Here is a 142,614-nt window from a genome sequence, read left to right on the forward strand (position 1 = left end):
CGAATCCCCTAATCTCAAAAGAGATTTAGAGATTAGTGATGGTGGGTGGGGAAAACGGGAGGGAAACTGTTTTCTCATCACCATCTCTCGCCCTTTTCGGGAGAGAGATAGAGCTCTAGCGCCAGGCCGACGGACCTTCGTAACAACCCGTTTCGAGGCCATCGGCGCGCCCCTCCACTGAGCTCTTCCCTCTCTCGAATTCTTCCGTTTGTCTCAGCTGGTATTTGCTATCCCGGTATCCAAAAACCAATATGGCAGAGATTGCTTAGGCATGATAACTCTAGAACGAGAGGACAAAAAGGGACTGACAGACACGAAGCACTGAACTCAGCTTGAAACCTCATGTTAAAATTATAAAGATAATGATAAATCAAATGTCTCCCAACAAAAAGAAAAGGGGCGATATAAATTTCAAGAAGATTGTCGGCCACTTTGGCGTTCCCTCAGAGCACCAGTGAAGCTAACTAGCTTATGCCTCAAAATAAATAAAACAGGAGAGCATGCGCACAAAGAGACATGCACATAAACATGTGGAATGCGCCACATCGGTAGTCTAAAAATATCAATGATATGTGGGCGATCGTACGGGTGTAGCATTATAACCCCAAGTGCAGAATCCGTGTGCACGCTTCAACCAGCATTGTTCCATGTCTTAACCTAATATCTTGAGGATCTACAAATGAGAGCATGATTACGTTGCACACGCTCGTCAGCACACTAACTGTCACTTAATTAAAAGCAGAATGCTCCGCCGTCACGGTGAGGACCAGGCCACACGATCTGAGAATTCGCGTCATGGGCTTTTCATAAAACTAGCCTTTTGAAGGCAGGGCAAAAGGGAAAAGGGCGGGTGTCAGTCGTGGGGCATTTGACATCGGGTGCTTTCGTGCACCACCCGATCGTACATAGGGCATGAACTTTCTGTAAAGCGGTCTCCTTTAGGGAACTTGGCAGTCCACTGTGATAAGTGTTCGTATGACCCTTTGCTGGATAAAACAGCTTCCGGGCAAGTAGGAACAGAAAACAGAGGGGAAAACTTTGGAGGTGTTCAAATTTAGCGTAAAGAAAGATGATAGCTGCATCAGTGCGTCGTCACTCGTTTCCTCAAATAAGAAATTCAGATTCATTTGGCTTGAGGTATAATAAAGTGTGTATCAGTGGCGTAGCCAAAAAATTTTTTCAGGAACTTTTTTTTTTTTTTTTTTTTTGCTTAAGTTGTTTGAAAGACACACACAAAAAAAGAGAGGAAACGAAACTGCCCAAACACAATATTGTTTTCTGTTTCTTAGACGACAAAAGTCCACCCTTCTTTTTCACATCTCGTTCGTCCAATATTTAAAACAGGCAAATTTAATGTTAAATGACGAAAGAACGCAGTCATTAAATATTATAATTAACTTTGAGTAAAAAAGTCCAGACAGGCTCACAAAAAAGTTACGGTGCGTGCACTTCAATGCGGAACACTCGAGTATCCAATGACTGAAAACTGCGGAAAAGTGCCAGAGAATAGCGAAGTTTAGAATACGATTAAACACAAAAACTGCAATGCGCACTGGGGCAATGAGCTAGTGAATCGTCACGCTCATTGTTCCTGCGCGGATCACATATTTCACAAATTATCGTTTTATAGTCATGTTTTAAATTATTTCCGTTCTTCGTTGTCGTTTTACGAGAAAGTGGAAGAGAAAAATACCAGTTTCTATCATTGTGTGGGGTCTAAACATTTAGTGGAAGCCGCCATCGGTCGCTAGAAAGAAGCGAGAGTACCCTTTCGGTGCTGATTTGCATATTCCGGTGAATGTTCAAAAGCGCAGCCCCTATTAGCGGCGAGATGTTTTAGTGGCGCCCTCGTATGGTTTCCTCTCGTGACGTCATTACCTTACGAACAACAAGTTCGACGGTGTTTAGAATTAGCATGGTGGAAGCTTGAGATCATTGCGCTCTTAAACCAACACTGCCAACCCCGTCAAAATTGAAGTTCGTGCATTGCTCTTATTTCTTTCAATGAGAAAACCTTTGCTGACGTCATAGTGACCATTCGGCCAATCGTGGAAGGCCGATCACAGCGACGCTTTTGATCGCGCACGTCGCCAATGCTGCGTTCACCATGAAGCTCAGACTAGAAGCTCCGCTTTAAGCGCGAGCTTTCTGCCCTTCCAAAAACAAGCGTGATCGCGCAGGCACGCTCAACCAATGCACTGCCGAAGCCAGCGAGCTCGCGTTGAAGGCGAAGCGTCTGGTCTCAGCTTAGAACGGAGTAGCAAGCGCCTCTGGGACGTTGAAGCCCTCAGGTGCTTCAACGTTCCAGTTTTCGGAGTCTCGAAAGCAAATGTTCCGCTTCAGCGCTGCTAACGAGCTTGGTGGCCAGGATTTGCAGCAGGCGGGTTACATTAGGATACAAGGCCTCTGGGCAAATGCAAGTTGCCTGTACCGCTGAGACGCGCTAAGCGGTGCGGTCCCTCCACATCTGTGTCAAAACCAGTACTTCCCCAGGAAGTTCATCTAACAAAACGAATGCTCCGCACAGGCTGGAGATTGGCGACCGGCGTCGTTGGCCACAACATCGCTGTCGCCTAGGGCGGACAATGCTGCCTGGCGTGAGTCTGTTGGTTCTGTTGGAGACGTTGATGACACGCTTGAAGTTGTAGGTCAATAATCATTCTTTAAAAAAAAGTCAAGAACTGCTTGGCTCTTGAACTCATTTTTGAAAGTCTATATACGTAGAGGAAGTTCCACGACTCACGTGCTGAACGCAAGCATGTAAACATTACCCACTTCAGCGATTAAAGAAGTCAACTAGGTACGCTTTGAAACCAAATGATTATGAGCATTCTAAAGTTGCTTCAACAGTGCATATGCTGTCGCTTTTCTCTCTTGCTTCTTTTCTTTTTTTGAATGATGGAGATGTTTTTGAGTGTGTTTTTTTGCATTTTTGTTTGTGTATACATTGAAGCTAAATAAGTAGAGGCGAGTAAACCCTAAAAAAAGACCAAAAAAAAAAAAAAAGAAAAAAACGCTAAGCTGTTACTTATTTTGTCGTCCGGTTTTCTCCTCATTGTAGGGTTCGTAAAGTCAGAGTATCGCTATTTTGGAGTTTTGTTGCGCTGCCCTGCTTGTTGCGCTGCTCGTCGAGTCCTCAACACTCAAAGGGTAGGGGAACTTTAGTTAAGCCGCCTGCATTCCCCGAGGCGAGGCCAGCGTCCTTCGAGGTCAGGATTTCGCGGCTTTTGTGACGTCGGGAACAAAGCCATTCGCACCTGCGAGCCTGAAGAAAGGCTTTGGTTACTAACATGGCCAAGTTTGGAGAAAGCTGTTCGAAGAGCCGGAGCCGGAGATGTATTTTTCCCACAGTCCACGGACAGCGTCGTCTTCGTTTTGCTTCGGTATGTTGTGGGCACAGCCCCTCGCCGTAGTGGATTGTCGAAACGAAACACACACAAAAAAATTATACTGACATTGGAAAGGGGGAAAGGGTAAAGAGGACAACCATGAAATTTCGGGAATGTTCCGACCCTTGAACCCCCCCCCCCCCCCCCCCCCCCCCCACCCCGGTCCCCTGGCTACGCCACTGGTATGCAAATATGTTCGTGTTTTCCAAATAAAATTCAGTTGGCAGTAGCGCTTTTAGTTTGCACTACTACTTCTTTCAGCTCGGTTGTTTGTTTTTCTTGCGCTTCTAAGTATAGGCTTGTTGCAGCTGACTTCACTTCCGGCTAAACTGTAGGTCAAAACCAACACTGTCGTCTACTATCAGTGCCTTGGCGACATGTTGGAGGCAAAAAATGTTCTTCACCTGACATGAAGTGCACTCCGTAAACCCGTAGTTAGTGTACGAAGCTTTTCTGTCAAGATCATAGAGTCAACTATAATCATCTAAAGCGAAAAGTCCCATGCGTTTGGCCGCGACGGGAGGGCGATGCATAGACGCGGACATCGGCGGCCAAATTTGGCGGTTCCTATGAGCTCATATCGCTGGCGACGCATATGCACCAAGGAGCAGCCAAAAATCACCTGTAAATTGTGCACCTTTTTTTTTTTTTGTTTGTTTTGCAGAAAAACATTTGAATTGCGTGTTGACAAAATTAAATAAAGGTAGGCTGTACCAACTCACTTATTAAAACATCCCTGCCCATCTTCTCCCCCCCCCCCCCCCCCCCCCCGAAAAAAAAGCAAAAAAAAAAGAAGCAAGTAGAGAAAAAAAAAATCCTTCCCCGGGAAAAGAAAAAACAAAAAAAGAAATCTGCGCCGAGCAGCGTCGAACCTGCGTCGACCCCATAGCGGCGCCATCTGTTGACAGCCCGTGATACCGCGAGGAGAAACTAACTCTCGTTACAGTTACTCTCGAGTTCGAGTGAGGGTTAAGGGAGAGTATCATCGAAAGAAGCGGTGGCGAAAGAGTAACTTCGATGAAGAGAGAGTTAAAGTAGAGTAAGTTAGGGCACTTACTCTTCTTTGACACCTTTTTTTTTTAGAGTGTATGAATAAAGAGATAAACATTTCTTGAAATCAAAACATTTGAGAACGGACAAAAGGAAGGATCTGAGAACGGTATCTTAGATTCTCTTCTTTTTCTTACAGTATCTCTAATGTTCACTTTATTTCACCTGATGCATTTAGTTTTTAGCGCAGCTCTTAGCACCCGTTTCCGCGTTTTGCGGCGTCGCTGTCGGCGTAACCACCCAACTAAACTTGGCAGGAAATTGAATTAATGTTGTGGTCATGTGACGTTAATATTTCCGCTAAGTCTAGCTGAGAAACTGAATTTTTTTATGGCTGACGTGACACGGTCATGCGACGTCATTTTCCCTGCTACTTTTAGCGGAAAAACTGCATTTGTGTTGAGGTCATGGGACATCAATTTCTGCGCTAAATTTAGTGGGAAACTTAACCAGCTAAATTTAGTGGGGAAATTTTCCCGCTAAATTCAGGGAAGTTTCCTGCTAAATGGGAGGGAGCAGAAGAGGAGGAGGGGAGGGGGAGGAGGGGCATACCTTCCCATCCTCCTCTTCAAGATCTGTGCTCTAATTTCACGTTACAGAGAATTGTAAACGTCTCATATTTCATCTCATGTTTATTCAACTTTTATATTGCAGGTGCGCTCGCAGCACAAATCTGGGTTGTGCTGATCCTCTACGCACAAGTTAGGAACTCCTGAGTGGCAAGAGTGGGAGTTTGGTCTGACAGCTCAAGGGACACCATTGTTCAGTATTGCATTTTTAATAATCTTCTTTTAAGCAAAGTTAAGCTTTGCTGCATGCAGTTCTTGTAAAAATAAATACCTGCAACCAAATTTACCAGGTCACGACATTTCGCCTCTGCTCTTAGTGGTCCTGGTGAGCCTCGGATAAGAGCTTACTGGTGTGCAAACACCATGCTTGTTTGAAACCACTCACTGATGTAGAGACTCGCTGACATCCAGCATTCCAATGAAACGCTGGATGTCCACAAGTCTTTCTTGAACAATGCAAGCGGGGAAGGAACCATACAATCGTATCGTATTGGGGGACATTCTACAGTTTTTTTTCTATGTTTTACAGATTTTTTTTAAAAAAGCCGTAAAAGCTACATTTACGCGGTCTGTGCACGTGAGTTATATGGCCAGGGCGGCATAGTATAAAAGGCTAATTTGTAATGATCCGTCGGCTTATTACAAAGATGTGCCAGACTTCTTTCAGAAAACTAGATGGAGGTTCATTCTAGCGTAGTTTTATCCCGCGAATCTGAATATCCCGTTCGTTTTCCTCAAAGATATAACTAAACGTGAGAAAACACAAAAAACATCCCACCAACAGTGACATCCTAAGAAGACCTTTCGGCCGCCAAGCGTGTGTCGCTTAAGGGCCGCGCGTCCAATCGCAAGTTTTCTAGGTATATTCTCCGATACTGGAACCAGTCGTGACACATTTTTCTGCCCTTTTAAAAAATAGCATGTGCGTGCATAGCTTTGATAGGCGCTGAAGATGCGTGAACAAAGATTTTGAAAGCTGCTGTTGTGACGTCGCTCTCTAGGGAGGCGCTTTCACAGCGCTTTAAAAATGACTATGCAGCCTCGATTAATTAAATTAGCAAATAATTTTGATATTTGAGATTCTGGAGGTCGAATGAAGGAGATTTAAAAGTGTTTTCTCAAATACAAAACTGCTTCAGCCTCTCTCTAAGTATAGTATGTTCGTGAAATTTTTAATCAGTGAAAATAGACCCATGGTTCCAATTAGAAACCTGCTAAGCATCATCAAAACACACTAAATCAATTTTCTTTGTAAAGATATAAGACGAGTAGCATTTTATGGCGTTATAAAAAAATGGTCAATTTGGACGCATTTCCACACTTCGGTTTCTTACCAGAGCGCATCTTTGCACCTGCGGTCCTGCTGCCCGGTGACCGCAGTGCGAAGCCGCCCCCTCGCCTCCCTCGTAGGATGAAGGGAAGCAAGGCGCATGTGTGTTGCTTGTCTATGCCCCTGGGGAACAGGACCGTGGGTGCAGAGATGAGCTCTGATAAGAAACTGAAACCTAGAAACTCGTCCAAATAAAGCTTTTTACAGAATGCATAAAACGCTACCCCTGAATTATATCCTTTTAAAAAGACATTATTTTGTGGTTTTCAATGACTCAGCAAGTTTCTAATTGAAACCATATTTTCATTTTCACTAATTAAAAAGTTGATTAACAAATTGTATTTAATTATCTGACTGATCGTTACGACTAGGTCCCTATACTACGTACGCCTGGCCGTATAACTTGCCTGCACAAACCGCATTAATATAGCTTTCACGACCTTTCTAAACATATATGTAAAGCTTAAAACTAAATCGCCCTGTACAACAGTGAAAAGGCGAAACCAACACGCTGGAGCCATATGGCTCCACCATGCTGGTATCGCCTTTTTGCTGGTATAGGATGTCCCATATTACGTTATGCATGTATGGTTCCGTCCGCCTACATGGTTCCGCCTATATCCACTATGCTGGTATAGGATGTCCCATAATACGACACGCTTGTATGGTTCCGCCCACCTGTATCGTTCCGCCTTATTCCACTATACTGGAGCCGCCTTTTTCGCTTGTATAGGATGTCCCATATTACGGTTACGCTTGTATGAGCCTTTTCCGTCATCTTTCCATCATCGAGATTTTCCAATAGGGGTAGTGGGTTCTAGTCAGTGTTGCAAAGTACTAAGGAAGAAAAGAGGAAAGTGTAAGTATGGCACTGAAATGGTTCAATCTTGCATGAATCATCTAATATGGATAATATGAAATTGGCAGTCCAGCACTAAGTAGATTCAAAATTGAAATCTGAGTAATATACATCTTGAAAAAAAAAAACAAAAAAAAACATTGGGGCTATTTTTTATCTTGTTTGTAGATTAGGAACATTTATGCTAGCTTTTAAAGCGGAGACACAGTTTCGGATGAATAATCACTGCATATATATCTGGCTGCTTTGTTCTCAAGATTCGAGCCTCGAGATTAGGTAACTTAGGTGTGGATTCCAAATTATGCTCGCATATTCTAATGTTGGGAGGATAAATGTTTTGTATGCGAGTAGTTTCGTCTTAATGTCTTAACTCTTACCGAAAAATCTCATTTGTATGAGAAATTTCTGTGTCCAATAAACACATATGAATCATACAAGATATATAAGAACATATAAGAGCCCTATAAGAACCACATAAGAACTAGATTAGAACTAAATAAGAAACTTGTAAGACGTTTATTATATATCTTATGTAGTTCTCATGTAGTTCTTATGGTTATTATATATCTTGTATCATCCATGTGCTTATTGAACACAAACATTTTCTCATGCAAATGGCTTTTTCACAAAATAAGTATTTTTAGTGCACTATTTTTTTATTTGCTTAATCCATGATAGTGAGTCCACAAAAATACACGCCCAAATACTTGTACGACAATGAGTGTTCTAGTGGTTGGTAAAGTAACAAGTACTGGGTTAGTGTTTTAGTGGAGGACTTAATTATGGACATTTCTTTACATTTACATGTGTTAATGTTCATCTGCCATAGGGAACAAGATGATGATATTGTATCTAAATCGTCCCGGACAATATTGTGATCACTATAGGTGTATTAATTTTCTGGTAAAAAACTCAAGCATCAGCGAAAAGTCTAATTGTCGATTTAATTGATGGTCATTGATATATATTAGAAACAATAGAGGCCCGAGTACACTACCCTTAAAGGGGCCCCGGAGCTTTCTGCGATCGTCTGTTTGTGTTGTTATATTGCGTAGTAGGTGCAAGTTAATATGTATACAAAGTTTTAGATTACAAAACCGTTTATTAAGCAGATGGCAGAAGAAATAGATCGGGACTATTTTCTCTTGGAAGACAATCCCCGATTCCCTGCCCATCGCTAAAACTTGACCAATGGAAATGCTGAATCTCGCGGTGAATGCGAACGTTATTATTGCAACACTTTTTAAGCTTGTTCTAAATTAGAGTTTGAGAAAAACGTAAACTGAATGTGGTGCGGGAAACATAGCCCGCAATTATCGCTCCAAAACCAGCGAACTATTTTTTCTCCCGCAAGCTTGTTGCTGGGGGGTGATGCGTCGGCGCGTCTGCTCGTCTGCTTCCCGGGGCGTCTGCAGGCGTGCGTTTGCGGGACACACGTTCCTTCTTCCCGTGGATCCCGACTCCGAAGCCAGCTTTGCGATCCTTCCACGTCAACGAGTCAAACTTTTCCTTGTCACCTGTGGGATGCGACTGCGTATTGCAGTAGCAGCGCGACGGTACGGTGTGACGAACGACGACTGCCGAGCACAAAGTCCGAGTTCCTTGACGACGGTCCGCGCGTGTTCGAGAGATTCCTCCGCGGGTCGGCGGTCGGCCGCGTTGGTGACGCGCAGTGACGCCGGAATCCTTCGCTTGCTATTGGCTGACGCGTAAAGAGATGCCCCTCCCTTTTTCCGGGGTCATCTCAGAAAGGGGGGCGTGCCGGGGACTTTGATAGCAATTTTAGTAGGGAAATCCGCCGCGCATGACCGTAATTTTATGATTTCTAGGATCCTTAGGGCCTGTAGATTGAGTTACCGCCATAAATAGACCATCGCAGAACGCTCCGGAGGGCCCCTTTAAGGACACCTAATGCAACAGCAACGGGACGCGAATTTCCAGACAAGTATAAAAGTAATAACATTCTAAAATTGTGATGTGCTGGTTTGAAAAATGTATTGCACAGTTTGAAAAATGTATTGCACATATTTTGACAAACTTTTCTTTGACCTGTGATAAACCTGCATAGGTTCTGCAATTCAATGCACTCTGCCTGTTCAAATATAGTACTTGTTTTGCAGCAAGCAACCTATCTGGTTATTACATCGAAAAAACACCTGTGACCTATTTCTTGGCAATGTCATAATATGGAAACTTTATATTTGCAAAAAGTACCGTAATACCCGAGCGTTGTCCCATTCGCTGATGTACTTCGACAGTACCGAGTCTGTGAAACGACACAGTTAGGGCGGCTAAAAACAAGTTTTGTACACAAACAGAAGCGGGCATGGGAGCTTCATATTCAAAGTTGCTTAAATTTACAATACAGAAGAGTCATAAATAAGAAAGTGGTCACCTTTGAACACTGCGAAACGAGCGTCCTGGTATCCATAAGTTCTGAAAATATCCGTCTTGAAAAACATTTATACACATGCATCTTAGATGCTGTAGATTTTCTGACACCGAGACACACAATATCTGTGCAGCATGTTGGCATTTACGCTGTAGCACCACAAGATACCCAAGAGACTGCTACAAGGACACCGACTATCTGGACATACACACGCACACACACAGATTCACCGACTTCAGAGAGCAGTTGCCTTTGCATGAGGATGAAGCGCATGTTGGTGGCCGGACAGGAACTAATTTGTTCAGCCTTGACCCCTTAGCTTTTTTTTTTTTTTTGTTTTTTTAGATGCTGCACTGGCACTTATAATATTGTTGTCATCTTGCAACAAAGGTTTCTCAGTTGAATGTTTTCACTGTAGTCCAACGCATGCTTCAGCTCGAACTCACGATGGGTTCATTATCACAGGCGTCAGACATACTCTTCCTTGGTCCGAGTTCGCTTCTTGACATCCGTGACGGTTGGCAGCGAGTGTCTTTGATCGAGTTTCAGCTTTTCATTTCTTCTGTTTGGCATTCATGGCATTAATGCAAACATTCATTTCGCTGCAAACATGTCGCAAGAAAATGCTTGTGCAGTTTCTTGCGACAACAACACGTGTTTTAAAATGAGCTCACTCGTATGTTAATTTTAACAGTCGGAAGTCTTTTTTTTTTTGGCGAGTCATTATGAGACATGTAACAAGTAGGCTCTGGCTAGGCATCACCAATTGGTGAACAACATAGTTGTGTTCTACAGCATTTACACCAGCTCAGTCTTCCTGTGCAAGCAAACTGTAGCCAACTTGTTTCGTGCTGTCGATGCGGTCTTGCATTTTTCGCCCCTTAGGTATTTCAAGGTGGTGTAGACTGCACGGCTGGCCATATAGCCCAAGGCCGGGAGGCTGTGTCTTATTTTTTACAGCCCAGGGCCACATTGCAGGTATACCACGTTGCAGGTAAAGCGTAAAGTATCCGATCCCTTGGGAAGATCTTTCTAGTTTCCATCCTTGCTAGCTGTAGTGATTGTTGACACTGTGCTCCACAGCAGTGTTTTGTTTTCATCTTCGTAAATCTGCCTTGTAGACACGTGATATTAGAAGTAAGCCAGTTGCCTATACATTCCAAAGCACTTTTCTAAGGTGTCAGTTTTCAGCTTGTTCCATGGAGGCCGTACAGTAGCCCGAGTTCATCAAAGCAGTATCCGGGATGAGTATTTCACCGCTTCTGTGGGAAACAGAACGAAGAAGGATGAAATCATATTAATCCAAAGAAAGATAATGTAATCAAAAACTATTATAAAAAGAAAAAATGATCTTCTTTAAGCTGAAGCAGTTCCGTATTTGAGAAAAAACAATGGCAGTGTTTCGATCTGGTATTTTGGATCACAAACATCAAAATTATTCTTGAATTTGATGTTCCGGATGCGCTATAATAATAATAATAATAATAATAATGCTTATTGCATGAGCACATCAAACCAGGTACAGAAAATAATAACTAATAATAAAAATTATAATATGCTCCATAGAGCTTCCTGGTGTGTGCTGGGATTCCTTGGGGAGCCTGTAGGGGCTCCAGCTGAATTGTTAGTATATGGCTCTCGTGTATGGATAAGTAAACTGATCAATGAACCATATTCCGGCTTGCGTGCACTGCAAACTACAGCACAGAGACCCGCTAAAATATAGGTCGTACTAGTTAGTTGTAGCGGATCATTTCTGCGCTCCGATGAGGTTACGCAGAAACGACACAATGTACTTCTGTTGTTGTTTTTTTGTTTTTTTTAATTGATGTGTGCTTGCAACCGCTATAACTTATCACTTGCATACCTTGCGAAAACATTCCAACCTGAACTCATAAATCAAGTCATTTCTATTTAGTTCTGCATCTACAAGTAGCGCCAGCAATTGAATATGTTGCTACAGGCCGCAACCAAATCACTCCCAAGCATGCATTCAGCGAAAAAGTAAAAACAAGAAACGAAACCACGATCATAAAAATCAAAAAGTTCTCACCCTGCCATGCCGTCAAGGAGCGAGATCTTCCCATCGATTCTGTGTATAGTCCACGCTTTCCTAGTCATCCTTGCAGAAACTCAAATATGGACAGTTTTACATCCAGCTTTTCGTCAAAGCGCGCGGATAAACAACATCTGTAGGGAATGACAGCTACGACAATCGAAAAGCAACGTTCACGTTCACCATGACGTACACACAACAGGCCGCAGTTGTGTTGTATTCCAAAATGTGCTCGATCTTACTCGAGAGCTGAACTTTCGACCCTCGGCGTTCAAAAACCTACTCGCTTCTACAGTTGTTCTAATTGATTCCTAAGGCCTTATTGTCACGTGACCCAACTCCCAGGAGCAGCTAAAAAAGCCGTCAAAAAAGGAACGCGACGGACGACCGTCGAGGAGAAAAAGAAAAAAGAAAAAAAAAAAACGCGACGCCGTGGCGCCTATTTTGTTTTTTGTTTGCGCCGCGTCAAGCGTGGAAGCGTAGAGGGAAAGAGAAAGTAAAAGAGAACGTGCGTTGCAAAGAAGCCAACTGTCAAGGGGAGCCTAGCGGAGAAGCGCACTACCAGTTCAGCCTACTCACGCCGACGCTCCTTGAAGGAAGAGAGGGAAGCGCTGCGGCTTTAGATCTAGGTGGTGTTACTGTCATAGAGATCATACATACTAACTCTAGAGGAAAAGGTCCGCCATTTTCCCATACATTCTGGCTGCCGCAAGCGGCGGATCATGCAGGCAGACCCTCGGGGTCCCAAACACGGTTACATCATCAGAGCAGTTTCGTGAACTTGAACTATCCACGAACTTACCGGTGGAAAGATATTCGCGTTCCTTTCGAAGCTTTCTTTTTGCATAGCGCGCAGATGTACGCCCTCGCGTTAACGCTAAACTAAACCATATACCCGGCTACGCCGGTGGGGCGCGGCTGGGCGCGGTTGAGGAATACGAAACTGCGCAACCACCAGATTTCCGAGATTTCGACAGAAGGGAAGGTAATGCAGCGTAATGAGTTTATTGCTTTTTATAAGCGTTAGAATAGCTCATAATTTAGTTTACAACGTTAAATTATCACTGTTTATATTGCTGAGAGTTTTCACTCTTCGCGTTTCCCATGGCAACGTTGCTTTCTTTCTCTCGTGTTCTGTCGCTCTCTTTCGCGATCTTTCACTCGGGACCCAGGATGTCGGCGCGCGGGATTTGCCACTCCTCCTCACCCACCTTTGCCCCCCTGGTTACTGTAGTGGTGGTGGCCTGTACCTTCCACTTAGACCTGAGCGCCGGTCCGAAATCGGCGGCGCGCCGGTATTTGTACCTCCGGCGGCGGCGTATGGACGGCGCGGGGATCAACGGATCGGCGGCGGCGTGGCGCGGAAGAGGGAGGAGAGGGGGGCGTGTAAATTAGAGAGTGAGGGGGAGAAAGAAAGGAGTCATTTGAATTTGGAAAACAAGATGCAAATACCATACAAAGGAACACACTTTTTTATTTAATTTTTTTCTGGACATTGCCTTCGCTGGTGAACAGTGCATCCGTTAGGTACTTCGGCGTCTTGTTTATTCTCGTTTGGAAGAGAATATGTCGCAGGCTGGCAGCCGTGGCGCGAGATCCTCCGCAAGACGAGGACCGACGACAACAGGTATTTTATCACCGCGTTCCACCTCACCACGTGCTTGTCGCGTGCCCCGTGCCTAACAAGTCGACCGAGCACGTCCTTCGATTCATAGAACTCGTACTCTCATTTGGTACGCCGCAAGCCGTCATTACCGACAACGACAGGGTCCTAACCTCTCGTTCGGCTTTGCTTCGCCGACAGGCACATTCAGAGCATCCCTAACAGTACTTTACGCTCCCGAAGCTAACGACTTTGTCGAACGCGCCAACGAAAAAATCCTTCCATGTCTGCTCGAAAGAACGTCAACGGCGACATCAACCATTGGAGCGATTACCTCCAGGCAACCAGCTTTCAAGCGAACCAGCAGCCGTACGCCGGACTCCAGACATCACCGTTCGAACTCCTGTTCAACTTTGTCCCACGTCGACCAATGGAATTTTCCCCGCTTCCTGACGAGGTCGGCGACGTCCGCGCGAACTGCGACGCTGCAAACGCAAACCTCGCTTACCTTCACGGCATGAAGCGTTCCTACGATGCAAAACATCGACCAGCTCCATACAGCGTCAGGGACAGGGTACGGTACACGAACGGCCTTCTATACCTCGAAACTTGGCCTGCTTTCCCACGGACCGTACGTTGTCACTTAAGTCATCACCAACATGAACAATCAAACCTACATCATTTCCGGATTTACCCCGCAAGGCACACCGGATTGCCGCCAAGCTGCCGCACGATAGCTCTTTTTTTTTTTTTTCACGAACAATTTGCTGCGATTGACGTCGATTTCAATTCAACCAACTCGGCTTGCACCGCGGCACACCCTCCGATTACAAGCGCATCACGCCAACGCACCCCTCCACGATGGCTAGACGCATAACAGAGGATCATGACAACATTCACAAAATGTGCGAGGGCGCAAGGATTTTGAGCTCGGGAGTGTAAGCAAATACGCTGGCGGCAAAGACCCGTAAGGAGAGCCTCCCCGACTCGACCGGATGGGGTCTCGACTTCGACCCCCGATGTTGGATCCCGGCGTGGAAACGAGAAAGGAGGACCCCTAGAAACACGATGTGACAGCAACAAGCCAGACGTGTGGATCAAAATAAAATACGTTTGAAAGAAGCCTGAAAACGGACGCGAATATAGCCCTCTTGTATCAAATTATTTCACAAAGTTTTTATTAAATCGTTTTGCAGTCTACAATACCGTTCATTCCGTTATAACACTTTAAAAACACAGGCGAGCTGGTGAAGGACTTCCATAGACCCGTTGCTCTCGGGCAGGGGGCGCGAGCGCGTCCACAAGACGCGAGCATGTTATGCTGGCAGCACTATCCAGGCGGCGCTGTGACATTCGATTTTGTAGGGTGCCTGCATGTCTGTCTGTCTCAGGGTGAAGACATCCATTCCCTTAGCGAAAAGTCGTTCAAAATCAGTACACTCGAAGTGCACTGAAGTATACTAAAATTATACTTTCAGTGCGGTCGTTGTACTGATTGTATACTTTAAGTGTACTTAAAGTATACTTCCAGTAAAAATGGCGGTGGACTGAAAGTATACTCGTCCGTACAAAACTAGTACATGTAGTAGAATCGTACTGCCCACGTTAAAAAGTAGTTCAAAATCAGTATACCGAAAGTGCACTTAAGTATACTAAAGGTCTACTTTCAGTGCTTGCAGTCGGTGTACTCAAATTATAATAACGGGTATATATATATATATATATATATATATATATATATATATATATATATATATATATAGTGCGATTTTTAACATCAACAAACTAAAAACGCGATAGATAGGCCGATGCCGTTTTCACAGAATATTTGTGGGGCTCGGTGGACATTAGATGAGTAAATAAACGTCACAGTACGTTGTCTAATTAGCTTCTTTATTTGGCAGTGTAACTGACCATGTTGAATTTTCAATTTTAAAGGGGCTATGAATAAACCCTAGCCCAACTGAAACAATTTGCGAAAAGGTGACGAGTTTTGGGTTATTCATAGCTAAAACTCTGCCTTTCGTCGCCTGATTAAAAACAGCGCACTGGACAGAGCGCGGGATGCTATTCTTACGTATTCCCTTCAGTCGAACCGTTGGAAGTATGATGCTGGAGCATTCACCAAAGGCACGCTTTCAAAAGAGTGCAACTTCGTTCATGCTGAATGCGACAGCACTTTATGAGGGTTGTAACTTCACTAGAAAATTAAATAATGCATAGAACTCCAGTATGAGAAGTTCTCACTAACACAAACAAACATGCCATCACCGATATGCCATGTCAAAACTGCTAATTTCACTCTTCACTTTGCCCGCCCCTGCCGCGCGTGGTTCTTGAATCGAGGGAAAAAGTGCGAATTTGATAAATAAATATCTTAAAGCCCCTTGTTGTTTGTGAATAGTTTTGATTGTGGTAGGCTCCAATAACGACTGCCTCTAAAACAGCAATAATAAAAAAAGTAAATTTACGGATTTTAATTACTTAAGAGGGAGCGCTCCTCGAATTTCATCTCCGATAGGAACTTTTCAAGCATCCAGATGGCGCGCGCGTCGAAGGCGTGAAAAGGCGCTCTCCCTCCGAGGCGAATGAGTGCGTAACGTATCTGGGTCTAGCAGCGAAATGAGAGCTCGTGTCCCTTAAAACTCCTCGGGAAAGAACGTAAACCACATTTTGGTTCGTTACAGTTGCATTTCCTTCAGTGTAGTCGAAACGCAACCAAAACGCCGCTAGTGACAGCCTTCACAGTGCTTCCGTGCCCCGAGAAATTCGCGGACGGCGCTTCACGTCTCCTTCGGTAGGGTGACGTAAACGACACGTGATGACGTCGCATTCCATGCTCGCAGCGGATTGGCGGGTTTGTGAGACTCGTGCCGAGTGGCTCACGGCGGCGGCGGCGGGCGGGCCGCGGTCGGCAGTCGCCCTGAGGGGCTAGAGGGGTGAGGAGTGCGGTCGGTGAATGTTCGCGGGGAGTGACTTCTCCGGAGGATTCGCAGAACTCTGAACGCCGATATGTTGTCCGTCCGGCGGTGACGGCTGTTCGCGCACGACCGCTTTGTTTTGGTCGTTATTGGTTGAGAAGGCCAAGACTTTTCAGTCGCGATATGTCAGTCGGCTAGCCTTCCCGAAGAGAAGCAAAATCAAGAGGTAAGAACTTTTTTTTATGACGTCTCCATTCAGTTATGATTTCTGTCGCAAGTGATGTACATTTTCACTTTATCAAAATCGTGCGATTGCCACGATCAACTGAGAGTCACTTTGTGTACTTCAGGTTGGTGCGAACCACACACTGAATAGACGTATAACATCTATTGTAAACAGATTGCTTCCAGATTCGGATGTGTTCTAGGGACGATGTACGTCGCTATCATTAGCTAGTTTGAAATTTTCATGAAAGCTCGCAATTGTTACTTGGTGTCCTGCATTGAACATAATTATTGACTCTGCTTTTAACCAATCTGCTATTTATACATCCTAGCGCAAGACTTGGTCGGCTCGGCAAACAGTCTTATCGACTCCAGTTTGTGACCGCCTCCAGTGCTTCAACTTTGGCGGTTTCGTGCCTGAAGACTGCGCTAATCTGCAATCAAGGGACATGATGTTATCATTCTATGCGCAGGCCTTTCAAACATCAACTCGTTATCGTCTTCACTGTGTTGGTGTTTTGGAGGAAGGACGAAGTCCCGCTACAGTATTCTGAGTGAGGACAGGAAGAACATGCGTTCTTTCATTCGAGAACGTTTTCCACTTGCGTCAATTTTCCAAATTTAGATGAATTTCATAATTGCAATATTAAAATGCGACCGTGCAATGTGAATAAAATCTCCTGGGTGCTTGTTTTGCACTTGACTGACCACCAGTTTTCGTTTCTACATTTCTTGTCGTGTCTCTATAGTCGTTCCTAAGTTTGATTACTTCTCCTCGACTACTAAGATCCCTCTTTTGTACTCGAAAAAGTAAAGCTACTAAAATATGTTACGTGAAGGGTCCGATTTTCCTCTACCCACTAAAAGAACGCAATAAAATGTGATGGTGCATGCGTATTCTACATAAATAAAACGTACAGAGGCCACCTAGCTTACTGATATTTGTTTGTCAAATATACACGCAGTTGTGTTATGTTATGCCGCGGCAGTTTTCTCTAAGACGACTCCGTCTTCAGATAAGAACGGCCGACCGTGTCCGGCGACAGTTTTTAATTTCGACCAGAAAAATGCATCTTGCTGCCTCAATGCCCCGAAAAACGGAATCGGTCTTTGTTTTAGGAAAAAGCAAACTTGCCTTCAAGAAAAAAAGTCAGAAACACCTGCTCAATCTGAAGCGTTGTTTGTGGATTTCGCAAAATTGGCATTTCAGGCAGCTCTCCCCCAAAATGTGCTGTGGCTACTGGCCTCTATGGGGATGGTTGACCTAAATTATTTATCACAACGTATTGACGTCGTTATTTTGAAATAGAAAATCGCACAGACGACGGCACATTGAGCCATACTGCCTAAGTTTTAACTTTTCTTTTTTCTCCGCATTTATTCAAGCCCGGATTTTCAAACTTTGCTAGCGTGTTGTCCTCTATCTGACTATAAATATTGTTGTCCTGATTAGCAAGAAAAGTTTACGAGAAACGCTTAAATGGAGGCATTTTACTAAATATGCATACTTTTGCAAATCAATTAAAAAAATTGCTATCTTAGATATTTTTAACTCTTCCAAATTAACGCCAATGATATCTATGAACATGATGAGCAAAAATATCATTGCATTGTTTGCGTGTATTATACATACCCGTAGTTGACAAGTTCATAATTTTTACAGCCCGTAAAAGTGCTCCGGGGTGGTCAGATGGACAGCGCTCGGGTGGGCGATAGTTTCTAAGTGATAATTTTGAGCAAGTCATGTTTTCTTTGTACAAGATTTAAAAAAAAAAAAAAATCCGCATGACCCGGAGCAATCCAGAGACGCTAGCCTGTCGCACGCTTCGCAGGGTACGTTTCCAGTAGTCGGCGTGTACGCCAAGCAAAGGAATCAACCGAAGTGGCTCCGATAGCAGATGTTTATCTCAGCGTGTAAGAGAATGGGGCTGCCGAGAACAATGAGCTTGGGCACGTAATCACAAAAGATATATTGTGCAACAATAAACAGGACGTGGACGGGAAGGAATACACGAAGTTTCGGGTGGACGCCCATCTTCTTGAAAGAAACAAAAAATCGGTGAGTAAGAAGCATAGCCCCCTTTTCTTGTGACGTATACAACCCTTTCCTTGTTCCTCACCGTGTTTCGTAACTATCACTTGAAGGACGTTTGCCCGAAACGTCGTATTTTCCTTCCAGTCCACGTTTTAGGCAGTTTAGCTGCATCCTTCGCGTTCTTGATTAATTAGTCACCCAGAGGATCACGTCACAAGAAGGAGTGCGTTGATTGGTGAAAAAGGAGGGGAGGCGAAACCATTAGAGGGCACAAACTCTTCGGTTGCCATATATTATTAGAGAATATATTCACAAGCGACGTCATGCGTAGTGACAACCAAAAAAGGGGCTTGTAGCTGCGCTCCGATCAGTGGTGATACCAGCCACGATTCCTCCCGCACATGCTACGGCCTTGGGAAAATTCACGAGTGGCTGAGGACGTTGCTCCTTTCTACGCACATTTTATCTAGGTCAGTGACGGCGGAGCAAGCTACTTCAAAAATAGGTACGAACTTCATGAGCTCGCTAAGACCGAGTACCTGTCGGCCAAGTAACAAGTTTCCGCTACTGGGAGGTAAGAACGCCTGCGATGGGATTGGAGGCCTCGTAAAGCACCATGATGGAACTGTTTACAACCTTCGAGGGCCGGCTACATCAGATATCAAATGTGCGTCAGATATGGAGGACGTCCTCAGCACCAAATTACCCAATGAGGCATTGGTTCGCAAGGGCTGACTTTCAGGAGTTCAGTTGAAATGAAAACCACAGCCTGGGATTCCCTCTATCCCGTGCCTGGAATTCAATTCTGGCACTGCTGACAGTGTATACATGCATCAACCCACTGCGACACGAATTGCTGGTAGCAAGAACGATAGCGTCTGCAAACAAGCCACTCGGACAATAAAGGCACGATTCCACCCAGGCCTGCTGGCAGTCTAGTGCGAAGCGGCTACAGTGAGTCTAAGACAGAAATGTGATGAAAAGGGAGCATAAAAAGTCTCAAGCAAACGAAAGTCTTTCTTTTTTTTTCTTTTTATTCTCTTCGCGGTGTGTGGTGTGCGGCCCACCACGAGGCCCTATTGCCGCGCGAAGGTGCCCCCGTTGTACGGCGCCCTATCCTATCGGAGCCGCACCGATCGTTTCCCCTACGTGGCGTGCGCACAAAGGCTACACGCCCGCTGTAGAAAGCGGGCCCTGCGAAGCGTGCGACAGGCTAGCGTCTCGCGATTGCTCCAGCTTCTGCGCATTTTTGTGACTCTTGTACTAATAATAAGGACAAAAAACAACCGCATCTCCACGTAGTAAATGATGTTGATTGAGGCGAAGATCTGGTGGTGCTTGTCTGCGTAGACGCTGAGCCGCAGCATGCAAAGCCTTTCGCTCGTTTTCATCCATGTCACGCTGCCATCAAATGCTCAAAGGCGTATATAACCACGTTCGATACCACACATTCTCTTTCTGACATGGCTCATTGTCTACGCCAGGTGGGGTAAAGGTGGGTGAGGAGGAGTGGCAAATCCCGCGCGCCTACATCAAGGGCCTACATCCTGGGTCCCGAGTGAAAGATCACGAAAGAGAGCGACAGAACATGAGAGAAAGAAACCAATGACGGCAGTCGCAATGGTAATCGTGAAAACTGAAAACTCTCAGCAATATAAACAGTGATAATTTAACGTTGTAAACTAAATTCTGAGCTATTCTAACGCTTATAAAAAGCAGTATACTCATTACGCTGCATTAACTTCCCTTCTGTTGAAATCTAGGAAATCTGGTGTTTGCTTGGTTTCGTATTCCTGAGGCGCGCCCACTCGCGCCCCGCCTGGGAGGACGGTTATCTGGTTTAGTTTAGCGTTGATACGAGGCCGTACATCTCCGCGCTATGCAAAAAGAAAGCTTCGAAAGGAACGCGAATATCTTTCCACCGGTAAGTTCGTGGATTGTTGAAGTTCATGACACTGCTCTGATGATATAATTATATTCGCGAAATCGAAGGCAGTTGGTAACAATGTGTGGGACCCCGAGGGTCTGCCTGCATGCTCCGCCGCTTGCGGCAGCCAGAATGCATGGGAAAAGGGCGGACCTTTTCCTCTAGAGTTAGTATGTACGATCTCTATGGTCTACGCAGACTACCACCACCAGAGCTTCGCCCCCATCAACATCATTCACCACGTGGAGATGCGTTTTTTTTTTTTCCCTACACGAGCACGTGCTCACGTGCTCGTGAGCGCGTGAGCTCAGGAGCAGGAGCACGTGCACCCGACGGCGGACGGACATACGGACATGGCTAGCCCCTAAGGAGGTTCGCCCCTAAAAAAGACGTATCACGAATTATCACTTCAAAAGTACCCTCCACCTCTGTGCTGTCAATCTGACCACCCGGGAGCAGTTTTACGCTGTGTAAAAATAATAAAATTGTCAACTAGGCGTATGCACAGGCCTCATTCATGGCAACCGCGGTAGCCTCCATTTAGTCAGTTTCTTGCTTTGTAACTTCAAAGCCACACAAATAATGCAACGTGTTTTTGCACATCCTGTTAGTGCATATCATTGGCGTTAACTTGGAAGAGTTTAAAAAAAATCGAAGATAGCCTTTTCTTTTTAAATTGATTTTCAAAATTATGCACATTTAGGAAAATGCCTTTATTTGGGCGTTTTTCGGGAACTTTTGCCTCTAACCAGGACAAAAATATTTATCACGAAGATTAGCCAAATAGAGGACAACACGCTGACAAAGTTTGAAAATCCTGTCTTCAATAAATGCGGAGAAAAAAAGATGAAACTCATACCCGTGCCACACGGGCAACTCAAATGCCATTTACAACGAATGAAATTTGAGCGAACGGCCAATGAGCGGGCGACACTCCGGGCGTGGCGCATTCCACGCGCGACAGAGTGCGAGCTGATTCTCCGATCACACAAATCTCATTCGTTGTAAATGGCATTCAAGTTGCCCGTGTGGCACGGGTATTAGGCAGAATGGCTCAATGTGCAGTCGTCTGTGCGATTTCTTATTTCAAAATAACGACGTCGACACTTCGTGATAAATATTTTGGCTCAACCATTCTCATACTTACTTTGTCGGTAAATATTTGTGGGCCAGTAGCCACAACACATTTTGGGGGAAAGTTCCCTGAAATGCCAATGTTTTGAAATCCGCAAACAACGCTTCAGATTGAGCAGGTGTTTCTGACTTTTTTCTTGAAGGCAACTCCTCTCCCACCCCCCCCCCCCCCAGACACACACACACAAACAAAAAAAAAAAGAAAAGAAACCAACAAAACAACGACCGGTTCCGTTTTCCTGGGCATTGAGACAGCAAGATGCATTTTTCTAGTCAAAATTAAAAATGGTCACCGGATATGGTCGGCCGTTCTTATCTGAGAACACCCTCTAGCATATGCCCCTTCCCCATTGTGCAAAGCATATTGAAGCGCGTAGATTAAATAAAATAAATATTGTCTTCGTTGTTTGCTATAATTGTTTTCGAGATCTAAATATATATATATATATATATATATATATATATATTTTTTTTTTTAACATGTAGCAATGTGTTGGAATAAAGGGTGATTTTGTTTTGGTTGGTGAATGTCATTTATGCTGACATACATGATGATAAGCTACAATATTGAACTGCGGAAATAAAAAAACAAACAAAAAAAACAATTCTTATTGCACAAACTCTCTTCGCGAGATTATGAATTTCCCGAACAAATTACGCATGGGTAATTAAATCCCCATGTATCGATTTAAGTTACCTTTAAACAAACGATTTTTTTTTTTTTTTTTAGCACGACATACTTTTATATCTTTTTCCGCATTTATACGTTAGGCATTTGTCGCTTGATCACTTGGCGTTTTGGAGTTCACGCCCCTGTATTGTTCCAAACTAACATCCGCAAGGTGGCTCGTAAAGTAAAAGAAAAAGTTGCAAAGCATACCTAAAATGCCTTCCGAAGTCATTATCTTGTGTAAGTACTAGGACGTTTTGGGAATTTCGGGGGTAAACCTAGGGAGATAAAGGTTATCACATTGACATAATGTCAGTGTTATCCGATTACCTCATCTTGCGAGACGTTTGCTTTTAGAATCTCAATAATTGGCATACTTTTCAAGCAACACAAGCAGCACACGCACACCTCAAAAAATCGGAAAGAAATGAAAAAAAAAAAAAAAAAAAAGCGCGCGGCACGGGGCAGTTAGCATTACCTGCGCTGCGTCGCCCATTGGCAATGACATGAAACGCCAACAGCCCAAATGGACAGAGATGTGCGCATTTCAACGTCGCTCTTACCTACGCGGATTACCGTTTTGTCGCGGAGGCATGCGGTTTAGAAGAGCTCCCTTTAGCGAACGCCGTTTTATCGATATCAGTTCATCCAATCGCAGTTTAGAGAAAATAGCGGCAGCCGGCGAGCCGTTTCCGATATCCCCCGGATTCATTAGCCTAGATTGCCGAACCCTTGGCGGTGAACTATTGGTAGTGCACGCTGAAGCTTGAGATTATATTAAATTTTCCCCCAGCGACAGTGAGGGGCGCGCGCGCCAAGCGCGGTCTGATTGGAAGCCTAGCTTGCCGCCGCTACAAACAACAGTTCTCAAACGGAGGCCTCGATAAAACGTACACCTCTCGCTAAACCGTGCTTCGACAAACCGTACCATTTTCGCTAAAATGAGCCTCGATATAAAGGCGTTCGATCAGCCGTAGTAAATGCGCTTTGTCGCTGTTAGTACAAAACCGACCGCTTTCGCGGAGCAAAATATTTTACTTTGTATATTTCACTTTTTTTATCAACTGGTTAACTTGCTCGGTTCACTGGGTGTGAAGTCTTGCTATAAAGTTGGCAAGCCCATTCATTTGCGGGTGCAAATGCCGCGATCGGCAGGTTGCGCGAATTTGCTTTCGCCTTCCTCCCCTCCAACTTCGCGTGAACTCGTCCGTCCGGGGCCCGCTCCCCCGCTCTTCGACAGAGACGTCTGCGCTCAACTTCAACTTCAAAGTCTCCTGCCTCCTTTTTCTCGGTTGGAGACGCGCGCGTCTGTCTCCTTTTGTTTCCCTTCACTTTCAGTGCCTGCAAAGTCCGTCTGCAGGGAGCTGGCGGCACCGGGCAGCGTTGGGTCGCGTGCGCAAAGTAAAAACAGAAGGAAAGACCTCGCGCGGAGTTTGCACGGGTTTTGGCTCTTTTGTTTGTTTTGGGTTAGTTTTTGTTTGGTGTTAGTTTTCACGGTGTTCATTCCGCAGCATTGTTGAATGCTAGACATCAAAACAAGTAAAATACGTACAAATAACCGCTCCCCCACAATTTTCTTTTCCGGTGGAGACCATCTGCACGTTCCGTAAAAAAGACTTGTGGTGTATTGCTTTCAAAAGACGTGCTCTAGCGTTCGACCCTGGCATACAGAGAAGTGAGGTTTAGAACATGTCATTGAGGTCCGGACGAAGATGAAAGGCGCAATCTTCGGGAGCAGCCAAGTGAAATGGCTTTGCCGCGACCGTTTGTTTTTAGATGAGCGCATACAAGTGTGCACATTTAGCTTGTCGGGAGCGACGGTTCAGGCTCTCAAGGAGTACATCGACGGGTTGCCTCTCAAAAAGTTGGATTTTGCGGCACTCTACATAGGAGGAAACGGGAGGCACTCACTTGATCGAATGACGTTTTAGCGAACGCCCACGTTTCATCGAACGACACTTTAGCGAATAGTCGGACGCCGCGAAGCGGCGTTTTCGGTTGGGCTAAGTGAGTTAATATTTTTGTAATGAGTTGCCGCAGACTGTCGCCGCGTAGCGGCGTAAAGCGCAGCGCGACGGATGGGTTAACGCGCGCCCCCGTTATTCGCTAAAACGACCATTCGCTCAAATGTCGCCGTTCGCTAAAATGTCATTCGCTCTTATGATATGGACCCGGAGGAAACAACCTGCAGAATGGCGACAGGGGGTCAGCAGTGGTGAAAGAAGTCGTGGTAAGTATATGCCAGAATGGTAGTAAACTATGGAGAAACATATGCTGATTTTCGGAGAAGTGCGGTTTAGCGAAGCTCCTTTTAGCGAACGCCGTTTTGGCGACAACAGTAAATCGGATCGCCGTTTAGAGAAAATGGCTATGCCGGTAGCTTGCCGAACCCTAACCAACCCTTGGCGATCCACGCTCCCGATCGACAGCGAGGGGTGACCGCACGAAGCGCGGTCTGTTTGGAAGCCTAGCTCGCCGCCGCCTACAAGCAGGATTTCTGGAACGGAGGCCTCGATAAAACGTATCCATTTTCGCTAAACCGTGCTTCGATAAACCGTACCCCTTTCGCTAAAATGAGCCTCGATAAAACGACGTTCGATCAACCGTAGTAAAGCCGTTTTTTTCTCTTTTTTTGTGGACACTATTAATAGTCGTCTGAAGCAAACAACAAAGTTCGTTGAGTAAAACGAAAGTCATGCAACTATCTCGAGGTCTTTTTATTTTAGTTTTATACTATACCCGTTTTCACCTCAAGGACCTTTTTTACGTAGTAAAAAAAGTCCGGCTCTTCGCGGAGCACTACTAACTGCCCCCTCCATGCTTATAATAAAGATATATATAGGTTAAATTTAGATTAGATATATGTTATCTCATCAAGACGTACGCGTTCTAAACGCCAAAAGCACCGCTTTTTCCTCCGACAACCGAATTCCGTAAGAACTACTTCGCGCCGCGTATGAACACTGCGCAAAACTTGTTTTTTTTTCTTGAGGTGAAAATGGGTATAGTTCCGAAAGGAAAACATGACGTATCTACATATTTGGGCTAAATTTTATATTTTTGTGTCCTTTTTATGGAGAAATACTATTACAATTTTCCAATGATCCAATTAGTGTGCGCGTTTTTGCAAAGCGCTGCTAGCATCTGGACTTTGCTTTTCAGGAATTGCTCCTATGGCTCAGGCAAAGGGCAGATTTCGTGTTCTGCTACAAGCTGATACCGCAACTCCGAAAGAAGTCAGTTGACCCCGAAGTGCGGTTCTTCAACAAGGCGCTGCCACGTGCAATAAAGCGTGCGAAGGAGCGGAACTTGATCGCCTTGACTGTGGACGTAAGCTTGTATCTTTCCGAGTTGCCCTTTCTCATAAAATCGCTCGTCTCTTGTAAAGGCAAGGTCGTTAGATGTTCTAAGCAGCTAATTAGAAGAAAACGTAAACACTATTGAGAGGAGTTTACGCGTAATTTTGTTCAGTTTAACGAAATTACGCCTACTTTTTTAGACCCATTACATTCTAGCGAATAGCGGCATTGATTTTCGCAAATGGTAAAGTACATTTCCATGAGCCAGGAGAAGCAGGAAAAACATTTTGATAATCTTAGTGACTTATTCGAGTCTTCAACATTGTTATTGTTAGAGTGCTGAAAATAAAAGCCATGAACGCAAGAACTTTCGCTCTGTCTCGGTCAGCGCGCACCTCGATAGAAATTCAATGGGACCCGGAATAGGGGCAGCCACCCATCGTTCTCCCTTTCCATTTTTCCTTTATTAGACTTATTAAAAATGTTTTTAACAACAAACAAAAATGTTATTCCGGTCTACCTGTTGGCTACCATGAGCGTGTACATGCTGCACTGCCCTCTCCTAACTCGCTTATCCCCCAATGAATTACTGGCTTTTATTTCGCCTATTGTAGGGACGAAGGCGAGCACGTGCGCTAAAACCGGAGACCGTGACTAATTTGCTACCACGCGGTTTAAAGGGGCGTTGCAACGATTTTGAGTTCGAATTTCAGGCACTTTGTACAACTATACTAACACAAGTGTCACGCAAGCATACTCATGCCCAACGCCAATGAGCTACAAGTTTAATCGTCGTTGCGTAATTACGTGACCCCACGCAGCAAGGTCACGTGATCATGCGACCACCATAGGCGCGATATTCGCAATTTGGTTACGAGGCGCACAGGACCCCACGGGCAATGGCCCACCGATCACTTATTAGGGCACGACCGAACACTAATACGCAAGGTCTGTGGAGGGTTGCCACACGCTGTCCGCCGATAATGAACCTCAAGTACTTATTCGGAACAGTATTCGGTGAAAGTAGCAAAATCGTTGCATGGCCCCTCCAATGAAACAGCATTAACCATGATCATAATAAGCGGTTCAATCTTGCGGTACTATAGTGGAATAGGCCTGCTTTTGTCCAAAAACATCCTCTAAATCTCTGCTCGTTTTCAGCACAAATTCCTCGACCGAGAGAAAACGGTGAAAAAAGGCCTGCTAGCGGCCGACAACTATCACGTATCGGGTGGCCCCGGCACAGCGACCTTGCTTGGTATTCTGGTGGGCGCTCTGAGCGTCGCTTTTGGGCCATGGGTGAAGAAGCGGCCTTGCGTTGTTCGACGCCCACGGATTCAGAGTTGCGAAAGTTGTGGGGCTAAAGGCCACACGACAGGAGTTTGCCGGAGTTTCCTAATATAAAAATGCAGGCCCCAATAAAGTCTGCTGGCAGGTGGACTTTTTTATTTTTAAGTATTGTTCAAGTATTTTTCAGTCTAAACATATTAATGGCTTCGTCATTCGCTGAGCATCCTCCGTAGCTTACAGGGACTGGCCCAATTGCTTTGGGAAAACACAGACGCACGAGAACTTTTTTTTTTTTTTTTTACCGCGGTACACATTTTGGACAGGTGTCACCCACTGTTTATTTTACCTTTATTTTTAAGATATTGAAAAGTGTCGACGAGCTAACGACGGCGGTAACGTTAATACAAAAAAGTGCGTTTCCTGAACAGTTATGTACTAAGTTTCTATATATGTATATGCGCGTGTCAATAAAGATATCTGTAAATGTTTCGTAATTATACTTATTTTATGGTATTTTGAACAAGAGGGCGGGTGACCACTTTTCTCCTGTGTCGCCAGCAATATGACGGCAGGAGGTTCGCCTGAAATAAGCAAATAGCACGAATCGCACGTATCTCAAATACTCAACTCAAAATACTGTAATTAAGATAATTTTGTCGGTATTTTGGTACCTTGAACATACATTTGAATGACGGTAATTAGTACTCTTTCTTAATTACATTTCTTGGTATCTTCTACTCAGTATCTCAAATACTTCTTTCCGGCTTATGAAGAAGTTTGTCCCCAAGAGGAAGTACTAACTCTAAATGTTCGTTTTTCTTCTTTGCACGTGTCTGCACGTGTCTAGGGGGACAAATGAGGTGTACTCTAGGAAATCATCAAACGATATGCGTTTCAGCTAAGTTAAGATAATCAGGGTGCCCCATTTTTTTATTTAGTTTTTATAACTTCAGCTCGTCGCGCGCTTGTCAGGTATCTTCGAAAGTAATTCAAATATTTTTCAAAGTATTTGCACTCAACTCAAGATAGCTGGGCGCAAAATTAACTTTAATACTACTCTAAATACTTTGTTACTTGGGTACTTAGTATCTTGTATTAAATACTTTTTGTCGAGTATCTTGTACAACACTGCAAATAGCTGATATCTATACCATATAAAGTATAGATAAAATCATCGGTTCCGATCGCCTTGAACCTGCAGACGAAAACCGCCTTGGTGTCGAAGCGCGAGGCAATTGATCGGATTTGGTCGGACACAGTGGGTCTAACAAATACTGGCAAGCGGGTTCCCAGTGGGTTCAGGCGTGTTGATAAAGTGAGGATTTCAGCCATCTGTTTCGTTTTGTGTTCTTTGGCGAAGTGCACACACAGACAACCTTTCGTGTCGGAGCCAGACTGAAGACTGACGTCTCGTTTATTAAATATAAAACGAAATAAAAGGAAGGCGCCTCTGGTACGGGGCGCTCAGGTTACGCGCGAAGCGGACCAACGGATGTTTATATCTCGGGCTCCGCGCGCGAACGCTTGTTCTCGGTCCCTTTGGACTTTGGAGCTCTCTAGCGTCGGCGCGTCGGCGACTCCATAACACAATTTACCAGCCGGGATTTTGGTGCCACACGAATCATGAGATGATGGTCAGCTCTATGTACGCAAAATCATTGAACCATCGACCAAGCAAAAAGTAGAGTACCCATCTCACTCATATCCTTCAGTTTTATCAACGAGAATAATTTATCACTATGATTTCGCCTCGTCCTGCGATGGCCGTCAGCCGACGCTACGGCCCACAGGTTCAATCAGGAGCCAGTCACGTAATACATTACTTCGACGCGCGTATAAGAAAACTACGCTAATACACACGTGCGAATAACTGGTCTGTGATTGGACGTGGTGTACCCTAACCTAGGTTCAGATAGGCACTCTAATTTTCGGATAAATGCTATAAACTCTCTAAACACTCGCCGATGAAACTATCGTGAATTCGGATTTATCCGAACAACTCCGAATTCGACGGCTGTCAGTTGTAAAATCTTGAGCGGTCCTGACTAGGGTGCCTTCATGTGCGCTTTGCTTAGGGTGGTGGCATCTCGCCATTTTGTCACACACGTTTATTTTTATTTTTTGTTGAGAAACGCGTGAAAGAGCGTGTCCCTGCACGCGCTTGTGGCGCTGACTGTGCTATGGCGACATTTTGTTTTCGTCGGTTTATTTGTGTTTTGACCGTGAGCGCGTGCTGTCGGCATCGGGTACTACAAAGGGTGGCATCACCCTAAACAGAAGGACATTGAGGCACCCTAGTCCTGACCTTTTTCAGGGATCCTAGGACAGGTTTTGCAAACCGTGTTTTTTTTTTTTTTTTTTTTTTTTTGTAAGCGTCAAAAGGAACACCTTTCTCTGCACATATTTTTTTGTCATCCTCGCGGGCAACAGGAATTCGATAATCAGTCAGACTTTCAAAGTATCCGCAAGCAAAAGGCAGGACTGTGCAAAGGAATACAGATATTTTGAAGTAACTGACAGAGACATTTTATTGTCTTTATCATAGAACCTGAAAGTGTAATGGAAGAAAGAAAAAGAGAAAACGGAAGGAAGCGAAAAATGTGGACGGACCGTCTACCTTTATGCGCCTTTATATGCGCGCATGCAGACACTAATATCCGTGCCACACGGACAACTCGAATGCCAGACGAATCGGCTCGCGACCTGTCGCGCGTGGAACGCCCCACGCCCGGGGTGTCGCCCGCTGATCGGCAGATCGTTCAAATGTCATTCGTTGTAAATGGCATTCGAGTTGCCCGTGTGGCACGGGTATTAGACTACCTTCGATCACGATGAACATCCACCAGCTCACTTTGACTTCTGAATCGGTTTACTTTATGGTTTGCGAGTCTTAGAGTGTTAATTAAAATGATAATTAAATATCTCTGTTAATTAGCTACCTAATTCCAGAAACAACCTTGTGCTTAGTGACCCCCAAGTCGGGTAAGCTGTAGGCAAAATTGAAAGCATCCTAATGCCATTCTTTTTTATTTTTCATGCAATACGTTTGGTGCAACTAAAAAAAAAAAGAAAAACACCCGGTATATAAATCAACTTCGGGAGGGAATATGGTATCAAGAGGCTAGTTCGTTTCACGTTATGTGTGAGCGAAGCTGACGCTACAAGCGCGAGCAGGGTGCTTGTAACAGCGCCTTTAGCGCACTAGCGCACGTGCGAAGCCGGAACGCTCAGAGCGTTGGGCTCGCGCTTCTAGCTTCGACTTCGCTCGCCATCCCTCTGCGGTGGCGCTGCCTTGAGCACGGCGCACATGCAGAGGCTTCTTCTCTGCAAAAACGAGATGCTGTGATTCCGCAGTGCCCACACCCGGTGTGGGCAAAGCAAGCGTGTTTGGAAACACAGCAGTCTTCGCGCGCTCGTCTTACAGATGCAAACAAACAAAAACACAAAATGGTCGGGCAGTGAAATCGCCGAGATGTCGCCACTTCGCACAAGCGGAGTGGTGTCAGAAAAAGAAAAAAACGCCTGCTCCCCGCAAAATCAAACCACGGTGTGAATCATCTCGTAGAAGGACTCTCGCTTGAATTTTGTCTCGACATCATCAACCTCGTCTTGGCACTCATAACAGAACTGGCGCTTTTTCCGCCGCAGTCGAGGGGCCGGTTTCGTCGCACTGTCAATACCCATGCTCTCGGGAAGACCGTTCGCAGTTGCCAGTTGCAGTACCCGACATCGCGATAATTGTCGATGCAATCGCTGCATGCTTTCATCAGCTGGGTGGTTGCTACGATGTCCTTCGTTTTGCATTGCATGTTCTCGCTTACAACATTAACTTGTAAAAAGAATGTCGTACCACACAACAATGTAAACGAGAAACTGAACTGCAAGAGTTAGAGCTTCATGTCGGACACCAGGTTTGCCTGCTGTGATGCGGCCATTCTTGCGCAACATTATAAATTTATGTTTTTCGCGGTTTCCGGGATTTTTGTGGCGAGTTTCTGAATTTTGAGTTGGCAACACTGATTGGCATTGGAAGTCCGTAGTCGTCGCTGGTCGCTTACACACAAAAAAAGAAAGAGCTGCGGATCCAAAGTTCTTTACACATATTATTTTCAGTTAGGTTGAAGCCTCTGGGCACAGAGACTCACCGGATGCTGAGCGGGCATTGGTTCGTTCAGCTTACTGCTAGAGACTCCACAGCGAGCGTTGCCCAAAGCGCAGCTCGAATGTCGGGAGTAATCGGGTTCATTTTACCCCCGCTCAGACCTACTGAGCGAAGTCATTCTTCGGCTCAGAATAACTTGGCAAAGGGTGAAGCCTACGTTTTCTGCGAGCCAATCAGAGACTCTGAGCGAAGCACGTGATAACTAAGAGCAAAACTCCGTTCCAATACTATTTTGTCCCGTGACTCGCTCCGACACACTGATTTGCTCGCCGATGGGTTTGGCGCCACCGTTTAGTAAGTTGCGCTAAGAGTGCGGCATGCTGGCTCCATCGCTTTTTGCCAGTCAGGTTTTGCTCCGCTCGTAATTTGAGAGCTGTGCGTTAGGTGACCGCTTGCCCAGTCGTTCATGACTCATTCAATGGCGCTTTGATTCTCACGGGGGAGAGGTTCTCTATAGTAAAACAACATTCGCAGGTGGCTGCGGGTTGATGGACGCCAATTATAACAATAACTTAGTCGTTGGTTTTGCGGCCGAAATGCCAAACGGCGATGCGGTCGTTTTTTGTTTTTGATTTTATCCCCTCGAGGTTTGAGCCCTGCATGACCTGGCGGCCCTTTCGGCGCCCCTCTATGAATGGCGCCCGGTGCAACTGCATAGGTCGCCCACTCCAAATGCCGGCCCTGCCTCGACCGAGAGAAAAAAGACGAAAAAAGGCCTGCTGGCGGCGGACAAGTATCACGTATCGGGTGGCCCCGGTACAGCGACCTTGGCTACGCTGGTGGGCGCCGTGAACGTCGCTTTTGGGCTATGGATGACGAAGCGGCCTGGCGTTGATTGACGCCCACGGATTCACAGTTGCAAAAGTTATGGGGCTAAAGCCACACGACTGGAGTTTGCCGAAATTTCCGAAAATGAAAATGCAGGCCTCAGTGAAGTCTGCTGGCTGGTCGAGATTTTTAATTTTTTAAGTATTGTTCAGGTTCTTTTTATATTTTTCCGGCACACGCAATCACAAATATTCGGCACTCGCTACCTTTTTTCTTTCCTCGCACAACTTCCTGCGCGTCTACTTTTCCTAAAGTTGAGGATCAATCTCTGTAATCTGCGGGGGAAGCTCGGCGAATGGCGAATCCGAATTATTGTTTCGCTCTAAAAACGATGTCTTTATGACGGACAGACGACAGCCGTGTCATGCCTCTGAGTGTCCCCTCGGCGACTATTTTTCAGTCTAGACACATCAATGGCTTCGCCATTCGCCGAGCGTCCTCCGTAGCTTACAGAACTGGCTCTCGAATTGCTTTGGGGAAACACAGACACACGGGAACTTTTTTTTCACCGAGGTATACATTTTGGACTGGTGTCGCCCACTGTTTATTTGTTTTACCTTTATCTTTAAAATATTGAAAAGTGTCGACCAGTGCGTTTCCTCAGCAGTTGTGCACCAGCTTTCTGTATATGTACATACGCATGTCAGTAAAGATATATGTAAATATTTCGTAATTATACTGCGTATTTTATGGTATGTTGAACAAGAGGGCGGGTAAACCCCTTTTCTCCTGTGTCGCCAGCAATATGACGGCAGGAGGTTCGCTTGAAACAAGCAAATAGCAAGGCTTCTACGTATCTCAAATACTCTAATCAAGATACTGTAATTAAGATACTTTTGTCGGTATTTCGGTATCTTGAAGATACATTCGATTGAGAGTAATTAGCACTCTATCTTAACTACATTACTTAGTATCTTCTACTCAGTATCTCAAATACCTTTTCCGGCGTACGAAGAAGTTTGTCCCCAAAGGGGAAGTACTAAGAGTAAATGTTCTTTCTTTCTCCTTTGCACGTGTCTAGGGGGACAAATGAGGTGTACACTAGGAGGTCATCGAACGATATGCGTTTCAGCTAAGTTAATATAATCAAGATGCCCCCATTTTTTTATTTAGTTGTAATAACTTCAGCTCGTCGCGCGCTTATAAAGTATCTTCGAAAGTAATTCAATTATTTTTCAAAGTATTTGCACTTTACTCAAAATAGTTTGGCGGAAAAGTAACTTGAATACTACTCTAAATACTTTCTCACTTGGGTATTTAGCATCTTGTCTTAAATACTTTTGTTGAGTATCTTGAACAACACTGCAAATCGTTGACACCTGCACCATTTGAAGTATAGATAAAATAATCGGTTCAGATCGCCTAGACGCTGCAAACGAAAACCGCCTTGGTGTCGAAGCGCGAGGCAGTTGATCGGATTTGGTCGGACACAGTGGGTCTAACGAATACTGGCAAGTGGGTTCCTAGCGGGTTCCGGGAGGGTTGATGAGGTGATGATTTCAGCAATCCACCAGCCGGATTTCGGTGCCACTCGAATCATGACATGATAGTCAGCTCTATGTACGCGAAATCATTAAAACATCCACCAAGCAAAAAGTACAGTACATTTCATTCACATCCTTCAGTCTTATCAACGAGAAGAATTTAGCACTATGATTTCGTCTCGTCCTGCGATGGTCGTCAGCCGACGCCACGGCCCGTTAGGTTCAATCGGGAGCCAGTCACGTAATGCATTACTTCGACGCGCGTATAAGAAAAGCACGCTAATGCACACGTGCCTATAACTGGTCTGTGATTGGACCTGGTGGGCCCTAACCTAGGTTTAGATAGGGACTTTAACTTTCGGACAAATGCTATAAACTCCGTGAAACACTCGCCGGTGAAACTATCGCGAATTCGGATTTATCCGAACAACTCCGAATTCGACGGCTGTCAGTTGTAAAATCTTGAGCGGTCTTGACCTTTTCCAGGGATCCGAGGACAAGTTTTGCAACCGTTTTTCTTTGTTTTTGTAAGCGTCAAAAGAAGCGTCTTTCTCTGCACATATTCCTTTGTTATCCTCGTGGGCAACAGGAATTCAATAATCAGTCAGACTTTCGAAGTATATATATATCCGCACGGAAAAGGCAGGACTCTGCCAAGGAATACAGATATTTTGAAGTAACTGACAGAGACATTGTATTGCCTTTGAGGCTTTATCATACAACTTGAAAGTTTAATGAAAGAAAGAAAAAAAAGAAAAAAAAGAACACCCGGTTTATAAATTAACTTCTAGAGGGAATATGGTATCAAAAGGCTAGTTCGTTTCACCTTATGGGCGAGCGAAGCCAACGCTACAAGCGCGAGCATGCTGCTTGTAACAGCGCCTGTGGTGCACGTGCGCACGTGCGAAGCCGGCACGCTCGGAGCCTTGGGCTCGCGCTTCTAGCTTTGACTTCGCTCGCACATGACGTGAAACGAAGTTCATACACCGACACGCGGCTCCGACGCCGTCCCTCTGCGGTGGCGCTGCCTTGAGTACGGCGCACCACGCAGAGGCGGCTTCTCTTCAAAAACGAGACGCTGCGATTCCGCAGTGCCCACATCCGGTGTGGGCAAAGCAAAAACCGTGTTTGTAAACAGGGCGGTCTTCGCGCGCTCGTCTATAGCCAAAATTGCGGGCTCGCACCGAGAGATGCCAATAATAATAATTGGGTTGTGTGTGTGTTTATACAGCCTAGAACTTGGTCTGCCTCACAGGGGCGACGAGTCTCCCAGCTGTAGATGAGAAATTTAGCCAGTGCGGTACAGCCGCTAGCCTGGGGTCTTTAACGTGCATCACGCAGTAGTGATACACGACCGCACGCCGGTACGATGCTCATCCAGATCGAAACGGGCAGGGGTGGGGCTCGAACTCAGGATCCCTGGGTTCTGCAGCGCGAGCTTTCGCTCCACGTGCTCCGAGCTGGTGTGCGCTAGACCACTCGGCCACCGATCCCCCCCCGAGAGATGCCAAAGCACGTATACTCTGCATAAACAAAAAAATTAAATAAATAAATAAAAAAAAAAGGTCGGGCAGTGAAATCGCCGAGATGTCGCCACTCCGCACAAGCGAATGTGTACGAAGGCACCCTATTAACGGTGGCGAGACAAAAAAGAAAAAGAAAAAACGCCTGCTCCCCGCAAAATCAACCCGCAAAAGCCTGCCGGGTGAACGCGGGCGCAGACAACTGCAGGTCTTCCACGCGCGCGGACGGGTCTCCTCACTCTCTCTCTCTCTCATTCTTTCTCTGCGTGTTTTTGTTTTTATTTATTTCCCCTTCGTTACTTCTCTTCGTCGACCCTCCTTTTCCCCGGGTTCGTGGTATGTTCCGTTTCTCCTTACGATGGACCGCAGAGGACCCTACGAGCTATCGGAGCCAATCCAATGCCGCGTGAGCGTCACGTCAGCTTTAGGACAGACACAACGAAGCACGAGGCGCGTGGCACGTTCATATGCGCTGGATTGGCTGCTACGACTTGTAGCTCCAGTTCCGGTCCATCGTAAGGTGCGTGCAACGGCCAAGAAACTCGCTTCGCGAATGGGCACGTTGTTTGAAGCGAGGATCGGTCGGGCAACCACGCGCAGTACTCTCGGTTTGAAGATGCACTGCCGTTGTTCGTGGGAAAGAACGTCGTCCGTCGTCACGTACGGCGACGCGGGGCTTGCGTCCTCGCCGTCGCAATGTTTAATCTTCGTCTGGCCCTTGCAGAGCCCATCTGGCTCTTGCAGAGCATAACCAACGTGTATGCTCTCAAAATAAACACCCAACTGTGTGGACAACAATCTAGACAAAGCGGCCCCTATATTTCGATCCGCTCCCCAATAGTCCAATTCACGAGACGCTCTCACTGTTCAGTAATTATTTCTAAGCCAGTTCATTCATGCTCTAACGAGTCGTAAAAATCCATCAGCCTTGCTCTTCCAAACGATCAAACGAATTCCGAGTAGAATAAATTTAAACTCGTTTCAAAGTACACTGCCAAGATAAAGCCGCCCATAATAATTGTCTCTAAAACAGCAGTTGCAACATGACGAATCACGGAATTAACTCGAGATATTTAGCACATCTTAGTTCAGCGGTTCTCAAACTGTGGTCCGCGGCGACGGTTGAAGGGGTCCCGGCTGATTCGAGGATCACCCTGTATATGTGTTCATGTGAGTAAAAACAGCGGCGCACAGACACAACTAAAGGGAAGAAAATTAAAACAAATGCAAATTTAATAATTCGAGCAAAATAAGCGAAACTGCACTGAACGTACGGTTGAATGCACTGACCGTGGATTCAAATAAACACTTGTCAACTACAAACACATGGGACACGAGGCGACAAAGACAATCACAAGACATTACTTCAAAATCCGCCTTTACAAGTGGACCGGCGTGGAGAGTTCGCCAGTAGCACTGTCAATATATAATAAATATTTTTTTAATTACACAATATATTTCTCGCGATACTGTATTACATAAATGGCATTGATAAAACACTGTCAAATGATCTGTGCCGCGAGAGGCGCTCCGGAATATTATTTCTCACTATAACCATTGTGTTTGCAATTAACACGCTATTTATTTTGTACGATGTGTTAGCGAGTGATTGCTTTATTCAACTATGCAGAAATAGCGGTACTGCGATTCCCGTGGCCAAACGAGCCAATTATGTTTTGGCCATAAAAAAACTGAAAACCTAGATACCTAAAATCCCTTTGGGTTTTAGCAATACGTCCAAATTTATTTACCGTCTAATGACTTTAAATATATAATTGCAACACGAGCTATAAACCCGCTCGTGGGAAACTTGATTAGCAGATTTTAGTTATTTACCCACCCAGCTTATCGCTACAATGATCTCCCATGTAGTGTTCGCCGAGCCCCCTAAAGGCAGAGTGAATACGGCACTAAGGTAAATGCCTCCCCCTCTTTTAAAAGAAAAACACGTTCCAGTTAAGTAAAAACAACACTGTATATTAGGTACTTTAAAAATAAATACATAATCGAATACATATATCACAAACTACCGGCATATACCTTCGTTACTTCATCACAACTAGCCACCAGCACTGCACAACAAAGTATTTTTATACAATTTTTCACGACACTGATTGTTTCTTATAGTATTTCATAGACAATTTGTAATGATTGGCGACCGGGCAGTTTTTCATGACTTGAGAACATATCTTCCAATAGTCCTGATCCCCGCACGTTCTGCTCCTCGGAAGACTTCGTAGAAGGTTGAGCACTTTCGTGTAGTTCGTTCCACACTGCAGCAGAATCGTTCAATCTAAAAAATAAAAACAGAGAAAAACACCATGAACGGTTATAGGGTCTAGTCACGTGCTGAGTCATCGCCCACAAACATGACCACCAAACGATAAAGCAAAACTGATTCGGGAGAGTTGTGAAAATTGAAAGACAAAGCAAACTCGCCAATGGGATAACTGCTTTTGCCTTCGGTGGCCATACTTCTGTGTTGTGACTCGGCATCAAAAGGCAGTCTGACGTCATATAAATACTTGTAACCTCCTTACCTACTAGCCCCGAGAACGAACGCAAGCGTCGCTGTTGTTCGAGGCGTTCGAGATCGTTTCATAGGTCACAAGGAAAGGGTACAGAGAGTTTAATCGCAAAAGATTACAATCGCACGAATAGAAATATAAAAAATGGCGCTAAACATAAAGCAAAAAGTTACGGTGAAGTTATCAGCGGCCAATCACCAACCGTCCGCAACGTGAATACTAAAGGTGTCGCGAACCAGCCGACGTTTGAGTTCGACCAGGTTCGAGCTTCTCGAACCTTTCCCGCAAGTCCGACAACGTGCGTACTTGGGCACACGTACGCCCAAGTATGCATGCGCCCACTCAAACACGCACGAAAGGCACTCATACGCATGCGCGAACACAGATACGCGGATGCACGCGCAGGCACGGATGCAAATTCACGTACACACGCACAAGCACACCCGCGCACACGTACGCACGAATTACACACGCACGTGCACGCGCGCACTCGCACAGGCACGCGCACTTATGAGCAGGCAAACGCCCACGCGTGCAAACACGCACGCAGATGCACGTATAACACGCACACAGATACGCAGGTATATATACTCACGCGTAAACATGAAAACACGCATGTGCACGGGGGGCACGCACATAAGCATCCTCGCTCATGCAGGCGCACACGCAAGCAGACACGGACGCGCAATTACGTTCGCAAGCGCGAGCACGCACATAATAGAAAAACTAGACGAAACGTCACAAGGTGTATCGATGAAACGAACGCCGGCTATTTCCGATGGAACGATTTATCCTTGAAAAAGTGCAGCTTCGAAGAAACGAGCTGTCTAAAACGTCGTCTGACGAACTGACTGCATGGCACCGCGTATATTCGGAATGTATAGTACATAAAACAGCGGTCACTAAAACAGGCACACAAAAAGCATAACTGTTTCCAGTGCTTCGTGAGAAATCGTCACCCCAGTTGCCGAAACAAATCTTGCATTCACAGAAATACACATACAACAGAGAGGGATTCTAACCACGGTCATCTCACCATAAAAATAAACTACGCATTGCCAAATGCTCAGCGTCCGCCCAAATGTAGCCTAGCGACAGAGACTAATGTATTTTCGTGGCGAGAAAAACATGCGTCGGATTTCTTTCGAACGCACTCTAAAGAAATGTATATTATATCTACGATCAAAATTCGCGCCCCTTTTAGAGGAAGAAATGTAGTACTTACCGTACCAGAAGGAGCGTCGTTCTTGTGCCTGTACGATCGCTTTGACCACGCACAGTCTGCAACGACGGTAACAAGCGGATAGCCTTCGGCATCGATCTCGCCAGATTCCTTCGCGCGCCTCGCTTCTTCCACTCCGGCCTGTTGCATGGCTTCCCAAGCGGCATCTTCAACACCCCGAGTTAATTCGTTCTCGCAGCGCGACGACACAATGACTCAACCTCACCTCAAACCTCACCATCCGTAGTTTCAGCAGAGGGTCGCTTACGTGCAAACTCTATTTGCGACTTCGAGACCTTTCGCTTGCCATATTTATACCTCTTTGGACCCATAGCTGCGAGGACGGCCTTTCTAGTTATGAAAACACGCACAGCTATCCGCCTGACATCCCACCCCGAGAAACAAAACCACTCTGTCTGGACGGGTCTTGCCGTCTCTGGACCACCACAAGCGCGTTACTGAAGAGCGCATGCGCGCGGAGTAATACAAAATCAGAGCAGCGTGCGTGGCGAAATGGTGGCGCCCTCACGCGGCGCTCGTCGAACTAGTCTTGACCGTCCAAACGAGGAAAACAAGCCACAACACCTTGGTTGAGTTTTTTCGATGTAGTTAAAGAACGGATGTACTTACAGCTATAATTTTACTATAATTGAATTCCGTGTTAAATTCCGCAGATATCCCACCAGACACATTTGTAGTTAAAAATTCACAGGTTTTTAAAAACGCGTTCTAACGTAAACATGTCAAAACAGCCAATTCCGACCGATTTCACGATTTAATATAAAATATAATAAATTTTTTTATGAAAAATATGCTCGGTGGGATAGTTGGACGAAGAATCAATCTTTTTATAGCAAAAAAGTTTGAAAAAATCGGTGTAAGGGTTATTAAATGAGAATTTTCGTAAAATGGCAGAAAATCGCGTGTATTCTCTATGGGGCTTGGAGGAGCGCTCCCTCTTAAAAAGATGTTGCCACGGTTATTCACCCATGTAATGTCCGCCGAGTCGCACGACACACATGAAAAGTGCATCAACATGACATGAGCCCCCAGTTTTCCTGAAACCAGTTGATTAAAAAATATCACCGGGTATAGCTGACATAATGTGGCAAAGGGATGCTTCATTTCTCATTTCACTGCAGACCACGTGGTCCAAAAGTTCCCCGGGGAAACGACCGGCACTGTCAGAGCATACTTACGTCGCAAATGCAACATGGACTTACGCCTAAAAAAAAAGCACAAATAGAAAAATTAGCTACATTGAACACCACGGAAAGTAGCGTTATCTAACTTGTCAATAATTATTTTAGCTAGTCATTTCTACTATATTTATCAATTGAACAGTCTACTTTTATTGCAAAGATAGCTTTTATTTTCCCTGAGCTGTATTTGTTACCTTTATTGAAGAATAAAAGTTTACTGTAAAAAAACTGTTGGCACTATTCGGAAGCTGGGCGATCGAGGGCAATCGCACCAAGTGTTTAATGCTGCTGATGAAAAAGCATGCACATGACTTTGTTTTCAAAGTGCACCGCCACTTGCGTGCTGCCTCATAGGCTAGTAGACAAATTACGTTTGCAGGATAATCCGGTGTTTTTGTAATGCAGGTCTCAGCGTAACTATACGCTGTTTCAGATATCTGCATCTCCAGCAATCAAAAGGACAGGAGGCAAAAGAAACCACGGCTAATAATGGGGACATAAGATCCTCCACCTTGCATGGTCGCATGCAGCGCAAATCAACTTCCAAACCGCGTAAGCGAAGTGATGTTATGAATGAAAGCTCGCTCTGAAATTGGCTGGAGAAATCGGCGCCTTTATGTAACAACCTCAAGCTTTCACCGAAAGTGTTTCATGGTGTAGATTTATCTTGCAAAACTCTAAGACATCTCAATTCACGTGAAAAGAGATTGACAACTGCAACAACGAACAACACCGTCGATCGAGATTTCCACACTGTAAAAAATCGACGTAAATTTAACGTGTCTTTCCCTCGTCAAAAAAGATGGGCACGCTCATTGTTTCAAAACACGAAGTTGCCCTCATTATTTATGTGCCGCGAGAGCCGATCCTTCCAGAAAAGCCGAAATACCAGCGGTGCAAGCATGCGCTGATGAATCAAAATAGCCTTGGCGACAAGGGAGAAATCGCTTGAGATAGTTTCGGTTTTACACTGAAAAAGAAAACCGAAAGTTTAGATAAAACCTAAGATAGACTAAACGTTTTGTTAATTTTTACGAATATAATAAAGTGACATTATTATTATTAATATACTGATTTGCTTAGTTTTGTCTTTAAAAAAAAAAAAAAGAACAAAAAGAAGAGACTTTTGAAAACTGCGCAAGACCATCGCTATTGCAATCAGTTTCCGTTCGGCCGCCGTTGGAGTTCCGGAGAGTTCGAGTATCGCTTCCTTTTTACGTTTTAGCCGTTTTAGCGGATATTTTATAAAGCTTACTTACGAATACCGTGTTCAATAATAGCAAGCGATTACTGAGAGCTGTGAGACGCAGCGCCGCAAGTGGCGGACAGTCATGGCCGACTGGTGCAAGCGAAGGTGAGGAAGTCCCTTTTGTTTCTGCGAAGTGCGCCGCTGTTTCAAACTTTGTCTTGTACCGTGTACTTGCTAAGCTATGCTTGACTCTCACTATGCTCTACCCGGTATTATTTCGTTATTTGAAAAGAGCGTATCTTCAAAATTTATGGCTTTCTCCGCAGAGTGAGAAAGATTCGCGTGCGGCGGAACCGAGGGCCAGCCGAGGGCCTGTCCTGGGCGCCGTCCCTACGACGGTCGCCCGACGACGCTTTTGCGGAGCGTTCAAATACAGTCTGACGGCAGTTCAAGCAATCACAGGTCATGTTCGTTCTGGACGTGTGGTCCCAACAGTCTCTCGCCAACGATTTGTTTCATAAAGCGGGAGCGAGAAAAACGTTACAAGAGCGAGCAGCATGATTTCTTGCCCGTGCTGATGCCCGAGCCGTAGAGACGGACGATCTCTTTGCGTATGCCGAAGCGGCACGCTTTCCAAGTTTGCGATTGTGTGTTGTGAATAAAGTAAGTATAGATGTCACGTTTTTTAGTGGCGGCAGGAGCCGCTACAAAAGGCAGAGCAGTTAAAAAAAGGAAAAGCATGAGAAAATGTTAAAAGGACCTGAATATTCGATGGAGTTGAAAGACTACCAACGTACCAACTCGCCCAGTTATTCTTTGTCAAAGAATAATGGTCAATACTAATAAATTAAATAAATGCCAACTTTTAATTGGTTAGAAATTTATAATTGATGCAGTACAGCCCTACCCTGCTCTAGTGCTTTTATGATATCAGATAATGTGTAAATATATAGGATAGTTCATAGCAACCATTTATGTCCGACCCATTATATTGAATCTTTTCTCTGAAAGCTCGAAGTTATATAAAAAAAGTGCTTATCATAAATTAAGCCGGATCACTGAATGTGTAATAGCGTATGACTTGTATGTGTGTTCACAGCAAAAGAAAAGGAGGCATTAAGAAAATGCCAATCATTTTGTTTGCTCTGTGTTAGAGCTTCTTTCAGGTATCAGGTTTTCAGAAACGACATTGTCCGATTTTCCTCGCCCTTTTGTCAGGATGAAGTTTTTGCTATCGTGCCTTCCTCACATAGTGGTCCTTTGAGCGAATTATGTGATGTTATATCATAGAGTGGCATAGGGTAATTTTCTCTTCTCTTTTTACGCAGGATGTAATGGCATACCGTCATCAAAAACGAGAGTGTACAGTGAGGCAGGCTCGGAAACTTGAATAAAGTGATGAGTAGGATTTCAATTTCTGTCTTATCAATTACGCGAAGAACACTGATCATAATGTTTGTATGCTACACATACATACTTTCAGTTGAAAAATGCAGTACACCTCTTCTTTATGGCTTTTCTCACACAGTTTCAGAAGACGCCGGTACGTCATTCTCACGAGGAATAGAGCTGCCAAAGATTTCCTCGTTCATTTCCTGACTCATTTTTAAGAGTGCATCTCCCGATGGTGGCGCCTCTGCATTATCATCATCAATTGAGTTGTCAACGGCGTTTCTTAACATTTCACAAGAATGGAGCTATAATATATAACATAAAATCTCACAGGTTGGAATACAGCCGTTCAAAGAAACACCTTTGAAAAGTCAGCTTTTTAAATGCAGGCGCCGATTTTTCTGGTCATTTTGAGACCGTTCTTTCCATTCAGAGCGCCCAACATACACGGCGTCCCAGATAACTTGCACCATACTTTAAAAAAAAAAACACCGGAGGGCTCTGCAGGAGTGAAATCAACTGTCGTTAGCAAGTGTCTTGAAAAAGTGCACAGATATTTTTAATGCGCCTGGTTATGTAAATAACTAAGATTAATGAGCTAACCTTTCAAATATTCTTTTAAGGGCCAAGATGTCATTTGTAAAGTTGCAGGGCGCATTGAGAAACACCCAATTAAAGTGTTTGAAACATAATACGTTTTCGTGCTTTTTTCCGGCCTTCAAAGGACGCACATTCGCGGCGCGCTCGCACGCCGTGATTGGGGAAGCGAGTTGTCACGCGGTATTTTTTTTTTCTATTTCGCGGGCGTTTTTTTGAAGGCTAGGGAAAAGGAGCATGCAAAGTGCACCTTGTTGAAAATGGTTTAATTGGGTGTTTCTTAATGCGCTCTACAACTTTCCATTTCACATCTCGGCTTTTAAACGAAGATTTCAAAAGTTAGCTTGTTACTCTTAATTAAATAAATAGGCGCACTAAAACAATTTCGTGCACTTTCGCAAGAGACTTTCTAACAGTGTACAGTTGGTTTCACTCCCGCAGAACGCTCCGTTTTTTTTTTTTTGTTTTTTTTTTAAGTTTGGTGCAAGTTATCTGGGACACTCCGCATATATGTACTGGTAGTGTACATTTAGTACACTAAAAGCATGCATGTAGTGTACTAAACGTGCACTTATAGTATGCTAAAAGTACACTCGAGGTGCACTTATGGTATACTACATATGTACTTGGGGTGTACTAAAGGCATACTATTTTGTTTCATAAAAGTGTGAAACTAGTACGATTTCAGTACATACCCTAAGTTCACTATTAGTATACTTTCAGTATACTGATTTTGAACGACTTTTCGCTAAGGGTTGTTACACTGAATGTGCCAGCGCGTGACGCTTTCGCGCACTCGGTGCATGACTTGGGCGGTAAAATGGCGTCTATGCATTAGCCAAAGCTACGCGCTCGAGCTGAGTGACACCGGATTGCGCGCACTTCAAAAGGCATGAAAAACAGTTGAGCGGAAAAATGCCTGAGATGTCACCACTTAGGCAAAAGCGCGTGTGTATGAAGGCACTCTACGATTTTGCACGTACCACGTACGAATGCAAGCGTCTGTCAGCATCTGTAGACGTGCAAAAAGAAAACGTCTAAAAAAAGAGAAACTAAAATAATAATAAAAAAAAGAATTAAGCGCAGCTCGTGACGTCAGCATTATTTAACTGTATTATTTTATTGCGTAGTTTATTAGCTTCCGTGAGCCCGTATGTTTCACTTTACGTGGTAGCGAAGCTGAAGCTACTTGCAAAAACATGTTCCCCCCGAACGATGCTCGCACTGCACGAGCGCGCGTGCTTGGAAAGGGCACTGCAAGCTCGGAGCTCGCATTTGTAGCCTCAGCTACGCTGGCACTTCGAATGGAACGGAGTATAAAAACTATAGGCCCGTAGCTCTCAAGTTTTGAGCAGCGCTCCAGGCAAGCACAATAGAATATTTGGCTCGCATTTCGAACGTGCGTCATCACGCTCCCCCCACTACAGTTTTTTTTTAATACTCCGTTGCATTATAAGTGCCAGTGTAGCAGTGGCTACAAGAGCGAGCTCCGAGCTTGCAGTGTCCCTTCCAAGCACGCGCGCTCGTGCAGTGCCAGCATATCGCTCAGGGGAACATGTCTTTGCAAGTAGCTTCGGCTTCGCTATCATGTAAGTTGAAACTTACGGGCTCACCGAAGCTCTGAAGGAACGCAATGAAATAATAAAGCTGATTGGGACGCCGAGGCCGCGAGCTGCACAATTAGTTTTTATTATATTTTTTTAGACTTTTTTGTTATCGCGCGCCTACAGATGCTGACAGATGCTTGCATTCGAACGTGGCACGTGCAAAATCGAACGTTACAGCGCCACCTGGATAGTGCTGCCAGCATAACATTGTCGCGTCTTGCGGACGCGCTCGCGCACCCTGTCCGAGAGCAACGGGTCTATACACCAACTCAACCCTCCTACGTCACGCCGCGGTGGTGGCGCACCGGACGCACTTCCGGTCTGTGGCGGTGGGCAGAAGTCGTCGTGCCAGACATGCATTCCTGTGTTCCCTTGGAAGAAACGAGACAAAAAACCTGCTTTCTCGTCAAAATGCTGCGACGGCCCTTAGCGAAAAGTCGTTCAAAATCAGTACACTCGAAGTGTACTGAAGTATACTAAAAGTATACTTTCAGTGCGGTCTTTGTACTGATTGTATACTTTAAGTGTACTTAAAGAATACTTCCAGTAAAAATGGCGGTTAGACTGAAAGTATACTCGTCCGTACAAAACTAGTACATGTAGTGGAATCGTAGTGCCCGCGGTAAAAAGTAGTTCAAAATTAGTATACAAGGAGTGCACTCAAGTGTACTAAAGGCTTACTTTCAGTGCTTGCAGTCGGCGTACTCAAATAATAGTAATGGGTATGTATATATATATATATATATATATATAGTGCGATTGTTAACATCAACACACTAAAAACGCGATAGATAGGCCGATGCCGTTTTCACAGAATATTTGTGGGGCTCGGTGTACATTAGATGAGTAAATAAACGTCACAGTACGTTGTCTAATCAGCTTTTTTTAATTGAGAGTGTAATTGACCTTGTTGAATTTTCAATTTTAAAGGGGCTTTGAATAAACTTTTGCCCAACTGAAACAATTTGCGAAAAGGTGACGAGTTTTGGGTTATTCATAGCTATGAATAACCCAAAATAATCTGGTGTTTTTGTAATGCAGGTCTCAGCGTACTATACGCTGTTTAAGATATCTGCATCCACAGCAATCAAAATACAGGAGGCAAAAGAAACCACGGCTAATAATGGGGACATAAGATGCTCCACCTTGCATGGTCGCATGCAGCGCAAATCAACTTCCGAACCGCGTAAGCGAAGTGATGTTATGAATGGAAGCTCGCTCTGAAATTGGCTGGAGAAATCGGCGCCTTTATGCAACAGCCTCTAGCTTTCACCGAAAGTGTTTCATGGTGTAGATTTATCTTGCAAAACTCTAAGGACATCTCAATTCACGTGAAAAGAGATTGACAATTGCAACAACGAACAACACCGTCGATCGAGATTTCCACACTGTAAAAAATCGACGTAAATTTAACGTGTCTTTCCCTCGTCAAAAAAGACGGGCACGCTCATTGTTTCAAAACACAAGGTTGCCCTCATTATTTATGTGCCGCGAGAGCCGATCCTTCCAGAAAAGCCGAAATACCAGCGGTGCACGCATGCGCTGATGAATCAAAATAGCCTTGGCGACAAGGGAGAAATTGCTTGAGATAGTTTCGGTTTTACACTGAAAAATAAAACCGAAAGTTTTGATAAAACCTAAGATAGACTAAACGGTTTGTTAATTTTTTACGAATATAATAAAGTAACATTATTATTATTAATATATTGATTGGCATAGTTTTGCCTTAAAAAAAAGAAAAAAAGAACAAAAAGAAGAGACTTTTGAAAACTGCGCAAGACCATCGCTATTGCAATCAGCTTCCGTTCGGCTGCCGTTGGAGTTCCGGAGAGTTCGAGCATCGCTTCCTTTTTACGTTTTAGCCGTTTTTGCGGATATTTTAGATACCTTACTTACGAATACCGTGTTCAATAATAGCAAGCGATTACTGAGAGCTGTGAGACACAGCGTCGCAAGTGGCGGATAGTCATGGCCGACTGGGGTAAGCGAATGTGAGGAAGTTCCTTTTGTTTCTGCGAAGTGCGCCGCTGTTTCAAACTTTGTTTTGTACCGTGTGCTTGCTAAGCTATGCTGGACTCTCACTATGCTCTACCCGGTTTTGTTTCGTTATTTGAAAAGAGCGTATCTTCAAAATTTATGCCTCTCTCCGCAGAGTGAGAAAGATTCGCGTGCGGCGGAACCGAGGGCCAGCCGAGGGCCTATCCTGGGCGCCGTCCCTACGACGGTCGCCCGACGACGCTTTTGCGGAGCGTTCAAGTACAGTCTGACGGCAGTTCAAGCAATCACAGGTCATGCTAGTTCTGAGGTGTGGTTCCAACAGTCTCTCGTCAACGATTTGTTTCATAAAGCGTTAGCGTGAAAAACGTTACAAGAGTGAGCAGCATGATTTCTTGCCCGTGCTGATGCCTGTGCCGTAGAGACGGACGATCTCTGCGTATGCCGAAGCGGCACGCTTTCCAAGTTTGCGATTTTGTGTTGTGAATAAAGTGAGTTTCTATGTCACGTTTTTTAGTGGCGGCGAAAGCCGCTACAAAAGGCAGAGCAGTTAGAAAAAGCAAAAGCATGAAAAAAATGTTAAAAGGACCTGAATATTTGATGGAGTTGAAAGACTACCAACGTACCAACTCGCCCAGTTATTCTTTGTCAAAGAATAATAGCCAATACTAATATATTAAATAAATGCCAACTTTTAATTGGTTAGAAATTTATAACTGATGCAGTACAGCCCTACCCTGCTCTAGTGCTTTTATGATATCAGATAATGTGTAAATATATAGGATAGTTCATAGCAACCATTTATGTCCGGCCCATTATATTGAATATTTTCTCTAAAAGCTCGAAATTATATAAAAAAGTACTTATAATAAATCAAGCCGCACCACTGAATGTGTAATAGCGTAGACTTGTATGTGTGTTCACAGCAAAAGAAAAGGAGGCATTAAGAAAATGCCAATCATTTTGTTTGCTCTGTGTTAGAGCTTCTTTCAGGTATCAGGTTTTCAGAAACGATATTCCCCGATTTTCCTCGCCCTTTTGTCAGGATGAAGTTGTTACTATCTTGCCTTCCTCACATAGTGGTCCTTTGAGCGAATTATGTGATGTTATATCATAGAGTGGCCATAGGCTAATTTTCTCTTCTCTTTTTACGCAGGATGTAATGGCATACCATCATCACAAAGGAGAGTGTACAGTGAGGCAGGCTCGTAAACTTGAATAAAGTGATAAGTAGGATTTCAATTTCTGTCTTATCAATTACGTGAAGAACACTGACCATAATGTTTTTATGCTACACATACATACTTTCAGTTGAAAAATGCAGTGCACCTCTTCTTTATGGCTTTTCTCACACAGTTTCAGAAGACGCCGGTACGTCATTCTCACGAGGAATAGGGCTGCCAAAGATTTCCTCGTTAATTTCCTGACTCATTTCTAAGAGTGCATCTCCCGTTGGTGGCGCCTCTGCATTATCATCATCAATTGAGTTGTCAACGGCGTTTCGTAACATTTCACGAGAATGGAGCTGTATAAGATGAAATTTCACAGGTTGGAATACAGCCGTTCAAAGAAACACCTTTGAAAAGTCAGCTTTTTAAATGCAGGCGGCGATTTTTCTGGTCAATTTGAGACCGTGCTTTCCATTCAAAACGCCCGACGTACACGGCGTCCCAGAAAACTTGCACCATACTTAAGAAACACCGGAGGGCTCTGCAGGAGTGAAATCAACTGTCGTTAGCAAGTGTCTTGAGAAAGTGCGCAGATTTTTTTAATGCGCCTGGTTATGTAAATAACTAAGATTATTGAGCTAACCTTTCGAATATTCTTTTAAGGGCCAAGATGTTAATTGTAAAGTTGCCGGGCGCATTGAGAAACACCCATTTAAAGTGTTTGAAACATAATACGTTTTCGTGCTTTTTTCCGGCCTTTAAAGCACGCACATTCGCGGCGCGCTCGCACGCCGCGATTGGGGAAGCGAGTTGTCACGCGGTATTTTTTTGTATTTCGCGGGCGTTTTTTTGAAGGCTAGGAAAAAGGAGCATGCAAAGCACACCTTGTTAAAAATGGTTTAATTGGGTGTTAATACGCTCTACAACTTTCCATTTCACACCTCGGCTTTTAAACGAAGATTTAAAAAGTTAGCTTGTTACTCTTAAAGGGAAACTGAAGCGGTTCTCTATTTGAGAAAAAACATTTCAATGGCCTTCATTCTACCTCCAGGATCGGGAATATCAAGATTATTTTTCAATTTGGTGCACGGAGGCTTCAGAAATTAATTTTTAAAGTACCACCGAAGCTCTCCTTCCCGGGGCGTGACGTCACACTAGGAGCGTTCGGAATATCTGCTCTCGCGCATCTTCAGCGCCTGTCAAAGCTATGCACGCGCACTCTTGCTATTTTCAGAAAGGTCAGAAAGAGACGCCACGACTGGTGTCAGTGCGGGGAAATATACCTGGCAAGCTTGCCGTTGCACGCGCTGAACACACGAGCGACACGCGCTTGGCGGCCCGAAGATCCTAGTATGACGTCACGACTGGTCGAATGTTTTTTCGCTTTTTCTCGCTTTTAGTTGCATCTTCAGGGAAAACAAAAGTGATATTCAGATTCACGGGATAAAAATACGCCAGAATTCACCTCCAACTCGTTTTTTTCAAGAAGTGTTTCAGCTTCCCTTTAATTAAAGGGGCGATGCAACGATTTTTTGTATTTTGCGCAAATACCGCTTATAACGGATCCCTGACGTTAATGACCTGTGAAATATCCGTTCGTTTTCCACTACAGGCAATCGAAGTCGCAGAAAAAAAAATAAAGAAAAACGAGCAGAGTTCACCCCCTCAACTCGCAGCCAGAACAAGCGGCCACGTGATCTGGAGCCGATTAAATGCCGCCAATGTTGATCATAGGCATGCGCCGGGGTTGGCAAGACACAGGACACGCGCTGAGTTCCAGACATTGTTATGGTTCGGCTGTTGTCGTCGTTGCAGCGATTGGATACAGGACACTACCCGATTGCTTCTCGAGCTGTCGATTATCACGAGCTCAAATCGAGTGTCCACGCCACGCTCGGGTCCAATCTATGAGCCGCATTAAAATATCGTCACTGGGCGGTACTGCTACCGCCCAGCTACGTCATCAGGTTTTGCGAAGGAGAGATTGAATGAAAACACTCGGTTTTGTCCTCGAAATTACAGCGCAACGAAGGAGTTTCTTGGTCAGTGGTGTTGCGTGCGAGTATCCTTGAGTCCCACTAATGCCAGTAAGCTGGTGTAGAGCGAAAAACATTCCAATTGAATATCGTTGCACCGCCCCTTTAAGTAAATAGGCGCACTAAAACAATTTCGTGCACTTTCGCAAGAGACTTTCTAACAGCGTACAGTTGGTTTCACTCCCGGAGAACGCTCGGTTTTTTTTGTTTTTTTTTTAAGTTTGGTGGAAGTTATCTGGGACACTCCGCATATATGTACTGGTAGTACATAGTGTACTTTTAGTATACTGTAAGTGCACGTTTAGTACACTTCATGTATGTTTTTAGTGTACTAAATCTACACTACCAGTACATATATGCGGAGTGTCCCAGATAACTTGCACCAAACTTTAAAAAACAACAACAAAAAAAAAACGGAGCATTCTGCGGGAGTGAAACCAACTGTACGCTGTTAGAAAATCTCTTGCAAAAGTGTACGAAATTGTTTTAGTGCGCCTATTTATTTATTTAAGAGTAACAAGCTAACTTTTGAAATCTTCGTTTAAAAGCCGAGGTGTGAAATGGAAATTTGTGGAGCGCATTAAGAAACACCCAATTAAACCATCTTCAACAAGGTGCACTTTGCATGCTCCTTTTTCCTAGCCTTCAAAAAAAGGCCCGCGAAATACAAAAAAAAAAATACCCCGTGACAACTCGCTTCACCGATCACGGCGTGCGAGCGCGCCACGAATGTGCGTTCTTTGAAGGCCGGAAAAAAGCACGAAAGCATATTATGTTTCAAACACTTTAATTGGGTGTTTCTCAATGCGCCCTGCAACTTTACAATTGATATCTTGGCCCTTAAAAGAATATTTGAAAGGTTAGCTCATTAATCCTAGTTATGTACATAACCAGGCACATCAAAAAAAAAAATCTGTGCACTTTCTCAAGACACTTGCTAACGACAGATGATTTCACTCCTGCAGAGCCCTCCGGTGTTTTTTTAAGTATGGTGCAAGTTAATCTGGGACGCCGTGTATGTCGGGCGTTCTGAATGGAAAGAACGGTCTCAAATTGACCAGAAAAATCGGCGCCTGTTTTTAAAAAGCCGACTTTTCAAATGTGTTTCTTTGAACGGCTGTATTCCAATCTGTGAAATTTCATGTCATACAGCTCCATTCTCGTGAAATGTTAAGAAACGCCGTTGACACTCAACTGATGATGATAATGCAGAGGCGCCATCGGGAGGTGCACTCTTAAAAATGAGTCAGGAAATTAACGAGGAAATCTTTGCCAGCTCTATTCCTCGTGAGAATGACGTACCGGCGTCTTCTGAAACTGTGTAAGAAAAGCCATAAAGAAGAGGTGCATTGCATTTTTGAACTGAAAGTATGTATGTGTGGCATACAAACATTATGATCAGTGTTCGCGTAATTGATAAGACAGAAATATAAATCCTACTTATCACTTTATTCAAGTTTCCGAGCCTGCCTCACTGTACACTCTCCTTTGTGACGATGGTATGCCATTACATCCTGCGTAAAAAGATAAGAGAAAATTACCCTATGGCACTCTATGATATAACATCACATAATTCGCTCAAAGGACCACTTTGTGAGGAAGGCAAGACAGTAACAACTTCATCCTGACAAAAGGGCGAGGAAAATCGGACAATATCGTTGCAAAGCCTGATACCTGAAAGAAGCTCTAACACAGAGCAAACAAAACGATTGGAATTTTCTTAATGCCTCCTTTTCTTTTGCTGTGAATACACATACCAAGTCATACGCTATTACACATTCAGTGGTGCGGCTTAATTTATGATAAGTACTTTTTTTCTATAGAACTTCAAGCTTTTAGAGAAAAGATTCAATATAATGGGTCCGACATAAATGGTTGCTATGAAATATCCTATATATTTACACATTATCTGATATCATAAACGCACTAGAGCAGGGTCGGGCTGTACTGCATCAATTATAAATTTCTAACCAATTAAAAGTTGGCATTTATTTAATTTATTAGTATTGGCTATAGTTCTTTGACAAAGAATAACTGGGCGAGTTGGTACGTTGGTAGTATTTCAACTCCATCGAATATTCAGGTCCTTTTAACATTTTTTCATGCTTTTGCTTTCTCTAACTGCTCTGCCTTTTGTAGCGGCTTTCGCCGCCACTAAAAAACGTGACATCCAAACTCACTTTATTCACAACACACAATCGCAAACTTGGAAAGCGTGCCGCTTCGGCATACGCAAAGAGATCGCCCGTCTCTACGGCACAGGCATCAGCACGGTCAAGAAATCATGCTGCTCGCTCTTGTAGCGTTTTTCTCGCTCCCGCTTTATGAAACAAATCGTTGGCGAGAGACTGTTGGGACCACACGTCAGAACTAGCATGACCTGTGATTGCTTGAACTGCCGTCAGACTGTACTTAAACGCTCCGCAAAAGCGTCGTCGGGCGACCGTCGTAGGGACGGCGCCCAGGACAGGCCCTCGGCAGGCCCTCGGTTCCGCCGCACGCGAATCTTTCTCACTCTGCGGAGAGAGCCATATATTTTGAAGATAGGCTATTTTCAAACAACGAAATAAAACCGGGTAGAGCATAGTGAGAGTCAAGCATAGCTTAGCAAGCACTCGGTACTAGACAAAATTTGAAACAGCGGCGCACTTTGCAGAAACAAAAGGAACTTCCTCACCTTCGCTTGCACCAGTCGGCCATGACTGTCTGCCACTTGCGACGCTGTGTCTCACAGCTCTCAGTAATTGCCTGCTATTACTGAACACAGTATTCGTAAGTAAGATATCTAAAATATCCGCTTAAACGGCTAAAACGTAAAAAGGAAGCGATGCTCGAACCCTCCGGAACTCGAACGGCGGCCGAACGGAAGCTGATTGCAATAGCGATGGTCTTGCGCAGTTTTAAAAAGTCTCTTCTTTTTGTTCTTTTTTTTTTTTTTTTCTTTTTTGAAGACAAAACTAGGCAAATTAATATATTAATAATAATAATGCCACTTTATTATATTCGTAAAAAATTAACAAAACGTTTAGTCTATCTTAGGTTTTATCTAAACATTCGGTTTTCTTTTTCAGTGTAAAACCGAAACTATCTCAAGCAATTTCTCCCTTGTCGCCAAGGCTATTTTGATTCATCAGCGCATGCTTGCACCACTGGGATTTCGGCTTTTCTGGAAGGATCGGCTCTCGCGCTACATAAATAATGAGGGCAACCTCGCGTTTTGAAACAATGAGCGTGCCCGTCTTTTTTGACGAGGGAAAGACACGTTAAATTTACGTCGATTTTTTAGTGTGGAAATCTCGATCGACGGTGTTGTTCGTTTTTGAAATTGTCAATCTCTTTTCACGTGAATTGAGATGTCTTAGAGTTTTGCAACATAAATCTACACCATGAAACACTTTCGGTGAAACCTTGAGGTTGTTACATAAAGGCGCCGATTTCTCCAGCCAATGTCAGAGATAGCTTCCATCCATAACACCACTTCGCTTACGCGGTTCGGAAGTTGATTTGCGCTGCATGCGACCATGCAAGGTGGAGCATCTTATGTCCCCATTATTAGCCGTGGTTTCTTTTGCCTCCTGTCCTTTTGATTGCTGTGGATGCAGATATATGAAACAGCGTATAGTTGCGCTAAGACCTGCATTACAAAAACACCGGATTATCCTGCAAAGGCAATTTGTCTACTAGCCTATGAGGTAGCACGCAAGTGGCGGTGCACTTTGAAAACAAAGTCATGTGCATGCTTTTTCAACAGCAGCATTAAACACTTGGTGCGATTGCCCTCGATCGCCAGCTTCCGAATAGTGCTAACAGTTTTTTTATAGTAAACTTTTATTCTTCAATAAAGGTAACAAATACAGCTCAGGGAAAATAAAAGCTATCTTTGCAATAAAAGTAGACTGTTCAATTGATAAATATGGTGTAAATGACTAGCTAAAATAATTATTGACAAGTTAGATAACGCTACTTTCCGTGGCGTACAATGTAGCTAATTTTTCTATTTGTGCTTTTTTTTAGGCGTAAGTCTATGTTGCATTTGCGACGTAAGTATGCTATGGCAGTGCCGTTCGTTTCCCCGGGGAACTTTTGGACCACGTGGTCTGCAGTGAAATGAGAAATGAAGCATCCCTTTGTCACATTATGTCAGCTATACCCAGTGATATTTTTTAATCAACTGGTTTCAAGAAAATTGGGGGCCCATGTCATGTTGATGCACTCTTCATGTGTGTCGTGCGACTCGGCGGACATTACATGGGCGAATAACCCTGGCAACATTTTTTTAAGTAATTAAAATCCGTAAATTTACCTTTCTTTATTATTGCTGTTTTAGAGGCAGTCGTTATTAGAGCCTAACACAATCAAAACTATTCACGAAACAGCCAAGGGGCTTCAAGATATTTATTTATCAAATTTCGCACTTTTTTCCTCGATTCAAGAACCACGCGCGGCAGGGGCGGGCAAAGTGGAGGGTGACTTAGCGGTTTTGACATGGCATATCGGTGATGGCATGTTTGTTTGTGTTAGCGAGAACTACTCATACTGGAGTTCTATGCATTATTTAATTTTCTAGTGAAGTTACAAACCTCATAAAGTGCTGTCGCATTCAGCATGAACGAGGTTGCACTCTTTTGACAGCGTGCCTTTGGTGGATGCTCCAGCATCATACTTCCAACGGTTCGACTGAAGGGAATACGTGAGAATAGCATCCTGCGCTCTGTCCAACGCGCTGTTTTTAACCAGGCGACGAAAGGCAGTTTTAGCTATGAATAACCCGAAACTCGTCACCTTTTCGCAAATTGTTTGAGTTGGGCTAGAGTTTATTTATAGCCCCTCTAAAATTGAAAATTTAACATGGGCAATTACACTGTCAATTAAAAAATCTAATTAGACAACGTACTGTGACGTTTATTTTCTCATGTAATGTCGACCGAGCCCCACAAATATTCTGTGAAAACGGCATCGGCCTATCTATCGCGGTTTTAGTGTGTTGATGTTAAAAATCGCACTATATATATATATATATATATATATATATATATATATATATATATATATATATATATATATATATATATATATATATATATATATATATATATATATATATATATATATATATATATATATATATACCCGTTATTATAATTTGAGTACACCGACTGCAAGCACTGAAAGTAGACCTTTAGTATACTTAAGTGCACTTTCTGTAAACTGATTTTGAACTACTTTTTACCGCGGGCACTACGATTCTACTACATGTACTAGTTTTGTACGGACGAGTGTACTTTCAGTCCACCGCCATTTTTACTAGAAATGTACTTTAAGTACACTTAAAGTATACAATCAGTACAAAGACCGCACTGAAAGTATACTTTTAGTATACTTCAGTGCACTTCGAGTGTACTGATTTTGAACGACTTTTCGCTAAGGGTAGCGAGAACAGTGGAAGAAGCAAATAATGGGTTTGCACCTGCAGTCATGCGTGGTTTCAATTGACTTTGCAGAAAAAGAGATAGTGTATTTGCGGTCCGTGGCGGGGCCACGGATTGGTTGAGATGTGGTGACGCAGTGTGTATCTACGCTGAGGCTCTTCGATTAAATCAGTTGAAAGTAAGCGCTCTGTGGTGTTCTTCCTCTGTCTATGTCTTATTTTCACGCACAATACCAACTCGCCCAGCAGTCAGCAATGGTAGGAGAGTTCTGAGGGAGACCATGCGTATTTTGACCTCTGGTAATTGTGTAGGCACACCGTCCTTGGCACACCGTCCTTGGCATTAGACAGTGATATGAAGCGTTTTTTGTGACTCTATAAGGTGTTGTTTTGTGTGTTTTCTAAGAATTGTAAGGGCTGTGCTGGAGCTGGAGTTGCCTGTTATCACATATGTGGCTGGTCAGCCCTTAAGCGAGGTCATCAGGGTGACTGGTTTGTGTGAATCATTTAGATATGTCTGGATCATGAATCATATGGCTTCTGTCTGAGTGTCCGGCTCTCGGTGGCCTAGTGAAGAGAAGGTGTTTCTTTTTTGGTGGTGAGGGTCTCGAGGTATATTTGAACAACGTTCCTTGTTCAAATAAACTACAAACTGTGTTTGAGACTTGTTGTTTTGTTAGTTTTTTTTTTTATCGTTCCGTGTGTCCGTTTTCTATGGAACTTCTACATTTATTAATATATTTACATGAGTAACAATTAGAGAAAAAAAGCATACAGACACAAGTGTACCTATTCATGTGTTATGCATAATATAGTAGGTAAAACTCATACAGAACCAGAAAAAAAAAAAAAAAAACTCCAATACTTGCCTCTCCCCCCCCCCCCCCATAAAATAAAAAAAAAAATAAAAAAATGGCGGCGCCGGTCGCGCGCCGGGGTTATTTTGCGGCGGCAGCGGCGGCGTGCTGGCTCTGGGGATTACGGCGGCGGCGCAGGGCGGCGAGAGCAAAACAGGCGGCGGCGGCGGCGCGGCGCGGTGGCGCACAGCAGAGGCGCACACACTGATCTCTATTAGCATCTTCGATCAACTCGCACCGGAATCGCCCTGAAACCAACACAGTGCACAGCGCTCCTCGGTCGTGCAGCGCGATGTCGGTGCAACATCGAGGACAAACTGCGCCGCGCCGGTGCACCGCGGCGAGCTTCACCTTGCGTCACTTCGCGTTTTGTTCGTTTTTTCTTGCGTAGGTCAGCGCACGGTGCCCGTCTGCTGTCAATTGCTTCTATTCTTTTACTCGCGGATTTGACGGTCTCACAGAAATAAACATCGTGGACGTGATTGTCGATGGGGTCACGAAGCGGGTGACAATTCCACATGTATATGTTGGCCATCATTATTGGTTCAAGGAGACGAAACACCAGATAATAGCCGTACCCTGCTGTCATCGAAACGCTTCGCGCCGCTTTCCACGAAGTTCGTGCTTTTCGGGCGCTCCTTGCCACCGCAGCAATCGCCAGTAATCACGGCGATGGTGAGAAGCTCGTCGTCTCGCCGTCAGAAGACCCGAGGAAATCATCTAGTGCAGCTGCGAGGCGTGTTCGTTTTTGCAAGGTCGCCATCTCGATAGTCTGCGCGTCTGCTACTCCCGCCATCTTCTCGATTCCCGCTCCTGGCCGCAATGCCTGATGGGACTGCCCCCCCCGGCGCACCGCCGATTTTCTTGGTGCCCGTTGGGGCAACGAAAAGCCGCACCGGGAGGGTGCGCTTCGTTGATCGAGGACGTCCGGTGCGCACCGGTGCACTTGATCGAAGATGAAGGGGCGCACCTCAGTGCCCCGGTGCGCACCGGTGCGGATGATCGAGGATGCTATATGTCTAATGCGGTCACAGGCGGCCATCTTTAGGTAGAGTTATATTATCTCTAGCCATCTGTCACAAAATTCAATAGCTACTTTTGCTTTTCAATGGTTATGTTGTTGTCCGTTGCCGTGTTTGTGAGTGGGGTCAGTGGGGTGCGCGAGCGCCGAGGACAGGAGCACGAGCTTAGCCCGCGCGCGCGAGGTTTTGTGGAACACACCGCGGGGCAAGGTTGCGACGGTGTGGATGGTCGGCGCTGAGCAGGTCCGCGGCGTTATGGTTCTTCGAACACCGAGAAGGTATTCGACGGAGAGGGGTGTGAGTGCTTGTGAGTGAGTGCTGTGCGTCACGACAACACCCAAGCCACCATGGCTTCTCGACCCCGACTGGCGGCGCAACGAACCGGACCTCCACCTGCACCTTGGAACGCTGACTCGGCTCTCCCCCTCCAAAACTGTATGACAACCTCGATTGAACTTTTGATATTTTTTTTCTTTCATTCTTTCGAATGTGTGTACGTCCTGTGCGCCTTTCCCTTACTTTAGAATTATTTTATATAAAATACTGTTCGTAACGTCGGCATGCTTTGCTCTCACTTCCTCCCGCCTCTCAGGATGTCTATCGCCAAGGTGTGGTCCTAACACCTGGACAGCGGTCCAAGTCAAATTCCAAATTTGTTTGTTTAAACGGGATCTTTCACATCCGAACCTGTGACAAACTGGCGTCCGCGACAGGACGTGCTGTCCGCTGTGACAATCTATCCTGAGAGGAGGAGGGTGAGCGAGTGAGTTTGCCATGCCGTAGGGAGCGCGTTGTGAGGCTGACGCCGTTGCGGGAGCACACAACCCGGCTTACCGATCGGGAGCAGAGGAGAGGTTCTAGAGTCAGACTATCCAGCAGAGTTTCCGCGCGACTGCAGCCATGGAGCTCCACGAGCTAATAGCCTGCGGAAAGGAACTCGGGCTCAAGGGTTCGTCCCTGAGGGAATGGGTGGACCAAGAGAGAGAGAATACGAGCCGCGAGAGCGCAAGAGCAAGAGAGGAGTGTCGAAGCGGAGCACCGAACCCTAGAGCTGAGGATCAGGCTGCAAGAATTACAGAACGCGTCGCCGATACCTGTTACCAGTAGCTCCGCCGAAAACGGGACCGGGACAACGCTGTGGAAGAGTCCTCAGCGTTGGCTGCCCACCTTCGACGAGAAGAAAGACGACCTTGATGCCTACCTGATGCGCTTCGAGAGACTAGCGAGCGGGCAGATGTGGCCCCGCGAACACTGGGCCACTGCGCTTAGCGTATGCTTGGCAGGGGAGGCACTTGGAGTCTTTTCTAGGCTAACCCCGGAGGATTCTGTCGAATACGATAACGTAAAGAAAGCGCTCCTGCAGAGGTTTCGGTTAACTGCGGACGGCTTCCGAGACAAGTTTAGAAGTGCTAAGCCGGTGAAAGGCGAAACCGGTACACAATATGCGGCGAGGTTGTCTAGCCTGTTTGACCGTTGGGTCGACCTGTCCGGGACGGCGAAGGATTTTGCCGCCTTACGGAATTTGCTACTCACGGATCAGTTCGTTCGGAGCGTTCCGTCAAAAATGTCGCTCTTCTTAAGAGAAACAAAGAGCAAACAGCTAGGCGAAATGGCTGACCTCGCAGACCGATATCTGGAGGCCCAAGAACAGGAGCCGGCCAGGAGAGAGCTAGGAGGCTACACCAGACTCTGCTGCAAGTGAATCTCGACCGACATCGAACGGTCAACAGTACAAGGCCAGTAAACTTCTTAGGAAATGTTTTCTTTGCGGCAGGAGTGGACACCTAGCGGCACAGTGCAAAAGCGGTCAGAAACCGAGCAGCCAAGCTGGGACCTGCCGAAATTGTGGAAAGTTCGGTCACACGTCCAGTCAATGTTGGAACCGGAATGGAGGATCTCAAGTTTCCTGTGTTCAGGCAAGCAGGGAGGAGCCGGACGCAGTATCCGGTCGTGTGAAAGGTGGCTGTGTCGAGCTAAGGGACGGCACCAAGGTGCCAGTGGTAAACGCAGTGTCCGGGACTTCTCGCCTGATGGGGGACATGCCTGTAGCTGCCGGAAAATTACACGGACAAGCTGTCACTGTGTGTGACACAGGCTGCAACACCGTCGTTGTGCGCCGAAGCCTCGTACCAGACGACAAACTGACTGGAACGTCGAGTATCGTGTACTTGGTGGACGGGACTGCAAGGGTCTTGCCTGAGGCCAGGGTGCATGTTGAGACTCCCTTCTACAGTGGGAACGTCGTGGCTCAGTGTATGGAGAACCCTTTATATGACCAGATTTTGGGTAACCTCCCTAACGTGCACGCTCCCAGCGAACCGGAAGCTGGCTGGAATAGAGCGGAGAAAACTGAAATGGGCTTGCCTCACGATGAGAAGCAAGATGTAGAGATTCGTGCCACCGCAGCCATGGAAACAAGGTCCCAGAGACAGGCGGCAAAGAACGCCACCCCGCTGAGAGTGCCCTTAATTGAAGGTGCACCTGCGAAGCCCGAGGAACTTGCGACACTCCAAAAAGAAGACAGCAGTCTAAAGAGGCTCTTTGACCGTGTCGGAAAGATAGCCAACTGCAGAAACTCGGAGGACACAGAAGAGTTTGTCATGTACCGGGGACTGTTGCACCGAGTTTTTCGGACATCAGAGCGGGAATTCTACCAGTTGGTGCTCCCTAGGAACTTACGGGACGGAATGCTTCGTATGGCTCATGACGGCATTTTCGCTGAACACCAAGGGGCAGAGAAAACCGCACTCCGTATCGTCAGCGAGTTTTACTGGCTCGGACTCCAGGCGGACGTCAAACGATTTGTCAGATCCTGTGACAAGCGCCAAGACAACGAGCAGTTATTTCTTGCATCAGCATCGACACATCAGTGGAGGGAAGAGAGTGCGATGGAATCGGCTTGTCTTCAGGCGGAGTGCAATCGCCTGGAAGAGATGATAGCACTTCTGGAAGCTGAGGAGGACCTACAAAAAAGTGCTGATAAGGTATTTGAGGATTTCACAGCACAAAATGAAAGCTCCCAAAGGAGGGAAGCTTTGGAGCCGACAAGTGTCAACGGTTTCAGTCCATTGGTAAAGATTGGTGGCCAGATGAGAGGCGCGGATCCGTCCTTTGGCGATTCAGAACTCTATCCCAGGTCGACTACGGAAGCTGAAGCTTCAGGCCTGACGAACCCAGGGGACACTGAGGTGCACCCCGTGGTTTTAGGTATAGGTGCTAAGAAAAACACAACGAGTGCTAACAGAGGGAAGCATGAATCTATGGGTGAAAAAATTAAGCGCGAGCTTCGTTTGAAATGCAAGTCAAACACTCAAAGAATGTGGCTAAGGCAGCGCAAAGGAAAGGTCATCAGGCGACGAGACCGCTCGCCAGTCAGAGACCGCCATGCAGTAGAAACTTTATCCAAAAGACAGAGCACGTGCTATGCTAACGTGAAAATCTGGATCACCTGGAATGGGAGAGATCATGCGAAGTTTACCTTTAACTCTGAGATCTGGTTGAGAGTCACAGTAAGCTGGGAACACAGAAGGCCAAGGCTTGGAGGTTAGATGAGTAATCAGTGAATTGCATATCTCATCAAAAGATTAAGACTGGGTTCTCTCGTAACCGGTTGTGCTAATTACTCCGAAAATATTTTTTGTTTTTTGCTTTCATAAGTTCGTGAATTTTTGTTATGGTACTACAAAACTGAGTGTTATCGTTGCTTGTCAAACTTTCAGATTGCTGATGTGTTACGCAAAGACATTGGAAAAGCGAATCGAAAGTTTCTCGATAGCTGGGTCACAAAGTGATTTTTGATACATTCGAATCTGTGTGCACCTAAGTGAAGTGTCTTCTGTGTGGTCTAGAATTAGTGTGTACTGAGAAAGCTGCAGAGTGAGTTAGTTCTTTAGCAGAGTTCAAACTGTTTCTTTTTATGTAGACTATGAATATATTTTGAATGGTTGGGGTGAATTACTGTTACTGATTGCATTGTTTCAGGACGTGCTTGAGGAATAGCAGTGGTAAAACGTGAAAAGATAGTGCGCATTGAATTTTGTGATTATTTTTTTTTAAATATTCCTGCGTGAATATTTTTTGAAATAAGGGGTAGTGTCACAGAATTCAATAGCTACTTTTGCTTTTCAATGGTTATGTTGTTGTCCGTTGCCGTGTTTGTGAGTGGGGTGCGCGAGCGCCGAGGACAGGAGCACGAGCTTAGCCCGCGCGCGCGAGGTTTTGTGGAACACACCGCGGGGCAAGGTTGCGACGGTGTGGATGGTCGGCGCTGAGCAGGTCCGCGGCGTTATGGTTCTTCGAACACCGAGAAGGTATTCGACGGAGAGGGGTGTGAGTGCTTGTGAGTGAGTACTGTGCGTCACGACAACACCCAAGCCACCATGGCTTCTCGACCCCGACTGGCGGCGCAACGAACCGGACCTCCACCTGCACCTTGGAACGCTGACTCGGCTCTCCCCCTCCAAAACTGTATGACAACCTCGATTGAACTTTTGATATTTTTTTTCTTTCATTCTTTCGAATGTGTGTACGTCCTGTGCGCCTTTCCCTTACTTTAGAATTATTTTATATAAAATACTGTTCGTAACGTCGGCATGCTTTGCTCTCACTTCCTCCCGCCTCTCAGGATGTCTATCGCCAAGGTGTGGTCCTAACACCTGGACAGCGGTCCAAGTCAAATTCCAAATTTGTTTCTTTAAACGGGATCTTTCACATCCGAACCTGTGACACCATCATAGTAATATGGCGAACAGCGCAATGGCGGCAGGCTGCCATAAAATAGCCGTAGATCTAGTACACTGTACCGTGGGTGACATTTCGTGCTTGATTGAAGTTGTTCGACGAAGCAGATTCTTGAAACCCGGCGTGAACGGTAGCCTCATCTTTGAGGACCCGGAGAAAGTTCTACGAAAGCGCAGCACCGGGGAAAAGCAGCGCAGCTCGCATCAAAAGCAGACTCCGTACCGTCGTCTGCTTTCGATGCTTCTTTCGATGCGACTTTCGATACGTGCTGTGCTGCTTTTCTCCCGGTGCTGCGATTTTGTGAAACTTTTACCAGGTCCTCAAAAACCGGACTACTGTTCACGCCGTGTTTCAAAACATGTTTCGTCAAATAATTTTAATCAAGCACGCAATATCACCCACGCTATTTTGACCAACCCACCTGCCAAAACGCTATCTACCATGGATGGATGATAGCGGCTGCAGCAGCTTACATTGGCTAGAGGTGATATAACTCTACTTAAAGATGGCCGCCAGTGACCGCATTCGCGGAGCGGGCAAACGCGATCCAGAGATCAGTGGGCGCCACTATAATAGAGATCAGTGGTGGGCGCACAGGTCAACGAGCTCGTTGGCACAGGTCTGCTTCCACTGCATTGCCAAGAAAAGTTCTTGTGGCGTGGCGTGACAGATTTCTAGTCAAAACATAAGGAAAGCTTCTTTTAAGATGATATTGACGTGATCTATTCTGTTAATATACCTTTGAGCAAGAATTAAAGCAAAAATTAAATTGTTAAAAAGGCATTTTTGCGCTGTGCTTTGGCTTTAGCGGTTTTTGGGATTCCGACTGCGGGTTTTCAATTTTTGAGTTGGCAACACTGCAGTCAATGTTTCCGTTTCCGGTAGATTTGTTTTTTGGTGTTGGCCGCGCTGTTTAGACTTGGTTTTGGACGCTCACTGGGGTTTCACGCTTTTTGTTCTTTTCTCGCGGCATGACATTCGTTGTCTTCCATCCGATCCAGGTAATTTGCTTGTTCACATTCGCCACGCGGAGACGACCGCCGCGACCTTCGCCACTGTCTCGGTTGTGCCTCTGCACCACGCTGTGCAGTAGAGTGACTGTACTGTGCACGATCATGATCCATGCGGGCTCTTTTTATTTTTATTTTGCACCAAACTTGCTTCGTTTACTGCTATTCCGCTTTAATCTTCTTTCACGTCTATGTTGTCGACTTTTCAGGAGGGGCCCCAATGTGTGTTCGATGCCGCGTGCCAAGCCAGACGGACGGCACTGCCTGAACGGTGTTTCCACAACAAAGCTTGGCACCATGAGGGCGTCGCCGATGTGGATTTGATGGCCCTTGAATCCAGCGGGGCCAGAAATCATGCCCCCCAGTCGCAGAGGTACACACTTCCGCCAATTCGCGGAATGTTTGGTGTTGCTTTCGAGACCTTTTGGCACATCCCCAAAAAGAGAATAAACTTTTTTCAAAGTGTAAAGCCATACGCACTACGTCGTCCACCTCGACCGGAGATGGCTATACGCACTACGCGCAACTCGTATAAAACGAATGGTTACAACTCGTTTCCGATTGAACCCAGGGGTCCTGGGTTCAATCCCCAGGGCCCCTGCCCGTTTCGATCTGGATGAGCATCGTATCGGCGTGCGGTCGTGTATTACTGCTGCGTGGTGCACGTTAAAGACCCCAGGCCAGCGGTTGTACTTCACTGGCTAAATTGCTCATCTACAGTGAGTGACTCGTCGCAACTTTGAAATGGCTGACCCAACTACACGCTGTATAAATGTACACAACCCCCATTTATTTTTTCCAAAGGGGTGGTGTAGCATAGTGATTTTTTATTTATTTATTTATTTATTTCATAATACTATCAGTCCCCCAGTGGGGACTATGATAGGAGTGAGTACAAAAAACAGTAGACAATGTAATACACATGCAGAACACAATGACAAAAAATGAAGGACTATACGACACCTAATACTCATATCAAAAGCAGAAGGTACAGCAAAAATGATAACAGGAGGTCTATTAGTTACATGGGAGACACTTTGTAAAATCAAAAACCGTTTTGGATATAACAACGCTTTCAGGAAGTGTATTCCATTCCCTTATTGTCCGAGAGAAATACGAATTCTTGAAACATTCTTTGTTGAATCTGTACTCTTCGATTGTCCTAGTATGCTTATTACGTGTGATTCTAGATAGATGGGGTTTGATGAATTGATATTTATCAATCTGCAGTGTGCCATCTAAAATCATAAAAAGCATTTTTAAACGCTTATTTTTTCTCCTCTCTTCTAATAAGGAAATGCTTGCCTTAGAATAGAGCTCAGTTGGTGAATCCAGTCTTCTGTACTTCGAAAAAATGAAACGCAGTGCCATTCTTTGAACTTTTTCTAATTTCAATATTAAACCTTTTGTGTGAGGATCCCAAACTTCACTAGCATACTCGAATCTAGGTCTTATTAGCATTTTATAAGCTAGCAATTTAGTTTCAGTGGTTGCCAATTTTAATGATCTTCTTAGTGACCAGAGTTTAGCTGTGGCTTTTTTTACTATATTACTGACATGTTTGTTCCAACTTAAATCACTGGTTATTGTTACTCCTAAATACTTAAATTCATCTACCCTAGACAAAGGTTCACTCTTCAAGTAGTAGTTATACACAGAAGGAACTCTCCTATGCGTTATTGACATGCAAACTGTTTTGTCAGTATTTAAAGACATTTGCCAGATCTCGCACCATTTGCTAATTTTCTGCAAACAGTCGTTTAGTTCAACATGGTCAGAATCACCGTTTATGTAAGTATACAATATACAATCATCAGCAAAAAGTCGTGCCTTTACTGTAATATCGCGAAGAACGTCATTAATAAAAACCAAAAATAACAGGGGCCCAAGTACAGAACCTTGGGGGACTCCCGAGTCGACCCCGCAAGGCATGGAAGCGTGACCATCAATGCTCACAAATTGCCTTCTACAAAACAAAAACATTTCTATCCATCGCAGAACTTTCGTGTTTTTTAGTAAATGCTTGAGCTTTAAAAGTAATTTATTATGGTTTACCTTATCGAATGCTTTTTGAAAGTCTAAAAAAATTACATCAATCTGACCTCTTCTGTCAAGGGCAGAAGAAAAATCGTGAATTAATTGTGTTAATTGAGTTGTGGTAGACAGGCCTTTTCGAAAGCCATGCTGTTTTTCATCAAGAACAGAGTAGGTATCTAAAAACATCCTTATATGCTTTGAAACAACATGCTCAAGTATTTTACAACAAGTAGATATTAATGATATGGGTCTATAATTCGTGACCTTACAGGCATTTCCAGTCTTAAGAATAGGTATTATTTTGGCCAGCTTCCAGTCATTGGGAACGGACCCATCTGAAAGCGATTTATTAAAAATGATCGTGAGATATTTTGAACACCGTTCGCTATAACGCCTTAAAAATTGATTATGAATGTCATCCGGTCCGGCGGCTTTCTTTGGATCGATAAGAAGTAGCTGTGAAAAAATTCCTTCCTCTGAGACCTCCACGTCTTCGATTGGGGGCACATTCTCAAACAAACAAAATGTTGGTAAAATGTTATTACCAGCGGAAAAAACACTGACAAAATATTGGTTAAAGCAATTCGCAATTTCAGTTTTGTCCTCAATCACTTCTTCTTCTACTATCACTTTGGTAATTACTTTCTTACTTGGTTTTAATTGTCGCCAAAACTTCTGTGGTGAATATCTCAAAAAGTTTTGCATTTTTACATTAAAGAAAATCGTTTTCGAAGTTTTTATTTTTGCTTTCAGCTCTTTGCTCAGTGACTGTATTTTTGCCTGCTGGAACCCGTCGTGTTTTTTGCATGCTCTTGCTCTACACCTTGACAATCGTCGTTTGTGGTGGATTATGTCCCTTGTAATCCAAGGACTGTTCAAGTTTTCTTTTCTTATTTCCACTGGGACAAACTTACGAGTGCATTCAAGTATCATTTCCTTAAAATTGAGCCATAGGTCATTCACTTCTATCAACGGGTTGCCAGCTAGGTGCTCGAAGTTATCATAGTTCAGGCTAAGTTGATCAATAACTGACTCGTCATTGGCTTTTTGAAAGTTTTTATACGAAGTAATTTCAATTCTCCTGAGCATAGGCTTTAAGGACAACGTAAAATCTACAGTGCTGTGGTCCGAAACTCCCGGGCTAATCTTGCAATCATACGCGTGGTTTATAAGGTTCTCATTTATAAATATTAAATCCAAAAGAGCTTCTGATTTCCCTTGTATTCTAGTATGTCCCTTAACAATTTGAGTTAAATTATGTGAGAAAACTATATCTAAAAGTTCCTCAGCACATGATACTTCGTGGTTCCCAGATCCTAACGTTACCCAGTCAATTCCACCGAGATTGAAATCTCCCATTAAAACAACCTTCTTGGAACTTACTTTCAGTTTAAAAAGGAACTCACTTAAATCTCGCAAATATCCACGTGGCATTTGCGGGGGTCGATACAGTACTCCCACAATTAACTCACTTTTTTCCATTTTGATGCTACACCATACATTTTCTATGCCTGGAGCTCCCTCGATTTCTGAAGAATTTAAACAAGATTTGATTACTAGAGCAACACCCCCTCCTCTACTTTCTCTGTCCTTTCGATAGAGCACGTAACCGGGAGGTATTATGATATCATCTGTCACAGACGAGTCTAACCAGGTTTCAGTGATAGCTACTACATCGGGGTCATGCTCTATTAAAATATGTTCTAGCTCGAGGGTTTTATTTATGATACTTCTTGCATTAAGGTTAATAAATAGGACACTGTTTGCCTGTGGGAAATCAGATGCCTGTCAATTATCATGCTCGGGTGAAGGTACTTCTCTGGCTGAGTAAAGTTCAACTCTCTGGTTTGTATCTACTTCCCATGCGTAAGTCACTCCATTAATCTTCAATTTATCATACGCTAAGTATACCTTCTCTCCCCTTTGCCTGTTTTCTTTCGCACTGTCCCACAGTTTTTTCCTTATCATTCTAACATTTTTCGAAAAGTCCTCGTTAATAAATATGCGCGTTCCTTTTAATTTTTTAGCATTTCTGAGAATATTTTGCCTTTCATTGTAGTTTCCAAAGCGCAAGATTACTGGTCTCGGTTTACCCCTAGCCACCCTTCCGAGACGGTGAATTCTTTCGAGAGATTTAACTTCAACACCCATTTTTGTTTTAAAGAAGCCTTCCACCACTTTTTCCACCAAATGTTGCTCCGTTTCTGCGTCCTCTACTCCGTAGATTACCAAGTTATTTCTCCTACATCTATTTTCCAAGTCATCGATCTTTGACTCGAGCTTTACTACGGTCGCTTCTAAGTGCACTAGTTTTCCTTGTGTGTCATTTAGCTCCCTACTGAGATCCTTTATCTTGGAAGTAGACGCTTCAATAGCCTCTAATCGTTTTTCAAAGCTTTTCTGACCCTGTACCAATGTTGATATGTTAGCCGCCATCTCTTTCTGACTTTCCAGTATTTCCCGCATTGTATCTCTATCTGGGCCAGGATTTTCTTCAACATCTCCTCCCCTTAAAAGCACGAGTGCTCTCCAGCGACAATCAACAATGGCAACAAGGAGCAGTTTCACGAGCCTTGGGCAAGGCAACAGCAATAAACAACGGTCATCTGAGCGGTACGAATAATCATCAAATTCTCCACATACCTGCGTACAAGGGAAAAACCATTTATGCGACATGTCAGGCTTGCTGTCGCCTTGCCCACTGATCGCTGATCCGTGCAGCTGTGCCTTTATAGCCCCGAAGGCCGACGTTGAAGTGCCTCCCAGGATTTTCATTTGCCGATCAAACACGTGACTGTAGTCCTTGTCATTGTGCACTCGGTGACGAGGTGATGCTGTAATCTGGGTGACGAGCACTTTAGTTGCCGCGTAGTCCTGTAGGCTGATGGTCCCCAGTTGATTGTGTCCGCGCGTGTCCTCCGTTGGTGATGAACTGTGGTGCGACAGCAGTAGCAGCAGCAAAAACTGCGTACAAGGGAAAAACCATTTATGCGACATGTCAGGCTTGCTGTCGCCTTGCCCACTGATCGCTGATCCGTGCAGCTGTGCCTTTATAGCCCCGAAGGCCGACGTTGAAGTGCCTCCCAGGATTTTCATTTGCCGATCAAACACGTGACTGTAGTCCTTGTCATTGTGCACTCGGTGACGAGGTGATGCTGTAATCTGGGTGACGAGCACTTTAGTTGCCGCGTAGTCCTGTAGGCTGATGGTCCCCAGTTGATTGTGTCCGCGCGTGTCCTCCGTTGGTGATGAACTGTGGTGCGACAGCAGTAGCAGCAGCAAAAACTGCGTACAAGGGAAAAACCATTTATGCGACATGTCAGGCTTGCTGTCGCCTTGCCCACTGATCGCTGATCCGTGCAGCTGTGCCTTTATAGCCCCGAAGGCCGACGTTGAAGTGCCTCCCAGGATTTTCATTTGCCGATCAAACACGTGACTGTAGTCCTTGTCATTGTGCACTCGGTGACGAGGTGATGCGGTAATCTGGGTGACGAGCACTTTAGTTGCCGCGTAGTCCTGTAGGCTGATGGTCCCCAGTTGATTGTGTCCGCGCGTGTCCTCCGTTGGTGATGAACTGTGGTGCGACAGCAGTAGCAGCAGCAAAAACTGCGTACAAGGGAAAAAACATTTACGCGACATGTCAGGCTTGCTGTCGCCTTGCCCACTGGTGTCCGCTTCATACGCAGCGGGCCTCGGTTCAGTCGCCACTGTGGTCATACTTTTTTTTTCTTTCTAGAACATTTTTTTGTCCAGCATTTTGGTGATATTTGACATTTCTTTTTTTACAATTAACACTGAAAAAAAAAAAAAAAAAAAAAAAAAAAAAAAACTTGTTGATGAAATTTTGCAGAACTAAATGGTATGGGACTCTCTTTCCGGAGGTGCAACCAGGGACAGTGGGGCTTGGGTTGCCAGCTGGATGCAGCAAAGCGGTGTGTACGGGTTAAGTTTTGTAACTAGTGGTCGCACACTGTCGCGGCGAAGCGGCATGAACGCTGGCGGTGGGATGGGTTAATGCGCTCACCAGTGATACACGCGCTGTCCGAAAAGGGTGACCCAAAGGGCATGAGCTCTCCGCGTAGTGCGTATAGCCATTTCCGGTCGAGGCGCACGACATAGTGCGTATCGCTTTACTCCTTTTCAAAACTCTGAGCCGTCAAAAAAGAAGTCCAATATTTCCGCTCTAAGGGCTCATTCGCACTGGAAGCGGATCCGCGTTCGCAAAGCGGTTGCGAACGCGGTTGTATAAGGATTCAGTACAATTGCACGCGCACACGATGACATCAAATGCGCGTGCAATTGCACTGGATCTTTATACAACCGCTTTCGCAACCGCTTCGCGAACGCGGATCCGCTTCCAGTGTGAATGGGGGGTAATGGCGGCGATTGAAGGACAAGATAGCCTAACTTCAAGCACCCTCAACTTTAGTGAATCGAAGGCGACGTAACAAGGACGGACTTGGTAGAGAAAATTCCCAGTCTCCTGCTCTTCCAGAGACGTCCGCTTGTCTTGCTGTGGAGGAGCTTCATAATGTCGTCCTTACCGCTTTGGCACAAGACAGGGCGTGTAGACAGACTTTTCAAATGGGTCGCTTTGCCAAGGTGTTTAGATCATGTGCTGTCCGTTGTTAATTTTGAAGATTGTAAGCTTTTGATGATTGATGAGATCGGAAATGCTTAAGAAGCTCATCATTATTAAAGAGAAGTACAATGCTAAAAAGTTGTCTTTTTTTTTTTTTTTTACGAAATTGGGGGGTGAAAGATAAGCCATATTGGGCAAAAAGGTGAACTTTCGGGAGCTGAAATTACATCGCCGTGGCTGAATTGAGCCGACAGACTTTGCGTCATTGCTTGAGGTAATCATTGTGAGTGTTTGTGCCACCACCGTCCAAGTTTGTATATGTACCAGGCTGTCTACAAGAAGTCCGCGAGGCCTGCCAGGGTGATTGGGGAAGTGATGTTTGGTCTGCACTCAGTGTTGCTGGCGCTGAAGACGGGCAGGCGGGAGCCGCTCTCTCTGCACATCCGGGGCAGCAAGTTAAAGTTCCGGAGCGTCATTGCCCTGGACAGAGATGCTGGGTCTCGCTGAGCAGCGGGAATTGGCACCCAAGCGGTCTTCCCTCACCAATCTTGACTACCTCACCACGAACAGAAGCCATCAGGTGAGTCGGAGGACTCGCTGCATCGGGCAGTGGGTGCTTCTGGGTTCGTCTGGAGTGGAGCCGTCGAGTGAGGTACACTTAGGGCAGGGGGGGCCAGATGGACGTATGTAATAGACCACAGAAAAAGGACTATTTGATGTGAAGAGTAAAAGTAAAACGTGGCTGTTTTTTTTTTTTATGTCTTTTGTCTCAGTTAGTGGCCACAGCGAATTCCATTCATGAAGCGATTGCTCGTTATGTCTTATTGCACATCCCCATTCGTGAAACAAGCGCCTTGCTCGGCGTACATATGGTGTGTGGTGCAATGCTGCCTGAACGCAAGTCGTCTTCAATAACTCTTTCCTCTACTCTGACGAGGGGCGTATGTTTACCAGGGAGCTGCATTCAGACACGCGATCAGCTACACGCGACTTTCGAGCCACAGTTTGGCCATTCCTGGCTGAGACCTTGGGTTCCAAAAGTAAACTGCATTTCTAGGAACCCCCCAGAGTACAGTCAAGGGTCCCCCAGCTCGTAAAAGTTCCCTCGGCCGTCCCCGCCCCCAACTGAAGTGTTCTCTAGTTTAAGCACTATTTTAGAAGATTGGAGGCAATAGCTGAATCATAACTATAAGCCAAGCACTCCCAAGTGTTACCATTGTCGTTTGCAAAATCTGTAGGCTCTTTCGCCGCTTCATTGCATTCACGCATAGACGAGGAAGGGTTCCTTTACTACGTAGAGGTCGCCGCCGATCGTATTTCATTAGTTCTGTCGCCAGTCAGTGGTGCCACCTGGGCACTCCTCAGTATACACCGACACGCTGTTCACAAAGAAGCCCGCGTTTGCCTACACCAGGTGTGGGCACTGCGCATGCGCAGAAACCAAATTCACGTGAAGTGAAGCGTCTGCGCACACGCAGTACCGTCGACAATGCCACCGCAGCTGCGTGACGTCAGGGCCGCGTGCTGGTCTATAGAAGCATTTGAGAACATCCTTCTCCATCACTGACAGGATGAGAACTTGGGAAGGCCAGCGCAAGCTTCCCACCTTTGGCAGTGCTTCCGCACCTGTTGAGCCACGAGCGTGCACGTGCAGCTGAAGCATGACTAAAGGCAGCGAGCGCGTGCCTGAGGTCGGGTGTCCAACGAATTGTGTTCCAAATCTCACCCAAGTCGATTCGAGTTACTCCGGTGGGTCGTGTCACGTGACAGCACAGACTAAAAGGCGCTGGACGTAGGTAGGTATTAGAATGCCAAGGTCCAAAACCCTTACCCCGGAGTAAGATGGAGTGAATTTTGAAACACGGCCACGGAGACGCCGTTCTCGTCTTCTCGGTTGGCGCAAACGAGCAGTCTCTATTTTTTGTTTGTTTTACAATCTCAAGGCTGTTATCAATACTAATAGTGGGCTGTTAAGAGCATGTTTTAGGTACTAACCTAAGCGGTACAACTCGGTGCCTACAATTGCATTCTTAAATTTTTAGAAAGGACCAATGTCATATTTGCACCAAATGTCGGTTCGCACATCCATCCCAGCGCTGAGACGGAGCCGATTCACTGCTGCATCATCGCCAAATTTGTGCTGCATTGTGTGTGTGAACGGGACAAGACTGGGTCTTTAGTTCAAAGTCAGTGCTATGTCTGTACTGCCGAGTTGGCGTACGTGTAAACAGGCCTTAAAAGTATCGTGTAGTGTACATCTTTGCGAGTTTAGGGGTGTCGACGACGGCTTGCCTCTTGATGTGGCTGCAGGACCCGACGAACTTGGGCGCCATGCTGAGGTCCTCCTACTACGCTTGGGGGTTCAGAGGGTCCTCCCACTACGCTTCGGGGTACAGAAGGTCTTCACGACAAAGACGACGACGGACAGGTGGGCTCACTTCCTTGCCACCCTTTGCTTGACGGGTGCTAGGAGGCCTTGTAGCATTTGTATTTGTTGTCGGGGCTGGGTGCCATCTGAAACATTTGCAGGGGTGGTCCAGCTGCGCCAATTGCGCCATTTTGATAAATTCTCCTTTACCTGCGCCTTGCTGCGCCTAAAGACACAAATTGCGCCAAAAAGGGCTAGTCGGTCCGTGAACGAATCCTTTTTTGGAAGAATGGCGTTTTCGGCTGGCAACCCGGGGGAGTTTTGTTTTCTAGGCTAGGTGGTGCTAGAGCACTATAGACCTATATAGTGCTCTAGGTGGTGCAAGCAGGTGCAAGCTGCCGCCCGATATAAAGGGTAGAGCCGTTACCATAGCCATCACAATCCAATTCAGGTTTCCGGCCCAGTGGCATTATTGCGCATTATTGTTTTGTTGCGACCGTTTTGATATGCGGCGTTGTGGCTGTTCATTTCTGCATCGCCACTACTAAGTCCTCTTAAAGAGGAGCCAACGTGAGTAGTTTTTTTTTTCTGCATGCGCGTTTTAAGTTACAGACCCCATAGTAGAAATTTGCTCGGACGCTCGTTCACCGGCAGACCAGCGGCATCAATACCGAACGTGGTACTCTTTTCGATCGCGTGGTCGTAGCTTGATTTCCTTGTTGCGAATTGTTGCGTGTTCCTTTTCATGTCAAATGCCGTAAACGATTGGTCACCCCTTGGTTGTCATACTGTCGCACTGCGTGCGAACTCAGAATGGAGCTTACAAACATGTTTAATAAATCGCTATAGTTTCGGACTTTCGGCAGCCGTAATATATATATAATAATAAAGACATGGCACAGAACTGCTCTATGTTCATGCTGCTCCAAAATGTTTAGTTTTCCTGATACCAAGGTGCTCCAAAACGAGCTTTTCCCTGCTCCAAAAGGGGAGTTTATGTGATACGAATTGCTCCAAAATTGGGTTTTTCTTGCTCCAAAAATTGCTCCAAAACCTAAAATGGCTGGACCACCACTGCATTTGCAAGGATTGATGAATGGACTTCTTCCAAAACCAAAGTGCCCCATCGCGGCGAAATACCACGCGGTGCACTCTGGGAACTAGTTGGCCACTCAGTTTCGGTTTCGACTGAGCAGCTCCATCTCGTGCTATTGCGCCGCGACCGAACGCGATGCTTGCGTTTTCGATTATCTGACTTTTCACGAACATACAATACACTCATTCTCGAGCGATACAAAACGAAGACCGGGGCACTTTCCTTGGTTCCCAAAGCACCGGATATTGTGTGTGCGTATGCAAACGTACTAAGACGTGGCTTAGTCACCTCACCTTTGTGTTCAATTTCAATAATCCCCTCTAGTACCAGTGAGCTACAACTGAAATTTGGTCACCTGGTTCCTTACACATATTTTGTTTGCCAAACGTCTTCTTGTTACTTCATTGGGCGAAAAGCGAACTGCATCCTCCCAGGAGTATCAAAGTTGAGCCCAGCGTTGACGCATGAACTTTTAAGGAAACGCAATAAATTCGACCTCACTACTGCACCAAAGTTATATGATGTCTTCCTCGTGTCATCATATATCTCCCACTCAAATTTTATGCTGATAGAAGATTAATTTTCACAAACGCTGAGATTGGCTAGCTACGACGAAGGCCCTAACAAGCGTCGCCTACTCCTCGCTAAGCCTTTTTGGACGAGCTTTTACTGACGCCCAGGATCTGTGCCTGAACGGTGTGTCTGAAATTATCTTGGTATACTCAGACAGGAAGAAAGCAAGCACATAACAAATATTATGGCCATTAGCAACCGTCAAATGCACTTTGAATAATTTCGTTCGTTTGGCGCACCGCAAAGGGGTTCATGCCCGTGCGGCGTAGTTCTGGTGAACGGTGCGACATTTTTTACACAAGTGCTCGACTTTTGCTTTCTTGAAACGGTTTGTATGTGCGAATATGCCTATACGATTGCAGGATAACGTTATGCGCATACGCAATGTTGAATAGACACAAAAAGAGATCCTTAAAAAGGTCAACGAAATTCAGGTAAAACAAGACACTTCGGAAATCAATATACAGAAGCTGCAAAACAGGCTGGACACGATTGAGGAAAAATTACAAATGGTCGATGAAACTAGTGGCAGGCTTGGTCAAATTGAAACCAGGCTTACCGGTCACGATCACGAAATTACTTCTTTTTACAAACAAATCGACGATCTTGAAAATCGATCCCGGAGAAATAATTTGATAATTAGAGGTATTAGTGAAGCAACACCCGAAACGGAAGAAGTCCTTGTGAGAAGCGTAACTCATGAGGTATTTGATGGTATACTGAAAGTTAAGGTTGATTCCATTGAAAGAATTCACAGACTTGGGAGGCACATACCCGGTAGAATTCGGCCTGTTATTGTGAAATTAACTGACTTTCGGGATAAAATGAAAATTCTTAACAATTGCTCCAAACTAAAGGGTACCCAAATCAGCATTAACGAGGATTTCTCAAAAAGAGTCGTGGAGATACGCAAGCACCTGTGGAACTCTACTGCAGATGAAAGAAAGGAAGGCGCAAAGGCTAGATTGGTTTTTGATAAGGTCAAAATAAACAACGTTCTCTATGCCTGGGACGAGGTTAGAAACGAAAGATATCGGTGCTCATCATATCCGAGTACGCAGGATAAGGATCAATGAAGTCACAACAAAGCACGCTTTAAACTAATTAACATAAATGCCCGAAGTATTGTAAATAAAGTTGACCTAATTGAAAGCATTGTTCTTGAGCACGAACCCGACGCTATGGTGATTACAGAAACGTGGCTACATTGCAATATTTTAGACAGTGAAATTACACCACCAAATTATACCATAATTAGAAAAGATAGGGAAGCACGTGGCGGAGGCGTAGCAATTTTGATCAAAAGCGATATTGTATTTACTGTACTGGATGAGGTTAAAGATATCGAAGCTCTATGGGTCCAGATTAGAATGAATGACCGGGTTATAGTCCTAGGCGGTGTATACAGACCTCCCAATTCCTCAGTTGAATTTTTAGTGAAGTTGCGACAGTATGTGGACTCTGTAATATGTCATAATAAAAACATCTTGTTAGTAGGCGACTTTAACTTACCAGGCATTGACTGGAGTACGCTTTCGGTGGGAACAACAGACGGAGCCAGCTGCGAGCAACTACTGGAAATTGCATTTTGTTATAATTTATCTCAAGTTGTCACAGAACACACAAGAACGACTTCTGCTGCATCATCATTACTTGACTTAATCTTTGTTTCCACAAACCTAACACCCCTTCTTTCGGAATGTGAACTTTTTGAAGGCATCTCAGATCACAAAATGACATGCATGACGCTAAACTTCAGCCCTTGCAGGCTTGGTCGCCCTCCGCATAAAAAGGTTCTTAATTTTGAGGCAGCAGATGACGTTAGCATTTTAGATTATCTTGAGAAATCGCTTCACGACTTCCAGTCACTCCACCAGTTAGATGCTGCTACCGAAGTTTTGTGGAATTTTTTTGCTGATGTGACAGCACACTGTATTAGTTTATTTGTGCCTACGCGTATCAAAATAATAAGAACTAAGAACCCCTGGATCACTAGAGAAATTATTCATGTAAAAATAAAAATAAAGCGATGTCGGAAAGCTAATGCAATTAAACCAAATGACTCTAGGAAAATGACACTGCAAAGCTTGAGTCACCATCTGAAGAGGCTTGTTAAAGATTCCAAGCATAAATTTTACAATGTCACTCTTAAGAAATTTATTATAGAAACTTGGAGAACATAATAGCGCTTCACGACAGGGACGAAGGGTAGGAACGAGACAACACAATGCGCTAACTTCAACTGGTTTAATCGTCAGAAAATCAAAGGTATAAATACTCTGCATCATCGCGCCATTCAACCAATCCCAAGCCACGCCACTGATCGCAAGAACTGTATCTCTTTGTCTGCCAAATCGATCGACGCCACGCTGACACATCGATCCCCGTAGTTTCTTATCAGGTCCGCCTCTATAATTTCCCTTACCGTCTTATCTCTATGTTTTCTAATGACAGTGCACAAATTAAATTCAGGTTTGCAGCCACAGTCATGGCCTTGCATGGACAAATGACCGTCACGCTGTCCGCTCACTTTTAGGTTGTGCTCGCGCAATCTGTCATTTAGACATCTTCCCGTCTGTCCAACATACTTTTTACCGGACGTCAGCGGGATCTCATAAACGACGCCATCTGCGCAATCTACAAATGGGCTGCGATGCTTTTTCACGCAGCCAACCGGTGGTTTGCGGTAAGGGTCCGTCATTTTGCACAACTTGGCAAGTTTTTCGGGTGCAGAAAAAACCACCCGAGCGTTTAGGCGGTTTGCTATCCTTTTGAGATTGTGTGCCGTTTTGTGCATGTAAGGCACAACCGCCACTCTTTGTTTCTTTTGGGCCACATCCTGGTCTGGACTCGCTACTACTCGTAGCTTCTTTAAAACCTTTTCTGCAACCGACACCAGGAGCGTTCCCGGGAAACCGGCAGCCACCAAGCGTTCTGACTGCTCCTTCAGACCTGAAGGCATCGCATGATGACACGACCTTCTGATGGCGTTCACAAAGCACAAATTTACAATTCCTCTCTTGACAAGTTTTGAATGGGATGAATTGAAAGGCAACAGGGGCTTATTTGCTCTTGGTTGGTATTTCCAACACACATGTTGCTCCGAAAGTGTGAGCCTGATATCTAAAAACTGTATGACGTTGTCCACAGGTACCTCGTGCGTAAGCTTGAGAGGATCTAGGACGGTACTAAAAACTGTTAAAAGGCTGTTCACCACCGAGGGAAAGTGAGAAACGTCATGGGGAAGAAAAACTAAATAATCGTCGACGAATCTAAAAACCTTACTACGTACCATTAAAGTCATTCAGGCGTTCCGAGAGAACTCTGTCATGATGGGCTAAAAATATATCGCTTAAAACTGGAGCTAAACACGAGCCAATACACACCCCTCGCTTCTGAATATACACTCCGCTGTTCCACTCAACAAAGGTCGAGTTTAGATAAAATGTAAGCAATTCGAGAAAGTCATCTACAGTCATTCCTGCTGCGTTCTGAAAGGCCACCACCCCGTGTTTATCGATGCTTTCCTCTACGCAGGTCAGTAGTTTGTCGTGCGGTAGGGAATAGTATAAATCCTTTATGTCAAGTGAGCAGGCTAGAAAGCCTTTGTCCGCGTTTGTCTTTAAAAAATCTACGACTTCATCCGAGCTTTTGACTATAAACGGGTCGTCCATACAAATGGCTCCCAGTTTATCTTGCAGAAAGAGTGCTATCGATTTCTGCCATGTGCCTCTCTCCAAAACTATCACTCTTAACGGACAATCAACTTTGTGCGTCTTAGCGCTGAACATCATCTGTAGGCACTCGCTTTTGGTTTTGTCAATACTCTGTGACAACCTGTCTAATTTTAACCTCTGGCACAATTTTTTCCCCTCCGCCTTTAGCTTAGTTAAAGACACCTTTTGACGCTGCTTGAACACTGACGAAATAGCCTCAAGGGCCTTACTCCCGAATTCGGCTTCTGTTAAGACCACAAACCCTCCTTCCTTGTCGGCGGGAATGATAGACAATCGACGCTCTTTCAATAGCGACACCACACGCTTAACCGGAATATGGGGCTTCGCGGGTTTGTTATTGTTCCTAGACAACACGTCCACTCCCTCCGAGATACAACGTTCAACTTCGCCGTCTGGTGCGCACCTGGCGACTTGGCGGACCAGGCCCAAGAGTTCCGGAGCGTTCATGTTCGGCTCAACCGGCTTATAGAAGCCCCGGCTAAATTCTGGCGATATGTTAATCCCCTCCGAAAAAAGGAAATTACTTCTGACAACAGTCAGCAACGAGCGGAAGAATTCAATACCCTTTTTTTCATCTGTGTTTACTCGAGACAACCAACATTTGCCAAGAGGTAGAAATTTCGCTGGATATCCTTTAATTAGTGACTTATTAATTCAAGAGGAGGGAGTTATTAACCTCTTACTTAACATCGATGTAAAAAAAAGTGCTGGGCCTGACGGAATTCCTAATGCGTTTTTGAAGCGGTACGCTGAATGGGTTGCCAAATATCTTACTATAATTTTTCAGTCGTCTATAAATAATGGTTCCGTGCCAAAAGCCTGGAAGACTGCCAAAATTGTACCCATACATAAAGGAGGCTCTGTTTCTTGTGCGGGAAACTACCGACCTATATCTCTCATTAACACGTGCTCTAAGCTTCTCGAACATATTGTTTCAAAGCATCTTTTAACGTTCCTCAACGATCACAATATTTTGTTTCAATATCAACATGGATTTCGTAAATGTCTTTCCACAACGACCCAACTCATCGAAACCGTGCACGATCTTTCCCAATCTATAAATAACCGTGGCCAAACGGACGTCATATTTTTAGATTTTGCAAAAGCATTCGATAAACTGTCTCATCCTAAATTGTTGCTTAAAATTAACGCCTTGTTTAAGAACCCCATCATTACAAACTGGTTTTGCTCGTATCTTTCATCCAGAGTTCAATTCGTTGAGTTGGGAGGCTGTGTGTCTAGACCCGCTCCAGTTGCTTCTGGAGTTCCACAAGGTAGTGTGCTAGGACCGCTTTTATTTTTAATATTTATAGACGACATACGCTGTGGAATATCAGTTCCAATTAAGCTGTTTGCGGATGATTGTATTTTGTACAATAAAATAGAAACTGAACAAGATCAACTAAAACTGCAAAATGAACTCCTCGAAATCAAACATTGGTGCGACGAGTGGCAAATGGTGTTAAACCCTCGAAAATCAGTCGTTATGTCTATAACAAGAAAAAATCCTAAATTATGATTACTTTATAGATGACACCAACCTACCTCGTGTAGACGAAGATAAGTACTTAGGAGTTACCTTTACAAGCGACTTAAGATGGAATACACACACGGAAAATGTGTCCAGAAAAGCTAACCAGGCACTATGGTACCTCAGAAGAAATCTTGCAAGTGCTTCGCCAGAAATAAAAGCATTAGCTTATAAAACACTGGTGAGACCTATCCTTGAATATGCAAAAGTAGTGTGGGATCCATGTACAATAGCTAACTCGTCGAAACTTGATAAAGTCCAGCGGCTTGCTTCCGGGTTTATCTTTAATAAATATAATCGTAACCATTCCCCCACTGAACTCTGTAGACTTGCTGAACTTCCTTCTCTTGAATTAAGAACAAAGTGCGACCGCCTGAAATTAATTTTTTTGATCATTCATGGTCTAGTTAAGATAGACAAAAATAATTACATGGACGTACGCGTCAGTGAATGTACGAGACATCGTCATAGCATGCACATCAGGGAACCATCTGTCAAAAATGATTGTTTTAAATTTAGTTTCTTTCCTAGGGCAATAAAGGAATGGAACCAACTCCCGAATTCCGTCGTCACTATGACAAATGTCTGCGATTTTGTTAAAAATATAAAGAGTATAGTGCTTGATAATGTGCCGTGACTTTGTGTTTTGAATGTATTTCTTTTGCTTTTTTATTCCTCCGGGTGAATCACTTTTTTGAAGTGTCAGTGCATGATTGTTCTTTTACTTCTTGTATGTATTACCACTCCTGTAAAGGCCTTGTAAAGGGCCGACAGTATCAATAAATAAATAAATAAATTAGTAAAATGCAAGTGGGTGGGGACTTTGCTTCGTGCAGTGCTGCGGGTCAGTACAGATAAGAGATAAGAAGTGTATTATAATTGAGCTTTTCAATGGGGCCTCCGAGTTTCACCTCACATACTGAGGCATATTAAGAAAACAGTAATTGCAAAAAGTGATATTTCGTCTATGGACGCACGAAACAAACAAACTTCCTGATCAACAACACTAATGTAAAGGCGCGATCTCGATGTATGCACACTTATTGGTTGCTACAGCCTGTTGACTCGTACGCAAACAAGATCCCCGAGCTTGGCAGCGTCGACCTTCCCAGCTCTGGCTCGTCCACATACCTCGAAACGCTAACAGAAAGGCTCAAGTAGAAAAATACAACAAGCATGCATTAAGACAAGCTATACGTCTGGGGCTTGTGCTAAAGCTTCGAGGTCTGGCCATTTGGGTTAGTTTAGAGACCACAAATGCCGCTCTCGGGACCAGAAAACATGAGATAACGGCCGTTAATAGTCCACGCTCTGTGTGTGACCTCTTGCCGACGTCTCGATCGAAACCATGCCACTCTCCTCCCTGGCCAACTAGTTCCCAGAGTGCAACGCGGGCCGTGTTGCATGCAGGGCTTTATGGAAGTAGTCTATACCTTTATGCAAGCATCAGATTAACTCTGTGGTGTTCGAGGAACGTCGCTTCTCTTTTTTATTTCTTCAGCATTTGTAAACGTATTTGAACTTAAGATGCTAAAAGTGGTGAATGCTCCAAAATGAACTGGTGGGCCAGTTGGTTAAGCATCACGAACACAAACACCGCTAAGTGCAAAGGACGAGGCTAGTCCTGTCCACTTGTTCTACTGGCCCTCGTTCTTTGCCCTGTTTGTGTTCATGATGGGTGCTCTTTTGTTTACGAGCCGTAGTGACTATTTTCTAAAGCTCTGTGTGTGTAATCCTTCTATTTGTCCCCGTGATTTTTTTTGCGTTATTTTATTGTCACTACAACACGTGCCGACTTGCCCGCCTTGAAAGGTTGCAGTATTTGGCAGGTTTTCAGTGGTAGATAGAGAAATCAAGTCAAAAGGGGACACTACCTGGGAATGTCAGCTTTTGATCCACTCACTCGGTCGACCTGATACAGTAAACTCTCACTTGAGTGAACTTCAAGGAACCCAAAGAAATAGTTACATATATAAATACAAAAAAACAAACAAATTGAACGCCGTCAAAGCTAAGACGCTAAGAGCGTGAGCCAACAGATACCGTTTCAAGCGTTCCAAAGTAGACGTGAAAAAGAAAAAAAAAATGAAAGCATGACGACACAGGTATTCTGACGTCACCACCAAGAAATAATAGGCGCGTGCCCTAGCGGTGGTGTCACGAATTTGGCACTTTCGATTGTCTCGCAACATTGAGTTTGGCCGATTTCTGGCGTCCAAAGGTGTTTTTTCGTTCTTCAGCACCACACAGAGTTAAGAAAGCTCAACCAACGTGCCATATGTAGTGCGAGGCTCCATCAGGCAAGCTTTTACTACCCAAAAGGAGGGTGCTACAGTCTGTTCAAAGCTTCAGCGCAGGAGGCCTATACCGCAGAGGCATTGCCCACTGGCTGGAAATATCTCGTACAGAGTTGTTTCTTGTTGGGATTGAACGCAGTTTCTCTTTCAAGCTTCGACTTTAACTTCACTATCGTTGACTACATCGATGGTGGAATCCTATAGTCCTTCATAATGTCCACTTGTTTTTGACCGTTGTCTAGACGCTGAAGATTTTTGAGCTTGTCTGATAGAGACAACCGTTTCGTCGTACTCATTATGAAAGTGGGCACACAAATTAACGTCCTGCCGTTGTTACCCAAAACTAAGATGGCCGAACGGAACCGATGACAAAGAAAAAACACACGGCACGTGGTTTGTTATCGTTTACCGCACGGCTGTTTTGCCTCGGTGGCGCTGTAAACGCCAGCAATGATACGACGCTGCTGCAGATGTGGTGGTGGCAGTGCGGCGGGCACCGACTACGCTAGCACCGCTGAGCACAAAACTTCGTTGAACTGATTGCAAAAATAATTCCTGGGTCCACCGATCAAGTTTGTTGAACTGAAATATTCGCTATTCCGAAATTCGTTTTTCGTTTAACTGAAACATTTTTGCATAAAATGCGTAGTAAAACCGCCAGAGATTTTTTTAAAGTTTGTTATTCTGAAATATCTTAAACCGACATTTGCTCGAGTGAGAGTTTCCTGTAGATGCAGGTGGTGTTTGTAGCCACATAGAAAGAGGGCGTGCAAGGTTTCAGTCCTGCGAACCATTATACCTATTGCTATATTACCCAAGCATCAAGGAGAATGCAAGGATTGGTGTTCCGCGCGCCATACGTGCTGACCTCAGCAGTAGTAGCTTTTCTAAAGCAAATACCTAAAACAAATGGCATCTTGCACGCGCGTTCGTGAACGCTTTATTTGGGTTATTTACTTTGAATCTTTTACACGGGGAAGGCGTGCGCGTGTGGCCCGTGGAACACCAATCCCTGCATTCTTCTTGATGCTTGGGTAATATAGCAAATGGTCTATTTTATGAGCTTCTATACCCCCCAAACGAAGTAAAGCATAGCTTTGCATGGAATATGCTCAATAAATCTATCGTTGAGAAATGGTGTTCATAACCATATATTTTTGTGGTGAAATTCATACTGGAATACCTTTTGCCAGTTGCTGTGAAGATAAATTAAAAAATGGATTTTGCAAATAAAAAAAAAAGTTATTACTTTTTTACTCGAAAATGCAAATTTATGTTAGTCACCGGCTCCATAAAATTTCGGCATATAAGCCGCAAGTATTAGGTCTCTCGATAGGTTCTTACTGAAAGGGTAGTTTTATGAAGCTGTATTCTCCCAAGTCTCTCGAGGACTCGTTTAAGATTCTGAAGGTGATCGGAGGTGTCCTTCCCAGCTAAAGTGATGATGTCTAGATAAAAAGCCTCGCCATCCAGACCTGGAGCGACCTGGTGCATTGTTCGTTGGAAAAAATGGCGGATGCCGATGCAATTTGAAATAAAGAGCCATGGAGTTGCATCAGGCTTCAACTGTAGCTGGACCTTCAGCTTCATGCAGCAGCAGAGACTGTCAGTGAACATGCACTAGAATCATGTGAGCATGAAGTCCAGCGTGGCACACGTCAAATCTTTAGATACACATTTTATTGCGACCACATGAGAACGGCAAAGTGTGTTTCAAAAGCCCAGCCCCCTACACGCGATGGACGCCTAACCAGGAGAACCGGGAATTGTCAGGAAAATTTAAATTACTCGGAAAAATCGGGGAATTGTCAGGGATATGGTCGAAAAGCGAGCCCAGTCAGGGCAAATGAGCCGGAAACGCCTTCAAGTGCCCTGAGCAAAGACTTGAGGACTTGGGGGCAGAAATATACCGTAGAATACCGCGCATCCGCCCATTCCACATTAAGTGCCCATTACCAAGTTTGTGAGATCTGAGAAAATGAGCACGGTACATTTATATGTAAAATTGATGACCGGACAAGTGCCCATCCCCCATTGTTTTGCGATTACCTCCAAAGTTTGAGTGGGCGCTTGCCCGGTATTTTACGGTAGGCAATTAATTCAGCTTAGACCGGAGCGCAGGCTCTGCTTACCCGTTGTAGGGTTTGCTACTCAATACAAAGGGAACAGCCGACAAATGCAGTCTAAGCCTTGGATTGGATTCGATTGGATTCGACTGTGGCCGCGATACTAGATAGATCCATTAGAGCTACTAGATAACAAATGGGAAAGCCGCAGACCCCAATTGAAGCAGTAAGGTGAAAGTATCCGAAATTGTGCGTCTGGCGGCCATGCTGTCATCCGGTTATTGACGTGTGTGGTTGAGCGTCATGTTTCTGGAAGTGGCCTCTTCACTGACGATGTCGGCGGTAAGGAAGTTCTCGTTTAATCCGCACTGGACGAACCCGAATATTTCAGGATGTGCAAGTTGGATGAAGCCTGTGCAAAATTATCCTCCGAGTGCTCAATGCTCAATTCCTTGTGTTGTAATGTTCTTGTATATTTAATCACCTCTTCAGTGGTCAGGCAATTTCACCTGAAATTGTCAGGGAAAACCTGGAAAAGTGGAGGAATTTCAAAATAATAATTTGTTAGACACCCTGGTTTCGTTTTTGCGGTGGTAGAATGCTTTGGTTTGATCGTAAGTCGACCACCCCACCATACGGTAGTCATGACTACCGTATGGTGGGGGGGGTCGACTTATAATCAGTTTAACGGATCTAACAAATAGTCTGTTCAAATCGATCCTAAGCTTGTCGATCCACATTCTTTCAAGCAAGGTTGTGTGTCTCTTGTCTGTCACCACGGCTTCCAACGCAGTTGTCTGGTGGCTTAGTGTGACGCTGAGAACACATTGTCCCTTAAAGGGGCCCTGCACCGACTTTTTAACTGGTTTTTAATTTGCACCGAACCTGAGCACACTGCACGTAGTAACTTAATAAAACTGTTCTTTTCTCGAATGTCGCTTTACTTTAGAAGTTATAGGTAAATTAACATTACAAAAACAACCAAAAGATAACCTCTTTCATGATATCCTTGGTTGCTTGAGTGGCCGTGAACAAGAGGAGGAAAGGTAGTGAGCTCAGCGATCAGTCACGGCTGCCGCACTCCGTGTCCGCGGCTCGAGAGGGCACCACTAAAGCATGTTCCGGATGATAGGCTGTATGAAGCGGGCAGCCAGGGCGGCTCGCATTGCATTTGCTGCGTGATTAAGCACCAATTCGGCATGACACTTCATTGGCCACAAACGACAGCAAGCACGGGGTAAAGATCAGTTCAGGACGGGAGCCACTTTGCGCTGCCATACCACCAAAAGGCCAAATTGCAAGCCAAAGCTGCTCGCCAAAGGCCTTGGGAACGCTCGGAACCGGTCAGACCCTCCAGTTCGTACGACCGCAGGGCCGTCGCGTACATCCGGGACCTTTCTATGCTCGCCGCTCGTTGGCGCCTGATCCCACTACACCTTTCTAGTATACGCCGCCTTTTCCACTGCGTGGTGGCGGGTAAGTCGACGGGTCATTTCTTGTTTCCGTACTTTATTAACTGCATTTGTTTCTTTTCTGATACAAAATAGTGAACAAAAAATACTTTTATAAATAATTGAAAAAGTTTATATTTCGACAAAATAGCTTTTAGCGGCTCTGACCAGTAGTAAGCCCAGGACCTAAGATGTCAGCTTTCGTAAACTTTCGATACCGCGGGTCGCCCCGTAGGTGGAGGAGGTTTCCGCGTCATTCGGTTAAAATATGACGCGCGGATATTTAGTTACTCTCTCCATGCCCGTTGGCTTGCCCAAACCCCGAGGGACATGGAAACCGCAAAAAAGGTAGACGCTCGCCCCCTCCCCGCACGCGTCAAAATTACCTGCAAAGTGGGGGGAGGCCCGGCGCTATCCCGGAATATCACCAAAATTCAAGATGGCGACGACAAAATGTTTTTGCCAGAAAAAGAAAAAAAGCGCAGTGCACATGGATTTAATATTTTATTTATCTCTGAGAACATAGACTTTATTAGGCCAAAGATTTGTCACTGCTATATTAATCACTTTCAAAACCACCAAAACACTCCTCCGAGTCGGTCGCAAGAAAAAGTTTGCAGCATTCCGCAATGTTTCCCAACTGCATGCTGTTGGCTTTTTTGACAGCCTCTTCGGAAAGAAGCTGGTAGCTAATGGCTCATTCTGCACTTCTTTCGCGCTCCAGGTATTCACAGAGCACATTGTCCACGTATTCACTGAACACTGGCGTGCCGTGACTTAGCTTTCGTCAAAGTTTGGCTTTCCCATAGTTTGACTGTCACAAATTGTCAAAATTCTTGTCCCATTCCCGTACCCGGTCGAGCTTATCGTAGAATACGGTGCATCCGCCCATACCACATTAAGCGCCCATACCCAAATTTGTAAGATCTGAGAAAATATGCACGGTACATTAACATGTGGAATTGATGACTGGATAAGCGCCCATCCCCCATTTTTCTATGATTATCTCAAAATTTTGAGTGGGCGCTTGCCCGGTATTTCACGGTCATGTGTCGAGACATCTGGTGTACGTTTTTCCCGTTTTCACGATGCCATTGGATGACCTCAATTTTCTTTTCCACTGTGTAACAATGCATAGCCGAACTGACACCGCCAAAACAAAGCGACAATGGCGCTTGGCGATCGAGCTGCAAAGTAGGGTTGGATTGGTTTGGATTCTTGGAACTGGATTTCGCAGGCCAGTGTTCCCTGGGCGCGGTCGGCACGGTGCATGACACGGGTGCGGAGAAGGGAGGGGGCGCTTTCCCAAAACGGCGCGGAAATGTGAAATTAGCGGCGAAGTTGGGGGGGGGGGGGGGGGGGGGGGGCTCTTGCTGAGGTGGGGGCGCTTGCTCGGAATTTTACGGTATGTGTAATATTTTGTAAGTAGGGACCTTAACTATGCAGGATATAGGCCTTATCAACATATCCGACAAGGGAGAATGGCAGAGCAGCCCTCCAATTGCCTGTTCTTGCAGTGGTCCTGTGACAGTCCAAAGCATGTCGGCATAGGTCCGCGGCTACTTGGCGCGGCGTCCTTTGCGGACTGTTGGTCTAGGTAGCCCTTTGAGAGTTCCAATGTCCAACTTCCGGCTGCCATATTTGCCTTCATCTACTCTACACCTGTGCATTTTCACTGTGCGGACTATACGGAGAAGTGTGACTTATACAAAAGTTCAACTTATATAATGAACTTTTTGTGAAAACGGCCGTTGATAGGGGGATGGGACTTGTAGATTGTAAAGTATGCTACTGTGTACTGCATGAACCAGATTGATCAAGAACCCACTTCAAAATCAACCCTCGAAAATCAGTTTTGTGTGCTTCGAAAGTAGCAATGGTGCCATTGGCACCACGACATGTGGCGCTAATCAGGGACTCAAAACACGAGTAAAACCAAAAACCGTTCGGGAGCAAAAAATTTTCAGTAACCGTAACTGGAATGAAATCATTATTTGAAATTTGTGAAAACCGTAGCCGTAAATTATTTACTGTTAACCGGTATTAAGGGAAACATGAGCCTAAATTTCAAACTTATTGAAAAAATCATTTTTCAAATTTGAGGTTTTCGGGTTTAGAAACTAATTAAAATGCCCTTACACTAAATTTGATAACCATACTCCAAATAGTTACATTGATATAAAATATTTTCTACACATTGTGAGGCAGTAATGAAGTAAAAAAGTTCAATGTTTGAATGCATTTTTCTCAGTTCCACTTTTCGTGCCATATTTAATATAAAGGAATCTTGTTCAAAGGTAAAAATATTCTGATACCACAATCAAGCTGTTTCTGAACTGAAATTTATTGGGGAGTCGGGCTCTCTATTTTTTTTTTTGTTTTTAGTTGAAGTTCTCATAGAGGGACGACTATGTTTCCAAAAATTGACATAGGACAGATATGCATCTCATATTTTGAGGTAATCACTCTTCCTCAAATATTTACATTTGAGTCATAAAAACTAGATAGCCCGAAGTCCCACATCCCCCGCTTTATAGTCATTCAGTCGAAATGGTGCTTAGTAGCTTCATTTGCGTACCGTAGATTTCTTAACGATAAGTGACACATTTTATGCAGGTATATAAAATTGTCTTAGAAAGCTGAATGTTTGTACAATACACATACATCTGGTGTTAAATCTCCCCAGCAAATTTCATTCCGATGACTTGTGTAGTTCAGAAGTTGAATCTCTAGCCAGTGCTCCACCTTAACCAATATTATCCGAAAAATAAAAATATTAGTTTTTCTCAAGTATGACCTGGAGGAGGTATCTTGAAATGTTGTGGCCATCTGACAGAGTTACCGTTAGCGACTGGTGCAGCTGGTAACACAATTCCGTTCAATCTAAATTTAGGATTAAGAGTACTTAGTTAGAGTCAGTGGTTGAGCTTATAATGGAAAGACCATTTCTAAATCTAAAACACTTCCAATCGCTACATGTATTCTATATGTGTTGCCCTCGGGGTATTGACTAATAAGTCTGAATTCTGAGATGTTCATCCAACTCGGTTCTTTCAAAACTACCGAGTTCCTGACCTGCACTAGCCAGATACCAAGAAACGAGGTGAATTGACCATCATGCGGAGCTGGCGGAAAACAAAACCTGATATTAATTTTGTCCGAAACGCGTTGCGAGGGATAATTTTGGAACAACGCAGATAGAAAAAAAAAATATATCGTGTTCTACTTTGATGTTTTGTTAAAGTCAACGGCATATATACGGGGTGTTTCGGAAAACGCGGGACAAATCGCTCCTGCGAAAACTAAGCATCGCGCAGAAAAAAGGTTTATGCGTGCTGGTGTAAGAGCCCATTTAGAAGAAAAAACGCACGACAGGCTGCATGAGATCTTCCGCCGACGACTGTCGAGTGGCACGACGAGCACGAGGGGCTTTCGCTCCGTCGTTCGCATCTCTTTCGTTCGGGGCAGTACCAGAATGGTTCAGCTGGGAGGTGCATTTATTTTGTGAAAAATATCGTTGCAGGAGGTTGCCGTAATCCGGAAATACAAATACGAGCCAAACTTTTGTTAGGGACCAAAGTCGAGTTCAGGCTTTTTGCGTCAATGCCAAAGACTGTGGTGGTGGGCCTTGGGGACGAAACAGGAAAGAAAACTAATGAAAGCCGGCAGGTGCTTCTCTCATTTGTCCCATTTCCGGTTTTGTCCGATCAAATGCCTCAACAGCATGCAACAACATCTTTTTCTCCTTGATGTAAAAAGGATTTTGCCTTTATTGTTTCATAAAAAGAATACCGTATTTGCACGAATATAACGCGAGTTTTTTTTCCGAAATTCCGGGAATCGAGTTCAGCCACGAGGCGCGCGAGTCTGGTGAAAGCCAGAGGAGAAAGCCATCCCTCCGGCTCAATGCAAAATATCCGGTGGGAAAAGAAGTGGGGGTGTGGAAGGGAATTTATTAGCTGTTGGGCCACGTGGAGGGGCGAAGAGAAAACATAAAAAAGCATTTTTATCGCTTCTGCGTTTTTACAAGGCGCGCACGCCGCAGAAACTCAGCGCGCGCGCGCGCCATGCGGGATTGCCGGCACTGGCCAATTCGAGCCAAGCCAAGCTGGGCCAAGTCAAGTCAATACAAGCTAAGCCAAGACCACCAACCGCGTTTAGCAATCGTGCAACACGAGGCATTTGTTTATGCAGTGGGACCAGAACAAGAAGTGTGATCGTGTATCGGATTCAGCAGTCTTTTTTCTGCCTGCACATTGTTTAGTTTCTGCTCCAGAGTGGTCTGGTGTTAGTGCTTCTACTTCTTGCCTTGTCTGGATTGTGGGCTGCCGAGGAGCTCGCAGGGAAGGAAAAGGAACTACCAGACAAGCAGGTGCCGTGCTGCTGCTTATCTGCGTAGTCTGCCAAGCGGATTGTAAACGGAAAGACCTGAGCAGTGAGGATGAGTGCAGTCAAAACATAAACTGATATTTCTTCTATTTCCATGGACTTTTCACATCTGCTATGCCCCCGAGTGTGAGAAATTGACGCGGCCTCAGTTCGCGTTATAATAGTAATCATTTTTTTTCTCTTTTTGGGAGCATCAAAACCTGCCCTCGCGTTATATTCGTGGTCGCGTTATATTCGTGTAAATATGGTAGTTTTCATTTGTGGCTTCTTTTTGGGCAAATTTAAAAGAAATGCGCAATCTACTCGTACCTCCACAGTCGATTACAGCATCGTAAGTTGCGAAGCTTAGTTTTGCGATTTATTTAGAGTGGGATCAAATCATTTGGCCCGTGCACTGTATTGCATAAGGGCTATGTAAGAAATGAATGCTTTTTTTTAATGAAATTGGCAATTAAGTGTTAGCATATAGAGTATCAAAATTTTCAACTTGGTCTGACATGCAATGAGACGGCCTTGAGTTCAAACTCTCGACTGCACTGCTGATGACGATGCGTGCTCTTCTGTTCAGGCAACGAGAACCAAAGCATGTATCCCGAGCTGTGGGTTGGTTGCGACTGCGTGTTGTCCTACTCCGGCCGTTTCGAGCGATCTGATCGGCTCGCTCAACGTCTCCGTAGCTACCGGTGGGTCCCTCATCTTCCATGGGCTTGTGCCTGGCTAGCCTTTTTTTTTGTTGTGCCTGCCCCAGCTTTTATGCATACCTTGGCTCACGCGTGACTCTCCTTTTTTTGTTTCGCTGTTGTAGTGCAGTTTGCTCATACACCGGTAACAGATGGCGGCAGGAAAGGATCTGATCAAGGTACCACTGCAGTGAAGATATCCAGCGCATTCAGAGATGCGAACCAACTTAACCTAATTACGAAAATATTTCGAAAAATAGCCCACTTAAAATCGAGAGCAAATCGGGGGAAAATGAGGAATGCGCTAATGTTTGGAGTGCAATTGGGAAAAGTTGGGAGAATATGCTATTTTTAGATTATGTGTCCTTGCCAAACTTGTTATCGTGGCAAGGGGCAATGAAGCAAAGAAAACGGTGCTTCCCATTCGGCAATGTTCGCTTATATCCCGCCATAGCTGACTAGCCGAATTTATGCCGAGGCCATCATTGCTCCGAACATCATGATTGCTAGAAATAAGCTGTATTTCAATGTTTCAAAAAAAAAAAAAAAAAAGACTAGATCAAGCCAAAAACAAGGGACATGGTTATCTCTTGCGGGTGGGGCATCTCTTGGGATGTTATGGTAATCTCTTGCAATAGACGCTGGCCTCTTTTTTTCAGGACGCCAAACTCTCGAAATTACTTTCTTGGTGATTACTATGAATGTGCACATATTTGCTATATATATAGAGGCCTAGACAGTGGGAAGTTGGCCTGCCTTGAGATGGCGCTTGATGTTTTTGCCATAGCCAGTGCATCCCTACTTTTAACCTGGTGTTTTCAGTGTGCATATGTTAGACATTCGGTTAGTGTTATTTCACTTTTTCTTTTTACTGGGCTGCACTTAACTAACATACTCAGCCGCCAATCTTGCCCTACGAGTTTGACTTTGCTCGTGATAGTAAGTAAGTTGCCCGTTTTGTGCTGGGCAATAGTTATTTGAACTAAGTTAAACAAAAATTAAATTAGAAGCTCCGAAGAGCATGTAGCTTGGGTATGGTACCATTGGCTTTTTGCGCCTGTTGTGTAGGTAATACACTCTAAGCTCATTATAACAGACCTGGTCACAACAGACATTTGAATATAACATACCGATTTGTGAAGTTTGGTTGGTTTTCCATTGACTCAACTTCATATCTGCATACAACATACTCCTTTTACAACAGACCGAAATCTTGGTCAAAATGGAGGTCTGTTATAATGAGCTTAGACTGTATCAGGTGAGGGAGTGCAAACGATGTGCAGGTTGCATATATCTCTGCTCATGCTGCAGACTTTGAAGGTTTCAAGTTGCTCATTTTGCGTATCTTGATACAGGCGGGACTGTGCTAGAAAAATCAACCATAAGTGCTTTTAAAAGTAATTGGGTTTGGTGAAAATCTGCCTGACATTTCAAAACCGATTTGGTATTTTCATCAGGGGCGACTATTTGCTCATGGAGAGCAACTGCTTGTTTTCCATCCACGGTGGTGTCGTTTGCCCATTGACATATGCCGATGGTAAGGTGCGTGTCAACCTGTCGATATTTCCTGGCGTAGTCTGGATGTGCCAGGATTCTATGAGGAGTCGTTGGCGGATATTGGTTTCAACGCTGATTATTCCGGCGTTGTCAATATGGGTACGGTGGTTGTGCTCTGCGAGGGTACTAACCCGATCAAATTTTTGCCCATCATTTTTGTGTTGCAGAGTTCTTTGATGGAGGTTTTCTGTCTCGCCGTTGTAAGTGGCGGAGCATTGGGAACACGGAATTTGGTGTACGACCCCTCGTGCTTTTTCTTTAGGAGAGCGGTCTTTGGGGCGTGGCATCGGGCGCCCAAGCATCGATGCCGGCTTGTGGGCTGCCTGAAAACGTTCTTTTGCCAGCGTACGCGTGAATGCTTCGCTGGTCACCTTTATGTAAGGATCACGGATGTGGGTGTTCCGGCGGGACTGCGTACTACTTTAAGGCTGGAGGTTCCGATGACCACGGTTTTGGCGGTGGGCCACACGACCGATGAAGTTGCGCGTGTAGACATTCTTTTAGAGAGCAGTTCTTAGGCGCCCGTCACCGGCTTCAGCGGCGTCGCTGTCGCCGTTGGCGGAACCGCGCGTTGAATTATGGGAAAATTTTACCACTAAATTTAGCGAGAAAAGTTTCACAAAATTTTCCCGCCTTATTTTGGGGGAAAATTTTCCCGCTAAATTTAGCGGAAAACATTCTCTGCTATATTTAGTGGAAACATTTCTCCACTAAATGTAGCGGGACAATTTCCCCACTAAGTTTAGAGGGGGAAGAGTAGAGGATGGATGGGGGGATACCCTCCTTTCCTCCTCAAGAGGTGTGCTCTAATTTGGCATTACAGAGAATTGTAAACGTCTCATTTATTTATGTTGGCGATGCCTTTTTCTTTTTATTTTTCTGTCTCCGACGAGCAGATGTTCTTAGCTCTGGACAGGAGGGTTGCAGCCTTTGGGACTCGTAGTGCGGTAGGAGCCAAAGCGGAGGTAACGTCCAGTGTAGGTTGGTTTTCAGTATACTGCGAACGTCCGATCTTCTCCTGGTCGCTTGGCAAGCGCATCGTGGAATGCCGAGCTGCGGTCTTTTTCGCATTCTGCTGCGAACTGGATGGCCGGTTTGATGGAGTTTAGATGTTTCAGAAAGTTGCTAACCTCCGGCATTTTGACGATACCGAAGCAATCATCCACATAGCGCCCAAACACTTTGGGGTAGGTGCTGCTGAGTCGAAATTCCAGAAGGCGGCACAGTTCATCTACGTTGAGGCACATCCTTCCATGCGGGTCTCGCTCCTTCTCGGGGGCGTTTCGTACTCTGCTAAAGGCCAGGGCGACCGGAACGCTTGGTAAACAAACTTGTGACGCAAATACAGACGAAGCTATACGGGATCCTCGACGAAACCTTCAAAAACCATCCAGAATTGAGGAACCTCTACCTGCGGTTTATATGCAAAAATGGTTCTGCTCCTGGTTTTTACGGGCTCTCTAAAATCCATTAAACAAACGTTCCTCTCCGGCTTAGCGTAAACATCTTGACCTCACCACTTCGAGCAGTCTCCAACTACCTCCACCACCCTCTTTCCCCTCTCGTTGCAAAAACACCGACCTATGTGCGCAACGCTGGCCATTTCATGGAGCTTGTCTCTTCACTAAAAGTCACAACCGAGGAAAGTGAGACGTCGTCTTTTGACATCGTTTCGTTCCCAACCAGACAGATCTTTGTCAAATGTTTACTTTTAAATTTTAGATTGTCTAAACGTCTGCAATAATTTTAACATTAAAGGTCCCTGAAAAGGAAATTTTTTTTTAAACAGTGGCTAAGACAAGCATGTCAAAAAATAAATTTTATGCAAAAAAAAAAAAGAATTAAAGCAATATTGTTAACGAGAGATTTATTTCAAATTCTGCGCGTGAAGTCCATGACATCACGGGTCATTCTGGAAATACCATCTCGGTCGTGAAGGCGAAGGCGATTCACCATTCTTTCATGCGCCCGAAATGCCGAGAGAGACAACGAGTGGAAAGGAGGTGTCTGCCAACAAAATTGCATTTTGCACCGTCAAATTGCATTAAAAAAATGTTTTTTGCACAAAAATATTAATTTTTTTGACACGCGTGTTTCAACCGGACCTAAAAAGTGTTTTTCTTTTTTTTTAGGGACATGGCTGGAAAGGGTCAACTTTTATTTATTTATTTGAGGATAGTGCCGGTCAATTTTTGAGGACCAAGGCATAAGACAGCATCAGAAACCATCAATGAGTCGAATGAACACAAGAACAAATAACAAGTAGCTTAGTAATTGGTGACAGAAAACACAATTCATCAACTGCACTCACAAATAAAGTGGTAGAAGCAATCGCGGTCACACTTGGGGGCAACTCACTCCACTCACCAACAGGATAAGGAAAAAAGGAGTATTTAACAACATCTTTTCTACTGCAGAACTCGAGAAAAATACTTGCGCTTCAACCTTGTATCGCGACTCGCGTTATACTGCAAATAATCATCAAAATTTAAACCAGTCTTATTATGAGTTATATTGTGCAAAAATTTCAAACGCTTTACTTTCCTTCGACGTGATAATAAAGACACTCCGGAGGCGGTGTACAATGGTGACACGTGCAAATCTTTGCCGTATGCACAAATTGATTCAAACTTTCAGGATGAATTGAACCCCATTAGGCATCACCCGGCCCAAATGCACGTCACACGACACCGGACAACACTTATTCCCTTCACCCCTGAGCTGACATTTGTGGTGGAAGCTACGTGCTTGCCAGACCAATCAGCCGCCTCCCTTTCATCACCTGACCTCATTCTCTGCGCGTGGGTATGCGCGAGAGAGCGTGATCACGTGGCAAAAGTGTGGCTGGCCCAAGGTGCACGTAGCTTCCACAGCACTGTCAGCTTAGGGGTGAACGGGGTGGGGAAAGCAACTTTTGTCCGAGTTTTGAGCGACGGGCTAATTTTCTTAGGGGGAGAACGGCAGTGTCCAGGTACACAAACGGGGGTCCGAGCAAAAGGGGAGTTCCTCCTTTCCGTCTTCTTGAACTGTTTGGTACAGAGGAGGAAAGCTAAGAAGGAAAATGTTGGAAAATAGTTTCATGACCCCTTTAACAAGCTCCATAAAAGAGCTACTTTATTAGAAAATGTATTAAAAAAAATTGGAATCTACGAAATTTTTTTGTTTAATGTGAAGTAGAATATCCATAGTGCAAGTTAAGGTAAAAGTTAATTGTAGAAATTGCAATTCTAGAGAAAAACAATAACACCCAAAAAGAGCAAAAGATTTTAACCAATTTTTGCGTTATAAAATATTCAGTTTTTGTCACGAAGAATTTAGCTTTTTCCGATTATGAGTACCTTAACTTGTTCCTCAGGAAATTTCAGTCAAGGACGCCAGTGCATAGAATCTTTCTACTTTCAAAATGACAAAACGATAGATTTCCTCCTACCACATTTCTGGCCAAAAATTAAAGCTGAAAAAAAATACATTTGAAGTTTCAACTTTAAGTCTCTTCCTTTTCTATGAGTCTGAGGTAGGCAAAATTCACCTGGAGCATTGTTAGCACCTTGCTGTTTTAGTAGGGTGACCATATTCCTCAATGTAGAAAATGGGACATCCCGACCCAGGGGGGGATGGGATTGTATTAAAGATTAAAATTGGGAGAAAAGATTTAAGGAAATAACTGCTGTTATTTCAAAACGTCATCATATTGCACTAAATTTTACTCTCTGGGTAAATCCCCTCCCCGCCCGTGTTCACGCCGCTTCTCGCCGACAGAATGCGGCTGCTAATTACCAAACTATTAACCCACTTGGCCCCGCCGTATAACCAGCAACCAAAGCTAAGCTAACCCAACCCGCCGGAAAGGGAGTCCCATACTATTTAGTTCAGCAAAGTTTTGTCAACTAAATTTTTTTTTTATTTTTCAGCGTAAATTGTAAAAAAGAAATGTAAATATCTCCAAATGCTCGACAAAAAAAAATGTGTGGAAAAAGAAAGAAGCAAGCACACTCTGTGGATTGAACCTGAGTCCGCCGCGTATGAAACAGCACCTTTTCATTAAGCTACGCTACCTTTTTTTATTGCAAATTTAGGCTCTTTGTAAACATTCGTTTCATGCGAGACCCACCAAGTTTTGCCTCGTGCGTATAGCCATTTCCGGTCGAGGTTTTAAAGTACCTATGGTTATTTTTGCAAAATATACTTGTAACAAGTAGGCAGAGTTTCGGTTTGTTTCAACTCGCTTGGTGCCAATTTCGAAACTATGCACTCCTGCGAAAACGGGACACGATTCTTTATTGGGACAAAAAGACGGGACGGCAGAAGGGGACCTCAAAAACGGGACTGTCCCGGCCAAAACGGGACGTCTGGTCACCCTATCTTTGAGGCTTTGTTGTTCCCCTGGCAATAGCCACCAGTTTGTGTCGATCGCTTTCTGCCCAAATATGAGGTTTTTAGACGGGATCGAGATTGTGAGAAAGCTGGAACGAGCTTGGGGGAGGCATATTGATTGCTGCAGATACAAGTCCGAGAGCTCATAGGAGGAATGATCTTGAGTGTTATCCAGAGAGCATGCGGATTGAAGTAATGTCTACCGACAGTAGCAATTATCTTCTTGCTAAATTCTACTTTAGGCCGATGTTTGATAACATTGTCTTCTGTGAACATATTAACTGGAAGAAAGAATTGACTTCTCAAAATTTTGAGTGTACATGTATGGCGATTTCAATGTTGCTGGTTTCGATTGGGAGTTGGGCAGCTTCTTTGTTAGTAATGCAAACACAAAAATGAAGCTACTTTGTTTGCTAACTTCAGTTATTTTTAGTGGTTTTGAACAACGTAATAATTTCCGCAGTTGCTGTGGAAACATCCTTGACCTTGCTCTGGTCACCTCTGTTGTTGATATTAGTCTTGCCAAAGTGCCGCTCTCTGGGGTGTGTAACTATCGTCCACCGTTTATTGTATCCTTTTTCTTCCTACTTGACAAGCTCATTCTTCATTCAAAATCATGGTTTCCTACTCAGGCGGTGATTACTATTCCCAGTGGTGGAACTGCTGTGCCATTTACGCCAAGCTGCACCACAACAAATAGCCTGCTACATGCTGCTCCAAAGGCTGTATTTGTGCACTATTTGCGCCATGCCTGCACCGAAAGGGGCTATTTTCTAAAAGGAAACTGAAACTCTCTGACACGTAACATTGCTGGCAATGCTACTAAAATAAAAAAATATAGTTTTTTCTTGTGTTTAAGTGCTACGTGCAAAGTGTAAGGTTGCTCGAATATTCAAATATTAGTTTAAAATATCACGCTATTTGATATTTGCCTCAAAATGAACTGCGATGTTTGTACTGTTTGTAAGTATTTATTGCAGCGGGTTAGCTCTCTTGGGTGCGCTTCTTTCGACGCACCTGCGCACTACGGAGAAGCAATACCCGCGGAGCTGACACCGCGAATCACTTTGCCGCAGCGCAGCCGTGCGATTAGGCGAAAAACACACCTTTAAAGCGTTATGGTGCATGCACGCACCTTATGTACTGAAAAAAAGGAGACATTCTGGTTGTTGATATTTGCATTGCAGTAAAATCTTCAAAATTGAACTGTGGCTATTATGCAATGGTATATGTTAGGCAGCGATGCTCAAACAACCTGTGTTGATTATTCGCGTTTTTTTTTATTATATTCAGAATAAGAAAATATTTGTATATAGCAAGAATATTTATAAATCCCATCAATTAGGTATGGCTGGGAACCTTTATAGGTTTCATTTTATGTTGAATCTGTCGATTACTTGCCATCCTAACGTATGTATTGGATTTTCAAAGGCCATGGTCTATAAATATAACAAAATTAAATTTAACAGAACTCATAACCTTTGCGAGTTCAGCTGAATTTTCGTTCAAGCATGGGTAACATTAAAATTGGGTTTGGGCTAGTTGGTCCATTAATGAATAAAAGGTTAAAGAGTGTGAACAAATGGGGACAATGAAGGAGCATGGACGACAGGACAGGTGTAACAATAGTGAAAGGCATGGAGAAAGGCGCAGCAACTATTCAATATTCGATTAAAAAATATTCGGCCAAAACTCCTATACACTTTGAATTTGCTTCGAACCCAAAATTTATTATTTGCTCATGCCTAACGACTACAAAGCAGAGAGGAGCGTGAGACAATTTCAACACAAAAGTGTCAGTTTGATGTCGAACCCTCGACAAATGCGTCCCTTTGATACAAACTCTACAAAGTAGCCGAAAACATCTTTTTGCGTCAAACGAAGACAAGATGCTATCGGTACTCCTAAGAGGCTAATTGGGACATCTGCAAAATTACCCGCATTTGAATGTTCAAATAATAAGTAAATAAATATCTTTAGCGGCCCCCGGTAGGTAGGGAACTTTAAGTAGTCGCCCAACACTCCAACAACTGCAGTTTTTTCCACAGGCTAACTTTCAAAGAGATATATAAAATTTTGTAATGCGAAAGCTCCAAATTGTCTGCTCCAAAAGGGACAATCTCTGCCCTAAAACCCATCGTTTCCTGCTACAAAAGATGCTCCAAATCGCCACCTATCGGTTCCGCCACTGTATTCCTTACACCAGTATCTTCGTGGCTATAACTGGAGCAGTGTCTTGGATGATCAGAGCGTTGAATCATCAACTTACACACTTCCTACTACTGCTCAGGAAAGCATGCAAATGTTCACACCAAAGAAGGTATCTTGTACAACTGACTATCTCCTATGGTTTTCAAAGGAACTAGGAGATTGCTTAAGGTGCAAACTACATTATCATCTTCTCTACAAAAAAAACTAAACGTGCCGATTGGTACGCGAGATGCGGTCAATGTCGTGCACTGGCTGAAAGGAATATATCGGCAAGAAGAGCATCATCACGCTTACATTGTGGAAAACTCCTTGAGTGTGCAGCCGCAGTGTATGTGGAAGTTTGTCAAAGAAAGCAATGGAGAGAGTGTCACCACGATTACATTGCGAGATTACGAGAATTACATCACTGACCCAGTAGATGTTGCTAGTATTTTTGTGAGTCATTTTAGTGCTTGTTTTAGTACTAGTAATGGCCCATTGCCAAGCTCGAATATAAACTGCATGGATTACCTTACTGTTGCTCCAATCAGTGCATCTGAAGTTTTGGAAGCAATTAAAACATTTAAACCAAAGTTTTCTACGGGAGCGAATGGCCTTCCAAGTTTTATATAGTAAAAGGTAGTGCTCATCTACTTTGTCCAGTTTTGGTCCATATATTTAACTTGCCGCTTGAATCTGAAACGTTTCCTGCCTCTTGGAAAAGCTCTTTTGTCATTCCATATCATAAATCTGGTGTTCGATCCATGGTTAACAACTGTGCCTGTCTCCCCCCTCTGTATTTTGTGAAAAGTATATGAAAGTGTTCTACACACCTGCCTCCATGCATATTTTTGTCGGAAGGTTATTCCTGAACAACATGGTTTCATAATGAGAAACCTTGAGACGAGGAACAGAAGGGACAAGGACAACACCGTATGAGACAGTGTTGTCCTTGTGCCTTCCGTTCCTGGTGTCAAGGTTTCTCTTAAATACAGTATAGACCACTTACAGCGTAACCGCTTATAGTGCAGGACCGGGTATAACGCGGTTTTTTCAAACCACCGGTTCACCTCCCATAGAACTCCATGTAATTACATACCGCTTAAAATGCAGGCGCGCGGAGGGAAATACCGGTTATAGTGCGGTTTTTGGCACAGCCCGCCGCCGACCGGAGCAGCGAGCTCGCTTCCCTGTGCGACACTAGATAACGGCGCTGACGGCCCGAGCCGCAAGCTGCACTCGCGGGGCAAGGAGGTTGCTCGAAAAAGCGGGGAGAAGCGAAGAGAGAGGCTTCAGTTGCCATAGCGACGGAGGGACGCACGCACGTGTCGTTCACGTGCGTGCGTCTCTCCGCTGCGTTGGAAACAAAGAAACAAACAACCGCAACGACAGACCAATCGCAGGTCGAGGAGAAGTGTTCGAGCGCGTTGTATGCCGGTCGCGGGCCGGCTGCTTCTATCCGCATTTGTGTCCTCGAACATCACCCTGATTTCTTATTTGGCGCATTTCATGCGTGTGCTCAAGTTCAAGGTATTACTGGCGCGTACCGTATGAAGGATGCGAATTTTCACGCGTTTTCATCTCCGGAGAAAAGTGATTAGGGTTAGCAATCCTGAACGCTCGCAACGTCCGTCTGCAACCCGCGACGCCGTTAAAAGGCTGCGCCAGGCAAAAGCCGCTCATTTCTTTCAAAATGTGTGACACACTTGAGACAGAACTGTACTAGTCTGGGGAAATAAAGACTTTCCTCAAACTAAGCTTTATTTTTCATCTAACATAAAATAAATTCTTTTACAAAGGTAAGTTGTCTCATGGCAGGTATTTTGGCCTGAAACATTGATGTTTTGGTTATAGCGCGGTACCGCTTATAGTGCGGATTTCCGCGACTCCCGAGACATACGTTACATGCGGTCTACACTGTAGTTATGCAGCAGCTCGCCTGCGTTTTTATTCTACTTTCATGGTTTTATGAAAGGCCGCTCTGCAGAAACAAATCTATGTTTCTTGAGTCAAGTAGTACCACAATGGAGGACAAGCCGATGTAGTGTATTTTGATATGACCGAAGCTTTTGATAAAGTAAACCATCGACTACCGTTGTGTAAACTTTCTAGTTACGGTCTGTTTACTAAGTGCTGTCGTGTGTCCGATAGCCTTCTATCTTATTGAGTGAAGTTTGTGCAAGTATCCGGTCGATTATCTGCTCCTTTTTTATCTACCTCTGTTCCCCAAGGCAGTATCCTCGATCCTTCACTCTTTAATTTTTGTGAATGATCTCGCTTGTATTAAGGCCTGGGAGAGTCAAGTTTTGAACTGTTTCCTCAAAGTGATTCAAACTTTCAGAGTGAACTGAACTCTATTAGAATTGATGACATCTAAAATTTCAATCTTGCAGGCCAATTCCACAATACACTATGCTTAACAGGCTCCAGAAAAAATTTTCTTTATTAGGAAATGTATTTAAAAAAAAAAAATAATAATTATAATCCCCAAAATTTTTGGTTTAATGTGAAGTAGAATACCCATAGTGCAAGTTCAGGTAAAAATTAACTGTAGAAAATCCAACTCTAGAGAAATATAATAACATCCAAAAAGAGCAAAAGATTTGAACGAATTTCTGTACTTCAAAAAATATTAAATTTTTTTCATGAAGAATTTAGCTTTTTCAGATTATGAGTACCTTAAAGGGATACTACAACAAAATTTCGGCGCTCATTTTTTGGTCTATATGTGTTCAAAAAAGCAGCATTGCACCGAACAAACCAATATCTCGTTAAAAAAGTCACGAAAAGGAATTTTAAAACAAATTAAACGATTAGCAAAGAGCACCTGGTGGATGTCGCTAACGCCTCACTTGTAATGTCCGTCTAGGAACCTTGACAGCTAGTGACGGAGGTTGTCTCGCCTCCGGCCACGACGAGAGAAGAGGGGAAGCAGGAACTCCCCTCTTCCCGAGAATGCCTTTTGTGTGTCGCAGAAGTCGCTAATGTCCCCCTACAAGATTACAGAAGATTAGCCCGTCACTTAAAATTCGTACAAAAGCAGCCGCTTCGGTGGCTGGAACGTCTAGGCCATCCTCTCGACGTCAGCCTCGCCGTAGCTTTGCTCGTCCCGAGACGACCTACGTCACGATTGTGTTGGATGTCACGTGGCCTCTGCTGGGCCTTCTCCGAGCACTTGCCAGAGTGGGCCGTTTATAACGAAAAATACAGCCACCAGGCTCAAAATGCAAACGTGCGATTGTCATTTACGGATATTGTGGATCATATTCAACCTATCTTTGAACACGATGGGAATATTTTGCATTCCGTTGAAGTACCCCTTTAACTTGTTCCTCAGGAAATTTCAGTCCAGGACACCACTGAAGGAAATCTTCACACTTTTGAAATGACAAATGATACATTTCCTCATACCACATTTCCAGTCAAAAAATGAAACTGAGGAAAAATGCATTTGAAGTTTCAACTTTGGGTTTTTTTCTTTTTTATGAATCTGAGGTAGGCAGAATTCACCTGGAGCATTGTTAGCACCTTTTTTTTGAGACTTTGTTGTTCCCCTGGCAACAGCTTCCAGTTTGTGTCCTTTGTAGGCAAGCTAACTTTTGTAGCAGGCATTCCTTGACACTGACAAGAACCAAAAGGCAAATCATACTAAGAAAGAGTAGCAAAGCAGGAATATTATCTGATGTGGAAGGTACTGTGAAAGGGTGTTACTGAAGATGGCATAATATCATGTCACCGGGCTAGACCAGTCGTAAACCCTGTTTCGGGTCTTAGCCAATAAGATTGCTCATACCAAATTTTCTGGATTTTTTCTGTTTGGATGTATAGGGTTTTCCTGGCCTTTGTTACTTTTATACTTGGAAAACTTCTAGGGGCTAAATCTAGAGCAATTGGCGCTTCCAATGAGGGTGAGATGTTCTGGCTATGTTAAACGAGTATGAAGCAGCGCTAAATAAAAAATGCAAAAACCTTGCTTCATGATGTCGAAAATAATTTATTGTGAGATATATCCTGCATGTTTATAAATGAAAGTTTCTGAAACTATTCTGTCCAAGTTAATAAATATAAACCTATCATGTTTAAAAAAATTTTTTTGTCTAAAACATTTAAATTCCGAGGCCACATCCCCCTTACGTTATTTGCTGATGATATTAAGTTGTTTACAGTGGTTAAAGGGGTTGAAGATTGTGAATGCCTTGAATGTGGTATAGATTCTATTTTGGTGTGGTGTCTTTAAAATGGCCTATTCTTAAACGAGGCAAAGACTAAAGTTACGTCTTTTTCTAGAAAGCATGAAATTCTGAATTTTCCATATACATAACATTCCACCGATATTCGTGTTGAGGTAATCCGTGACCTGTTTTTTTTTATGGATACTGTGATTAATTTCAATCATCACATAACTACAATTACGAATGCCATTACGTGAATAACACACAGTTTTTCTAAGCGATTTTGTTTTTTAAGTTCGTTTTCTTCGATGGTGCATAGTCGTGTTGAATATGCCTGAACTGTATGGAACTGTATTGGAGTTACTAATTCAAGTGTAACTGGGCGTGTTCAAAGTAAATTTATCCGTGTATTGTTTGATTGTTATGTTTAACTGAATTTTTTCTACAGTTACGAAGGGATTTGTTGCCCTCGTCGAATTGGACACATTGCGCAACAGGAGGATGATCCGCGGATTGATGTTTCTGTACAAGATCGTAAATGGTACGATTGATTCACCAGCGCTACTAAGTCACATCTATTTGCACATTCCTCGTAGGTCTAGTAGACTTTACTCTTTGTTTTATCCTTCTGATTTATATCACCCAGCACCCATGAAACGCCTTCAATCGAATCATATAATCATTTCGAAGAGATTTGTGGAAATGTTAGCCTAGACATTTTTGATGAAGAGCGTAAATTTAGAAAGTGTTCCGCTTCTATTGTCTTTTCCTAAATTTCCATTTTTTAATGTGTCCCAACAGTTTGACTACATTCTAACATTGATAAGTGCACCACTAAGGAGGTGTCGAGCTGTTTGTGGGTCACTCAAAATAAATAAATAAAAGCGCTTTTTCGTCGTAAGGTTTCGCAAGAGGTTGCAGTGCACTTGGTCGTAAGCAGTCGGCAAGTGTGTGTGTGATTCGCCAGCCTTTGGGCCCTTTTGTACACCATACTGTATTTTAATGTCTCGTATCTCTTCTCTTTCCAGAAGGATTTGCGGCCATGTCTGCGTCCGTGTGTGTGTGTACTTGTGCGATCTGTGTGTGGACATGTTTCACTGCTGTGAACGCTGCAAGGACTCTACAAGGACATCTGAACCGCTAGCGTGTCGACGCTGCAAGGACATGACGGCAGACACGGGGCACTTCTCACCGAGTCTGTATGACGTCCACGTCTCTGCGGTCTCCATGTCCGTACGGTGAGTGGAGGAGGCTCTGTAGCGAGCAACTTTTTCGAGTGGCTCAGCGCAGGAGAGTCCAGGCTGTCAGCGTCGTGGCTTAATTTAGCGTCTGCGGCACACGCGGCTGACACTACGTCGAAATAGAAAGCATTGCATAGTCATCGTTTTAAAATGAGACGGCATTTGTAGGTCTACCGAACTCTGAGGTACAGTCACCAACCGGCTTTTCAGACTTTGCAGAAACCAAATAAAAATCCGCATAGTAGAACAGTCCGAAAAATTGGCAGATTAAAAAACTTGCTTTTATCGCGTCTAAGCGGGCTAAAAAAAGTCGTCACAGTGCCTTGCTTCGGGTTATTCCTTCGCGTGCGTTCGGCCACTTTCTATTAGCTTGAGAATTGCTGCCTTCTTTTCTAGCGTTACTGTTGAGTACCTTCCGTGCTTCTTAGCGACCGTTCGCGGCGGTGAAAGAACAAATGGGGCCATGACGTCCGAGTCAATGTAGTCCGAAATCCTGATTCATCGAGACGAGAGAAGAGGCACAGGCCCACGACTTCAGAATAGGGTATGAACGAAGCAAAATGGTAGCAATGATAAGGACACGCAGCTGGAGAAAAAAAATATTTGTGGCCTAGCGTCACCTTGCGGTAGGACTTGGCAGTAGTCGAGTAGCGCTGCCAAGCCGAACCAATCCGTGTGCAGCCAAGATAGAATCTAAAATGGCGGCTTCTCAATGGTGTTTCTTAGTGATTGCTCGCGACGATTTTGTCAGAAAAATCAAACTTTCGGACTTCAAGCTGTCCGAAACGTCGGTCGTGAGTGCACACTATTTCCATCGGTTCCCCTTTAGGTCCGAAATACCAAACAAGTCCGAATTGTCGGTGTCAGTAAAGTCGGTTGGCAACTGTATGGTGCGCATCTGTCCGTTGGGGCTCGATAGCTATGTTTAGCGGGCAGACCTGAACCGGCGTCGTAAGTCGTACGTCTAATAAATTTCCCTTCTAAATTAGCGGGAAGCCTTTTTCCCCGCTAAATATAGCTGGAAAACCTGAATTTTTATGGCTGTGCACCAATTCAATTTCTGGCTAAATTTTATGAGAAAACCTCGGTTTGGTGTATAATTATACAGCAATTTAGTTTAGAAAGAGTTGGCAGGAAAACGGCGCCGTACCGAGCCAGACTGAGAACTCCCACCTCTAGGCATGCCCGAAGGCACGCTGAGGGCCGCGAGTTTCCTTCGGCAACAGCCCAACAAATAATGCGTAGTTCTTTTTGTGCGTATGCGCGTTTTATATAATTAAATATGCGGGCTAAAAAGAACAAAAGAAAGCTTCAAATGCGAACGTGCTCAATGCGGTGCACCAGAATTGCTCCTTTCATGTTGGTCGTTTCAGAGTTGTTGGATCGGATCAGTGGGTCTTTTCTGAATGGCGGGCCGGATGCGTGCGAACCGGCTGCGATGAGCCAGGGAATTTTGCTATAACCAACCGGGTGGCCGAGAAGGACCCAGGAATGTTGCTGCAATGTTATTTGGAAACGTCGCTCGAATGCTACCAGCTGCCCCACCCCCAACGAAGGCCAGGTCACACCCGTGGAGTGCGACCTGGCCTTCTCCTGCAGGCGCCGTTCCGGTCCGTCGGCTGCTTGCGGTCGCGCTTGGGCCGCCGGCCAAATGCTTGTGTCCGCGTTGCGAGCGTGAAAGCGTCTTGCATTAGCAAAGTCATATTAGATGCGCCGTAAACAATCTGCAACGCCATGTATAGGACGGAATCTGCCGCCAGAGCGTCGGGAGGCGTATGGCAGCCGATGTCGGAGAGCCGATTGGGCCATCGGATGACCAGCGCACGTTGTCTAAAAATATGAAGTTCTATCATATTGGGAGATAAAGTTGATAACTCAAATCAAAATTAACTGTTGGGCTAGTTGGCTACACATTGATAACTCGGCCTGGTGGAATCTTAAATCGTTTCGTTTGATCATAATTTCTGTCCTGCAATCCTGTATGTTGGAAACTGAAAACGAAAAAAAAGAGGAAAAATGAACAATAATGCGGGCTGGATCTGGCCACACTGGAATCGCCGGAATCGCTTTCAATCGACCGGAACTGTGGAAGCCGTTGAGTGGCTCCGGCCTGATTTGAAGTCGGATGCCTCGGATCGAGCGCAGGTTAAAGTCTTAGCCACCTGATTGACACCAGACAAGACCGAAGCTGACCTTGATCCGACATTTTTGTATGGGTGCACTCGAGAGGGCGACGAAAGAGTTCAACTTGTGTTGAGTAAAACCTTTTTGTTAATAGTGATACGGTAATAATTGTACAATTTGCGGTCCTAAGGAACGAATAAAATACACCTCCAGGGGGGAAGGGGGGGTTGCGTGACGTTACACCCCCCCCCTCCTGCCCATGCACACGCTCACTGAGTCTCACATACCGACTGGTGCTTGGCCCTTCATCTTCTGCGCTGCTCGGTTTGCATCCTAAATAAAAATCTGATTTAATTGATTTAACACAGTCTTTCTTTAAATTTAAATCAAACTTATTTTTTTTAAATCAACATTGTTACTTTTTTCATTTTATATACAAAACATCACAGACTAATCTTTTGACATGCCCTAATAACTGAAAACAGTGCAGAAGTATTTACTGCAACTTAAGCCTTAAAATAAAGGTAGATGAATAGCTCCTTATACAAACTACATTACACTTCATGTTGGAATAAGCAATGCCTGTTTTTTTTAGTAATCAAAGTTTATTTCTCGTAGTACATCAACAAACTATGATGCAAAAACTATTATGCTAGTTTTTATTTTGCAAAAATATAGGTAAAATAGTTTTTATCCCATGAACAATCAAGAAAGAAGAAACTACCACAGACAACGTGGATATACAAAGCAAAAGAAGCCATTTCACTGTGTGGTGACTAAATTATGCTATGGTGCATTTTTCATTCAGTAGTTTATAAAAGAAAACAAGCTTCCCAGCTTCCTCGACGCCCAAGTTAGTTCGGAGCTTGGAGTGCACTAACCCGAACGATGAGAACATCCTTTCAATTCCAGCCGTCTATGCGATGCTTCTGAGAAGCTGAGTTAGAACCTCTACAACTGCTGTCGACTCTCCGATAGCACTGCTCTTACGTCGACACCAGTCTATAGGCTTAACACTTCTCAGCAGCTCTTCAATGAGCAGGGCTGTGGTAAACGGAGAAGACCGGGCTTGAAACCTGGCAAGGGTCGGCAAGAAACCTTCCTGGAGGAGGTTGCAAATGTAAGAGGCGGATTTCTCTCATTTTCCGTCAACTGGACCCGATACACACGTAGAGGATCAACCATGACGCTCAAAAAGTGTGCGGGAGTCAGTACCTGTTCGTACCGTTGCCGGAAGCATGAAAGCTTTGCGGCATCGACTGGAAATGATTTCAGTTTTTTTCCACGGTCCTTCCAGGCTTCCACAACCTCTGAGAGGGTGCAGGATGAACGCTGTGCAATATCTAAGGCAGGGCTTCACAACTCAAAAATGACGCGGGCCAAAAAGAATGTTTATTGGGAACTACGCAGGTTTTTAATAACTGGCAGACAGGTTTTTTATATCTGGCATCATCGCACTGGTTCCGTCTTGAGCATATCTCACAGTGTCACGTCCGCAGGCCGCACAGGAAGTGCCCACCTGCCAGATGCGGCCCGCGGGCCGCATGTTGTGCACACCTGATCTAAGGCAACTGCGATAGGCTTCATTAGAGTGCCTTCATGTGCGCTTCGCATAGAGTGATGCCAACTGCCTGTTTCCCTTTCCCACACCCCCTTCCACCGCCATTTTGTTTCTCTCATTGTTTCCCCGTGCGCCGGAAAGTGGCCTTTGTGTCCACCGGTAATCCCATCCGAGGGGGAAAATCCTAATCCTTCCTCCGTGGGTTCCACAACGCTGCTCCGAACTTCTGAGATAAGGTGCTTGTTTCTGGGAGGGTTATAAGCCCCACGGATTATCGCCGAGGAACAAAATGGCTGCTGGTTTGTCGGCGAGTGGTATTTCAAAGGGTGGCATCAACCTAGCAAAGCGCACATGAAGGCTCCGTAGGCTTCATTCGTTGTGCTGAGCATCTCTTCCGCACTGGACTTCATTTGTAGGCTTGTCACTTTTTGCTGTATGGCACTGTCAATTTTCTGTTTGTTTTCGTCATAAACCTTCATTAAAATTACCCAGTTGGACAAATAAAGTGCCAAGCAGTCTACCCAGGTGTTTTAGCGAACCTCAGAAGGCAAATTCAAGCGTTTTCCACCCTCCTTTTTGTACTTGCTTCCGGCAAAATGGTTGTTTCTGAAGTATTTCATCACGTGCACGACCTGTTCTCTTACGGTTTTCACCTCGAAGCCTCTTGACGGCAAGTTGAGAGTGTGTGCGGAGCAGCCGTACGTCAGGATGCCTGTTAAAGACTCACTCTTCAGATCTCGTTTTCGCCATGTTCGCTGCATTGTCCGTCACAAAAATTCTCACCTTGCATTGGCTCTCGTTTTCACAGTTGTGACCTCACCGCAGTAATTTGAAGAAAGAGAATGTTCTGTGGTGGGAGGGGGGGTCAGTAGTGTCAGCCAGAAATGTCTGCCCAGTTTCATCCGTTACAGTGACGCAATCACTGGTTAATTCGCACGTTTCACCAACCGTTCATGCTCATAGTGACAACCCTGTTGTGCAGCTTCAGACGTGCATTTACTTTTTCTTCACGGTAAGCTTCGTCCATTAATGCATTTCCGACTTAGTTTTGGGAAGGCGGCTTGTACCCGGGACGCAGCATGTTCATGAGAGTAGCAAACTCGAGGTGCTCAACTGCACGAAACAATGTGGTTGTGGCAAACACAAGTCTAACTACTTGCTTGTCTAAATCATGCTTGAAACCTGCAGTTGTTTGAATGATGAAAAGAGTCCGAGAGTTTTTGCGATGCTTTCTTTTCCTTGGCTGTAGGTCGCAGTGCGCTTGGCGAACTCCTTGCCCCCTCTTGTAAAGACGTGCCATGGTTGCTTTGGCTGCTCTCTGAACCAATAGGAAACAAAAAATAAAAGTAAATATTACGGAAAACGACTATTCTTGGCTTTTACTGCTAATTTCCAAATAATAAATTGCTTTAGATCTTACCTGACGTTGTCACGTCGTCTTCAAGGACGAACAATTGAGTTTCCAAGTGAGAATTGTTTTCAGCGTCCTCTTGAGTATTTTGCTCCATGCTCCAAAGAGCACGACATACACTTAAATGTTTTTACAATCGCTCTACCGGACCCTGCGTTTGCTTGCCACAATTTCTACAAACTGCTCTTGCACCCTTGCTCTTCTTCTTACTCAAGAAATGTTCCCACACAGCAGCACGTTGGTGTTCTCTAAAAGGTTATTTGACCAACTGAGCCCAAACAAAGCGTGACCTTAAAACCTACCTTCGGCCGCTACCCACGTTTCCGCGGCGCCATCTAGTTGCATCGTTGCAGTGGCTTTCGCAGCATTCTGCGACTGCTTGTTCTTCTTCGCCGGTGAAAAACTTTGTGCAAGGTCTGCGACCTCTTGGAGACGCACCTCTTTCTCTGAGTACTGCTCTTCCGTGCCTGAAGTGCGGCAACAAGAAACAGTCATAACAGCAACTACATTTCAAGCTACCACCTGCTATAAAGGATACATCCAATACATATTAAAGTAAAAATTTTTAATGCACTTTTTGAGGTTGGCGGTGTCTTGCTGCTGGAACAGCGCCAGCAGACGATACATTCATTCCCGGACAGTACGGATCGTAAGGGCTTTACCACTGGCACGGTTTAGAGCGTCAGTGATCAGAACCCACCCTGCACTCTCCTCGTAAGGATTCTTGATGATGACTTCCCACAGCAGCCAGATGTTGTCTGTCACGGAGAATCTCAGTTTCTTGCTGGGGCCGCTTCAAGCTTCTGCCGGCGACCCGCCATCCGCCATCTTGAAAAGCACTGGATTGTTCTCCGTTGGCGTAGGTTTACATGAGACTCGGGCAGTGCGAGTGGTGACGTTTTGACCTAACCGCTCCCCCAATCCCGACTGTGCCGCCCGCGAATGCTCAGCGGTGTCGGATAGTTGTCTGGGGTGAACCGTTCGTGTTGGCAGGACCTGCTTAAACTCCCTGTTCTTGCTTTCTTCACCCCGCAACCACGAACATCCTTTTTCCTTGACGTCCCAGAAAGCTTTCTCAGAAAACTATAGGCTCCTCACGAAAGCAGTCCCTTTCCCCGGCAGGCACATTTCCCGCCTTTGTCATTGGCAATGGCACTTCCTGGGTGAAAGAAAAGGGAAGAGAAAAACAAAACCGAGTTCTGTCTTCCCATCCATGGTTGCAACGCGGGGTGACCCAGTCAAAAGGCAAATTAGTGAAGGGGCATCGGCGAGCAGCACAAATGCACAAAGAAAAAAATTGTGGAAGAGTGGCCAATGCCCGAGTTTGTGACACTGCGAAGCGTCACAGACTCGAGCACGGGACGAAGAACCGGGATGAAGTCTTGTCTCTTGTAGACTGGCCTTAGTTCAGGTGATCAAAGATTCCGCGGACACCATCGGGCGGACACATTCTGGACAATCCATGATCATACCTGAAATCACTTGAACACTACATACCACGCCACGCACAGTCGATAGGCACACAACAGTTCACCTCAACGAAAGAAGTTTGTGATTGTCCACACACAAAACCGACAACCAAGTAAGGCAATTAATACCTGTGACCACTAAGAAAAGCAAAGAAACAAACAACCCCTTCAATGCGTAACATTCATGCAACATACATAGGTTACAATATTCATACCAGTAAAACATGGATTGAATTCTAAACAAACACTGTAGAAAAAGGGAGACAGGCTGCAGAAGCAATGACAAAGAAAAGCGCTGCGACATGTAGTTTGGTCAGAAATCTAGTCAATCCGGCTCATGTAGTCGGCTCCCTCATTCTCACTTCCCTTAGTGTACTCTGTTCACAAGTCGTACAGCTGGAGTCTGAGACTCCAACGGAGAACTCGGCAGTTAGCTGACTGGGATTCTTTGATGAACTCCAAAGACTGGTGATCCGTCTGGACCAAGAACTTCCCCCCATAGAGAAATGCTTGGAACTTTTCGATCTACCAAACCAGGACCAATGCTTCCTTCTCTACCGTCGAGTACACGATCTCGCGAGGAAGCAGTTTGCGGCTAGCGTACGCCACAGGGTGCAGCACTTCCCCATGCCTCTGGGGAAGAACAGCACTTACCCCTCGGTCGGACGCATCTGTCTACAGAACAAGGCATTTCTCGAAATCGGGGAGCTTCAAGATCGGTGCATTCAGCAATTTTAAAAAGATAAAACAGCGCAAAAAGACACGGACAGGGAGGATGTACACACACGGAGCGCTGACTTTCAACTGTTTCATTTTTGAAAAAAGACGCCTACCGTTGTGCCTACATACATCCAGCCAAATTACATCATCTATGCCACATCATATCAACTGACCATTGTGTCTAAAACTGCTGATGAATGCAAGTTCACAGTCAAATAAACAAATGGAAGGAGAGCTGACACACCTATCTGTGTACTTAGAAATAAAAAATGCTTCCGCAATCTCCCTAGTCATCTTTTGGCGATGCTTCGCCAGAATCTCTGTATTGATTAAAATAGGAGTGCACCCGCACCTATTACAGTACACCGCCAAATTTCCTGACGGTGATGACCTCATTGAGCACGCATGGTCCCGCAATCTGTCGTTTACCCGACGGCCTGTTTGGCCGATGTGTACCTTCTTGCACGTTAGCGGAATCCAATAGACCACTCGTCCCACGCAAGGCACAAACTTGTTCTCATACTGCGTAACACAACCGAGGATATGGGTCCATCCTCTGTCCACCCTCGCACATAAACGACCCAGCTGACCAGGAGCCGAAACGAACCACAGGAGTGCCGTGCCGTTGTGCCACTTTCTTTAACCTGTGCGCAACTTTGTGGATATAAGGCAGCACAACAAGTCTCTGCTTAGGCATCTTACCCTTGCCAGCCTCCTTTTAAAATGGAAAACCAACTAGGCCAACTCACCACTATGCTACATTCGTCAACCGCTGCTTGAGGCGCACGAATGCGTTCTCCTGATCGGAGCCGCAGCTCAGGATTCTAGGCTGGCCTTTCCTCGTAAGATCGGAAAGGATAGCCGTCTCGGTTGAATATTTAATAATAAAATCTCTATGATAGTCCGTCAGCCCCAAAAATGACCGCACTTGCCTCTTTATGGTCGGACGCTGCACGTCTTGCATCCTTTGAAGGGTCTTAGGGAGCAAAATTCTAAGGGGAGAGAGATAAAAAAAAAAATTTAAATTAAAGTTCTTTCCAACCTGTGCCACACGAGGTATAACAGGTTTAAGCCAATTAATAAATAAAAAAAAATCATCTGTTTTGTTGTTATAAATCCGAAATCAAGGAAGGGGAGAAGCACCAGCAACCACCGGAGCGAGAAGATAGACCGCACACAACCTCACAACTGAAATGTATCGTGGGCATACAATTCAGTCATGCCCAAAAGACCGCAAAAAGGCTACTTCTTTTTTGCTAAGCGCCACCGATGACTGACTAACGCAGTTATCGCCTAAACCAATAATAGTGTATGCCTCGAGGACGTCACGTGTTTTTCTTCGTACCATCCAGTGATTGTGGTTTTTCAAACGATAGAGAACACTTAGACCGTTTGTAATGCACTGAAAGGTGGCCTTCTTTAGTTAGATTGTGCTCACATTGCCTCTCATGGAGACACCGGTCAGTTTGTCCCATATAGCACCATCCACAGGAAAGACGGGTATTGTACACAACTTACAAGGAACAAAAGGACGCACATGTTTTTTGTTGCACGTATGGCGTTATCCAATATTTTGCCCGAATCCTTGGACAAATGTCACATTTTTTTAGAGGCGGAAAGTAGAAGGGGCACAATATACCTATTTGCAACTTGTTTTAAATTATGTGAAATCTTGTGTAGATATGGTATAACCGCCTCAGTTTTCTGTCAACATTTTGCTTAATTTGGGCACACCCTTTTACTTTTTTTTTACCAGTGTTCTAGTTATTTTTGTTATGACTTGAATCGGAAACCTTGAAGTTGTAAGTCGTTCCATTTGGGCCAAGAAGTGGGCAGGAATGGCATGGTGACAGGACTTTTTTAAGGCTGAAGAGAGGCAGGAGATAGCTATGCCCCTCTTCTCAACCTTGAAATGCGAGAACCTGTAGAGGAGAATGCCTCTTTTTAGAGTGGGGTGAGAAAGACCAGCACAAATGATCTGCGTGCATGGCAAGAGAAAGGTCCGAGAATTGCAACAATCCTTCCTTGGGCATCTCAAAGCATCGACACACCGAAACACTTTGGTAACTGGCGTGAACTCAACAGATATTGCGATAGCATAGTCAATTTTGGCGAGAAATATGTGGCTTAGGACAGGCGTGACACAGAACCCATTACACACCCTGGATCTCTGCAAAAATACCCCGTTTTGGTATCCCACGAGTGTGGAATCCAGATAAAATAGACAAGTTCAAGAAAACTGTCTGTAGACACCCCACTTGAGTTTATCTTGAGGCTCAATACAGGCCCAAGATAAACAAAAGTTTATCTTGAGACTCAATGCAGGCCTGGGGGTCCATATCGCATGAGCGAATTACGTCTTAGCGAACAGCGACATTTGAGCGAATAGACTTTTTAGCAAATAACGGGGGCGCGCATTCACCCCCCCCCCCCCCCCTGCGCTGTGCTTACGCCGCCTAGCGGCAACAGTCTGCGGCGGCTCGTTACAAGAATGTGAGCCCACTTGGCCCACCCGAAAACGCTGCGTTGCGGCGTCTGACTATTCGCTCAAGTGTCACTCATTGAAACGGGGGCGTTCTCTAAAACGTCATTCGATCAAGTGAGTGCTTCCCCAGGCCCGGACGGTGCAAAGTAAGTGTTCATGCGGAAGGAATAAAAAAGGTCTTGTCATCACTAAATGTACTGTGATTCGAAAAGGCATTTGTCATCAAGGCTTCAAAGAACCAAAAGTGGATCACGGATCCGCACGCAGGAGAGGTGTTTTTGGAGATAGGCCGACATTCGCCATTGCCACGTGCCCTTCTCAGTGACTATTGCTCGAAAAGTACAGGCTTCTTTGTGCGTTTTTGCACTAAAAAAACACGTCCAGGTGCGGTCCTTGGGCTTTTTTTATGTTAGAAGCCAGCTGAGGTAACGACAGACTCTCGCAAAGCCTTAACCCTTTAACTGGCGAGTTATGAAACAGTGGGTTGATAATTTTTTTCTCGCTTTATTTGCCTCTTTAATAACCCAAAGATTCAACATATGAAGTATGAAAGAGTTTGCTCTAAAAATATAAAAAGCACAGAGCGTCAACAATATTGTTGACCTGCCCAGATATGGAGAAAATGTAAAAAAATTGGGATGCTTGTCACAACCTCTCTTCTGATGGTTCTTGCATGTCACTTCTTATGAAACAGAACGAAGCAGTTCTTTCCGCTCTGAAGGCACAGGAACAGTTTGCATTTTGTGCACTTGAAGCCGGATACGCCCTTTTGGCACAGAGCACAAAGGTCCCCAGACTTGTGCTGAGGGTGACTGCTCCTTGCACTGCTCTCCAGCGGCAACTGGCCAGTGACCTGTGTTGTCGTACCTACAGTCATTTGTTGACTGGGCATGTTTTCGTATTGCATTGCTGTTCTGAAGACTATGCAGAGGAGGTCTTCCTACAGGACGCATAGTGTTCACTTGGAGAGTGAATTTTAGTGAATTCCCCACAGTGATGCGGAAAGGTTTCAGTGGCATTGCTTTTTCTCCCAGTGCCGCACAGTCCCTTCTCTAAACAAACCAAGCATTGACAATGCAAACTTCGATAGCATATCCAAAAAGAGGAAGGTGCCACCTGTGAGACTTTGTTGGCGGCTTATAGAGGGGATCCAGCATATCTGAGAGATTAATCCCGCCCATGTGCTCATTGTACGCTGAAATGATAGCTGGACAGGTCACAGGAACTTTTAATATCTGTTCGCTATTTTACCTATTTACACACCCAAGTGGCTCCACTCCATGTGCATTGCTCAGTAGAGCTGCGCATCTGTTATCATTCCATTTAACAGCAATAATGCCATCTGATGAACAATAGTCCAGTGACCCGCGATCCCCCTTGGCAAGCACTTTGTCTCTCTTCAGCACTTTGTCGGCGCCTCCTGTCCTGTTGCCACGGACTGTGTCGACGCAATGAATGACAAGTTCATTCTTCATTCTCTGTACTAGGTCAAAGTTGGTAAAAAAATTGTCAAAAAATACCAATGTACCCTTCGGGTCCTCAGTGGTTCTCGAAAGCGTGAGGACGATCTTCACACCAAGCAGAAGTCTTTTCTCGCTTGGAGCCAGCGGCGATTTGCAGCGAGAGCTTGACCCCTGGTACAGAACGAGGTCGCGAATGATCCCCGTTGAGCTGGACCGACAGAAGAGCTTGAAGCCCCATTTGTCCGGCTTGTTATAGATGTACTGTCGGAGGCTCCCTGCACGGGCACCCTTGGAGGCCACCATTACTTCGTCGATGCTTTGCTTGCTTTTTGCAGGAATTTTCAGGAACTGCTTTGGGAGACTTTCAAAAAGTGGTCTTACTTCGTAGAAGCGGTCGCCATCCGGAACTTGGGTGAGGTTGTCGACGAAGTGAACATAGCGCCTCAAAGCCTCGAACCTTTTCACGGGCATGACCTCAGCTATTGGTGGAAATCTGGCGTGAAGTGACTAGTAATTTTGCAATGAGGAAAACTTGTAAACGCACATGAGTACGAGAATTCCCAAGAAGCGACGGATTTCTTCGGGTGTTGTACCGAAAGACTTCCCTTGTTGGGGGGCTGAGTACTGTAAAGGTTTGTTTGGTAAGTTATCTCCTCTACCAACTTGTCTGTGAACATCATCTTGAAGTAAGCCTAAGGGGAGCTGACCACTGGAGGGGGCAAATGTACCTTTTCCGGTACGCTCAAGTCTGGGATGTCTTCTTTTTTTCACTTCCTCGATTTTTGCAGGCCTCTTCTTCCTTTACCTGCCATCCTGTTGTCCGCTTCATTTTCGACAGGAACAAGAACACGTTTTTTTTTCTTTGCTTTTCTTTGAAGGAAGGAAAATCAGGGATGCCTCCTTATAAAACACTTCATTCAAACTAGTTTAGGTGAACCTTCACTGAATAGCCACAGAAAGCTGTCCTAGAGTGCGCTCACCTCCTTTACTTGGCACTAAGGTAATGCCTACCAATCGTAAGGCCTGGGGTTAATTCCCGTCACCAACCAGGAACAATTTTTTTTAATCGTGATGAGCTAATTTTAATTATCTAGTTCCTCATAGTGATCTCTCTGCTCTTTATTGTGCCTATTTGTTGCTATGGGGTTTATGTTACTTAGGCCTACGAAAGCATTATTAAAAGTGATGGAAGATATTCTATAGTGATGTAAAATTTATATTTTTGCCATATCAATTATGGTCCTCTTACCAAAAGTTAATATGAAACATATTTTTAGCGCTTGTTTTGGTGGCCCATAAAATTAAAAAAACACAATCACCAGCATGGCCTGGTCAGCAGCATTTCTGAGGCCGCCTCCAAATCCTCCATTGTGGTGAGCGGCAGGATGAACACGGGAGGTGAAGACGGTGCGTCGGACCCCCTTTCCGCCTGCTTCATCACTGCCAGGCGGGCCCTGATTTGGTCCTGCCCTGTCAGGATGGCCGCCATTTCCGGCCTGAGTTGCCCCATATCAAACCGCAGTTCCAACAGGACCTTCAGGACCTCCTCTTAATATGCTAGAAAAAAAGCAAAAAATAAAATGCAGGTATGGCAGTAAGAGTCTCATGCATATATATTCATAAAAATTCCACGAGCCTGTGACAGTGAAAGAAAGTTATCCTGCTAGCTGATCTCTTGTTGCAGGTAGTGAAGGAATGAAACACACTTGGAAAGTGCCTCCACCTTTAATAAGCTTAAATAATTAAAACCATCTCGTGCCAAGATGTTGTCCCAGTCATTCTGGCATTTGAATACAGCTGAATCTCATTAATTCAAGCTCAAGGAAAAGTGAAGCTTTTTTCGATTAAGGCGGATTTCAAACTAAAGGAAGTCTTTTTCAATGAAATGCCGCTCTCTGGGATACGAAGGAGCACGACAACAGAGTCTGAGACTTGATATTGGGTTACGCATTGCCGCACACCATAACGAGGCGATACTGACAAAATGTGCAGATTGTAAGAACTGCACAGCTAATAGAGCCGTGCAGTTTTTACCCGGGAAACCCAAAAAGAAAGCAGAGCCATGTCACTATGCACTTTCCAAGCTGCAAAAGGTGCGCACGCGATGCCACTTAGACACACTGAAAGCCTTAGGGTTGGATTTTCCAGGTAACATAAATAGGAGAAGTGCGACATACTGATTGGACTTGAGTGCTACGTTAGCATCAGGTTGGGAATCGTGTTAGATCAATGAGAATGAGAGTCTCAGCCCATCATGGGAGCATCCTACGGAGGGCTCCCATTATTCCTTGTGTGTATTGAGCACGGGCTCTCAAGATTTTTGCAAAGGGTCCATGGACCCATCATCCAACCCCTGCAGGAAGCTAGCACCATTGCATGAACAGCCACATTCTAGATAGCCATGATTTTATAAAGTGTTTCTTGAGTTCCCAGGTTTATTCCTCACTTCATTCACAACTTGAGATATAACAGACGAACACCACCATTGACTACTCTTTTACATCTACAACATAACCAAGAGCTGGCTTCCTAGTAAAGCATTACTCTTTTTGCCCTGTTTGTGAAACATGCATATATCTGAAACATCTCATGTGGCTGCTTTGCTTTCCAGACACATGAAGCAAACAAATCCCTTTGCATAATACTATACAAGGCCAGCTGAACTTAGGAAAGGGGCTTCTGGCAAGGCCTCTGCCAAACAGACTGACCCAGAGGTCCTGCCCGGGTCCTATATATACCCTTAAACCAGGACACAACCCCCTAGACATTCTATGCAATCGAAAAGCTGTATTGAAGCTGGTCGGAAGGCAGTTATGCTATAGCCAGCTGAACACCATTTGACCATTCTTGTGATCCTTCTCATATTCGAGTCCTTGTTTGGTCTAGTTGACCCTAGAAGCCTGGACAGGCCTGTGTCCTGTTCATTCTTCATTCATTTTGTCCTCATCATAAGCGAGCATGGTTGACTGAACATTGTCTTCAAGTGGTGCCAAATGACATAGTTGCATCCTCGCTGTGTATTTCCTTTGACAAAGCACGCAAATATACCGCGATCATTGAACAACTGAAAGGTGGTTACTATGAAGTGAGAGTAGCACTAGAACTTAAAACCGTATGACCTAAGTTGAAAGTAATATGAGGCGGAGATTCTACAAGAATTTATTAGCTCCACTGAAATTGTTTTTGAAGCTTGGTTATTAGAACATTTTCAAGGTCCCTTTCGAGATCCAAGAATCGGTCAGCATGTAACTGTCACTTGGAAGCATTTCACCCTCACCTTAGCCCTCACCTCCCACAAATGGCCTGAGACCAACGTGTTGGAAGAATCATGAAAATATCCTTACAAAAATGATCAAGGCTTACCGTAACTTCATTTGGCAAGCATGCACGGTCACATCAAGTCATGCAAAACTGGGGACTAACACAATACATCCACATCTTCAATCAACCAATTTAAAGAACATGCTATGCCAGAAAGCATGTTGTCTGAAGTAAAAGGAGTTAGAGCTAGACATATGTTGAGTTGGAGAGAATGTTAAGGCAGCAACGCAACTTATGCTGCAAGCAGGTGCCCACCGGGTCGGCAGCTGAAAAAAAATAATCTCGATAAAATATTGTTCGCAGTAAAATTTTAATTTTACTTATTCATACGCCCTCAATGCAGTATGTCAGAAACATGTACAAAACTTGGGCAAATTGATGCAACCTAGGCAAATTTAGTTTCCAGCATGGCCTAGATCAGGGGTCAGCAACAAGCAGCCCACTACGTTATCCTGCCCACGAGGCAGTGTCATACGACTCGCGGCGCAACTTCAAAACTTCCCCCTACCCTGTCCCATACGTACAATCTCCAAGACCATACGACATATCCGACCTCGAACAGAGTTACAGTTTATCAGATAAATCTAATAAACTCAGAAAAACACTAGCCGGCAAATTTTGCATCAATTCTGATTTATTTGAAAAGCTCCGGTTGTGAAGGTCACAACAGCAATAAACTACTGGTTATTTTTCTAAATCTGATCAGTGCGAAGGGTCAGCGGTTCTGAGCAGAAGCCACCTGGGTCTCTCTTCACATCACGGACAATAAAGAGCTTGGAGGAAAAGGAACGGAAGCCACAACTGGCTTCCATTTAGCAGATGGCAAGCAAACGTTTGCCAACGCGGGCAAGAAATGGACGTTCCATCGTCTGCTCAAAGCGTCAACCACCAACAAAAAAGAAACAAATACACCTTCTCATTGTCTGCTAATAGAACACAGAACAGGCCCGACATAAAATAAATGAAGTCCTACAAGCTACATATGAGGAGTTTTTTGTTTTCTAAAAGCTAAATCCAGAAACCGAAACTAAGCTAATTTTTGCCGAAATACGAACTATACCCGTCAGCGCATCAATATCAAATGTTTTTAAACTGGAATCGGTCATAGTACACAAGAAAAACCACTGCACAGGTGGCCGTGGTGCATGGCTCCAAAGCTATACTGATCAGGAAGCATTCCAGTTTATCTCGGTTTCGCTTGACATGGATTTGGCTCATTTCGAAAAACAACTTCTCGTACATAGCTAGGTCAGGTGGTGGTGCATACCCAGGCGAAAAACGTGCCACATATACATGGCCATATTTTATGTTTTCAGTTATCTAATCAACCAATTCAAGAAACGACCGAGTGCCTCTTGAGATGAAAGAAGCTATAATTGCCGTTGTCTTCGTTCGTCCAGAAGCATAGCGCTTAGCCTCATCAGTCTTGGGGAGCATTTTTCGGAACAGGAGTCCGGCGTGGTCGCTCACACTCAAAGGAATGTTATGCTCAACCAGAAATGCCGTAGAGGCATTCTGCACGAATTGCACCAGAGTCGTTGTCACTCTGAAGGAAACTTACCAGATTCGACTGGTTATCTGCAGCTCGCACATATCCCTGGTGTTTACGCGAAGCGATGTGCAGCTTGATGTCAGCCTTGCCACCGTGTGAAACGCTCACATCACACGTGCACGTGCGACAGAATCCAAACTTCTCTCCCTTCTTGGACGGCACGAAGCACGGGAATTCCTGCTTGTAGGATTTTAGGAACACCTGAAAGTACCCCTTTTGAGGTTTGGAGTTCGCCATTGCGCCGCGAACCCATTGCGACTAGGGGGATACTATGATTATACGTGCAACAAACACAGTCACCGCTCCGCTCGCCACGAAAACTGGCCGAAACAACGAGGCCCAACACGCCAAACCAACGTGCGCCGCCGAACTACAGTGGCCTAGAGAGTTGTAGTGGGCTCACGGGACGGCTCGGCCTGATGCGTTTGATGTCGACGCGGCGGTGGCGCTGTAAGCTTTTCCTCCTGAAACTTTCCAGCGTGCATTGGCCAAACTAGGCGGCTCTTACCAATCGTTAGTTTTGTGTTTGCCTCTGAATCAATCATGGTAAGGTAACTATATTAATTTGAGCACCGAGCGTGTTTTAAAAAATCGTTTGACTTCCTTTTGATCACGGCTTGGGGGGGTTCCGGTCACGTTTGCGGCTCTGCGAGCCATGCGGCTCTGCGAGCCATGCAGCTCGGTAGCGGCGCGGCTCTACTGTGATTAATTACAACTCTAAGTCACTGCAGTTTTAGACAAATTACAAGGCATCTCTCGTTTTCCGTGCTACTAGCGTGTGCGGCAAGGTTCTGTCCATGCTGATCTGATCGGCATGCACAGAACCGATCGATGCTTGCGAGCTTGGTATGACACCTTGACATTATGCGCCTCGATAAAGAAACTCATTCCTTTTTCGAATGTCAATGCATTTATTCACTGAGATACCGGCTGATGGCTGCACAACAGGAAACCACAAACATTTGTTGACATAACAGCGGTGACACAGTGTGTCTTGAAATAGAACAAAAATTAAGATGCATTATGGGAAACCCAGAATACGGGGGTTGAGATGCCAACTGTAATGCCAACGTAACACTAAAAGATATATATATATATATATATATATATATATTTTTTTTTACGAGCTCTTGCTTATTTTCTTGTGCTTGGCACTTTCCCTTTATGACTTTTTTCCTCGGTGTTTATACCCTTAACAAAAAAGTGCTGCCGAGTGTCAGGTGAAAGCTGATTACTTTTTTTGTTGGTGCAGCGGCATGTTCACTGCAACCGATGCTGCAAATCCACCTCGCCCTCACCAGGGTAACTAAGTCTAAAATGCTCTCGGTGTGCAACTTTTTCCTACTAAAACATTCAGTGAACATGTCCTCAAGCCTCCTTTCAAAGTGTTAGAGCGCACTACGAGGGTACAGAAGTCCTCCCTTATCCTTGTGGAGAGTAAGCCTAGCAATTCCACAACTGCCCTCAACGGCCGGCATTGTCAATGTTTGCTTGAAAGGCTCACATTTTGTTTTCATGACACACTTCTTTGCAATGTAGCCGTACACATTGTAGACGAGTCGTGAGTCACTCCTCTCTATGTGCTGCTCATGATCAAAGGAAGGTGACAAAGCCACCCCAGCATCAGGCAAATTTCCAGACTTCATGAGGTCATCTGCTTGATGCCACGAGCTACTGCTGCTAGGTGGGCAATTGTTGCTGTCTTCTCCTGTTTCCAGCAATGCACTTAGTGCACATGGGTCAGCATTTCCATACCTCACAGTTTTCACCAAACTGTAAAAAGACATACAGTTCATTGTCATTAGGAACTGAGTAGGAGTCGGGTGATCATTACAGCTTGAAACCTGTCTCACTATCCCATAGAAGTTTTCGGTCGGATCCTGGATTAGACGTAATGTCATGATGTACTTGTAGCCTACTTCTTGAGTGAGGTACGACCGAAGCTCGAGTGTGCTCGACAAAGTCGCCCGCAGACCTACAGCTGTTGACTCGCTGAGGAAGCCTCCAGCCCCGTTCGCATGGCTCTCCCAAGCTGCCAGGTACCCCAGGAAGCTTGCGATGACTGCTCTGGAGGACGAGTTGGGTCGCAAAGCTTCGGCCGTGAATCGGGACGTCATGACACTGATGAGCCGGTTCATCTTCCTGGGGCAAGAAATGCAACATGACCCATCATCAATTTTAAATATTGCCTATGCATTTCTGATGTTTTATTTTGTTATCCTTGGTTAGTGTGAGTGTCCCTATTAATGACTGAGCTCTGCTAAGAACTTTTTATGGGGCAATGGGGTTGGGGGGGAAAGGGGGGGGTGCCTTGCACCTCTACCTGCCTTCTGAATCTATGGCCAAGAAAGAAATACAACAAATTAAATCATTTACTTAGGTCGTAGTAGCGCTCACAGTTATGAACAATAGATAAATGTGCATACCTCTATTATTACATGTATTGCGAATAATGTGTCTAACAGCCCCATTTTGTATATTTTGTCACCCGTTGACTGGATCCCTTGTGACTTGAATTGTACTTGAAAAACTCTTGCGTAGCACTGACAACTCCGGTCCCTGCTTCAATCTGATTTTTGTAAAAGTGGAGGCCCTGGAGAACCCTGTCCCTGAAGTACTGGAACGCTAGCCCAGCTCTCATCTTCTCAAAGGCATTCGGCTGCAGGTGACATTTCGTGATTCCAGGCATAGCCTTAAGTATCAGGCTGCTAGCGTCAATCTTGAATGCTTCTCTGACGTGGTGCATTGTTACCTAGATAAGTAAAAACCATATTGATATAAATTGGCAGGAAAACAAAGATTTATTAAATTAGAGCTTAATTCATCCTCTTGCACTGATACCGAAATATTCTTCAAGTAGTTTTGTTTTTCTGTTGTTCAAACTCACAATTTAGAACTAGAGAACTAAATAAGACTATGTCTTCTCTCTGTCTGCTGCCAAGGAAGATGTAAAGCGACAGCATTTGGATCTTTTGCCTGTTGAGGACGTGATCCTCACATAATATCAATGTGTCATGTGATGTGATGACCCATTACAGTTATTTTCATTTTTTTTTACTAAATTTAGTTCATGTATTAACCATTTCAGTTTCCTGACTGCCAAATCTAGTAGGAGACGTAAAAAAATGCACTTACATTCCCATCCGGGGTGTTAAATGGACATTTGAGTAGTCCGTTCCTCAAACACTTAATGAGGTGCGGGAAGTCTGAGACAAAGTGGATGTAGTGGCTTGCGTCCACGGGGTGTTCTACCTTGCATTTTATCTTGCCTCGTGTTCCGTCAACATTCAAGACTTTCCACACCCTTCGGTTTCAACTTGCGCCATAGCACGTAATAAAGTCCAAGAATAGACCACTTTTTTCAGCAAGAATTGTGACCTCAATGAGAACTTGAGCCAACAGATCTCCTTTAATGTTGCCGCTTGTGGCAAATGTCCCAATTACTTGCCTCCACTTGCTGACGAACGGTACAAACATGATTACCATCCCATGGTCCGATTGCACACTCTTTTCTTCCGCAGAGGTGTAGTCGCCCAGATCCACGAAACCTTCGATCTGGCCAGAGTGCTTCACACACAGATGCTCCAAGAGCTTCAACTCGTCAACAAGCAGCCCACCATGCTTCTTGAAGGAGTTTTTGTCTTGTGTCTTGAGTTTCAGCTTTTCTAGAACTTTCTTACTAAATCCAAATGAGGTTCGGTAGACAGCCATATACCGCTTGAGCGTGGACTTGCTCGGCAGAGCAAAGATTTCGTTGTCCCGCACGTGGTCGTAGAGACGGACACTTTTCTTCTTCATAATAATGCACTCTAAAATCCGCATCTTGCTGTGGTGAAAGCCTCTCTTCTTCACCCTTGGTGCAAGAAAGCATTGCCTGACACTTTCTGGTTGCTTTGGTGGGAGTTTGGAGATCTGCTCATTAAGAGCTTCTTCAGTAGCTGAGGCATTAAGCGCACGCATCTTGCGAATGGTATCTTTCATTGCCCCAATCCGCGAAGCAAAATGCCTGTTTTGCTGTGAAGCACATCGCAGCTTTTGAGCAACTGTTCGACGCTCCGTCGCAGTGGCTCGTCGAATTCTTGATTGTCTTGTCGAAAGTACTTTTCGGAAGTACTTGCACATGACGCACTGTCCTCCTACAAACAGAAGAATATGTCAATTAAATTTTTGAGTTCTAGAATAAAATGCACTGAGAAATAATGAAATGAAGTGTTTTGCAAAAAAAAAAAAAAAAATGGAACAATGCTCGCCTTTTTCTTCCACTCTGTCGAGACAATTCCTGTTGAAGTATGTCCCTTGTCTTGACATCACCTGTTCCTGGAGTCGTTTAGTGAAGAAGCTTGGATCGTAACCCTTGAGATCCAGAGCACCAACACACAGTTCAATCGTTTCAATCTTTTTCAGCAAGTCTTCTGCTTCTGCTTGAGAATCGAGTCCTCTTTCTTTAACCACCCGCCCTCTTAGCTACACCTTAAAGTAAACGTCAGGTAGTCTGTCGCAAACAAACATCACCACCGTCTCAGATGTTACGACTACGTCCTCAGACGAACTCGAAGTGCAATTACACCTGGAAATTATACTGTTCGCCACCGCGCCGACAACACGTGTCCGCAAAAGCCACCAGAGACACGGAGGGGCGCGGAGCGACGTGGTCCGCCTGGTTCCCGGTTTTCCCGCTTGGTGGCGTCCATTTTGCTGGAAACATAGATTTAATAAAGTCATTGGGTTTTAGAGACAGCGAAGGGAGAGTGGATTTCAAGACTGTAGAGATTACCAAGCAAAGATTAAGTGAATGGTGGCAGAAATCGAGAGAAAACTAGGTATTTTCTTAATCACTGATGGCAAGGGGGTTTCATAGCCTCACTTTCTTTGCACTGCGGAGTGAATATAGATTTCACATTTAAATATTCTAAGCTTAAATGGTAAAACAAAATGGCTAGGTGGCGTAAGCTACCGCCCGATCCAAAGGGCTCAGCCGTATTCATCCATCCATCCATCCATCCATCGCGAATGTTGTCTGGTGTTGCTCACATCCATGACAGCGAACCATTTGCACATCATCTTGATGAACTCCATGGTTGGGCCCACTGACGCAAACTCAATGTCGCATGTATGTCCAGTTTGGTCTTTCATGTACTGCTGTGCAGCTGTCATGGGCGTGGAGATTTCTACAGCTGGGCCTCACACTCATCTTTTTTATGTTTGAAGGGTACAGATGCTTCCTTGTTCAAAACCTTAATTGGCTTCACCGTGGATCCCTGCTGCATCTTGTAGAGCTGCTTCAAAGGAGCCGCTGAGATCTCATTTTGACCCCCAATTTCCTTCACAAGAAATTGTGATGTGACATTCTTGATAATGTGACACTGGTCAAAGGCCAGAAAAAGTCTTCTTGAAGGATCCGCTGGATGCGGAGCTGACGTCGTGGCAGGCCCTTTGCACAGGACATCCATTGCGGCAACGTTTATTTTGTGATTATCCGTAACCAGTCTCACAATTTTGAATCCGAGTTCTTCAGTCTTCTTTGTGACGTGGACAATGGTTTCTGCAAGCTCAGCTCCAGTGCAGCCCTTGGTAAAAAAATACCCAACAGGTATTTTGAAGCTGCCGGCCAGGCCACACAGCAGAAAACAAAGCAATGTGTTTGCTAAGTTGTGGTTGTCAGCTGAGATCAGGTGATCCAAGTCCTGGCTCATATCCACGTCACCAATGAAGGCATCTCTCTGCTTGTGGTACTCCAGCTTCTACTTGATGTGCATTTCATCGACTACCAAACTGCACACTCTCGACTGGGGTGCAGTTAAGCTCTGGAGTTCCGTTTCCAATCTACAGCGAACCAGGGGGCTGAATCCTGCCTCACCAATGGTCATACCCATGTATTTTTGCAGGGTGTTTCTGCATGGCAGACTCATCAGTTGTTCGCATCAAACATACTTGTAGGCCTTCGTGGATAGGTTTCTGAGAATTATGCAATACCTCACGGTCGTTTCAGACCATGTTGGCTTTTTCCTGCTGTAGTTGGTCACCTGGTCCAGAGTGAACGCAGCTTTCACATTCTTTTGTTCAGCTCCCGCGACGACACCCAGAGAGACATTGACGGGGTTGTCTTCTTTGAGCTTACGAAGCTCCTCTCTGTATCGGTCGACTGTTTCTTTTAGTCTTTCGATCTGTAGCCAAAGGGCTCGCTCCTTTGCCCTCCACTTCCTGCGATCAACGAAGCCGCAAGAACTCGTTCTCATCTTCTCCGTCTGCGACGCAAAGGATCGCTTCGCAGATGCTTCAAAATGCGCAGGACTCGCGTGTGTTGAGCTGCAGCCGCTGGGCACAGTTGCACTGTCGCAGTCGCACTTACACAAGCTGGTCCGATGCTTGGTTGTACAACATCAACAGAAGCTTCGGTTATTTCTGCAGTGCTCTCGACGGGCTGTGGATCGCCTATGCTTGCAGTCTTTGTAGTGTTTCGCTCTTTGTTTGCAGGTCCTTCCTCGCGATCGAGCTCCAGTGCGCGTTTCCGAACTCTTGCGTCACGACGCACGTTGGGAGGCTCCGGCTTCATGTAGGATGGGTAGCCTTCAAATACGCTCGGTACCGCTCCCTTCTTCAATTGGCGTATTTTCGTGTTGTCTTTGAAGTCTGCTGCAACAAGATGTTTACTGCAGATGACGGAGTAGTTTGATGTTGAATTAGGCACCCAGTCCTTCCGCGAAATCAGCTTAATCCAGTGCTCATGCAACACGAGGTCGGCCGGTACCTCATGAAACGACACGCCGGGATCCTTCTTTCGTGCACTTGATGTGCACAACGGCACGCAGCAGTAGTGCATGATGACCAGTCTACTCCCAGCAAAATAATAAAGAGGAAAACATCACGAAACCGATGCACGTGTGGCAATCAAGCAAGGCTGACTGTGGCGTGCCCGGCCCGGGAAGGGAGACGCGTTGCCCGGTGCGAGTGTCAGGTGCCAGCGTCTCACGCGGCAAACTCTAGCAAATGGGAGAGGGAATGGGAAAAACATGATCCGGGGGAAATCGCTCATGTGACAGGCATTACCTTATAGAGGAGGCGTTGCACTGGCAGAGAGAATATCTCTGTGGCTCTACACACTATCATTTTTTTCCAAGTTGTTTCACTCAACATGTGACCTTGTGAGGAACCTGACGGGCTTGATGAGCAGCTGGGATTAAAGTGGAGACAACTTCTTCGAGTAGAGCCCTCCTTGAATAGGCTGCTCTCCCTCAATCATCTCCCGTTCCAGAAAGTTGCTACGAAGGTTTTTGATCGAGTGGTTCGGGTCGAAAGACAAGAAAAGGGGATCAGTTTTCTGCAAAGGGTGGGTCACTTTGTGAACAAGAGCTCCACCTCGGGTCCAGGTGCCTTGATCCCAGGTGTAGCCAGTTACGCTCATGGTGAGCGTGTTGAAGCCGGGACGAAGCCGGTTATGTTTACAACACTGACGCTAGGATGGAGCCGGGTAGCGCACTGTTTGAGCAGCCGACCGTCATGGCTCTTGGTTCAGCTTTGAATGCCTCTTGCACCCGCAATACCGCTCTTCTTTTTCTTCACTTCTCTTTTTTCCTTTTCTTTTCGCAAATCATGACATTGGTTAGCGGGTACCTACCAAACTAATTTCTCGCTTAAAAGTCTAATATATCCCGATACCAAAGCAGTAAAATAGTATTGAAATAATTAAATTTAATATTATTAAAGCCATTAATTAAAAATAAAGCGCGGGACCATGGCATCCTGGACTGAGGCAGCCACCCACGTTAGGACGACCCACGAGCTTTCGTCTGCTCAAGTTACAATAAACTTCATTCCTCCTCCTATAACGCCATTATTTTCACAAAACCAGTTTTTAGGGCATGCAGTTGGACAGAAGCCAACTATACCGGGTGTTGTACGAAGCCAATGAGAGGCCCAATGCAAAGCGTTTGCTCGTGTCGCATTAAACATTAAACGGTTTTCACTGCAGTAAATATATTTCAGTGAAAACCTGAATGTTAGCACGCATATTTACAAGCGTCGACAAAATTGCCCACAGATAACGACGAAGAAGAAGATTTCATTCTATCGCGGGATTAAAGCAACTGACTGCAGCGCTCTCCTCGCATCATACATGACCAACCAAGCCCGTAAATAAGTTAATTCTCACTTGTCGATCATACCTATACATCCCGCACTATCCGTCACAACAGAATTTGAACACAAACTCCAAAAAGTCTCTCTGTCGAGGCAGAGAGGTCTATCGATAATCGGCCAGTGTAATTGTTGACTAGTTGCCACACATGTCACTCACACCATAGCAGGACTTTCTTCACGAATTCAGGTGAATGCCGTAAGGCTGTAGTATCGAGAGAACCCAGAAGAACCACACACGAGAGCAGTGGTAGAAGCGTGGGACAAAAGGCTTAATGTCGTCGACCCATCTCTTGCCCGTGTACGCTCCCTGCAGTGGTGGCTAGACTTTTTCCTTTCAGTTTCCTTTTTTTAAATGTCTCGGCATTCCTCTTCAAAGAGCCAGCAGCTCACACACAACGTGACTTTGCCAGAATCGGAGTCCGTATGAGGGATCAAAATGTTGCTGCCGGAGCCGGTTATTCGAAAAGTGTGGGGAGCTGCGGGACTGGTCTGTGGTCTCGCGATTACTGGAAAATCGTAAATATTAATTTCGTACTTTCAACTTTGCTAGAGTCTTCTATATTACGTTTATAGTATATGGATGGTTTCATCTCAAATCAGGCAGGCTAAAAGGGTCTAATTTTTAATTTTGGCAAAAAAAAAATATATATGTTGTGGGAGCATTTCTCGAATGAAGGAGGGTGCAAACCACATGTTCCCCAAATATTTTGTTTTTGAGTTACGAAGCGTAGAAGCCACAGTGACAGAAACTAGTATTTTTGCCTGCCGTCGCATGTCGTGTGTTTGATCCCCTCTGCTGGTGCTAGTTTTTTTGCTCTACCCTCTTAGCTTTTCCTTCTCATTTAATAGGTACTATAAAGATACCGCAATGTATTCAAATATTATTAAAAAAATTATTTGTTTATAAAAAAAAAAAAAAAGAAACTGCTCGTTCACACTGATTTTTGATCAACTTTGACAAGTCCTTGTTTGTCTGTAGTTAGGTAAGTTTTCTTTCTTTAGCTCTGTAGAAAGCCCAAAGCAAGCACATTATAGATATAATAATACCATTATAATCTCTTGACTAGCCGCTCCACCACTCTCACGTAAACATTATGAGAAATAACAAATGTTGAAAGTTTGAAATTGATTTTGTCAAAAGACCAATTTTGTAACTTTTCGTTTATATTCTTTTAGACATAATAGTTGACTACAAAGAAAAACAATTTAGAAATGTAATGTTTTGGTTGTATGTCCTCTATTTGAGCCACAATCATGTGCAAAGTGTGCTCATTTGACTATGATACAGTAACCTTACCGTCATTGTGCGCCTCTACGAATTCGAAAATATGTTTTAGTTTTGTTTACATTTTCAAAAAGGAACATAAAGTAGGTGAACTTGTGATAATCATTGCAATTTAAATCTTTAAATAAGAGAGAAACCACATAAGCACACTACAAAACAGTGAGTAACAAGTAGATACATATCAACAGACCACGCAACATATCAAAAATTGTTTCTATATAGAGTAGTTCAAGTAAATGAGGGTGGCTGCTCATTATCCAGCCGTTTACAATTAAATGATAAGTTCTCATATTATTCAAATCTTGTACATAAATCTTCTGGAAATATGCACCGGGTTTTGTTCTTTTTTTTTTTAGAATAGAATAGTTTATTCCAGGTTTCTTTCAAAAATACATTTTGCAGAATCGTCTCACTTAAGCACATGTGTGCTTGTGTGTGGGAACGGGCAGTCCAGCTCTACAAGTCTCCCTCCCCCCCCCCCCCCCAAACGCATTACTCCAGGAAAAAAAAAGAAACAAGAATAAAACAAAAACTAAATTTCAAGAACCCGTGGGGTGTCGTACTGTGGCTCAATAATCATGAGCACTTCGCGGATTGAACTTTGCGTCGTGCAATCATATCCGTTATATTCATCCCGCGTAAAAAGAAGAAACACCGCATGCAGCAGTAACCAAAAACGACAAGTAACGCTCAACACGGAAAATGTCTATCCGAGCGAAAAACAAAAAATAATGAAAAATATATACATATGTAAAAAAGATACCATAGACGTTGCTCGTGAATTCCGATAATGAAACGCAAAAGCAACAAGAAAATATTCGAAACTAAATGTTCAACAGCAAAGTCACTACACAAAAACCAACACAAGCAGCGGCCATGAATCAGTAATAAAAAAAAAAAAAGAAGCGACAAAATTGTTTGACATAAGTGACAAGGCGAGATTGTGAATAAAATCCAAGGGCCCACTTCCAAAATCAAATCGAACTGCTTTGACCCCATTTCAATATTTCTTTTTTCACAGTACGTAACGATTGCATTTCCTGCAAATTGCCAGGAAGTTGGTTAAAGAGGTTCGGGACATAATAATTTCTTGATCGTGTTCCATAATTCGTATATACTCTAGGAATATCATATTTCTCGGTCCTCCTAAGCTGTTTTTGTCTGGTTGACTTTGTCTTGTAATCGGCCGTAAAGTAGTTTGACGTGATGATTGTATAGTTCCTCAGATTACCTATCGCCAGAAGATTAAGTTCGATAAGCTGTTCTTCGAATGGGATGTGCTCGAGCCGGGTTCCATAAGTGACGTTCTTTACCATTCTTTTTATCATGTTATCAATTTTTTGCTTTTTGGTGTTCGAACAGAATGCGTAGATTGTTATACCATACCTCAATTTTGATTCACCTAACATTTGGTAAACTGTTTTCCTTAATGTGACGTCCGCGTGACTACGAAGTCTGTATAAGTAAGATGAAATCATCCTCAACTGCTTTATTAGGTTATCTGTATGCAAATTCCAGGATAAATGTTCATCAAAGTAAATTCCTAGGTATTTAGTTGCTGTTGCGTATGGTAGTGGTGGACAGCAACAATTCGTGCATTCCGCAGAATGTAAAAATATGGGTTTGGTGAGGTGAATACGCTTTTGATGGGTTCTGAAGCACATTAAAGTAGTCTTGTTTTCATTTACAAAAATGTAGTTTTTTACAAACCAGTTCATTATTTGTTTGATGTCTTCTTGTAAAGCGGACGCCGCAGAACTATAATTTTCGTTTGCTAGAACTAAAGCGGTATCGTCTGCATATTGATATATATTTGATATTAAAGGCAAAGAAGCAAAGTCATTCATGTATATATTAAATAGCATTGGGCCTAATACCGATCCCTGGGGTACACCGCAGGTGAGGTTGATGGTGTCACTTATACTATTGCTAATTCTTACTTTCTGTGTTCGGCTGGTAAAGTAATTTTTGAAAAATCTAAGGAACGGTCCTCGGAATCCCAGACTTTCTAGTTTATCTAGTAGAATATCATGATCTATTGTATCGAACGCTTTAGTTAAGTCTAAAAATAAGGCAAGTACAATTTTATTATTGTCTATCTTCTCATTAATAAAATCCGCTACGTCTTCGAGTAGAAGTGACGTATTTTTATTTTTCCGGAACCCGTACTGACAGTTACTTATTAACGAGAATTTGTCGCAAAACGAGGTCATAGTTTTTAAAATAAATCTTTCCATTATCTGATGAATGACTGACAATAAAGCTATGGGCCTGTAATTGGAAACATCTTTTTTGTTCCCTTTTTTATAAATTGGCCGCACTATCGACACCTTCATCTTATTAGGTATATCTCCTGTTTAAAAATTCCGTTTAATATCGCCAAAAGAACATTTTGTAGACTGTTAAAATGAACGCGCAGATCTCTGGGCCTTATTTGGTCGTATCTGGGCGGTTTTGACGTTACTATATTGCTAACTATATGTTGTAGATCTACTTCTGTTATTTGCGGCATGTACGCGGAGTTTTGTGTACGGCTCCGTAAATTAGGTTTTGTGGTAGATTTGTTTGCGTGCTTACGTAGGTCTTGCACCTGCTTAACAAAAGCGCGATTGAAGCTATCACTTAGTGTATCGAAATTGGTTGTTGCAAAATTTTTCTTTAGAGATTCGTCCGCGTTATCTTTGGGGGGTTTGCCTATGATTTGATTAACAGTATTCCACGTTTCCCTGATGTTCTTCCCGCACTGTTTGAGCTGTGCTGTACGGAACTTCTTTTTGGATAACCTTATTTTTGCTGTTACCCTGTTCCTTATTCGCCTATACTCTTCCTTAAAAGATTTATCTTGCGGATTTTGCCTACATCTGTTCCATAATTTATTTTTCTCAAAACTTAACTCAACTATTTCATTATCAATCCACCGGTTGCTACAATTTCTTTTTCTTAATTTGATCGTCTTTTTTGAACTTTCGTATATGCTCCCAAGTTTCTCGACCACCGCTTCATAAAGGGCTATATGTTCAAGATGTAAAAGAGAGTTCCAGTTGTACTTCTTTATACTGTAATCTACTTTTCTGTTGTGAATAATTTGTTTGTATTGAATTTCTTGCATCTGTTGTGTACAGTTTTCCTCAAATATCCGTAGAGCAACGAAGTAATGATCTGCTACTTTCTGTTTAATTATGCCACCTATAAAGAATAAATTGCTGGTTCGGGCTATTATATGATCAATGCTGCTTCTTGTGATTTTATCTGCGAGGTGCTCTTCTCTAGTGTAACCATTGATCACATTTTCTAGCCCGTAACTGGACAATATGTTCAGGTAATCCGAGACTCTGTATTTATCTTGACTCGAAACGTCAATGTTTAAGTCGCCTGCTATAACTATATAATCGTTGTTGTTAAATCTGTTTATCAGTTTATCAAATTCTTCATAGAATAAATGTAGATTTCCACTGGGTGGTCTATAGATGGCACATATAGTGAACGATATAGCGGCTTTATGTATATTCATCACAAGAGCTTCGGCATGCTGCAAAGATACCTCAATATGGTTGAAAAGCCAGCCATTTTTAACGTATATCAGTATCCCCCCTCCTTTCCTCCCTTCGCGTCGTACAGACATTTCATGGTACCCATGTATGGGGAAGTGGAGCGGTTCGTTTATCTCAACATTTATTTCGGTAAGTATAAGCACATCGATATCAACTAGTGCATGTGCTATGTAAACATTCAATTCATCGCTGTGCTTCTCAAGGCTTCTAACATTTATTTGAACGATATGTAGGATCTGGTCTTCTTTCCTTTTTCCGTCTTCGGTTAGAACTTTTTTGGTATGATTATCCCATTCTTCAAATGTATCGAAAGACATTATTGAATTTTGTTCAGGTCACTTTCGTCATCAATTCGAATTGCAGCCGCTCCGTCCCTCTTTCTCACAAATATTTTTCCGTTCTTCATCCAGACGTATTTATAACTCATATCCCTCGCACAATCCTTTGTATTCCAAAACAATCACCGCTGTAGCCTGGTCAAGTTCTCGTTGATGTACACCTGTTCGTCCTTCAAGGCTGTACGTTTGGAGGCCCATTTGTCTCGTTCCGATCTGTCCTTGAAGCGTACAATGATAGGAGGTATCTTACCATCCTTCGCTTTAAGTCTGTGCATCGACTCAATCTTATCGGGCTGAGGCACTGATAAGTTCAGTTTTGTTGCCAGGTTCTTTATGACTGCTGTCAGGTCTTCGCGATCGTGCTCTGTAATTCCATGAATTTCTATGTTCTTTCTTCTGGAGTATTGTTCCGCGTTTTCCACTGCCCGTTCAAGATCTTTAATCCTTGCATCCCTTTCATACCCGAGCTGTTCGATCTCATTCGTCCTTTTTTTTTAGTTCGGTCGTGACACGTGTTAATGAGTCTACTTTTTTTATAAGGTCATCATATTGCTTGGAAAGCATGGTTATCGAGGTTTCTATCGCTTGAGTAGTTTTTTCTTGTTTATCAAGCTTTTCAATCGTGGTGTCATGCTTAAGAGACTGGATGTTTAGGTTCTGTTCGATTTTCTCGATTCTAGATAGGACTTCCCCTAGCTTCTGGTTTGTTTTCAATATCTGCTCCATCATAGCTGTGTGTTTTTGTTCGTCAGTTTTGCTTGCCATTGCTGTTTCCTGGCTATCTTTTTGGGGAGCTTGCCGTTGAGAATGCACTCTACAGGTGACACAGTTCCAAGACGGGAGTCCCTCTGGTTCCATGGCTTTTAACTTTGCTTTTGTGATGCCTGCGCACTTCCCGATGTGGTAGGTGTTCCCACACTCTGAGCATTTTAGCGCTTGGCTGTCTGCTGCGATTGATTTTAAGCATGCCAAACATTCGTCTGACTCTCCCGCGTAGTACATAACGACAGTGCAAAGGGAAGGCAGTCCAGCGGAGTAACAAGTACAACAAACTGCTAGGCAAATGCCTGCACCCACCTGGGGGTCAAAACGGAGAAGTTATGACCGTGCTGTGCACTCCGCTGTACTGCGTCCTTCCTTCGCCTGGCGCCGCTTATATGCCGTGTGTGTGCGCCGCCTGGTAGATGTTGTTGGGCGGCGACGAAGTGACGTCGTTCTTGATAGTGGCCTGTTGTCGGCCCATGCACTGCCTTGCTGTGGCTGCGATGACGATGTAGTTGCAGATTATCCCAGCTTAGTTTCCTGGGGGTCAAAACGGAGAAGTTATGACCGTGCTGTGCACTCCGCTGGACTGCGTCCTTCCTTCGCCTGGCGCCGCTTATATGCCGTGTGTGTGCGCCGCCTGGTAGATGTTGTTGGGCGGCGACGAAGTGACGTCGTTCTTGATAGTGGCCTGTTGTCGGCCCATGCACTGCCTTGCTGTGGCTGCGATGACGATGTAGTTGCAGATTATCCCAGCTTAGTTTCCTGGGGGTCAAAACGGAGAAGTTATGACCGTGCTGTGCACTCCGCTGGACTGCCTCACATCTTGCAGATCTCACACATCTTGCAGATCACAGACTGTTGACTGCACAGTTCTTGCACCTCAGTAATGTAAAAATATGCACACAGAAACAGTAAAAAACACAAAAACATAGATGACAGATTTTCCGAAGTTAATGCATTTTTTTACTAATTCAACGTAACTGTGAATCAGTTTTCACTGTGTAGGAGCCACGCAGTCCACAGTTGCAGTTTTGAACATGCCGGTATGAAATCAATGATTTTCTAAATTTCGGGGCACAAAGTGGTACATGCATGCCTTGACACGTGTATGCAACTACTCTGTGCGTTCACAAATCTTTTCTAGGGCAACGTTCAAGGCGCCTTCCTCCAGTGTCTTCCTCCACACGTGTGAGGATGCGATGCTTCTTGGTGTGTTTACCTTCGCCCACTCTTTTTTCTCGAGCTCCCGGAAACTTGTGAGCTTCTTTTGGGCAATTGAGAGTAGAACAATCCCTTTGACTTTTGGTCTGAGTGCCTTAACGATGCTTTGCGCATTCGTTATGGAATACATTTCGTATTTGTCAAGTTATACGTGGATGCCTGGTGTTTGAGCACGCCACCCACTCCATCACACAATCTTTTTCCCTGCCCCGATCCGGAAAACATCCACTTGGTGATGACATTCTTTTTTTTAAATTCGTACACCTGGTACCTGTTTTTGAAGTGGCATGGAGCACCGTCTGAAATATAAGGGAGTTGCGTGAAAATAGGCAATACTTCCTCCAGCTGCCCTTTGACGACAAAGAGTACAAGGAGCACATAGGACGACTCATAGACAATGTTGTCACTCACTTTGCCGAAGCTTATTGTTCCCTGTTTGGTCGTAGCCAAGCAGGTAAAGATGGACACCACCTTGCTTTTCCAGTGATGTCCTTGCACTGTGTACTGGATCACGACACTCCAGTTTTCAGCAAAATCGAACTGCAAGATGATGGCACGTGACCTCACATGCGCTTTCTCAAGCCATACGGCTCTTCGCTGGGCGTGTCTGATGAAGAAGTGGAAAATGTATTGTTTTGTCCACTTTTGAAACTTGTTAAAAAAGCAGTGGCATCTAAATGTTTTTTTATGAACTTGCCACCGCATTCCCACAAGGCAAGCTCTAGTTTGTTTTTGAGTTTGAGTCCTAGCTTAGCCAGAGATGCATCATTCCTCTTCAGACTTCACATTCTAGCAAGAAGCAGTCTTGCGAAGGGGCATTGCAGAGGAAGAGTCCAGGGACATCTTCAAAAGACATAATCCACCCAATTGCATTCTTCAGAGAAGTGAGGTTAGCGCAGGACACACATACACATTGTTCATAAACTGGTCCTTTTTTAACCCGCTTAGGACGAAGCGAATGGAATCGGTAGGCCCATTTTTGAGTCCGGGTGGTTCGCTTTGAACTCTGTTGGCTTCCTTGACAGATCAGGTCATAAACTGCTTCGCAACAAAACCTTCTTGACTATCGGTCACAATCCGCACAACGTCCCTCTTGTTTGCACTTTGGCTCATGCAGTGCATGGCATCAGTTGTGTGATATGAAAGTGCCTGTGCAACATCATTTTTGTCCAGCGGACATCCCTGATATGGGTCACATGTCGGCTAGACTCGCATTTCTCTCCTTATCTTTCTTGTTTTGTCCGAAACGTGCTTTGTGGCTTCGGGGATATGTTTGAAAACATCTTTCTTTCAAATCTGAGACGGCAAGAGGGATAGAAGGCGGTAGCACTCGTGCTGTGACATGCACTTCACGTGGGCAGCTCGCAAATTCCTTGTCCATTCTGTGCACGAGGAACATGGCTCATTCTCCAGATCAAGCTCTTTGTAGACATCACTCAGCTTGCGACCGAATTTCTTTCTGAATTCCTCGGTAGCCCCAGTCTGTTTTCCCTTTATGTAGGCTTTCCGAATTCGAGGGCTTATGCTGGAAGGAAGTTTCAAAGGCATGACACTTACTTCAGCAGCGTCGATCACTTCAGTGACTCCTTGACCCAGGGATTCCTCGGCATTGAAAAATGTTTCCGCTGGCCCCAGGGATGGCAGCAATGAGGTCGATGACGGTGCATTTTGTTCACGCTGAAGTTCTTCAGTTACTGTGTAGAACATTTTGAAGCAGTTGTTGCCGAGGGCGTCATCCGAACTTACTCGCTCCGAAACTTTGTGTACTTGGCTCCCTCCAAGAATTGGACCTCTGGGAATAATCGGCGCAAGGCAGTTGGTCCGCGCTGAACTTGTCACTCATGGCGCAAACACTATTGCCTTTCTTCAAACAGAAGAACAATTTCTGTGCACACCTACTTCGACGAACACCGGACGAGGATGAGCAGTCTCTGTCACGATTTCCCAGATCGAAGAGCGAGAAGGAGACCTGATAAATATAGCATGTTTGCAAAGTAGAGAGGAAAGCAGTTCTAGGGGTTCTAGAGCGGCTCTCCCCACGGGGCCGCCAGCTGGTGCGAATTTATCATTTCTGCGGAAGGAGCAGTGTCGACAAACACGCTGGGCTGACCTCGAAGTTGAAGCCACTGGTTTTTCGACTTTATTGTTGTCAGGAATGGTTGTTGAACCTGATATGTGTTGCATATAAGCGAGTCGCCGAAGCAAAGCCTCATTTTAGAACTGTATTAGAACAGACCGTGAACTCATGTACGGGCCCAAGTGCGCGCGCTAGTTGCTTAGAAAAAGTTTGCATGGCGAGAAGCGGCTTCATGAATCCCCCTTCCAAAAAACTGGGCGGCGTCAAGTCGCTCGCGGCTCGTCTACTTTATGTTCTTTTTCAAAAACGTAAACGAAAATAAAAATATACTGTTAACGACTTAATTTTTGCGGGCTCAAATTTTCGCGAATCGGGCTAAAGCTGTGAATTTGAAATTATTCGCGGGTTCTAATTTTCCCGAATTGAGTGTAGCTTCCGTAGCGTTCACATATTGCCCGAATTGTTCGCGGGACATATTTTTTGCGTATTGTAGGCGATTTGCGAAATTCGCAAAAATTAGGTCCTTGCGAAAATTTAGTCGTTTACAGTGTTTTCGAAATTGTAGAGGTTCACAATGCCGGTAAGGTTGTTGTATTTTAGTAAAATGAGCACAACATTTCACACGATTGCGGCTCAAATAGAGGACATACAACCAAAATATTACATTTGTAGATTGTTTCTTCTTATAGTCAACTGCTATATCTAACAAAATTAAAAAAAAAAAATTTACCAAAATGGGGTTTTTGAGAAAATCGATTTTAAACTTTCAACATTTGTTATTTCTCACAACATTTACGTGAAGGTGGCAGTGTGGTTAGAGAACAGATCATAATGGTATATTGTATCTATAATGGGCTTGCTTTGGCCTTTCTCTAGGGCTAAAGAAAGAAAATTTACCTTAAAGACAAAGCTAGGACTGTCAAAGCTGACCGAAAATTGACCTGAACGACGAGTTTGACCTTTTTTTTTATGAACAAATGAAATTCCTAAAAAATCTGAATACATTTAGGTATCTTGTAGTACCTATTAAATGAGGGGAAAGCGTTTAGAGGGTGGAGGAAAAAGACTAGCGCCAGCAGAGGGTGTTAAACATGCAACCTGATGGCAGGCAAAAAAAGCAGTTTCTGCCACTGTGGCTTCTACGCTTTATAACTCTAGAAAAAAAAAATCTGGGGAACCTGCGGCTTGCTCCCTCCCTCATTTGAGAAATGCCCCCAAAACATACTTTTTTCGTCAAAATTAAAAGCTAGACCCTTTTAGCCTCCCGATTTGAGAGGAAACCACCGATATATATAATAAATTGTACAAGACTGCACATATAAAACATGCTAATGCCGGAGTACGCAATCTCAAACCACGTGACCTGAGTGAGCAGACGACTCGGCTGGGGTAAAGAGAATCAGTGTTATTCGCCTCAAGATTGAACAGTCGCCAGCATGCCGCTGATGTTTGAAGCACTACAAGTGTTGCATGTAGTGGTGCAAAATTATTGATAGTACAATCGATAGTATCGATAGTCGCCAGAAACCTGACTATCTATAGTAAAGAGACTATTGATAGTACTATCTAGCGATAGTCGACTATCGAAAAACTATCAATAGTCGACTTGTTCAACAGCTTGTTCGGACCACGTCGGGGCCTGCGGATTCCCGTTGGTTCTAACGGCCGCCGGGACATTTCATCTGGCAACGCCGTTCTATGTGCGTGTAGCCCCAGTGTCATCAACATCACCGGAACCTTCCTGCAACGCCCCTTTTGCCAACCTCGTCAGTGGGCGAGATAGCACTCCAGGCATGCGGCCACGACCTAACCACCTGTTGTTCGTCATCCAGGTTGGTAAAGACCGTTTTTATTTTGATGTGAAAAGCAATAATGTCTGCCTGGTAGTGCTGCCTCGCCCGAGGGCCTTCTTGAAGTGTGTTGCCGACTGTTTTGATTCGCTCTGTCTTATTGTTCTTTTGCTGAGCGGTGACGTTGAGCTTAACCTGGGTCCGTTTTCTGAAGCTCAGCTTGCGGCAATTCTCGATGGCCAGAGGGCCCTTAATGCCAGCATATCGTCGATTGGAGACAGATTGGACGAACATATTCGCCAAACAAATCAGCGGTTATCTTCAATTGAAACGAAAGTCGAGGGATTTTCGCAACTTGTCCCCAACCTCGAAAGATGTGAGAACTTAGTCAAGGACCTCGGATGCAGGGTTCACTCCTTGGGTTCCAGGATTGGGCGCGTTCAGTAGCGGCCCCGGAGTCAAGGAGTCACTGACTCCTTCCACTGGACGGCCAAAAGTCACTTCCGGTGCACGTAACTCCGGGGCTTCGGAGTCAAGCTCCGAAGCACCGAGTCCGGAGACGGTGCACGTAGAGTCAAAGGAGCTAAAATGACGTAATTTCCTGACTGGTGACGTTTTCCGGCGCCCAAGAGAGGAAAAAACAAACAATATGGCGGGATAAACTGCTTCGGTTCTGTCGCGGGTGTGCGGTTTGCTCGCTTTTGTTAATGAAAAGTGCTCAAGGTAAGACGAATAACGCGTTCGAATTTCTTTTTGAGGTAAGGCTCTTTCGGAAAATGCATTGGACCTCATTTTGTTTGGTTTGAATATGCTAATAAACAACGCAAACGTTCATTTGACGCCGTGTCTTGATCGCCGTTGCACGGAAACTCGGTAATATTGACGATAGTCCTGTCCGCGCTCAACAGAGCAAGGCAGGGTATGACCGCGACTTTGGAAGCCGGTTGGACACTCACGCAGAGCATGATACCGATTAATGTTTTGTTTGCGTAGCTAAATCGGGGTGCACGTTGGCTGAGGCTCGCTTCGGCCGACAAAACCTTGATCGCCGAGCGCGGCCGAACTTCCCGTGTGTATACGAGTTCGTTACGAAGGGCAGAACAAACGTATGGCCGTATAAAAGTATCGCAACCGGCGGCGTAGATTCGCCGAGCTCTATATTTTGCGTGTGCTGACGACGTTTTTTGTTGGCTTTTATGACAGTAGCTGCCTTTGCACCGCCAAGCGAAGGGCTCGATCGCGTTGCATCGCTTCGAACAGCACCGCTGATGTGTACAATCACCCGCTTTTTCTTCAACGACCCTGTAAAGACTTCAATACCGGCGTCAAATAAAAGCGATCGTGCTCGCCATCGTCTGCTTCCAGTTTATTCGGAGACCGTCTGGCACAGGGGAGGAAGCGGAAATTGCGTAGAAGCAAGTTTGGAGCCGCGGGTTTTTTTGCCGTTCAGTAGGCGCTCCGATGACTCCGACTCGAATCACTCCGTTCAGAGGCAAGGGAGGCGCTACTGAACGCGCCCATTGGCTACCTAGAAAACGCGGGCAAGCGAAACAATATTGTCGTTTACGGGGTGGCCGAGAGTGAGGCTGAAACGCCCGCATTGCTAAACGAAAAGGTGATTTTAGAAATTTTTGAAAAGAAACTTGATATTAGGCCGTCGGTTATAGAAAAAATTCACCTGCTTGGGAGATACTCGGCGGAAAGAGCACGACCGGTGTTAGTGCGTTTCTCGTCCCTCGTTGAAAAAAATGCTATCATGAGAAAAGCATACAAGTTAAAGGGTACGTTCGTGTCTTTGTCTGACGATTACTCATTGGAAGTTAGAGCAAAGCGACGTCATCTTTGGGCGTACGCTAAAGCTAAAAGGGAGGACGTAACGAACAAAGTAAAACTAACGCATAATAAGCTTGTAATCAAAGGAAAAGTGTTTACTTGGGATACCGAGACCGAGCAGGTTGTACCCGTGAAACGTGCCTGACGCCCCTCTGATAAAAAAAAAATAGTATCACGGAGGGATGTTGTTTTGATGGTCGTGAATTGCAGAAGTGTAAAAAACAAAATAGAGGAATTGTCCGGTTTGATCAAATCTGTACAGGCTGATGTTATCCTTGGGACGGAGTCATGGTTGGATGACTCTGGTTCCTGATCATGAAGTCTTTCCCAGCAATTTCAATGTTTACAGAAGAGATAGGTCGCTGCACGGAGGAGGAGTTTTTTTGCTTATTAGTACCTCCTTACAAAGTTACCAACTAGATATAGCTGGAAATACAGTTGAGTCAGTGTGGTGTCGGGTCAGACTGCCTGATGGTTTTAATCTTATTGTAGGCGTATTCTACAGACCCCCAAGTTCTGACCCCACTGTTTTATGCCAACTTAGCGATCTGGTTTCTAGTGTTTCTAATGACTGTGTGCTACTTGGTGGGGATTTTAACCTTCCAGATACGATATGGAGTGACGAAATGTGTACCTGTGGATCACTCAGTCGTTTAAACCTTGATTTAAAATGCATGGTTGACACTTTGGGCTTCACACAGCATGTTCTCAAGAAAAAAAAAATATATATATTTTTTTTCTTTTATCCAGAGGCTTTGGCGCACGAACAGCACTGCACTGCACTGCACAACACAACACAACGAGAGACTTTCCACAAACACACCACTGCGTACGAGGACACGACCACGTAGAGCTGCACGAAAACAAGCGCCGTAACTTAATAAAAAAAAAAATCCTTTCACTGGACGGACGGCACAAGAACGGAAACTGCTCAAAGAGCACACACACACACGACACATATTAATGAATTAATAAGGGGCACAAGTAGAACCTTGTTGGGCGATACGTAGGACACGGCACCCCCACCAGAGGCCTTGCACAAGCACAGCACTGAGCACTGAGCAGCACGTAACAGGACAGAAATGACGTCCAGGCTGAGTAGGCCGAAGGCAGGGAATTACGGACGCACGCGAGGTCACCCACAGGCACTTTCATTGGAACCACGCCACAACACCACGCTGCAGAGCGCGCACTGCAAAGCGAAACCATGCGCTCACCTTCGGAAACCAGGGAGGGCGGGCGGCGCAGAGAAGCAAAAGGACGTCGAAAGCACATCGCGATGAAGCGGCGGCGAATGAACACTACTCACTGGTGGAAATGGATATCTCCTCAAGCGAAAACATGCAATGACCACGCATGGTTTAAGATGCACGTGGGAGACGCGCACACTTTCAGAAACCAGGTACGCCGACGCACGGGGGCAATAAGACGGACAAAACGCGTCGAAAATACATCGCGTGCAAGCAGCGCCGACTGCATACTACCAATACCACCTAGAACACAAGGCCTGCGCGTTTCCTCCTCTAAACGTCATCACTAGTAGATCCCCTCAGCGCCCCCTAGCTAGCCCGGATGAGCAACATCGTCTGCTACCTTGTCTGCTCCACCGCCTGCTTCAGTGGTTTGTGTAACAGATAATGAAACAGATGCTCACGCCGAGTGTCTCTTGCAAATAGCATACGACGAAGTTAGACGTTCACGTGGAGCGTCAAATGCATGAGCGAAAGTGCCTTACTGCTGCGCGAAGGGCTGAAAAGCCCTTCGTTGGACGCTGGACGCTGACACTGGACGCCATTTTCGAGGGTGCTTCGAAGCGTTCTTCCGCAGAACGAGCGCGCGCGCTAGAAATGCGCGTCTCAAAGCCAGGAGCGCGCGCTAGCTCGCGCTCCTGGCCGAGGGAGCGTTCGCGTGCACGTCGCAAATGCACTGGAAGCTCGCTATCAGCTCGCGCTCAGCAGTCACGCACACAGCTGCGGCCGCAAGTGAATGCGACGTAGTTGCGACGCGGCCCCTACTCTCGTCAAGCTTCGGGGTGTTTGCCGCTTGGGGCGGGTCGGGGATCTACTAACGAAACGTCATGCGCAGGCCTTGTCTTCTAGGTGGTATTGATACTACTCACGGCTGCAAAGGTTTCTTACAAGTTTGCACTCCAGAATCTTAATGCGTTGGAAAGCGTCCGAGCTCACCAAGAACTATCACTCCGCAGGAACAACGCAAAACAAAAGCGAAAAAAAAAAAAAAGAAAATAATAATAATAATAAAAAAAAAGAAAAAACAGTGTAGGAGACCGCTAGATGTATGAAAACGCCGTCAAACTTTGTAAACAGAATTTGGAAAATAAGTAGCGCCGCCAGGTGGTCGGCGCCGAAAGAGATGCGGAGGCGCGCCTAAATTGTTTAAATATTTGCTATTTATATGACGAGACGACGTA

General features: G+C 44.7%; 2 protein-coding genes, 1 long non-coding RNA gene and 1 pseudogene across 4 annotated transcripts; 1 reads left to right on the forward strand and 3 right to left on the reverse strand.

Annotated features, from left to right (window-relative positions):
- Positions 1 to 62,660: 62,660 nt before the first annotated feature.
- Positions 62,661 to 103,006, forward strand: LOC120847056. 2 transcript variants are annotated; one of them, XR_006077213.1, is made up of 5 exons: positions 62,661 to 62,731; positions 62,950 to 63,113; positions 69,754 to 69,939; positions 71,670 to 71,787; positions 89,436 to 89,495. XR_006077213.1 is itself a non-coding variant. In XM_042288111.1 (3 exons), the coding sequence occupies exons 1-3, from the start codon at positions 69,850 to 69,852 to the stop codon at positions 102,982 to 102,984; spliced, it is 324 nt and encodes a 107-aa protein (XP_042144045.1). In that variant the 5' UTR covers positions 69,617 to 69,849; the 3' UTR covers positions 102,985 to 103,006. The 2 variants fall into 2 exon arrangements, 1 of the variants encoding a protein (XP_042144045.1); XM_042288111.1 differs by lacking the exons at positions 62,661 to 62,731; positions 62,950 to 63,113; positions 89,436 to 89,495 and adding an exon at positions 102,869 to 103,006 and having other exon boundaries at positions 69,617 to 69,939.
- On the reverse strand, positions 66,523 to 68,163 carry LOC115313971. Its single transcript, XM_040218996.3, has one exon. The coding sequence runs from the start codon at positions 68,093 to 68,095 to the stop codon at positions 66,566 to 66,568; it is 1,530 nt and encodes a 509-aa protein (XP_040074930.3). The 5' UTR covers positions 68,096 to 68,163; the 3' UTR covers positions 66,523 to 66,565.
- An 8,285-nt stretch (positions 103,007 to 111,291) lies between the features above and the next one.
- LOC121048120 lies at positions 111,292 to 119,602 on the reverse strand. The gene is made up of 3 exons (XR_006077214.1): positions 119,197 to 119,602; positions 115,634 to 115,871; positions 111,292 to 111,358 (listed from the first exon to the last, which is right to left on the reverse strand). It is a non-coding gene; the product is annotated as an uncharacterized LOC121048120 (long non-coding RNA).
- Positions 119,603 to 123,133: 3,531 nt separating this feature from the next.
- Positions 123,134 to 126,500, reverse strand: LOC120847091 (annotated as a pseudogene).
- Positions 126,501 to 142,614: the final 16,114 nt, after the last annotated feature.

Source organism: Ixodes scapularis, unplaced genomic scaffold, assembly GCF_016920785.2.
Source record: "Ixodes scapularis isolate PalLabHiFi unplaced genomic scaffold, ASM1692078v2 ptg001158l_1___fragment_3__unscaffolded, whole genome shotgun sequence".
Lineage (NCBI taxonomy): Eukaryota > Metazoa > Arthropoda > Arachnida > Ixodida > Ixodidae > Ixodes > Ixodes scapularis.

What these genes read in the sequence shown, in the direction of transcription:
- LOC120847056 (XM_042288111.1), top strand. Translation starts at nt 69,850, where the DNA reads ATGCTGGGTCTCGCTGAGCAGCGGGAATTGGCACCCAAGCGGTCTTCC. An exon ending in CCACGAACAGAAGCCATCAG is followed by an intron (nt 69,940 to 71,669) that starts GTGAGTCGGAGG and finishes ATGTGGCTGCAG; the next exon opens with GACCCGACGAACTTGGGCGC. An exon ending in ACAAAGACGACGACGGACAG is followed by an intron (nt 71,788 to 102,868) that starts GTGGGCTCACTT and finishes TTCTCTTTCCAG; the next exon opens with AAGGATTTGCGGCCATGTCT.
- LOC115313971 (XM_040218996.3), bottom strand. Translation starts at nt 68,095, where the DNA reads ATGTCGCATAAATGGTTTTTCCCTTGTACGCAGTTTTTGCTGCTGCTA.